The sequence below is a fragment of the Ambystoma mexicanum genome, chromosome 13, assembly GCF_040938575.1.
Source record: "Ambystoma mexicanum isolate Mex_15411 chromosome 13, UKY_AmexF1_1, whole genome shotgun sequence".
Taxonomy (NCBI): domain Eukaryota; kingdom Metazoa; phylum Chordata; class Amphibia; order Caudata; family Ambystomatidae; genus Ambystoma; species Ambystoma mexicanum.
The window spans coordinates 60,952,974-61,097,152 of record NC_090938.1 but is presented as its reverse complement, the minus strand read 5'-3'; positions in this window follow the sequence as shown (position 1 = coordinate 61,097,152).

Sequence of the window (144,179 nt, the reverse complement as noted above, 5' to 3'; positions counted from 1 at the left end):
TATAGAGGAGGAGTATTATAGCTAGTAACTTCCTCCTGCTGTGATATTAGACACAGCTAGTTGTATGTAATAAAATATACAACATGGATGTATCGAACATTAAGAGTCGATTGTCCTCTACTTGTTTCCCACAGACATCCATTTGTTGTATTCACTTGATGAGAGGAACAAAGGAAGGTACTAAGTGTGGATCCCCCATTTATCCCAAGAAGAAAACAGACTACTGTATATGACAATTGAATGTGGTTCTTTTACCCCTGATGAATTTCCGATGAAATTATTATCAATGCTAAAGGAAAGAAACATGTTGGGAGCATGGTTGAATGCAGTGTGAATGAGTGGAGTAAGCACTGATAGGTGAAAGTGATATGGACTAAGGTGGACCGTCTCACTTGGAGAGGGTTTCAAATTATTGATCCATGTGTGAATTCATTGAATATGAAAATCATAAATATTGAGATATGAAGTGATCACAGAATATTGTTATAATATAGTCTTATGATGTGAAAATGTATTGTCTATTTTAGATTGATGTATGCACAGTCTAGATAGAATAAGAGTGTATACATTGTTTTTTAAGATTTTATGTTTTAGAGCGAAACTAATAAAAAGATATTTTTGATATATAACAAAGAGTATGTGATGATTCTATGTAAAATAAACATATACAAGTGAATAGACACGAATGGCATAAGGGAAACAGGTGACCCTGTGAATATATTGTATAGTACCATAGTGTAGAGGGCTGTTCACACGTGGTCTAGAGAAATATTTCCTCTAGTCTTCCAATTGTCAAAAGGACTCACAGTTCACCCCAGAACCCCCTCAGTTGGGCTCAGATCCTCTTTGCTCAATTAGTCTCCCTCAGCCGGGCTCGGACCAATTACAGTTCTAATTTGCTACCGAAGACTTTCGAATGTGCACAGGGTTTGGCTTGACCTGTTGCAGAACCACTTCGATTTCACAGTTTACAATTTTACACTCTCAGTTGGATACCTTACAGAGACTATCGAATGAGCACCCACCTGGTACCGGACGACTCTGTATGTGGCATATAAGAAGTTAATTCACTGCGTGGATATTCAATCATTGTGTCAAACAGAGAAACACCTGGACTCAGGGTTGAGTCTAATAGAAAGCCTATGCTTATTTCAGGTTTAGAGGGCATTCAGCCATATCTTCTGCACAGCTATCAACTTCTGATCGCTGGGCACTGGCCCGGGCATGTTTTAACACTTTATGGCTTAGGACGGGAACAAAGAACTGGTCGTGTATGGAACAGTCCACAGCTTGTACATGCTGTGATTGGCCAGAGGAAGATCTCTTACATTTTGTAATGTTTTGTCCGGCTTATCAGGACATAAGAAAGAGGACTATTATACCCCTGCTTAAAAACGCAGGTTTTAGTCAGGTTAGACCTGCTTTGATTTTTCTGTTGCGTGCTGAAACTACCCCAGTGGCATGGGGCTGTTTAGAATTTTTAAGAAAAGCTTGGTACCGGCAGAACAAACTATTTGTAATATGAGATAGTACATTTTCTTTTCATCTGTTATTTCAATCAATTTTATATTTTTCTTGTACAAAATATGCCTTATATGGACTGTTTTCAATCGTTGTAATTGTTGTTGTAACTTTGTGCATCATTGTTTGTGATTCTGTTTGGGGATTTATTTCCGAATATACTTTATTGATAATAATTATATTTGCATTGCTCATCTCATGCGCCTTAAACTCTGTTCCTTGCAAATTTCTTCATACAAGTTGCCACTTGTAACCTTGGTTCCAACACAGACCAGTCTGCTATCAGTCTGCGCGACTCACCTGCTGTGCTGACTTTTACTGGAGCGGCTTTGTTGTCGGAGCCAAGGACAGTACCACAGCGGAAATCGCTCCTCCCCGCCTTGGCCGTCGATGCGGGAAAGCCCTGGGTATCTTCGACACACAATGCACCTTTTTTCAGCTTTAATTCCTGGTCCTCGGTTTCTTATCCTTGAGGACTCATGAAAGTAGTGGTTTCCTTCCTCTGAAAAGGCCAAGGAAAATGCCCTCCTTGCAACCCTTTCTGGTCGTGCTGTCTTTCTCCTTGCATTAAACTGCCATCTCTGAACTGCTGCTTCCTCAGGTGTTTTGCCTCACTCATAGTGTGCTTTCGTGTTCTACCTTTTATCCGTGTGGGGAAGTCTGATGGAAGTCAGGTGTGTGTAATTATCAGTATTTGCCTGAATCTGCCTGACCCTTGTGTAGGGACATGTCAGGTATATGGCTCTGGTGTTAGTCCATTGTCGCTCATGGTGAACTGTCTGTGAGAATGTGTTTGTGTCAGGAAAGGGAACGTGGGGGGGTTGAGTTCCTAGGTATCCAACCTGGTAGGATGGGGAAAAGGTGTTACAAGGAAGGGGATACAGCGTCTTACCTTCCTGTGTCCCACTTCCACTCAACAAGTACCCTTCATCCAGGTGATCCTCCGCACTGGTCCACCCCCAGGAACTGGATCCAAAAGCGATGGCCGTATCCTGTCCACCTGGATGAAAGATCCCCAGGGATGGGCGGGTGGGACACCTTTAGGTTTCTCAGATACACTTCCCCTATGCGTGGTGGATAGCCTGTTTCTTGTCCAGGTTATTCATTGTTAAGACCTGGGAGAGAACAGGGATGAGATATGTCCAAGAACTTTTGCATATTCCATTGATTTTATTTTGCCGATGTAGGTAGAGGTGGAGTGGTTTTATTGCTCTCTCTAAAGTAACCCATGAACTCTCTAAGGGTTGACTCGAGTTTCATACGTTCTTTATATCTTGAAGGAGTTTTGTGGGGTTCTGTTTTTCCCAGTCCCATATTGGAGAGTTTTGGGAGTAGTAATTTGACTGCCAGCAATTCAGTATGGGTAGTTTGGGGTATACTTCATTGTCCCTTTGTACACAGGTAACTCTAACTAGGGCAGTGTTCTCGAGATCCTTTGTTGTGACCAGGTCAGCTGGTATAGCAGTTTGCTTGCTACCCGAGTCAATTAATGGCTTTACTTGCTTCCCATTCACTCAAGCCTTATCATATGTGAAGTCAGCAGAAGACTGACATAAACATATGCTAAAGGTCTCTAAATCCTCTTCGGGTTCTTCCCACTTTTCTCCCTTTAAACAGCCTATTTCCATAGGCTCACCCCTTAAATCTTGCAGGCAGTGTCTAGCTAAATGCCCGGTTTCTCTACAGAGAAAGCAGATAGCAGGGGGTGGTCTGATTCCTTTAGTTTCCTCTCTTCTACTTTTGTCTTTGGTTTTAGGGTCAGATCTCTTGATTTCTTTTGGTATCCCTTCATTGATTCTGTATGACCCCCCTTGTTTGTCTACTCCCTGAGATTGCGGTCGGTGTATAGGTTTGTAATCTTTCTGTTCCTCCCATCGATGCACCGAGGGAAATTGTTTAGCTGCATCCAAGTGGTTTTGTGCAGTTTCAATGGCCATGGCTAGGGTATGTCGACTTAACTGTAAGATGGCTTTTTACAAAAAAGAGGGCAAGGAATTGGTGAGCTGTGCTAAGGTGATCGATCATCTCTATTAACTCTTCTAGGGATTTGTTTTTGATCCAAAGGGCTACAGACACGTTCACCCATGTCTAGGGTAGTTTCTCCCGGGTTTAATTTAATGGCCCTCAATTTCTGTCGATAGAAATTGCAAGTTTGTCCCAGTCTTTTCAACAATCCTTCTTTGATGGCTACAAAGGTGGGTCCATGGGTAAGATTAAGTAGTTGATAGGCGGTTTGTAGTTCACCTTTCAAGAGAGGAGCCAAATAGAACCTTTTAAGGTTCTCTTTCCGTTTTAGTTGTTCAGCTAGCGTCCGAAATTCAAGAAGAAATCCCTAGATCTTCGCCATCTAGGTATGGTTGAAGTACCCCTGTGGTCGTAGGGGTCTAGCTTGCAACTCAACCAATTTTGTTCGATTTTCTTGGATTCTAGCTTCAGCCTGCATTTGATGGGCGGCAAACTGGGCTATGACATTAGCCAGGTCAGCCTTTGCTTCCGGTGGGGTAAGGATGCCTTCTGTGTTTTTTTCTGAATCAGAAAAAAAAGGTCTCGACTCCCTCAGATAAAGTTTCAAAGTCGTCTGATTCTGATTCTGCCGAAGGGATTGACTTCAGTAGGTTGAGCTCTAGCCCTGATGGCCCTGCGAAGTATGGCAATTGGGTACCAAAAAAGATAGGTTCAGGAGCAAGGGGTTTTAAGGCACTATGTCTAATAATAAAGGCTGGTCGAACGTTCAGTATCATTTGATCCCACTGTTGTATATTGTAATGGGAGAGAGGAAGGATGTCTAATAATAGTTGAGTTTTTAAGAACAGATCTTGTTGACCAGTCGATACTTAGTTGAGGGAGCAAAACCTCTTTTAGCGTGGATACACGGTCAGAGTCGAGGAGTTCAACAATTCTATTTTCTCTTCTGATGGTACGACAATTATTAAAAAGACTTCACACAGGACAGGATACTAATATTAGTTCAAATACAGAGAATCAAGAGCACATCTAAAAGGGGAAAGGAATTAGATTTACCTTTTATCATATAAAAAATATACATTTTATTCAAAATTCATTTTTTTAAGAGAACACATATTAAGAAAACACAGGACAAACACTGATAAGAATTTACAATTGTTTGCACTCTTGTGATATTTAGACACAGACTACCTATCAAAACACAAAAAACTATATAATTCACAACACTCACAAATAATCAAAAAACAGCACGTGAATCATTAAAACCTATTAACACATACTCAAAAACTCTAAAATGATCGCACAAATTCATAGAACATAATCAATATGACTCGAAGTAACCCAACATGTTTCATTCCCATACAGTTATTGGTATGTACAATTGTGGGAAATTCTTCAGGGGGTTTCTGTTAGGTTTCTGTGTCAACACCAGTCTTTATGAACAGTGTATCCTGCTCTTACTTAAATTGTGATACTCTGTAATTTGAACAGAAATTAAAGCAACTTATTACTAGTTGTTGTTGGTCAAAAAAGTATTCGACAAAATTAAGTGCTATACTCGTAAGTGTCAAAATCACTAAACACAGCACTCTCTCTCTTACCTATTGTAATCACTTTCAACAGTAATGCAACTGGGGGTCTCAATACACCAATATGGCTTCCTACCTACAGAGGCATAAAAGTATGGACCAAGAATTAGTGACCATAGGTCACTCGTTTTCAACACTATTTTTAGAAAAAACAACAAAAAAAACAACACTGCACGCCACCCAACTGGTGCATTAAGATGGCATCTCTACACCGAACTAAACTTACTTGGGTATTTGTGATGAGTCTGGAGGGATATTTGTGGTGTGGATAGAAGATACACTAGGGATCGTCTTGGTACACCTATTGCTCACTTTAGAGCATCGATATCACACGCAATCTGTAATAGAATACAGTATTCCAGTGCTTAGAACTCGTATCAATAAGCTGTAGTGCAACTATTAGATGAATCACATACATGCTGACAATCAAAAACATGTAGAGCCAGAAGTACAATTGCACTCACAGTTTCAAACAATGTGCACAAGTGGGAAAACTGCGCATACTCACTATTCCACGTATTATACGCTTGTTTGTCCAATATTGTGGAAGTGAGGGATGTAAGGTAGCCCGAACGGTATCGAACAAACGATTGCTTCAATCTATACTGTCGTCTGAATGAATCAGTAATAACGAAACGGCAGACGGGCTGTCAACAGAAAAAAAATACACAGTCTGTCTTAATCCCGAGGCTTCTCAAAAAAACACTGGGCCTCATTACAAGTCAGTCGGTCTGGAAATTACAGTGGCGGTAAACCCGCTGCCACCGCTGTTTCCGTACCGGCTGATCTCGAGTTCTGCAGGGGGGGAGGGTGTCATTCCCGCCAGGTCTGACCTGGCGGGTTTAACACCACCCGCCTGCAGGCGGACGTGGAAACACCGGCACCATTACAAGATGGTGCCGGTGTTTCCACTTCCCCATCCCCATGGAGTCCTACAGGACTCCATGGGAATGGGGATTTACCGAATTTCGCCTCCGGACTTACCAGGTCACTGGGGTTGTAATGCCCCGGTGATTCCGGGAATCACGGAGGCGGAATGGTAATACGAGTCCGGCGAGAACCTGCTGGAATTTCCGGCACGTTTACTGCCAGACTCGTAATGAGGCCCACCGTGTAAGCGTTGCTAATACACTTGTCTCTACTCGGAGGATGCCCAATCAGAACAGAAATGCACGCAGGAAAACGTACTTAATCGTCCATGTGGCTCACACGTCCAGCATCCTTATACTCATATTGGCACTACGCCAGCAGCACACTCATCATTGCTTTGTGCCGTGATTTAAATAAGCGCTTGGCGTTAGGGCAATACCACATGACTACGCAGTTTGCGGTACATCATGGTGGCCATTTTAGAACGGGATGGAAAACGAGCCGCAATCTGATTCCAAAGGCCATTGCTACGGTAACTGCTTGCGGCGGGACCCAAACTAAAATGCTATATGATGGCATTCATGGTGCCCATATTCAAGTGATTGCAGAGTGTTTGGTGGCGGTGTGGCGGCAAACTGCTTTTCTATTGGCAGTCTTTCTACAGTGTTGCAGCAAGGAGGCAGACCAACTATAAACACTCATCTCGTAGAGGAGCGGCTGCGGAGTGACTGCAGAGTGTTTGGTGTTCGGTGCTCTGTGCCGAGTGCACTCTGCCCCCCAAGTCATAGTCTGTGGGCTGTGGTGAATTGTAAATGACTTGTGGTTGTGGAAAAGTCAGTGCCGTGGGAGCCAGAAGAGGTACTGATCACCCGACAGCCACGCGTATGTTACCAAGAGGGCCCCGTGGGCGGATTGAAGGTACGGCCACAAGAATCACTTTAGGCAGTAGCACCCCAAATGCATCACAAGGTAAGACTTCTGGATCTGAAAAAGAGGGGGATGGTGGATTTAAACCGCCTAGTCCGTCCAAATCCCCTCCCTCCGAGGGGGTTACCCATATTGACTCATGTGATGAGACTTCGGTAGCTCCCGATGAACGAATTCCCTGTATGGATCTAGCGTGCCAGTGCAATCTCCTACGGGAGACTCTGTTTCGTCTGCTGACTTGACTCCCCCATACACTAACGGCCACTGTTACTCGAGGTCAAGGGGGGGGGTCGATTTAGAGGCCACTTCGCCCGTACTCACTAGACCGAGTTCCCACATAGCGATGTAGCGGTTTATGGTGACTTTTTCGAAAGGCAAAGTTTCGAAATACAAAAGTTTCGACAACAAACCATCAAAAAGAACAAGTTACTTCTTACCTTGTAACGTTCTTTCGATGGGATGCTCCTCCGACGTATTCCTTATCTTTGATAATTCGTCTCCAGCTTGCTGGCCTCAGAAATTTTTTCTCTGTAGAGGGTTCTGCGCGTCGACGTCCGCCGAGTCGATGTCCCTCGACAGCCATCATATCGGCGCCGACGTCACCATGCCTATAAATAGCCACATGCGGTGTCCATTGCTCAGTTCCGTTTTGTAGCATAAGATAAGTCATGCCTAAATTGGTTATTGACCTTGAAGGAGTGTAAACTGCAACCACAAGGGAAGTATTACTGTGGGGATGGATGGGAGGGGCGATAAGGAATAAGTCGGAGGAACATCCCATCGAAAGAACGTTACAAGGTAAGAAGTAACTTGTTCTTCGAAGGGATTGTGTCCTCCGACGTACTCCTTATCTTTGATAGACTCCCATAGCAGTGGCATGTAATTGGAGGTGGGAGTAATAATGTCATGTATCCCTTTTAGGAATTAACCGAACGTAATACGGCTTTGCCAAATCTGGTCTCTTGACTAGTGGAGGAATCCAGGTTGTAAAATCTTGTGAATGTATGTGCAGACGACCATCTGGCAGCCGCACATATGTCTCGGACCGGTACCCCTCTTTGGAGGGCCGAAGAGGCTGCGATACCCCTGGTTGAATGAGCCCTAAGATTCTGGGGAGGCTCTTTCCCTGCCAGTTTGTAACATTCCAGAATGGCCAAAATAATCCACCTGGAAATGGTCTGTTTTGTTATGGGTAGTCCCAACTTGTGACCTGAATATCCTACAAACAGTTGATCTGCTTGCCTAATCCTAGCCAGTCTGCAGATGTAAAAGCTTAGAGCTCGCCTTGGGTCCAGCCTATGTAGCCTTTCTTCCTCTTTGCCCGGATGGGGTGGAGGGTAGAACGAAGGTAAGGTAATTTTCTGAGTGATGTGAAATTCAGAAACCACCTTTGGGAGGAAATTAGGCTTCACCTGTAGGACAACTTTGTCCTTATGGAAAATTGTATGGGGGGTTTACAAGATAGAGCTTGTAATTCGACAGTTTTAAGAGTGAGAAATCTCAGCGAACAAGAGTGGAGTGGTTCGAAGGGAGTACCCATTAGGAAATTTAAGACTAGATTGAAGTCCCATAAGGGAACTTGGAATGGTCTTGGAGGATAAACATTAGTTAATCCCTTGAGAAATTGTATTACTAGGGGTAGTTTGAAATACAATACTTCCTCCGCAGTGCGCTTGAAGATTGATAGCGCTGTGAGATAGCCTTTTACAGTGCCAACTTGAAGGCCTGAGTTTGCCAAGTAGAGTAGAAATGATAACACCGTTGGTGTACAACATGAAAAAGGGTCGATATTCTCCTCTCTACACCAGCTGCAAAATTTGTTCCAACGGCAGCGGTATAAAGACTTTGTTGCTGGCCTTCAGGCCGAAAGCAACACCTCCATGACGTCATCAGGGAGGTCCCAATCCTTGTACCTCAACCTTTCAGAAGCCAAGCGTGAAGGTTGAGGGTTCTTATGTCTGGATGGAGAACCTGACCTCCCTTCTGCGAGAGAATATTCTCTTTGAGTGGAAGACGGATTGGAGGGCAGATGGACATATCCAGAAGGTCCGGGTACCACGTTCTTCTGGCCCAGTCCGGGGCAATTAGGATCATGGTTTTCTGGAATCTTCTCAACCTCCTGATCATTTGAGGAATAACAGGGACTGGTGGAAACGCGTAAAGGAGTGGGAACTCCCAGTCCACTACGAACGCGTCCCCTAGAGCTCCTCTCGGGGGAAATTCCCTTGAACAGAACAGATCGCACTTCCTGTTGGTGCTGGCGGCGAACAGATCCACCTGAGGGGTTCCCCAAAGCGCGAAGATCTCTTGAAGGACTTCCTGAGCTAGCTCCCACTCGTGGGAGACTGTGCTCTGCCTGCTCAGAGCGTCCGCTATCAAATTCTTCTCTCCGGCTAGGTGGACTGCCAATAGAGAGATTCCTTCCTGAATTGCCCAAAACCAGAGCTGCATTGCCTCTCTGCACAGTGGCAGTGACACTACACCTCCTCTTTTGTTGAGGTAGTGCATGGCCACCGTGTTTTCCATCATTATCAGGACATTTCTCCCCTGTACTGATGGCAGGAAAGCTTTCAGCGCTAGTCTGATCACTCTCAGCTCCAATAGGTTGATGTGTAGTCTGGACTCCGATGGAGACCAACGACCGCTGATGGTCAAGTCGTTGGCATAGGCTCCCCACCCCGTGAGTGAGGCGTTCGTGACTACAGTTATCTCCGGTCATGGTTGCCAAAACAGTTCTCCTTTCAAGATGTTCTCTGGATAGGCCCACCATTGAAGGTCATGGGCTACCTTGTCCGGAATCTGGAGGAGATCTGTCATTCTTCCTGAGTATTGTGACCACTGGGTTCTTAGTGCCCACTGGAAAGATCTCATTCTCAGGCGAGCCTCTGGCACAAGGAAGATGCAGGATGCCATGAGGCCTAGCAACCTCAAAAAGTCAAAGGCTGGGAGATGTTGGGCATTTTGAAACTTGTTGACCATCTGCAGAATATCTTGAGCCCTCACCTCTGGTGGCGAGGCTTTTCCCAGGGAAGTGTCCAGGACCGCTCTAATGAACTGGAGTCTCTGTGATGGTATCATCTGTGACTTCTTTAAATTGAGGGAGAAGCCCAGTTTGTGAAGGAAGTGGCAGACATAATCTAGCTGGTTCTGAGCGTGTTCCGAAGATACAGCTCTGATCAGCCAATCGTCCAGGTAGGGGTAGACGTGGATCCCTTCCCTCCTTAGACTTGCAGCCACTACCAACATTAGCTTGGTGAAGACCCTCGGGCGGAGGTCAGCCCAAATGGCAGAACTCGAAATTGATAATGAGAGCCGCCAATTGCGAACCTCAGGTATCTCCTGTGTTTGAGATGGATTGGCACATGGAAATAAGCATCCTGGAGGTCCAGAGATACCAGCCAGTCCTGGATCTGGAGGGCCTGAAGGATCTGAGAGAGAGGTACCATCTTGAACTTGTCCTTCCTGAGGAACTTGTTCAATTCTCGTAAGTCCAAGATGGGTCTCAGTCCTTCTTCGGTATGAGAAAGTAGGGGGGGGGGGGGGGGAGTACCATCCCTTGTTCCTCTCCCTTACAGGTACCGGTTCTATGGCACTTTTCTCTAGCAAGTCTACAATTTCCTGCAAGAGGAGCGGATCTGGAACTTTTAGAGAGCTGTGCCCCGGTGGATGACTCTGAGGGATGTGCAGAAAGGGTAGGCAGTAACTCTGGGCAACTGTCTCCAATGCCCAAGCATCTGACGTAATAGCCTGCCATTCCGTCAGATGGTGAGTTAAACTGCCCCCTAGAGGTGTCTTGTGTGGAAAGACCTCAGAGTGGTTTGGAGGCGGTTTATGCAGATGCCGAGGGTAAAGAGGCACCTGCTGCTGCTGCGGCCTTAGTACTTTTGACCCGTCCACCATGGGTGGATCTCCTTTGGCCTTCTTGAGCCGGCTGTCCTCTGCCTTTCCCGAATGCGGAATAATAGAGAAAGGACTTTCCTCTCCCAGAGGTTCCTGGGGGGCGAAAAAAGGAGTTTGGCGGATTGCAGCTCCTAAAGATTTTGCTGCTGCTTAGATGTTTGCAACTTTTCCAGACTATCATCAGCCTTTTTACCGAATAAAGAAGAGCCGTCAAAGGGCATATTCAAAAGTCTGGCCTGTACATCTGGAGCAAAGCCAGACTTTCGCAACCACGCATGCCTGCGGATTGTAGTACTTGCCACCATGGTTCTGCTGATACTGTCAGCAGAATCTATGTCAGTTTGAAGAGATTCGCACATGGCATCTTTGCCATCTTTAATGATGTTAAGGAAGGCTTCCCTTTCCTCTCCTTCCAGTATGCAGTCAGCCGCTGATGAAGCACACTCCCACAGTGTGTGACTGAACCTGGCGAGCGTACAAGTGGCGTTGATGGACTTCAACGCCATACTACAAGCAGAAAAGACTTTTTTGCCATGGAATCATACCTTTTGTCATCTCTATCTTGTGGGACAGTAGGGTAAGCGGATCCGCTGCTTGATGATGTTGCCACTTGAACCACCAGGCTCTCTGGAGTCGGGTGTTTTGATAAATATTCAGGGTCAGCCGCAGCTACCCTATACTTGGCTGACAATCTTTTATTGACTGCAGGGATAACCTCAGGAGTTTCCCAATTTGATGAAATCTTCCTTTGTAAGGCTGCATGGAAAGGGACCACAGGATCCTCCTATGGACCTTTGTCTAGTATGCCTGTAAGGTCATCCTGTTGAAAAACAGGTGAAGTCACAGACCAACACATGAATTCAATAATTCTTGCCATCAGGGTTCTATAGGGGGTTTTGGCATGTTCCCCTGGGTCTGGTTTGACAAATTCCACTTCTGGGGAAGTGTCCAGCTCACTTGCCTCATGTAAAGATTCCTGTAGGTCTTTCAACCTTCTTTCCTCAGAGGTAAAATCCTCTGAAACAGGTGGTGTGGTCCCCTGCAGCCGAAGGGTCTTTCTTGGTCAGAATCCTCCCCTTCTTCATAGATTGAAGATAATCTGGGGTACTCTGACCTCGGAAATGGTGTAAAACCCATTTCTAAAGCAGAAGGAGCCAAACTCGTCATTATTGGGTGAGAAAACGTTGATGTCGTCGACGCCGATGTGAAAGGCTTCGAAGGCACCGAGAAAGGCGTCGAGAAAACTGGAAGAGGCCTCGAAGAACTCGAGAGGATCGGGATCCTATTCGAGGATGTCGACGACGTTCTCGGCGTCGTGCCGGAGGCTCTGGGTATAACCGTTGGCTGTGAAGTAGCCGCGGTTTTCTGTTTTATCGGCGTCGATGTCGGCGTCGACGATGGCGTCGATTCGATCGACCGATGCGTCGAAGAACCCTTCGACAACGGCGTCGATGGCACCGATCCATGCGTCGAAGGGATCTTCGACGACGGCATCGAAGATGGTGCCTTCCTACCCGATGGCCCATGGCGCTCTCAGGTGGACTCTTTCGCCGGGTGCAACGACTCGCTGCGTTTCGATTTTTTGGGTTTTTCACCCAGGGTATCACCCTCAGCTGTCTTCGAGGGGGTCGAGGCCGCTTTTTCGAAGACGCTTAGCATTTTCTTTCTGAATTCCTCCCACTCAGCCTGAGAGCTGTGTTTTGTGGGGCAGGAGACCCTTTCTGGGGAAACAGAAGATGACGAGGAAGGGGATCTTCGACATCTCTTCTTTGAGTGTCTAGATCTCGACGAGTGGTGGGAGCTACTTCGAGACCTAGAATGGGAATGCTTTCGACGGCGAGGAGACGAATGCCTCGACTCGGCCGAAGAAACTTTCGAGGAGGTTTTGACTGACTTACCTCTCTCAAGCTTCCCCTTGCGCTCCTTCAACAAGGCTTTCGCCGTCACGGACATGCAGTCCTTACACTCCGAACAATGGTCCTCGACTCCCAAGCACCACAAACAGATCCTGTGAGGATCCGTTATCGACATTTTCTTTCCACAGTCTCGAAATTTTTTGAAGCCAGACCCCGGAGTTGTCGGTTCGGATGAAGAAGCCATCGAGAACGATTTGTTTTTATCGAGTAAATATAAGAGGTTTATCTGACTGAACTGAGCAACGATATTCCGAGGCCCCACGAAGCGCGGAAAAACTGAACTATGCAACGGACGCCATGCGTGGCTATTTATGGGCATGGTGACGTCGGCGCCGATACAGTGGCTGTCGAGGGACATTGACTCGGCGGACGTCGATGCGCAGCGCCCTCTACAGAGAAAAAACTTCCGAGGCCAGCAAGCTGGAGACGAATTATCAAAGATAAGGAATATGTCGGAGGACACAATCCCTTCGAAACAAAAATTCGAATGCATTTTTTTTATGGGGGTCCCCCCACCCCAAATCCACGTTTTTAAAAAAAAATGAACTGTACGAAACTAAACTAAACCCTTTAACATTAAAAAAAGCATTCAAATTTCTTTTTCCAAAACTTTGTATTCGAAGGTTTTGTGTGTAGAAACTTTTTTTTCGAAATTAGAACTGGATACCGATGCGGCTCCGTACTATCTCACTCCCTGACCCAGACCTCAATGTAACTGCAGAAAGAGGGTAAACAAGCCCTTTGTGTTCACCGGCTGTGGAGGTTCAGCTGTCGGCTGCTCTCTTTGCTCCGGTACCGGCTTCTCGTTTTTCTCTGGAGACGCAAAACAGGGAAGAGGAAAGAGGGATTCTACTAACACCGGAAATATCCACCGGAGAAAAAAGAAAAATGAAGGCCTGTACAACATATTCCTGTCGCAACCGACCGGCTACATCTTCAACAGTAGCTAATCTAGTAAATATACCGAAGGTCCTTGACCATGAATAAAGGTTTTGTCATCCAATGGAAGTGGCTAGGTTTTCACTGGATGGGAGGCCAACAAAAGATCAATCGTCTGTTGGTGGTACAGTCCCCTTGGATTTGCCACAAATAGCTTCGCCTCATTTGAAATGGAAATGGTCCGGTCCTACAAGGAAGGAAAAATCTGGCCCTCATGGCCCTTTAACCAACAACCCGAGCACACGGCCATCAAAACAAGTCAGTGGTCTATCGAAACCTTCCCTGAGCAATTCAAGATCTGATAAGAACTTTGTGATCGCCCCACTGGAAAGTGTAATAGCCACTTTGACTGACGCAGAATGCTTGAAGTGTCAAGCCTTGTGGAAACACGTCTTATACGCGAGCAACCGATTGGGGGCTGTCCTAATATAGAGATGCCAACAAATGTCTGTTTCAGCACCAACAGACAAATGAATAAACGTCCAAGCTTGTCATCGGACATTCAGCTTGTAGACTCCATAAATGCTGACATCTACGACCTAACATTTCCAATGCAAGGTTGTCTTATAAATTCCATAATAATAAATGACAAGAGGAAAATAGGAGTATGACAGGGCAGCAGCCCTTTGCCATTGACCATGGAAGCCTTCAAGCTGGAGCTACTGATAAGCCTAATGCAGGAGAGTGTACAACTAAACCTTCTTTGATAAGAAAAAGGCTCACTGACCAGTTACCATCTCCTTTGGTAGATTCACAAGAGGAAAGGAAGAAAGTTATTTCCAACGGCCATATTCATAATGAAAGGCAAAGGTTTGGTCCAGTTTCTGGAGTGGAGCTAATGAATGAGGTGATTTTCCCTCTGTGGATTAGCCATCTAGATACAAATAACAACCTACCTAATAAGGACTCGGTGCAATCAACGGCCAACCATCCAGATACTTTCTATGCTAGACCTTGTAAACATGATTCATTGGCTCAAATGTCAATGATCACCATTGCATTGGCGCCTTTCATGAAACTTTACGAAGACATACACTAAACCCTAGCTAATCATACCAGACTCCTTGCCATGATTCACTCTAAAATGATTTTTGTAGAAGGATTTATTACAGTGCTGAAACAATCTGAGGGTGCTGAATGTGCCATTTTGGATGTGCCCGAGAGACTGAAGAAGAGTTGTGAGTGCAGGAAGACATCTCAACCAGTGACGGGAATCAGGGATGCTGATCCATCTGAAATCCTTCCAGCAATAAGTGAAGACCATATTAAGCCTGTTAAAACTCTCCTGACGGTTGATATCGGCCTCAAAGAAGAACAAGTTACTCTCTTACCTGGTAACGTTCTTTCGATGGGATGGTCTGACGGCGTATTCCATATCTATGACAGTAATCACCACAGCTGTGCTGCTTTGGAAAATTTTTGGCGTCTGCGTCCTGCGTCGATGACGTCGATGCGCCGTCCCCGAGGAACTCCTCCAACGGCCGACGTCACCCGATGTGATAAGTAGGACGCACGAAGCCCGTAGCCTCAGTTGTCGTTTTTTCCCCTAGAACGTGTGACACCAGTTTTCTGCCAGTCAGACACACAAGGCCTTGCGGAACGCAAGCTGCAATCGCATAAGAAATTCTGCAGCGGGGAAGGTAGGGAGGAAGCGATATGGAATAAGTCGTCGGACCATCCCATCGAAAGAACGTTACCAGGTAAGAGAGTAACTTGTTCTTCGAGGGGATTGGGTCCTCCGAAGTATTCCATATCTATGACAGACTCCCAAAGCAGTACCAAGCAAGGAGGTGGGAAAAGAATTTAGAACACAAATTTAGCATGCCCAATCAAATTGCGGAAGAAAGGACTGCCTTGCCAAAGGCCAGATCCTGCCCTCGGATGGAATCGAGGGAGTAGTGACATATAAAAGTATGTACCGAAGCCCAGGTGGCTGCATCACAGATGTGACGAATAGGAACACCCCTCTGCAGGGCAGTAGACGCAGCCACTCCACAGGTAGAATGGACCTGCAAGCCAGCCGGAGGGTCCTTACCCGCCAAGCGGTAACACTCAGAGATAGCTAAAATAATCCAATGAGACAAAGTCTGTTTCGTCACAGCTTGTCCCAAACGCTTTCCAGCGTAACCACTGAAAAGTTGATCGTCCACTCTGACCCGGGACATGCGCGAAATATAAAAGCTCAACGCTCTCCTAGGATCAAGCCTATGGAGCCTCTTCTCTTCCGTACCAGGATGTGGAGGAGGATAGAACGCCGGAAGAACCACCTTCTGGCTCAAATGAAATTCCGAAACCACCTTCGGAAGAAAGGAAGAACGAACTCGAAGGACAACCCTGTCCTTATGAAACACAGTGAAGGGTGGCTTAACTGAAAGTGCCTGTAACTCACTCACTCTGCGAGCGGAAGTAACCGCAACCAAAAACACAGTTTTCAGAGTTAACAGTCTCAAAGGGCCAGAATGCAAAGACTCAAATGGAGCACCCATAAGAAACTTAAGAACTAGATTCAAATCCCAACCTGGCACCAGAAAAGGTGACGGAGGAAACACATTAGTGAGCCCTTTCAACAACTGAGAAATTAAAGGAATCTTAAAATAGGAACATTCTTCGGACAGGCGCTTAAATATGGACAGCGCCGCCAAGTAACCTTTAATAGTCCCCACTTGCAAGCCCCCATGGGCCAAAGAAAGCAAAAAAGACAGAACCATGGGAATGTCACATTCAAAAGGATCCACATTCTTAACTCTGCACCAGTCGCAGAATTTACCCCAACGGCAACGGTACAGAGACTTTGTTGCCGGCCGTCTGGCCGAGTGCAACACCTCCAACACGTCTTCAGGGAGGTCCCAATCCTTATACCTCAACCTTTCAGAAGCCAAGCGTGAAGGTTGAGGGATCTGACCTCTGGATGGAGAACCTGACCCCCCTCCCACGAGAGATCGTCTCGGTAGGGAAGACGACGTGGAGGGCAGATGGACAAGTCGAGAAGGTCCGGGTACCACGTCCTCCAGGCCCACACCGCAGCAATGAGGATCATCCGGGAACCGAACCTCCGTAACCTCTGCAGTACTTGCGGGATGATGGGGACTGGAGGAAACGCGTACAGCAGTGGGAATGACCACTCCACCACGAACGCGTCTCCTAAGGCTCCTTTTGGAGGAAATTCCCGCGAGCAGAACCTTTTGCACTCCCGGTTGACACTGGAGGCGAAGAGATCCACTTGAGGGGTCCCCCAAAGGGCGAAGATCTCCAAGAGAATCTCCTGAGCCAGCTCCCACTCGTGAGAGATCGTGCTCTGCCTGCTCAGAGTGTCCGCCGTCTCCGGCCAGATGAACAGCCGAGATCGAAACTTCCTGCTGGATGGCCCAGAACTCGAGCTGCATCGCCTCCCTGCACAGAGGAAGTGACCCTGCCCCCCCCTTTTTGTTGAGGTAGTGCATGGCCACCGTGTTGTCCGTTAGAATCAGGATACTCTTTCCTCGCACAGTCGGCAGAAAATCCTTCAGGGCTAGCCTGACGGCCCTCAACTCCAACAGATTGATATGGAGTCTGGACTCCGACGGAGACCAACGACCGCTGACTGTCAACTCGTTGGCATGAGCTCCCCATCCCGTGAGGGATGCGTCCGCCACGATCGTCACCTCTGGCCAGGGCAGCTGAAATGGAGCCCCCTTCATCAGATTGCCTTCGACGGCCCACCACAGAAGGTCCTGGGCGACCGAGGGCGGCACCTGAACAGGGTCCGACATCCTGCCGGAGGACCGAGACCACTGGAGCTTGAGTGCCCATTGCAAAGATCTCATCCGCAACCTGGCCTCTGGCACCAGAAGAATGCAGGATGCCATGAGGCCAAGCAGTCTCAAGAACACGGACGCTGGGAGAGTCTGGGCAAGTTGAGACTTGTTCACCATCTGCTGAATGTGAAGAGCCCTCACCTGGGGAGGAAAACACAGCCCCATGGATGTGTCGAGTACTGCTTCGATGTACTGGAGCCGCTGTGTTGGCGTCAAATGGGACTTCTTTAAATTGAGGGAGAAGCCCAGCTTGTGAAGGGAGCGGCAGGTGACAGACAGATGATCCCGGACTTGGGAGAGCTCCCCCTGATCAACCAATCGTCCAGGTAGGGGTAGACGTGAATCCCCCCTTTCCTGAGATGCGCTGCCACCACCACCATGAGCTTGGTGAAAACCCTCAGGGCGGAGGTCAATCCGAACGGCAGGACCCGAAACTGAAAGTGCGAGTCGCCAACCGCGAACCTCAGGTACTTCTTGTGCTTAGGATGGATCGGCACATGGAAGTAAGTGTCCTTGAGGTCGAGAGACACCAACCAGTCCTGAAGTTGAAGGGCCTGGAGGACTTGAGAGAGAGAGTAACCATCTTGAACTTGTCCTTCCTGAGGAGTTTGTTCCAACCGTGCAAGTCCATGATGGGTCTCAATCCCCCGTCTTTCTTCGAAATCAAAAAATAAGGGGAATACCATCCCTTGTTCCTCTCCGCTACAGGCACCAGTTCTATGGCGCCTTTCTCCAGCAGGGCTTGAATTTCCTGAGCAAGGAGCGGATCCGGACTCTTCAAAGAGAGGTTCCCAGGTGGATTGTCGTGAGGCCTCTGCCGAAAGGGAAGACAGTAGCCGTGGGTTATGATCTCCAGAACCCACACATCTGAAGTAATGGCACGCCACTCTACAAGATGCTGCACCAGCCTTCCCCCAACCGGCGAACGAAGGGACCTGGCCTCATGACGGAGTGGTAGCGGCTGCGGCGTTGCCTGAGGGCAAAGAGGCAACTGCCCGAGCGGCCTTGGCACCTCGAGTACCCTGTTTTCCACCTCTGGCACTCTTACGGTGGCTGCTTTGACTGACAGCTCATCTCGCTTTACTGAAGGACGAGCAATAGCGAAAGGAACCTCCCTCCATTGTTGTCCCCTAGGAAGAAAAGGCGGAGGTTGTCGAACTGCAGCGCCTAACGACTTTGCTGCAGCTTTGGAGGTCTGCAACCTCTCAAGGCTCTTGTCAGCCTTGCTGCCAAAAAGATGTTCATCGTCAAAGGGCATGTTGAGGAGCCGGGACTGCACATCAGGAGCGAACCCCGACTTCCGCAACCACGCAAACCTGCGTATTACGGTGCTCGCCGCCATGGACCGGCTGACACAATCTGCCATGTCCAAACCCGACTGAACGGCCTCACACATGGCATCCTTGCCATCCTGAACCATAGCAAGGAAACCATCCCATTCGCCCCCTTCGGGAATATGTTCAGCCGCTAATGCAACACAGTTCCACTGAAGCGCCATACCCCCTGAAGAAAACACTTTCTTCGCCCAGCCATCAAAACGTTTGTCGTCCCTATCCGGAGGGATGGTAGGATACGACGCCTGCTTTGCCGGGGCCGTAGCCGCCTGCACCACCAAACTCTCCGGAGTGGGGTGCCTGGACAAGTAGCAGGGGTCGCTACTGGCTGGACGGTATTTTCACGACAAAGACTTGCCAACTGCCGGGAGACTCTTCGGAGCAGTCCAAGCCACCGCCACCCTTCTCTGCAGAGCCATATGAAATGGCAGTACCGGGTCAGTGGGGGGACCAAGATCGAGGATGTCCGTGAGATCATCCTGAACAAACTCCCCTGGGGGAGCCGACCATCCCAAGTACTCTGTGATCCGAGACATAAGGCGCCGGTACGAAGAATCGGCATGAGTGCCAGGCTCCGGCCTACAAAACTCCACCTCCATAGAGGTGTGCAGTCCACTGGCATCATGCAGTGACTGCCTCAGGTCATCAAATTGGCTATGGCCCGAGAGAAGCTCATCCGGCACCGTAACCGGAACCAAGCCCTCATCAGAGCCCTCATCACTCTCTGAAATGTACTCCAGGTGGTGAGAGGAAGACACCTGGGGACCAAAGCTATGCCTGACCTTAGCCAGAGCCTTTCTAGGGGCTACCCCCGTGCCGAAAGGTGTCGAGGGCACCGAACGAGTCGGCGCCGGCACCGAACGAGTCAGCGCCGGCGCCGAGAGAATCGGCATCGCCGTCGAGCGATTCGGTGTCGAGCGAATCGGCGTCGACGTCAGCTGCAGCCCCGCCAGCATCGGCGCCGTCGACACAGGCCTCGAAGCCAGTCCTCCGAGCGTGTCCTTCGACGACCTAGGCGCGGGCAGCGTCGACGAACCCCTCGGAGGGAGAGCATCGAGAGAGAGAGGTCGTCGACAACCTCAGCGCCACAGGCGTCGAAGTCTTCCTCGAAGACTGCACAGGAGCACGCGGTCTCGAGCGCGTCGAGGACCGGGACCTGGAACGGGCATGGCGAGAACGTTTACCCTTGTCCGAGCGGGACCTCTCCCGCGAACCGTGCCGACCACTTGAGCCCGAAGGTGTGCGAGCGGTGTCTCTTGACTGATCACGACCGACTCCACTCGGAGGCGCGGACAGACCGGTGCTCTGCGATTCAAGAATCGGCAACATCTTCTTCCCGAAGGAAGCTCATTCCTCCGGTGTCGCTTGCATGGTGGGATAAGCGACCCGCCGACGGGCGGAGTCCTCGGAAGAGGACGGGGAAGGCGACTGATGCGGCGCTTCCGGGAATGCCTCCAAGAGGCAGAGGAGTGGCGAGACCGACTCCTGGAAGGAGACCCACCGGACCTCTGACGATAATGCGGAGAGTCGCCTCTCGAATCATCCATCGAGAGCCCCGTAGACCTCGACTTCCTGGGCTTAGACACCCTACCTACTGACAACTTCTTCTTGCGCTCCCGCAAGGCCTTGGCCGTGAGTGACTGGCAGTCGACACAGTCGTCCGTGTCGTGGGCCTCCCCGAGGCACCAGAGGCAGGCATCGTGCGAGTCCATTACCGACATCTTGGACCCACAGTCCCCGCATTTCTTGAAGCCCGGACGCGGGGTTGAAGACGAGGTAGACATCGTCACGAACAGGTTTTCACAAAAACTGAACAGGTTCAAAGAACCGAGAAGAATACAACAAACTCCAAAGAGTCGAGGCGTACCGAGATTCACGAAGCGAACACGTTTGCGGAAAAAACGGAACTGAGGCTACGGGTGTTGTGCGTCCTACTTATCACATCGGGTGACGTCGGGCGTCGGAGGAGGTCCTCGGGGACGGCGCATCGACGTCATCGACGCAGGACGCAGACGCCGAAAACTTTCCAAAGCAGCACAGCTGTGGTGATTACTGTCATAGATATGGAATATGTCGGAGGACCTAATCCCCTCGAACAGGAGAATTCTCAGGTCCCCCTAAATAATATAGAAATGCTTTCGACTACTATGGCCTCGGTACTGCCAATGGCCTCTCCTGTATCAACACTAACGAGCCCTAGTAATATGGAGCAAGACCCTCAAAACCCAAAATAAATAGTGCCCACCACTCGGCGAAAGAAACATATGCACGAGAAAGGAGAAGGAGTTAAAACCTATCCTCTATATGAAACGAAATTGAAAAACGCACAATCTAGGATGCAGAAATCCTCTCTGCGTTCCAGAGGGAATGACTCCTGCTCTTTTCTTAAGAAACTTTCATTACCTTCTAAAAACAGTAAAAATGTGGAGAAATCTGGTACCAGAAATGTCAAGAAACTGACTCTAAAAAACCGATACGATCATGAAAGAATGAACTGACGGATAATCTAATGCCGGAGGAGCTAAATTCTCTTCTTGACCTCTCAGTATACTCAATTGAATCGAATGAGAATCATACTCTGCTGCAACCAGAAACCCATATAGAAAAGGTGGAAGGTAGAGATAAGGCTGATATACACTGTGATCAAAATGAAGTAGTAAAAGTGAATAAGATTGACAAACCGACGATGAGGAAGAGGAACACCCTTTTTTAACATTGATGGAAAAGAGAGGCTGATCGAGCAGGCAAACACTCAAGCTGCTAAAAATGGTCTGCAAAGGCCTAATCTTAAAGAAAAAACATCTCCGATAAGGTCATTGAGGAATCAGAGCCTTTCAAACCCGAGACCTACTGAGGATTCGGAACAAGATATTGCCAATCTTCTCCCTTCAGGCTCAACTCTGAAAGGAGCACTTACTGCATCAATTAGGCAAGTAACAGAATCCTGATCTGCAGCCAACCCTAGAGCAATATGTTTGCAAAAGTATTTGAAAATAGAAAGTTATACCAATACCACACATGTTGCTAAAGACTATTCTCGCTCAGTGAAATTGGAAAGAGTGACCAAGGATCAAGACCATCTTATCCTAAATAGAAACAATGTGGTAAAACTATATCACTTTATCCCACAATTGAGAGAAATCACCAGCGATGATTTTATATTGGTTGAGTTCATAAGAGAGAAGAGGTCAGATCTTGTGTGTCACAATCACACTTTGTAAGGGAAGAGAGTTCGACACTCTCTCCCGAACCACAGAAGCCGAATGAATCGACCGCTCCTACCATGGTGGGCACAGGTACCTGATATAGAAGTACACAGGACACCACGTGGCAGCCAATGGGGGAAGAGGGATTAGGGAGAGGTTGTGGATAGGGTGGGGGAATGAGGAACACCGGAAAGAGGGTAAGGAAATACCTAGTTTGGATAGGACTGGGGAAACACAGGGTAAAACCTGACCTACACAACCCTATCATACATATTCAGATACGTGATACCTGTAGAACTAACAGATGCACCCATAATGAGAATATTTCCTAATCAACCTGCCTCCTAATCCTGCCTAATACCTGTATATGGAAATTCAACATGAACACGTCACAACCACTTTGCCATAAGCGAGATGAAGCAAACAAATAGGAAGTTTCCCAGCATGATAAAACACACACATGGCCCCGTGGGCAAGCATAAGCGACATGTAACAGAATGTAAAACACATGTAGTAGCAGACTCTAGTTAACAGCACTAGTTTTGCTAACACACATAACTTCCTGATTCTAGGAACTGTTGTGACTTAACCAACAATGACTTGTGGCACTGGCCCCTTTGCAGTTGAACGTTCGTAATTACACAAGTTCCATCAAGGGTGATTATAACCCAACAACTAGACATAATCCCCATCTCCCAAGACCGCCATGGCAATTCATTAGTCTGTCTGTCAAGGACCGTAGTATATCACAGTTCCCTCCCGTACTTATCCTTAGTCCGGGAGCTCCACGGGACTACCCGGATGATGTGAACTTCTGCAGAAAAAGGCGAGCCGGCAGCGTGTCTGTCCTCCTGCCGAAAACGCTTGTCCTCCAACCGTCAGCATAACAGTGCGCTCGGCGCACCCCGAACTCCTGCTTCCTCCGACAGCATAACGCCTAGCAAATCAAAATAAGCTGCACCTATCTGGTGCCGTTGCCGGTTAATAAGCTTTGAGTAATCAGAGACAGCTGGTAACGCGCGCGCAACGCAGGACTACAAGCAGCTGCTAAGTCTGCTGGGAAATGTAGTCTTTGCTTCCCCAGCTCTCCAATGCACTTCATTGTGCATAATGTAACACTCCTTGTCTGCCCCATCCTCTATTCCTGACACTGTGTACCTTCATCTGACTTCTCTTATAGTAAAAGACCTACTATTAACTGCCGTACCAAGTTTCCTACTGATGAGCTTTGATCTAACGGATCTCGCAGAAAAGCCTGTAACCTGCGACAAATCTGTAGGAGAAAGAAGATCAAATACAGTATGTGACCTAAGACCTAATGGTAATAAGAGGTTCTTGCCAGATCGAACAACATCCTAGCGATCCGTCTAGGATATTGAAAAGGCAGATACAAAGAGATGCGATTAAAACAAGATCAGCAGAGCAAGAATTATCTGTTACTTTCACCAAAGGTCTTGATGTCATACAGACCACAGGACCTCTCAGTAAATGCATTCCTCAAAGAGACGTATGGACAAATTATCTTGGGCTTGGTTACCAGCCTTATTGACTCCAAACCAAAAACAATAACAATTACCACGAGGAAGCTCTGAGAATAATCTGGTAAACCTTCTATCATGGAATACAAGGGGGTATTTCCATCTTTTAGAGGAGGGATCACTTACTTGGGACGAATGGGACTTCATCTGTTTCCAAAAAACAAGGCTACTGTTGTAACCATCTCTGGCCGGTTTCTCTGTATTTCTAAATCCGGCCATTCAAAGGCCCACAGGAAGACTGTGTGCAGGCATGTTAATTTTGGTCAGTAATAATTCAAACTATGAGATGGTTAGACATGTGAAGATGGGCCCCTTTCGTCAGTACTTAATCCTGAGAAGGTTCCATGAAACTAGTAAAGCAACGAACGTGACGGCTTATCTCATTCTAATTAACATCTATTGGACTGTGAAAGATATTAGCCCAAAAGATATGAGGGATCATTTGGCAAAAGCCATTGATGAAGCTTATATTTGGACAAATTCTACTATTATCGTCTGTGGAGACTTTAATGATACCTATCCATCTATGAAGCATTTGCAAGAACTCGATAATGAGGAACCCAGCGCTGGCGATTCTAGCAAGATCAATTTATCGCTAGAACTGATGCTAAGCCGCGATCTACATGTGATAAATGGATGCTATGAAAAAGAATCTAAAGAGGCACCATACATGGAACAGAGGGGCTTTAAAGTCGACAATCGACTACATTTTGTTTCTCAAAATCTACTTATGAATGTTAGGTCCCTGGAAGTGTTGAATTTGGCAAGAAGTGACCACAATTGGCTCAAACTATCTTGGTACAATGAGGTTTAGTGATCTAAACCGTCAATACATACTCAGGTTGAAGTGATTAACAATGGCTATCGCTTGAAAATTAATGCTCAAGCAATAATGAAAACTTTAAAATCCCTTTCAGACAAGTTGAATGAAAGGACCGTACTTGAGACTATGAGCCAAGTTGATTACACTTCTATCCTCTTGACGTCCCGGATAAAAAGTAAATGCCAAGTTAAAGAAAAACTACATTCCCACTGTTATGATGCTGCACTGGTTAAGAAAAGAGTTGAGAAACCTTCTTCGACAACAAAAAAAGAAATATCCATCCAGCTCCAGGGATGCGGAAATCAGACGGCTGAAAGCATACTATAAATCCTGGTATATTAGCTACAGATCTAATACCAGAATGACGCAGAACTAATGCGGAGTTCCTTGAGTAGCAAATCCTCGGCAGAAACCTGGTCCCTCATACAGTAATTGAAGCAAAACCAATCATCACTCCAGACAAATTGTGTATCAGAAGAAGTGTGGTCCACGTTTTTCGGCTCTCTATATGCATCTCCTGGTGGAAAACGGATACAATTGGTCAAAACATTGCTTGTTTGGACCCTGCCTTATGACCATGATGATCTGGTGACCTTAATTAAAGGGCTGAGTTCTTCCAGGGCGCCTGGGCCTGATAGCCTACCCAGCATCGTAGTCTGAGACAATCCTGATCAATGGGCTTTGATTCCGATTCTGAAGCTCAAAAATGTGCTCATGTCCAAATCCATTCCACATTCCTGGAAAACAGTGAATATTATACCAATTTTTAAAAATGGTAAAAAAGAAAAAGGGGAAAAAACAAAACATGCTCAATGGTATTTAAACAACAAAAAGATAATGGAAGTGTCCAACTTTACGTACCTGAGGGTCTGCGTCAACACAGACAGAAATGAAGCCCCAAGATGTCTAGATCTGAGAACAAAAAACTTAGAAACTTGATGGGCCAAGCAAAGATCTTATTAGCGCGTTTCTGTCGATTTTCCTTGAAACCCCTGATAGACTTCTATCGAGCAAAAGTGGTGGCAATCCTCACTTATGGATCACAAACCTTGCTTCTTTTAGATGCCAACACACGGTCCCGTCTAGAAGGCATATTCTGGAGAACAACCTTGGAACTGCCAAAATCTTTCCCAATTCAAATAATTCGAAGAGAATTGCCATTATCTTCATTGAAAGTCATCCCAGAGTGGAAGATAATGTCCTTCTTCAGGAAATGCCTGGAACCGTTGACAAAGGGTGGTTTCGCAGCTATAAAAAAAGCAATGGCCGACAGGTCGGAGCCGATACTATCCGAATGGTCTAAGACATGTCAGATAATCCTTTGTAACCTGAACGAAACGGAAGAGTCTCTACTAAGCAACCCGGATCAAGTGAAAAAAAAATGTACACCAGAGACTGGATTGAAACATTAGAAGACCTCTACAAATATCAAGGGTACGAAGACTTCTGGGCAGTTCCGCGAAAGCTGAGCAGGCTACCGAAATATCTAACACTATTCCCTAATTGTTTCTTGAGAATGGGCTTTTTAAAACTACGCCTCGATCTTTGGCCAAGTAGAAGTAATCACTATAGAAAGAGAAGAAAAGAAGAACCAAAGGAATGTAGATTATGCAAAAAGGCAAAGACAGTGGAATCCTTGAAACACCTGTTGCTAGAATGCCCAACCTTGAGAGGGGAAAGATAGACCTATCTAGGTCACATCTGGCAGGATTATAGATTTAAGGAAATTGACCTCTGGTGGACACACTTGCTGGAAGGAGACAAGATTTCAAATAACCTTGCGGTAACAAAATTTATGCTGGTTATCTTTGAGAAAATAGAGGGAGAAGATTCAAAAACAGGTTGACGACAAGGTTCCGAACCATAGCGGACACTTTCAGTTATAATATTTCGTAATTTAAAAGAAGAGGAAGAGCAAGGAGACTGAAAAAGGACAGAGCCTCCTCTACTATGCTGGCTTTTTTGTATGAGCTTTTACTAAGATTTGTAGCGTATTTTACAGAATTTTAGCTTCTAATTGTGATTTTTTCGATTTTTCTGTTAATTCTCATTTTTATACTTTTTTCTGTTTTGTTTCTATAACACTTTCTTTTGCTTTTTATTAACTGAACAATTTACTGATTTATTGATTTTGTTCAGTTTAGTTCTTTATTTTGTTGGAATAGCCAAAGGTTTTCCTTTTTTGTGTAAACCAAAGAGCTAATAAAAAATAAATTAAAAAAAATGGTAGCTACTCGGACCCAGCTAATTATAGACCTATAGCGTTGCTGGATGTGCTGGGGAAATTATATGCCACTTTGCTTCTCAAGAGGCTCACCAGTTGGACTCAGAAAAAAGGTCTGAATGATCGTTTTCAAGCAGCCTTTGTCAAGGGTCTTGGTACAGCACCTCCTGCCTTTCTGATCAATCTTCTGAAGAACAAAGCCATCGAGAATAACACCAAACTTCATCTGGCATTTGTAGATTTTCCCAAGGCCTTTGACAGTTTGAATAGACAGCTAGCGTCTATGGGATAAATTGGCAGAGAAACAGTGCACGCCAGACCTGCTGGTACAAACACATGGTCTATATACACAGGCACGTCTATACGTATTTGTCTATCAATGAAAGGCGATCTAACAGAAGAAAGTCCTACGTATAGAGGAGTTAAGCAGGGATGTGCCTTGGCGCCAGCACTCTACAACTTCTACATCATTAATTTGGAGGAATTCATGAAAGCCTGTAGAAGTTTTCCACCCAGTTTGGAGTTATGAGAATAACCCATCTCCTATATGCAGATGATTTGGTCCTGATTGACCCCACCACAATAGGGCTCCAAAGACAATTAAATCGGCTGCGCGAATATGCGTTGGCAAATAACCTGCCAATAAATACCAGCAAAACTAAGATCATGACGTTGGGAAAAGGCTGCACGGTAAAGAAAACAAAAACACAACAATGGTTTCTGAAACATCTGGAAATAGACCAGGTAAACTGCTTTAAGTACCTGGGGATTTGAATCACAAGCATTTTAAAAGATTCAGTGGGGGACATTACGAGGTAGGAGGTAAAAACAGTTTTTACCGGCATGGAGCAAATACCGTGTCCGTGTAGGAAAGAGGCCGCTAACAGTGGGCTATTACGAGTATGCGTGCACGAGCGTAGTGGCATGCTGGTATCGGCATGCCGCAATAATCCCAAAAATGCCCCTTAGCGGCATCATGGAAAGGGCAGACAGCACTACCGCAGCCGTCCACCCCAAAATAACGTGGCCGGCATCAATGGATACGGCATTAGCGGCCACCACTATTAGCGGGGACCGCTAATAGCGGTGGCCGCTAATAAGCGGTACCGGAAGTAGCGTCATCGCGCCGGAACGGGAAGGGCACGGCGCCCATCTTGAAAAACACAAACCATTGCCATCCTTACTACACAGGACCTGGAGCCTCATTGCGACAGCAGAAATACATCATCACCACCAGCATCATGTCAAAGGCAGTTAAAAAAGGTGCAGCCCGGCAGCGTAAAGAGCGCTTCAAGGAGGATGAGTTCACAATGTTCGCAGATACTCTGGCAGAAAAAGCTGAGGTTGTATTTGCCAACAAACTCAAGAGAGAAGCTCAGATCCAAAAAAAAGAGATCTGGCAACTTGTTGCCCAAAAAGTGAGTGCAGTCGGGAACACCCCCTGCACAGTGAAGGAAGTGCGCAAGAGATGGGACGACCTCCGTCTCAGAGTCCGAAACATAATGTCGGCCAACCGGAGCCAGGGCCTGGCTACTGGTGGTGGCCCTATCTCCCCTATCAAACTAAGACGGTGGGAGGAAATTTGCGCCAGCACCATTGGCATTGAGGTGATAGGTGGTGTGGGGGAGATGGAACGTGGTGCCACCTCATCGCCAGATGGAGGTGAGTGCCCTAAGAAAAAACTGTAATGCAAAGTATGATGATAGTCCACCAATTTGACCGTGCCATGAGGTAATGCATGTAACATAAGGGACAGCCTAGGGTCGGCAGGACAAAAAGGCTGGCATAATACTGTATACGAGGGGGTAGTCCTGTCCTCAAATATACAGTATGAGGTAATGCGTGGCCCATTACAGACACATGGACACATCCCTGCCTAGATGCCGTCCTCAGCACTGACACATGCATGCAGCATGCCAATGCCATCCCTGACACACACCCCACAAACATGGAAACGGCATTAGTCACACTGAACGCATTCCACAACAGAAACGCTCACCTGATTCCCACGGAGGCGCCGGTCTTGGCAGGATGGTGTCTGTGACTCGAAAAGTGAAGTGCAGGACTCGATTGGCTTCCGGGGCTGAGCCTCTTCGCACTGTGTGTCTAACTCGAAGAGTGAGATATCTGCAGGTGAAAGAATATGGGGTTAATGATCTGGGGTTGTCGGGTATCTCTCTCCCTTTCCCTTCCTCGCTTTTCCGTGGAGCCCCAAGGTCAACGTGCTCACCTTAGATAGGTGAATGCTGGACTCTCCATCTGCGTCTGGTGCAGGGTGCCGTTGCCAGTTCCTTCACTGGGTGAAACGTAGGCCTCTTGACATCAGAGGATTGCTACCGTCGTTAACTGCACGAACGGTGAGTTTCCGGACACCTTTTAAGTCCTTACAGTCTTTAGGTGCGTGGGCACGTTAATGTGGAACAGGGCTCTGTATAATGCTTTTTCTATTTGTCTTGCAGGGCTCTTGAGGTAGAAGATGGTGTGAAGAAAGCCGAAGTTCGAGCCAGAGTCTTGGAATAACGCGCTTGGAAATGCGTAAGTAAATGCCGGTTGCCTGCTTTTCAAAAGCTCTCTGTCTCTTTTCCCTTGCAGTTGTGAGTTCGGGTGTTGAAGAGACGCTGGAAACGCCGGAGTATTTGCAGGCGCCCTATTGTGGCGGGCGCGATGGCGCGTAAGTAAAATACCTGTCTAATGTCTCTTCTTTTGTCTTTCAGGTGCAGGATTGCAGCGTTGAAGAAAACCGGAATTCCCGGAGTGCCGGTAAGTAATTCCACACAGGAATAACTATGCTTTTGTCTTCACAGGCGGAGGAGCAGCGTGAAGAGATGGTAGCTGCCGATGGATCAGGTGAGGAAAGCGCTGCGCGTGAAGGTTGCCGTGCTAACCTGTTGTTTTCTTGTCTTTGCAGGTGCTACTGAAGGCTGGATACAGGAATGGTAAGCGTTTGTTCTTGCAGGTTCACGATCGGAAAGAAGAAAACTGGAACAGACACGGTGAGCGTTCTGCTGCAGATGCAGAATAACGCGAAGCACGTTTCATCAATCGGGTGTGGTTTAAATAGCCTTGGAGTGATGAGGCGTCTTCCTCCACGGCCTCGCCTAGGTAAGAAAAGAGTTCCTGTTCCAGAAGAGTTCCAGTGTTGTATCCAGGGAGTGGAGCTTGCCCCACCCAGGTAAGAAAGTAGTCCCGGCTCACAGAGGATTCCTATGTGGCTGGTAAGTAAGCAGCATGGTCTGCTGCAGGTAAGTCCACCCAAGCATCTTCATACAAATTATGAGCCCGGCGCTTCCAGTGCCGGGACCAGTGACTTTGATGAGCCTGGTGCCACCGGCGCCAGGACAAGGTCCAAAAGGTCCCAGTGGGGACCGGCTGGTGCCTAGGATGAAGGTTAGGGGCCTGCTTCCAAGGACGTTGGGCTGGTCCTAGCTCCTTGGAAGCAGTGATCATGACAAAATGCATGTCACACAGCATACACCACCTCAAACATGGGTGACCCTGACGGATGCCTGCATGCTCCACCCATATAGCAAGCAACCTGATTGTGAAAACTCCAATACCGATTCCCCTCTAATGTGTAGAACAGCAATAATACCAATGTATGCATGATGCTTGTAGAAACATCACTGATGCTGTCCCTCTCTAGGTCCCCCACAGGCTCAGATGCTGACAGCTAGGCCCGAGACTCAGCAGCACAGGCAACAACTCCCCGAAAGAGGGCCAGGGGCAGGGAGGAAGGCAACAGGCCTCAACATCAAAAGGACCAGGAAAGCCACGACTGGCACAGAAGGGGAAGGCACCAGAGGATGCCACATCACTGGTGCGGCTAAGGGCCACTACTACAGCTACAGTCCCCACAACATCTGTGTCTCCTGCACAGGAGAAAGTGGCCGATGGGGCCCTTTCAGTTGTGAACAGCTCTGTTGGGGAGGCGGCAGCCAAGGCACCCCAGACAGACAAGGATGTGCAGAGCCAAGGCCAGGGGTGTCTCTGTGGAGGATGACTCAACAGACATACCTGCCACTCCCAGTCCCCCACCATACCCCCAGGTCACACCATTGTACTCCACCAATGATAGCACACAGGAGCAGTCTGGAGGGGAGTCAGGTCAAGGGAGCATGAGCCCCACAGAGGAGCCACACGAATTTGCAAATTTGACACATGCAGCATCCACCTCCACTGGTGTCCGGGATGGGGTGCAGCAAATGGAACATACGGTGCAGCGCCAGGAGGAGCTGACAGCCCTAGTCAGGCAGTTTGGTTCCGACAGCGCCCAGTCAAAGCAGGAGGGGCTGGACAACACTGCGTCCCTGAGACAGGCAATTGAGGCCAGTACCACGCGTATCTGCGAGGAGGTATCTGCTCTGAGGCAGGTCCTTTGCCGCATAGCGGATGCCATGGAGGCAGAGCGCCCTGCCCCGAGACAGGAGCCAGCGGGCACGGCATCATCATCTAGCTCAACTCAGTCCAGCCCCCTTCACAGGTCTGTGCGCACCTTGCGGCGATCAGACATGCTGCCACCAGATGCGGGAAGTGGACAGAAGTAGATGGGGCAGTCTGATGAAGGCAAATGACGCAGTCACCTGCAGCATTTGCTTGGACACCATGTCTGGGGTAGTTGTGGGGGGGAGGGTGTGTGGGGGCATTGTGGGGGGAGGGGGAGGGGGTAGTGGGAGTGTGGGGTAGTTGTGGGGGGAGAGGGACGGGGTGTGTTTGAGGTGGAGGGTATGAGCACTTTGTACTATTTAACAGTTTAATACACCCGTTGTGTAGCAGAAAAAATACTTGAGTGGACATTGCTCATTGCATATGTGTCATTTATTGCTCTACAGTGCATAGTGTACATGTACTCCCACACCCAGTTCCCTCTGTCCCACTTTCATGGCACTCTCTGCACCCATGTGTATTAGAAATATTGGCCAATCACAGAGTGGCGCACAGCAAGTCCCTCCTGTGCATGGCAGCGCGATGATGTGCACCCACATCTTCTTCATCCCCGTCTTCATCACCTGGTGGTTGCAGTTCAATTTCAGGGGGCAGGGGCACGTTACGTCAGATACACATGTTGTGCAGCATGACACATGCCATGATGATCTTGGCCACCTTCTCATGCCTGTAGAGGAGTGCCCCATCCGACCGGCTAAGGCAGCGAAAAAGTGCCCTCAACAGGCCAAAGCTCTGCTCGATGACCACACGGATACGGTTATAGGAACGATTATAGTCCTACTCGTGCCTGTTATGTCCGAAACCCACAGAACAGGCACGAGTAGGACTACAATCATTCCCATAACCGTATCCGTGTGGTCATCGAGCAGACCTTTGGCCTGTTGAGGGCACTTTTTCGCTGCCTTAGCCGGTCGGATGGGGCACTCCTCTACAGGCATGAGAAGGTGGCCAAGATCATCATGGCATGTGTCATGCTGCACAACACGTGTTTCTGACGTAACGTGCCCCTGCCCCCTGACATTGAACTGCAACCACCAGGTGATGAAGAAGGGGATGAAGAAGATGTGGGTGCACATCATCGCTCTGCCGAGGAGCCACAGCTTCAAGGGATAGCCACTATCGCCTGCATGGGAGCAAAACAAGGTATGTGTTAGTCGATTCATGATGGACAGCTGCACTTATCACACATGCCTGCAGATATTTGTTGGTCATCTGCACATATACCTGGCTGTATGCACACATTTTTCCTTGCCTCAATGTGTGCTGTCCCCTGGTCTTAGGTTGTGGATTCCATCTTCAAGATAATACTCGGTGTACACTGCCTTGATGTTGCTCATGCATTGTGGATGCATACCGCTGTGTTTGTGATATATATGTGATGTGTAGTGTTCTGTATGATTTTCTTACTGGCAGGGTTGGCAGTAGTCTCTGCATAATTTGGCATTCAGCGCAGATTATTCCCATGGTGACATGCTGCACTACTGTGGTGGTGGCCCTGTGACAAGCAGTGGATTTCTTTGGTAGTTTTGTTTTGCACACTCTCATGGATGCTTGTCCTGTGTGGTGATTTGCTGCAGACATTTACATTGTGAATACTTACAGCATGTTGCTGGATTGTGTTACGGAGGGTGAGGTCTGATGATGGGTGGTGCGCATTTTGTGGGATGTGGGGTTGTTTAAAGTTTGCCATGTTGTGATAGGTGTAAAGCTTACTTCATTGCTATGGGAATTGGTGGTCATGTTCAGTTTGGGATGCTGTGGGGCACAGTGTTTTGGGATGTGGACATCGTGCTGTCACCACAACAATGACACCATGGTGGTGTGTGCATCTCTCCCCCCATTTCACTGCCATGTGCCTGTCATTCAACTTACCAAGCAGCCAGGCACGTCGTCCTGCATGCCGCTCCATGTAGCGTGGAGTTCCGCAGGTCATGAGTTGATCCGGGAAATCAGGCACAACAATGTGTGATGATCTTGCTCGAGTCACATGCCATCTGTACATTGATTGAGTGATATATCTTACGATTGTGGTACACCACCTCTGTTGCATGCGGGACCACCAATTCCACATGGGAGCAGTCTGGAGGGGAGCTAGGTCAAGGGAGTATGAGCCCCACAGAGGAGCCACACAAATTTGCAAATTTGACACATGCAGCATCCACCTCAACTGGTGTCCGGGATGGGGTTCAGCAAATGGAACATACGGTGCAGCGCCAGGAGGAGCCGACAGCCCTAGTCAGGCAGTTTGTTTCCAACGGTGCCCAGGCAAGGCAGGAGGGGCGGGACAACACTGCGTCCCTGAGACAGAAAATTGAGGCCAGTCCACGCGTATCTGCGAGGAGGCGTCTGCTCTGAGGTAGGTCCTTTGCCGCATAATAGATGCCATGGAGGCAGAGCGTCCTGCCCCGAGACAGGAGCAAGCGGGCACGGCATCATCCTCTAGCTCAACTCAGACCAGCCCCCTTCGCAGGTCTGCACGCACCTTGTGGCGATCGGACATGCTGCCACCAGATGCGGGAAGTGAACAGAAGTAGATGGGGCAGCCTGATGAAGGCAATTGACGCAGTCACCTGCAGCATTTGCTTGGACACCATGTGCGGGCTAGTTGTGGGGGAGGGGGAGGAGGGAGAGGGATTGTGGGGTAGTTGTGGGGGGAGGAGAGGGTGTGTTTGAGGTGGAGGGTATGAGCACTTTGTACTATTTAACAGTTTAATACACCCGTTGTGTAGCAGAAATAATACTTGAGTGGATGTTCCTCATTGCATATGTGTCATTTATTGGTCTACAGTGCATAGTGTACATGTACTCCGACACCCAGTGCCATTGGTCCCACTTTCATGGCACCCTCTGCACCCATGTGTATTAGAAATAGTGTCCAATCACAGAGTGGCGAACAGCATATCCCTCCTGTGCATCGGCAGCGCGATGATGTGCACCCACATCTTCTTCATCCCCTTCTTCATCACCTGGTGGTTGCAGTTAAATGTCAGGGAGCAGGTGCACGTTCCGTCGGATACACATGTTGTGCAGCATGACAAATGCCATGATGATCTTGGCCACCTTCTCATGCCTGTAGAGGAGTGCCCCAACCGACCGGCTAAGGCAGCGAAAACGTGCCTTCAACAGGCCAAAGGTCTGCTCGATGACCACACGGGTACGGGTATGGGAACGATTGTAGTCCTACTTGTGCCTGTTCTGCGGGTTTCGGACATGGGTGAGGAGCCACGGCTTCAAGGGATAGCCACTATCACCTGTATGGGAGCAAAATAAGGTAGGTGTTAGTAGATTCATGATCAACAGCGGTACTTATCACACATGCCTGCAGATATATGTTGGTCACATGCACATGTCCCTGGTTGTATGCACACATTTTCTTGCCTCAATGTGTGCTGTCCCATGGTCTTATGGTGTGGATTGCATCTTCAAGATGATACACGGTGTACACTGCCTTGATGTTGCTCATGCATTGTGGATGCATACCGCTGTGTTTGTGATATATATGTGATGTGTATGATTTTCTTACTGGCATCGCTGGCAGTAGTCTCTGCATAATTTGGCATTCAGCACTGATTATTCCCATGGTGACATGCTGCACTACTGTGGTGGTGGCCCTGTGACAAGCAGTGGATTCCCTTTGTGGTTTTGTTTTGTGCACTCTCATGGATGCTTGTCCTGTGTGGTGATTTGCTGCAGACATTTACATTGTGAATACTCACAGCATGTTGCTGGATTGTGTTACGGAGGGTGAGGTCTGATGATGGGTGGTACACGTGTTGTAGGATGTGGGTTGGTTTAAAGTTTGCCATGTTGTGATAGGTGTGCAGCTTACTTCATTGCTATGGGAATTGGTGGTCATGGTCAGTTTGGGATGCTTTGGGGCACAGTGTTTTGGGATGTGGACATCGTGCTGTAACCACAACAATGACACCATGCTGGTGTGTGCATCTCTCCCCCCATTTCACTGCCATGTGCCTGTCATGCAACTTACCAAGTAGCCAGGCACGTCGTCCTGCATGTCGCTCCATGTAGCGTGGAGTTCCGCAGGACCATTGAGCCATGAGTTGATGGGGGAAATCGGGCACAACAATGTGTGATGATCTTGCTGGAGTCACATACCATCTGCACACTGATTGAGTGATATGGCTTACGATTGCGGTACACCACCTCTGTTGCATGCGGGACCACCAATTCCGCATGGGTACAGTCAAGTGCACCAATACAATTTGGCATGCCTGCCAGTGCATGGAAGCCAACTTCATTGTCAAAGATCTCCTGGGCAGTCCGTGGTAAGGATATTTAGTCCCTTGTGTGCTTCAGGAGGGCATCCAGCACTGGTTCAGCATGCAAGAAAATAAGGGTTGAGATATGCCATGCATGTGCCCCACTGTGTGCTGGTAGAAGTGGAGCACAGACACTACCTTCAGTAGAGGTGGGATGGCGGTGCGTATTTCAATCAGGCTAACAATGTCATTGTGTATCATGTCCACAATGGTGGTGATGGTGTCCCGGTCCAGACGGTACAGGGTGTGGATCTGCTCAGGGGTTAGGTTGAATGGACAGGCTGTGATGTGAGAAATTGGGGGCTGCCTGTTTGATACCACTGGCTGCACTGGTGGGGCTTGCTGAGACTGTCTCACCCTCCTCCTCCTGCGTCTCCTCTGTGGTGCCTGTTGTTGTTGCTGGTGTAGCAATGCAAGCATGTCCTCCAGCCCCATTATTGCTACTACAAGGGAAATCATTTTGGTGTGGTGAGGGGTGTGGTGTGTGGAAGTGCTCCTTTTGTGCTGGGCCAGACTCCATTGCCACCACCTGTGCTGATTGTGTGCAACTGTGGCAGTTGGGAATACTGCACATTGCTGTTTGCTGGTGGTTCGCAATGCCGTTATTGCCGTTAGGCCTCATTACCGCTTTCATGATGCCAGTATTTGCATGTCTGTCTGACTTGTGATGTCCTCCTGTTAGCGCCATCCCGCTATTTCTGGGCCCAAGGGCCGCGTGCCCACACGCATGCCGGTACGGGGGAGCATGCCATCAGCGGTGGCGCTAATACCGGCTTGTTGAGTCAGACTAGCTGTCATGATCTCTGCTTCCAAAAGGTCAGGGTTTTCCCAACTCCCTTGGAAGCAGATCCATAACCCAGGTTCCGAGTGCCAACCAGTCCCAATTGGGACCTTTTGGACCCAGTCCTGGCGCCAGTGGCACCAGGCTCATAAATATGCCCAGTCCCAGCGCTGGAAGCGCCGGGCTCATAATGCTTGGGTGGACTTACCTGCAGCAGACCATGCTGCTTACTTGCCTGCCAGTTGAGCCTCTGATCCTCTTCTGTTTGGAACTACTTTTCCTGTTGGGTGGGGCAGGAGCCACTCCCTAGATTCAGAACACTGGAACTCTTCTGGAAAGCAGGAACTCTTTTCTTACCTCGGCGTGGCTGTGGAAGGAGACACCTAAGCACTACAGGAGGCTATTTAAACCACACCCGATGGATGAATCTTGCTTTGCGTTATTCTGCATCCTCTGCAGCAGAACGCTCATCGTGTCTTCTGCATCTGATCCTGGGCCTAAGGAAAAAGGCTTACCATCCTGAATCCAGTCTTCAGCAACACCTATAAAGACAAGAAAGAACAGGTTAGCATTACGGTCTTCAGTGACAGCTCTTCACTTACCTGGTCCATCGGCTGTCACCAACGCCTCGCGCTGCATTCCGGCATCTGAAAGACAAAGGCTTACCTACTCTTTGTGCGCTCCGGAGGTCTTCACACTGCATTCCGGCATCTGAAAGACAAAAGCTTACCAACTCTTCGCACGCTCCGGAGGCCTTCGGCGCTGCATCCCGCATCTAAAAGACAAAACAAGGTGCGTTTAAAGACATTGGGGAACTTTAATACTCACGTGCCATTACTCCTTTCCACATCTAACCCAGTGGGTATTCCGGCACCCTGCAGCCGCTCCGAACTTGTACCTGCAAAATAAAAAGACAGTTAGAGCGCATCGTGAAGCAGGCAACAAGCGCTTACTTACGTGCTTCCAGGCGCTTCTATTCATCACACAGGCTCCATCTTCAACTCACTTCAGCCCGTCATCCGCCATCGCCGGAACCCTGCAAAACAAGAAACATCATTACTAAAGACTTTAAAGACATTAGAATTACTCGAAACTTACCGTTCGTGCAGTAAACGACGGACAGCAGTCCTCTGAAGTCAAGAGGCCTGCTCCCCTTATCCAGTGAAGAAACTGGTTACAGCACCCTGCCCCGAGGCAGATGGAGAGGATGGCGTTCACTTACCTAAGGTGAGAGCATTAACCTTTGGGGTTCTACAGGAGAAGAGAAAGGGAAGAAGAGAGAGACATTCAATAACCCAGTTCCTTAATCCCATATTTTCTATCTGCAGACATCTTACCCTTCGAGTCAGACATACAGTGCACAGAGGTCCAGCCCAAAGAGCCAGCCGTGTGTTACACATCACCTTTGAAGATACGGTATACGCCCAGTCAAGACCGGCGCCTCTACGGGAATCAGGTGAGCGTTACACTAGCCAGGAGCGGTATGCAGTGCCAGTAATCCCTTACCGGCATCGTTTTTCCATTACCTCCAACCTCGTAATGACCCCCAGTGTCTTTTGTACAGCAACATGGGATTGTGCTCGCTCAAAATCGTCAGCTGACTGGAAACTCTTAAGCTTTTCAGTAAATCTAGCTGTCCCAACCCACCTTATATGATAGATGGGATTAGTAAGGCGCTTCGGACCAATTCTAATAAATATCTGCATACCTGAGGGAAACAATGCACTAACCTCCTCGAAGAAATTGTTGCTCGATAGAAGATCGTCTAACAAATCTGATTATGGGGGGAAAACAACAGTTTGAAGCAGAATGAATTGAAACGATGGATGAAGTAAGATCTCTAAAATTACACACGCAATTAGCCATGGAATCAAGGAAACAAGGTGTGATTCAATCATACCTGCGTAAATCTCCAAAGCCCAAGATTCAGACAGCCTTTATGAGGATCTGATTTAACTTATGCAGAAATAATGAAACCAACGCGGTACGATCGCAGGGAGATAAAAGTAATTCCAGATGTAGGTTTTGCAAAAAAACAGAAATAAAAGAAATTCTTTCTCATCTATTTATTGGGTGTTTGTTTTTTTACCGGGAAACGAACTGAGAACTTTGGCCGTTTTTTAGAGAAGTTCAGAACTTTATCGGCAGATGATTGGTGGCAACTGCTACAAGGAGAAATCCAAATGCCTCTACTAATTGCTATGGGCCAATACTACTGGACTATATTAGAGCCTCTATTGGAAACGATTTAATGTTTAATGTTCTTAATGTTAAGTATCTTTATCTTTTCTAAATGTAAAGGAAAGACCCAGACAAAGGTATGAACTGCATTTGGGAAAGATCTAGTTATGGTCGATAAAAGATATTCAAACTGTTTTAGCTAAAAATGTTTTCTTTGAACAAAAATATGCAAATAAATAAATATAAACATACGATCTTAATTGTCCTAAATGGAAACAGCCAATAATTGATCTTGTACATCTTCAAAATACAATAGCATATATTATGCCTTCTGGACTGTGACTTGTCGTAGGTAGACTGAATGTCGAGGCATTGTGAAAACCACTGTTTAAATCTTCTGATGGATTCTCTTGAAAATACTGTCTTAAATCTATTTGCTTGAAGAGCTGTTGCAGCTCCATCCGTGTGGTAAACTTATCATACTTGTTGGTAGGTACAAACTCAAAAACCCTTTGTTTACCACTTTAATTTCGTCCGGTGTTGGGGAATACGAAGAAAGAGTAATCAATAGGCCGTGCGGCTTCTCGTTTGGCAGGGTTCGTAATCCCCGGGCATCTGGCCCCTGTCCAAAAAAGGTGCTGAAGTGTCCCTTGTTCTCAAATCGTAACCCATTTGTGGTCTACATTGATGGTTAAACCTACCTCTGCCTCTCGCCGTACCATGATTGGTTTTATTACGGCTTTGATCGTTAGTGTTGCCATCGTCTCCAGAACTTCCTGAACTATATGAGGTGTTGCTAAAGTGTACCTGTTTGGTATTTACTTGGTTAAAATCCTGTGCATGCATTGGGACATAATCTTCTTTAGTGTATCTGTACGCCTTTGCATGTTTGAAATCAGTAAGATCTTTTTTTAGACGTCTAATACAGTCTCTCATGGTTTGTTCCTGAAAGTCTACCATTATACTACGAATCTCTGCTATCCTTTTTGGAAAAACATCTAGATTGACTAGTTTCTTAATCTCTTCTTCAAGTGTTGTTAATTCGATAGCACATTTTTTAGTAATTTCCTTTGATGTGTCGATTATTAAAATCAACCAGTCTCATCCGCACTTATTCGCTATAAGGCTCCATTGGATCACAAATTGTTTGTTCGCCAAAAATAAGCGAGGTTAATTTATCAGCATGGATTACAATTTTTATCAGTTGAATCACATCCCACACCCGACACCTTATGTAAGGAAGGCGTAGTATCAAAGTAAAACAGACACAAGTGACCAAAGTTCAAGGGTGTTTATGGGTGTGATAAACGCCAGTCTAAGCCTAAATCTAAGATGGGAGCAAGCTACGACCATCAAATAATAATAATGCAGTCCTAGTGGAGTCTCGTAAAATTAAAAGGGTCTATACTAAAAATAAACATTGCCAATCCTTACAGCTGATTTACAAATAGTGTGGGGAAATGTTCATGAAAAAGAAAGAAGTGTTCACAAAATGATAAGTCAGGATGTGCAGGCCGTTGGCCTCCCTTCCCCAAATTTTCAGCACGGGACAAGGCGGTTCACTCGAGCATAGCACACTCTTGGGATTCTTCGGCACAAGGACACAGTTCTATTACAAGCATCAGGGCCCTCTATGCCCAAGTCTCTTAAGTTATCAAAAGTCTCTTGATCCGGAGAGCCTGATGTATCAAACAAACAAAAAAGTTCCTTTCTAAGTATTCAAGTAGGGTGATTCACTCTGCACCATGGATCCCCCTGAGCCGGGCTCAGATCCACTTTTTTTTACCACAATCTTCTCTCAGGTGACTTACGGTTCACCCCGGATCCACCAAGTTGGGCCCAGATCTCCTTTGTTCAATTAATCTCCCTCAGCCGGGTTCGGACCAATTACAGTTCTTATTTGCTATCAAAGACTTTCAAATGTGCACAGGGTTTGTTTGGCTTGACCCGTTGCAGGACCACTTCGATTTCACAGTTTACAATTTTACCATCTCAGTTGTATACCTTACAGAGACTTTCGAATGAGCACCCACGTGGCACAGGACCACTCTGTATGTGGCATCTAAAACGTTCACTCGCTCCTTGGATATTCAATTATATTCGTGTTGCTCATCTCATATGCCTTAAACACATCAGTCTCCCCGACTCACTGGCTGTGCTGACTTTACTGGAGCAGCTTTGGTGCCGCAGTCAAGGACAGTGCCACGGCGGCAATCGCTCCTCACCATCTCAGTCGTCAATGCGGGAAAGCCCCGGGTATCTTCGACACACAACGCACCTTTCTTCAGCTTTAATTCCCGGTTCTATGTTTCTTATCCTCGAAGACTCGTCAAAGTACAGTTTTCTTCCTCTGAAAAGGCCATGGGCAATTCCCCCCTTGCAACTCTCTCTGGTCCTGCATTCTTTCTCCTCATATCAAACTGCCATCTCGGAACTGCTGCTTCCTCAGGTGTTTTGCCTCGCTCTGAGTGTGCTTTCGTGCTCCGCCTTTTATCCATGTGGGGAAGTCTAATGGAAGTCAGGTGTGTGTAATTATCAGTAATTGCCTGACCCTTGTGTTGGGACATGTCAGGTATACAGCTCTGGAGTTAGTCTGTTGTCGCTCACAGTGAACTGTCCATGAGAACATGTTTGTGTCGGGAAAGGGGGTGGGGGGGTTTGAGTTCCTAGGTATCATACCTGGTAGGATGGGGAAAAGGTGCTACAAGGAAGGGGATACCACGTCTTAACTTCCAGTGTCCCACCTCCACTCCCGAGGACCCTTCATCCAGGTGATCCTCCCGCACTGGTCCACCCCCAGGAACTGGATCCAAAAGCAGTGGCTGTGCCCTGGCCACCTGAATGACAGATCCCTGGGGACTGGTGGGTGAGACACCTTCATGTTTCTCACCAAACATACTTATTGTGTTGAACTGTTACGCTCACCTGGTCTCTGCGGGGGCGTTGGGGCATGGTTGGCGCCCTCCCTGGACTGGACTCCTCAGGTTCGGGCTCTTCTCTCGACTGCGGTAATATAGACTGCTCGAGTTGATGGTTAAACCCCTGGAAGAAGGCAAGAGATAATGAGAATGCTGCGGTTGACGTGCGATCCCCCACAGATCCTTCATGCCAGAATGATGTGAGCATGCGTTTTCCCATATGTCCTCACCTGTTGTTTTTTAACGATGAGCTCTCCGTCCTGCTTTCTCTCAGCAGGGGTGCTGTGGACAGACCAAGTTGCGTCACTGGTACTTTTGCGTGGTGGCCCAGACCGGCTGCGACCAATCCAGCCTTGGATGTAAGTTTTTGTGACAATGATTATTGTCCGTAATATTTTGTGTTGATTTTTCCAATGATTATTGTCCGTAACGTTAAAGTGTCCTTTCTTTCCCCTTTAGGTATGAAGATGGTCCACGGAGTCGCGGTGATGGAAGATGGTTCTTAACGATGCCAAAGAGGATCCAGAAGAGTCCACTAGTAGGTAAGTTGGGTTTCCGGCTGGTGCGCAAGTTTGTGAGTTGCGCGACCAAGGAGTTAAAAGTTTATGCAGTTGCTAACCTTGTGCTTTCTGTCTCCCTTGCAGGTTTAACCAGACGGTGCATGAAGGCAAGCGATGTTCCGAATACCTGTCGGCTGCCAGATGGAGAGATCCGCGAGGATGCTGAGCTGGAAAATGACTCCCGTGTTGTCGGGCGTTCGGAACAGGTAAGGATGCAAGGAGCTGCAAGAGTTGGTTCAGCGGAGACAGGTAAGATGCGTGCGGTAGCTGCAGAGTTGGATCGAGTAGCAGTGCTTCGAGAAATGGCGTGGCTGGTCTCAGGTAAGATGCGTGCGGTAGCTGCAGGATGGAGTTCCGGAGACAGAAGATAAGCTGAACTGGATGAACTGGAAACAGGTAAGGAACTGTAGACAGCAGTAAGCGTTACGCTGCTCCAGCAGACTAACGCGAAGCGCCAGCACACGGGTGAGGCGGGTTTATGTAGCCTGGCCCCAGCCACTCCCTTTAGGCCCCGCCTTGTGGCCCCACCTTACCACTCCCTCCGACTTCTGCACGTGCTTCCAATGTCGTTGGAGGGCCGCGCCCGGCCTGGATGCACGTGCCTTAGGCACACTGTGTGCAGAGCACACTTTCAAATGAGCTTGCCGCCAAAGATGCCAGTACTGGGTCCATTGGGACCCTGTAGGGCATGAAGGTAATGACCCTGGACCAGTGGCCATGACAGCAACTCAAAGTTATGGTAAATCATCCTGATAAAGGGTCTCATCAGGGGTTGTGCAGAGCGGTAAAAATGTGGCGGTAATAGCATTACCTTTGCATTACCGTTCCGCCCAGTCTCGGGTTTGGGCGGAAAGTTACAAATTTACTTCCACCTTGGAGCTGGAGATAAATCTTGCACTTTCTGCCCTTTTGCGGTGCTATTAGCGCAGCGCTATTAGCGCCAGTAGCAATAGCACCCAACATGCCCCAGAGTCCTACGGACTCCTAACAAAATGGGGACTTGCAGCCTTACCCTAACCTAATAGCGCCGGACCGAGTTCGGGTAATGCTATTTGTGTTGGGTGGTATCCCGGCGGATTTATCGCCAGGATACCACCCAACTTGTGATGAGGACCAAAGACAGTTGTTGGTTACTTGAAGAAGACAAACATAAAACCTGTTCTTACTCCAGGAGGGGTTGGAACACATTATGCCCTTTGGAATATTGTGGATACAACCGAAATTTTTGCTATCAAATTTGACTCCTCAAAAACTGTGTTGGAGGCTTTGTGTCAAACAAGGATTTCCTGATTTCTTTTGTACTGTGGAGCAACGCCTTGCTCGGACCTAGGAAGGGAAATTCATCAAGGTTATGAGAAGAGACAGTGGCCATATTGTGAATATGGTTGTATGGTTGTAGTTGTTGAATTGAACTGCCATGCATTTCCTTATTTTATTGAATGTACAAATGTGAGGGACAGATATCCTTTTGTTAGAGTGGTTCCTTTAGTTTGTTTTAGGTAGGGAAATCCTTGTCAGAGTAGGGATAGTGAGGCGTTCATCCAACCTTTTTATATAATAAAATGGCTAAAGTTGAAAACTTTACAAAGTTAAAAAAATAGTCCATAGGAGCCCCTCTGTGAGAACAAACACGGCTAAATTACCTGATCTTTGGGAAGGTACCCACTCGAGAGTCCACAGCCACACTTTAGCTCACAGTACCTTTCACAGAAGGAAAATATCCATTTGCATATCAGTCTTTGTCCCGCCCACATGTGCAGTCCAGCACCGAAATGTTATGGCAATTCTCTTCTGAACAAGGGTACCAACAGCAACCCCATACACGTGTTTCAACCTTGTTGGGCCTCATCAGTAAGGTGGAGTTGTGCCTCTCTGAGCACAGTGAGCAAGGGCTACACGTCTGGATGACCCTAGAAAACTTTGGGTGACTAAACTGTGGTCCCTTAAACTATCAAAAAAATAAGCTATAGGCGCCCCTATGTGGGAACGAAGATGGCTAAATGACCTGTTCTTTGGGAAGGTACTCACTCGAGAGTCCGCAGATTGCTCCATTTAAAAGCTGACTATTGCCTTCCCCATTGGAGTTCAAAAGGGGTCCAATTCTCTTTTATCATTGCGGTGGTGGGTGGAAATTCGCTGCACTGATTTTCCTGGACCCCATTCTAAAGTAATAGTGTGACAAGTGCTTCTGGATTGTGCTGATATTTGTAAGTGGCAATTGGAATGTTTGCTTTTGACAGGTGCCAGGGATTTGGTTCACCTCAGTACTTTTTGATCATCCTGGCGGAGTCTACCCCACATCCCGCAACTTTGAGTTTATTGCAGTCCTTTGCTAGTCCCTCCAAGATGATGGATGCTCCTCATAACTTTTCTGATAGCTCAGAGAAAGGGTCCACCAAGGCAGATATCCAACTATTGTTGGATGAAATTGTCTACGAGAAGTGAGGTCCAGGCCTCGGTCACAGAGTTGAAGGGCAGAGTTGGAACATTGGAGGGCAGAATGAAGACGCTAGAAAACAACCAACATTCCATTGATTTAGTGGACATGAAGACAGATGCTTGGCTACAGTACCTAGAAACTATATAGATGGACTTGGTCACTAAAATTGATGACCTCGAGAATAGGGAGAAGAGATGTAATTTGCGCATAATGGGCCTAAAAGAAAATCAAGGGAAATCTGGGTCTTCTCTGGAATGCTCTGTGCGACGTCTGTGAGTCTCCTTGTTTGAGGGGTCCGACCTTCCAGATATTGGGTTTGACAGGGTGCATAGAGGTGGGGGACCCCCAGTAGGCCCACCCTCAGTGATTGTTAAATGCCACTATTTGGCTCAGAAAACAATGATTCTTCAGATAGCACTGGAGAAGGAGTCAATTACCTATGAGGGTTCCACAGTGAGAATATATCAAGATTTAACCGCCCTCACCTTGAATAAGCGAAAGGAGTACCACCCGTTGACACAGTGGCTTAGAGAAAATGATGTGCGTTATAGGTGGGGCTTTCCCTTCTCCCTCAATTTCGAACATGTCAAAGAGCATTATCGTATTACCACATTGGCAGAGGGGGAAGGAGCACTGGGACATTTGCAGGATGGTGCTTTGGCCGAGAAGCCTACCAGGTAATTGAAGGGACTGCCATCAACTGCTAGCATTTGCCAAGCATTACCACAAAAAGGAAGGGGTAGGGGCTCCAGGAAGTTTTGGAAATTGAACACTCCTTGAGAGTTTTATGTTTTGGAATGTGTCGTTTCTGGTTTTCGGTCAGGGTTTGTGTTTGATTCTTAAGATCTGGTGATGATCGGTTTGTAAGTTAGAGTTGTACACTCCAGAAGGTTATTATTTTTATTTTTTTAAAGGAAAACCTTTTGGTCACCAGTCTCTTTCCTTTTTTCTCTGGTGTACCCTGGATGCAGGGCCTTGCAGGGGTTCTGATTTAGTTTACTGTCTTATTTGTTGCTACATCGCTTTCCATGGGTGGAAGGGACCCATCTGGGTGGCTCTAATTTCATAGGGTTGTCTCCACAATAGGGTGGTAGGTGAGTTCTTGGGGATTGGCGGGTTGGGGGAGGGGGGCTTTGGTAGGGAACCTGCAGAAATGAACTGACTTGTTTGGGTCATGTTTTTCTTGTCGATGACAGTGGAAACCGTTGTTGTATTGTGTGGAATTGTAATGCTATGGTTGTGATCAGATTTAGTACTGTTGCTTTCAGCGTTGTACTTATTTGTGAAAACTAATGACAAGTTCAGCAGTCTTGAAGGTTGGGTTCCTGAATGTTAAGGGTCTCAATTCGCTGCAAAGAAGATCCAGGCTGTGGAAGGAGTTTAAGCAGTCTGCTGTGGATGTATTGTTTGCCCAAGAAACGAAATTTAAAAAGGGTGAAGAGTTCTCCATCAGAGGAAATGGTGTTGGGGAAGTGGTTTGGGCATCCGGTTTGGAATGAAAGGCTAGTGTGGGGATTTTGTTTAAGAAGTTACTTGGCTTCGAATTGTTACAGAGCTAGGTAATGCATGAGGGGCGCTTTCTGGCCATTAGGGGAAGGTTGAATGCGGTTGAGGTAACGTTGTATTATGTATTATATGCCCCCAATCAACAACAGCTAGCATTTTGTGAGTCCATCTCTATGCTTGATTGATGGGGCACGGGGGTTACGATCTGTCGTGCTAACTCTACACGCTAGCAGATTCTTCGAGAGACTGGTTTTCTCCAAGGGAGGGAGAGACGCAACCAGCCTAGGGAGTTGGTCGGTCATTGGGTGACCTTTTTGTTAAATATCATTTCACTGACAAAGTTAGGTTTTTTCACCCAGAAATTAGATCACACACTTTTTAATCGATACCACACAAAACCTATACACACACTGATTACATACTTGTGGATTCTAGTAGGGCCTAGGATATAATAGGATCCTCTATTAGAGTGGTGGCATGGTCGGACCATGTTATGGCTTTGGCGACTATAGGTTTGGGTCATCGTCCATTTGTTAATAAACCTTGGGTCTGCAATGACACTTTGTTTAAACATTCAGTGTTTTGTGACAAGTGCCAGGAAGAAATGTGTATGTAACTTAATGACACTGGGGAGGTTAGCAAGCATATGGTGTGGGAGGCTGCAAAGGTGACCTTTCACGGTCCATTCAGTGACACAGCGAGTCGTAGGGAGGGCTGGAGCCCCTCCTTTGTCCTGCTCGGATCCGTTCGATGACCCCTGGAGAAACGTAGCATTCGAACAGCCACGCTCCACTGATCCAGAACTCGACGACACACCTGCTGCCCCCGACGCCATCTACATGCTGGATCACTGTGCAGCACTTGCACACCTTGCCAGCTACCCTACATGCGCCATTTCACTACACTGCAGAGGATTCTGATGCAGTTCTGCCCTTTCTGCACGCCGCATGGAGACGAGAAAATGGCCGCCGCAATATTTAGCATCCGTTGCTAAGAAACAGGCCGATGCGAGCGATTGCCCCAGCTGCTGCATTTACTGGGCCCACCCTCACCGGAAGGCGTGAGCCGGCTTCCTGGTAAAGGCACTCCGTGAAAGGCACAGGCCTGTCTGTACCTGTCCGTGATGGGCCGCTGCACGGGCCCCTATAAAGATGATCTCCCACGTGAGTAGCCTGCATATGCCCAAGTGGCAAGTCCAAAAACCCTGAATATGCGCTGCGCGCTGCATTGGCGGTCCACTCGCACCCATCCATTATATTATCCTGAATGTGCTAGAATCTACCCTAAACCCGTATGCCCACTGTACACCCTCGTTGTCTGTGTGCCCCTAAAAGCAATTTGGTCAACATGCTGCCATCAGATAGCCCTCACCAAGTGTACTATCCTAATCCTACCAATAGACGTATGCGTCTCCAATACAGAACCAATACGGCAACGCCCCCAAGCCATCCCGCACTTCTCCAGCACCGCAATAAGCACACAGGGCACAGGACAAGTATAGCCCAGCAAGTACACACCAGGGCTATGGTCAAAGGTCACTACCTGACCGTGAAAACTAACACTGGCAACTAATATAGTTACCAACAATAGTAACACTATCTGCCTACCACCTGATGCACGTGATGCAACCCCAAGTACTACGAACCACGGTGCACCTGCCACTGCTCGCATGCCCCGCGACCTACTGCACTATAATGATGCAAATACCGCAAATCCAACTGACACTACCACCTAGCCCTATCCAACATGCTGCCATTTATGTTGACAATGACAATGATGCTACTAGTGTATGTTTAGCTAATAGTGTATCACCCAGTCCTATCCAACATCCTGCCATTTATGTTGACAATGACAATGATGCCAATACCACATGCTTACCTACCACGTTTACCTAATGTTATATCACCATTTACTATCATACATGTGCCCCCTGTCAAACAGACCAACTATGATGGTACTTAGCTCAAAACTGCATGCATATTCCCTGCAGTGATATCTAGCACCACCACCAGTGCCAAAACTAATCCTGCCCACCCACCCCATGAGGTGACATCCAGTAACATTACCAACGACACGACCACCACAACAGGGACTCGTCACATTACCCCCGCCAACAACAAGGCCATAAACAACCCTAACAGCTCGCATCTAAGATGCTCCGTGATCAGCGTTCAATCTATTAATGCACACGCCCTAGATATAAATGACCTCATCACCACCCACGACCTCAATATCCTTATGATAATAGAAACCTGGATACACGAAGCATCAGGCCCTGTGCTATCCCTTGCCCTTCCACCAGGCTACACCATCATCAGAGTAGCCCTGATAGCTAAAGACTCCCTCTCCATCAGAAAAATAGATAAAGACAAACAACACCAGTGACTACCTCCTCACCAAAATCAACCTCGCCAACCAGTGTACCATCACAGTACACCTCATCTACCGACCACCAAGTCCTATAGGTGACTTCCAAACAGCCTTGTCTGACCTCCTCTCTGAGAACTTGAAACAGTCAACCAAAGCCATCTTACTAGGTGATCTCAACCTAGGGTTCAATGACCATTGTAACCCAGCAGCCAAGGCACTCAAGGCTGCCCTTGAAACCTTTGGGTTCTCCAACACCATGCACCTAGACTGGATAGCCCAGCACAACTGTCCCATCTCCATCACAGCCAACACACCTACCCCCTGGTGCCACCATAATGTCATCCACTTCAGTATCCCTGCTACCAGAAGAAAAAAGATATCAGAGCCACTCCTGCCCCAAGCCCTCGCAAGAAGTTCTAGGCAAGTTCTAGGCAATTTACTAAAGACAACCTACTCCCATTCTTATCAGGACCAGCTTTCAGGCCTCCTTTCTCGGCTGAGGAGAACCAACTCCTTGGGCTGCGTCAGCAGGTTTCTGCCCAGGACACGGGACTGAGACAGCCTTACTTGACTTAAAAAACCAAATGGACGATGCAAGAGACTCAGGGAAACCCGCTCTGCTCCTCCTCCTCCTCCTCCTCCTCCTCCTCATCCTAGACTTATCAGCGGCATTCGATCTTGTTGACCAAAGGTCTTATGCCACCACCTCTCCACCACAGCCAACTTTTCTCCTATCGCTACCGCTTGGATCACCTCCTTCCTACAAGGCAGGACCATGCAAGTATTCTCTGACATGGCCTCTGCCTCACCTACTTTCATCCTATGTGGTGTCCCACAAGGATCATGCATCTCACCCACCCTCTATAACATCTTTACACAACCCCTCTTTTTCACTTTAGACTCCCTGGGTATCACATACACGAATTACGCAGACGATACCCAGATCCTACTCACACTAACAGGGGACTATGACACCGATTCCAAGACACTTAACAACATTTACAACACAATCCAAGCCTGGATGGCAACCAATGGGCTCTGCCTTAATTCAGACAAGACAGAACTACTCATGGTTGGTTCAAAGGAAACCCTCAATAAGCTTGACCCCAAATTCAGCCACTTTATGATTGATAGAATTAAAATACATGTAGCCAGTTCAGTAAAAACACTAGGTGTCTATCGATTCCAATTTAACAATGACAAAGCAAGTCAACGCCATCGCTTCATCAGCAGCATACCATGCCAAGCTCATGACAGCAGCCAGACCCTTCCTATCCAAGGACAACTATATCACCATCGCCAGAGCTATCACAGGATCTAGATTAGACTACTGCAATGCATTGTTCTTAGGCACCTCCACTAAAAACATGAACAAACTGCAAATAATACAAAACAATGCTCTACGTGCAGCCAGAGGCATCCGCAAAAAGGAACACATCACTGCATCTAGGATACAGGTACACTGGCTCCCAGTCAGAGAAAGAATCCTCTTCAAAGTGCTTGCCCTCACCCACAAGTGTATCCATCATATGGCTCCACCATACCTCTCTGAAATAATCCACCCATCAGTCTCCACAAGACCAAACAGAACACAATACGCAAACATGCTCACAGTCCCCAGAGCTAAGAGGTCCCGAGCCGGGGTTGCTAGCTTCCCTTACCTTTCAGGTCTGCAATGGAACACACTACCACCACCCCTACGAGGAGAAACCTCCCACTTAGCATACCGTAAAGCCATAAAAACTGTGCTCTTCACCTAAATCCTTCCCAGACGCAACGTTCTGAAACATTGCACTAATCCTTATATATATGGATGTTGTCATAAAGTATGTACCCTGTACTATGTTCCGCTTGCGTATGCTATGCCAAATGCATTGGCAACTGTATTGTACCCCATGTGATTTTGTAACTAAGCATGCCACAAGTAACAGCGCCGCGAGCGATGCCCTTGGGCTGTATGTGCGCTATAAAAATGCAAAAATAAATAAATAAATAGATAGATTATAGCAGAAGGGTCGGAAAAGAAGACGACTCATGCCTTGCGTGATGCACAGATGAGGGAACGGATCAGATCTCGGGAGAATGCTGTGTATGATCACCTAATTGATCAGGAAGAGAATCTGAAAGTTATTGTTGATCTTAGGCAAGAGTAGCACAATATTTAGAGGGGTGCAGCTCTGTTTCAACTTAGATGGTTGAAACAAAGATTTTTTGAGAAAGACGAAAAAGCACACACCTTATTAGCAGAGAGGCTTCGCAAGCAACAGGCGGATACGTCGATCATGTAAATAAAGACCACCACTGTGGGAGACAAGCTGTTGGCTACTGAAGGCATTGTTCAGAGGTTTCCTCAATGTTATAGGGCTTTGGACACTAGTGACGCATCTGCCCCAGCTCATCTAATAGAAGAATATCTGGCAGATGCTAACCTTCCTAGAGTTGGAACGGTTGATTTAGCCATTCTGAATGCACCGATAGAACCCCAGGAGATTTTACAAGCTATTGCCAGAATTAAATTGGGTTCGGCTACGGGCCCCGACGGCTATACAGGAGTGTTTTTATTAGAGGTTTGGCTCTTTGTTAGCCCTGTTTTAATCCACTCTTTTCAATAGTATAATGGATGGGGTAGTGGAGCTTGACTCTTTTATCCAAGCGAGGATTATTGTGAAAGAAGGCAGAGATAGGCTTGATTGTGGCTCTTACTACCCTATATCTCTTCTGAATGTAGACATAAAGATCTACTCCAGTGTGTTGGCGGAGCGTTTGGTTAAGTTATTGCCTACTTTAAAACATAGTGATCATTCCAAGATGGCCGCGTAGGGAGGTGGACGTCGCGCCCCGAGCTGCTGATCTCTCAAAAGCAATTCTCTTGCCCACCCCACTTACGGCCCTCCCCTGCATTCTGGGTTGACAGCGGCAACACTCATCCCGAGAGAGCCGCCCCGGTCACAGGACAGCGACGCGCTGCTGGCGGCACTCCAGCGGCGGTGGTCAAGTCCTCGCCCGGCGGCTAGTTGAGGTGGAGAGATCCGCCGGAGCCCGAGGCGAGGTGGACAGGCTCCCATGGCGGGTCCAATGAATAGCTGACGGCCCCCTCTGGGCCCCGACGGAGGTGGGGGGTGGACGGCCCCTGCTCGGATCCCGGCTGATAGCGGAGGTGGACACGGCAGTGGAGGTACGGGGGCGGCCTGGGGGGAGGTGCACCATTTTGGGCACTGCCTGCGGCGGGCGAGGAGAGCGACCCCCCCCAACCCCTGGAACGTCTGAGAACACCGCACAGGGATGCCCACGGGGGGTGGGAGAACCCCCCCCCCCTCTGGAAGGGCCTTGGTTAAGGGAGCGGTGGCAGTGCCGGGTCCGCGGATTGTCCTGCAGCAGCTCTGGCAGAGGCTTGAGTGGCCCCAGACAGCAGCGCCGGCCCCCAGAAGCTGGGGGTGCCAAGAGGAGAAATAAGGATACGTGGGCCCCCGGGTGGGAGGCCCAGAGCACTGCACTGGGCTGTGGCTGGGGCATTGGACTTTGGTACCGGGAACATCCACAGGATCTTGCCCCAGCTGGAGCCGAAGTCCGCGCTGCTCTGCGCATCCGGGCCTGCTCTGCAGCGGCATCCCCCCCTTGGAAAAACACCGGAGGAGGATCAGAGTCCAGTAGCATTGACCAAGCCTGAGGCCTGGGTGGCCCCGCTGGTCCCTGGGATAAGGCCCTGGTGTCCCAGTCTTCTGTTAGATATCTCTGGCCTGAATTGTGATGTCCAGAAATAAGGGGAAAGAGAACCCACCCCAGGGAAAAGGCCCCAGGAAACCAACGGAGGACCCCCTCACGAGATTCTGGCTAAAAGATCCAGAGATGACATCCGCCCAGGAAACAGCCAAAACCACAGAGGAAAATGTGTCTCTGGTCTCCCACGAGGACCGAGACAGACCGATCTCTCAGGCTATGCTATCGCAATTCATGGCAGACTTGGTGGAGAAGATCACAGCGGCGGGCCAGCTACAGATGGACAAGCTCCGTGAAGACCTGGCAGAAGGCCTTAGGGGAATAAAAAGAGACATTAATAAACTCGAAGAGAGGGTGGACATTAATGAGCGCGCCATCCAAGAGCTGATCGAGGACGTGAGGAAAGTGGACAATCTCCTAGAAACTCTGGCGACAGCCACTCAGAACTTGGAGTTACAACCTGAGGATCTGGAGAACAGGTCTAGGAGGGCGAATATTAGGGTTAAATCCCTCCCAGAGAAGATCACAGACCAGGAGCTATCTTTGGCGACCTGCTAGACTCTGGCTTAGACATAGACATGCAATTTGACAGAGTCCATCGGAAGGGCCCACGCAATCCGGAGCCGGGTTCTCGTCCACGTGATGCGCTAGTGGCGTTCCATAATTATGCGCTAAAGGAGAAGATCTTGGAAAAGGTGAGAAGGGCCACGCGCATCACCCACAATGGTCATGAAATCGCTCTGTACCAAGACCTGGCGCGGATTATGTTAGTTAAAAGGAGACGGATGGGCCCGGTCCTGTCCTTTCTACGCTTGCAGCAAATTCGGTACAGATGGGCACACCCGTTTGGTCTGTACTTCACCTGGCAAGGATCCCACCATAAAATTACGACTTGTGACAAGGGTCTGGCCTTGCTTGGTCTGGAGGAGTGATCGCTGCCCCCCTCGGAGCCGCCGGAGGCACAGCCTGCCGGGCGCAGACCTTGGGAATGGTCCACCACTAAACCCAAGAGAGGAAAGAAAAAAACCACGCGCCTGGACCCCAGGAGGGACGCTAACATTGGTACAGCGAAGGGTCCTTCGAGTGAGGCGGGTGCCCCCACGGGCACATAGGCCCCTGTAAAGCTAAGCGGCCACCAAATTTGAGTCCGGGGAGGGCATCAGTTTAAGCTTTTCTGTAACAGTTAGCGGGCAGCATACTTGGGGTGTTTTGGGAAGCAGGGAGGGAGGAGGGGCGGGCCCTTGGAATGGGATTGGGTTATCCTGCGTGGGAGGTTTCCGGGTTTGTTATTGAGTCTGGCTCTCGTGGAATGGTCACGAGGGAGCTTGGTGCCAGCCAGACTCACCTGGTTTGTGGGGGGGTGGGAGAAGAGGGTGGATCCAGGGTTCGGGAGTTGGGAGCCCGTCTCGCGCCATATGGTGGAAGAGCTGTTTCATGTGGTAAACGGCGGTGAACTTCGAGGCCCCGAGCGGGGCAGCAAGATCTCGACAAACTTGCGATATGGCTAGCGCTGACTTTTTGAAGTGCCTTTCACTAAATGTGAATGGCCTCAATTCCCAGGTTAAGAGGATGAAGGTGGAGAGGTTCCTTAGACGCGAACAACCCCACGTACTGGCTCTTCAGGAGACCCATGTGCACACTAGATACACCCATAGGATTACATTTCGGGGATATTCACGATTATTTCAGGCCACACAACCACACAAGAAGGGGGGGGGGTCTTTCTTTATTGCCCTGAAGGATGGGCTTGACCTCACCATCAGCACCATGTAAAAGGACAACCACAGAAGATATTTAGCGCTGATTCTCGAGGGAAAGGTGGAGACTTTCACGATAGCGACCCTGTATGCTCCCAACCAAGCTCAGGATGCCTTCATACAAAATACACTCGCCCGCCTTGGGAAATTTGCCAGGGCTAATATTCTCCTGCTGGGCGACTTTAATTTAGCATGGGACCCTTCTAAAGACAGGAGCTCCATCTCCTGGGAAGCACAGGTGGGACCGTCGGGAGACCTGGTACAGAAAATGCGTGATTTGGCCCTGGTTGATGTCTGGCGGGAACTCTATGGGGATGCAGTGGGTTTCACCTTCTACTCGCATGCGCACAGGTCGCATTCGAGGATAGACTATGTCTGGATATCAAAACCATTGATGGGAAGAGCTTTGGCGCTCAAGATAGGGGCGATTGCTCTCAGAGATCATGCCCCACTCACCTTTACGCTCTCTACTCCGAAAGGCCCCACAGGTATATGGAAATGGAGGTATCCAGTCTCGCTGTTCAGGGATCCTATCCTGGTTAAGGAGGTGGAGGAGCAGGTAGCAGAGTATACCAGCCATAATAAATGGGAGGACACAACCCCCCAAATTTGGTGGGTCGCCCTCAAAGCCACAATTAGAGGCAGGATTATAGCCATAAAAGCCAGAAGGGAACGGGAGCTGAGACCAGAGGAGCAATAACTTGAACTCAGACTTAAAGAAGTGATGTCTCGTATGGGGAATAAGCCGTCGGCAGCCGTTGGAAGGGAATTTAGAGCAGTGAGGGGTCAGCTTAACGTAATACAGACCAGGGCTGCTGAACGCACCCTCCTCAAGTTGCGTCAAAAGTTTTATATTAAGGGCAACAAGGCCGTCCGTTTACTAGCCAGAAAGCTACAGAAGGAATCAGGAGATAAAACTATCCTATAAATAAAAGGGGAGGGAGGAGTCCTTCTTACTAGGAATCCAGGTATAGAGGGGGAATTCTGTAAATTCTACATGGCCCTCTACGGGTCGGATGATCCATCATGCGCGGAGCAGGAGACATACCTCCGCTTGGCAGGGTGTTGTCAGATCTCGCGGGACGATAGGGATGCGCTGGAGGTTGAGATCACCACGGACGAAGTTCGCAGAGTGATTAACAACATGCCGTCCAATAAAGCCCCGGGACCTTATGGGTTCATGTCTGAATTTTACAAAACACATAAAGAGGTCCTAATCCCCATCCTTACTAAATTGTTCAATTCTATTGGCTCCACAGGGCATCTCCCCGATTCTATGAATGAAGCCAAGGTCATTATTATCCACAAAAAGGGCAAAGATCCGACTGACTGCGCTTCCTACCGTCCCATCGCGTTGATGCTAAAATCCACACCAAGATTCTGGCCAATCGTCTCGAAGCGATCCTCCCCACACTAATTCACTGGGACCAGGCAGGTTTTATAAGGAGCAGGCAAACTTCAGATAATGGCAGGTGATTGGCCCTTCTTTTGGCGATTGATGCAGAGAAGGCTTTTGATCGCGTGGAGTGGAGGTTCGTGTTAGAGGCTATGGGTAGAATGGGATTCGGCCCGGGCTTCCTGGCGCGGGTAAAGGCAAATTACCATGATCCAGTGATACACTTAGCAATAAATGGCCAAATTTCACCGCCGGTATGTATGACTAAGCAGGGCTGCCGTTGTCTCCGCTCCTCTACGCTCTCCACATGGAACCGTTTCTGCAAACGGTGAGATCGGCTGTAGACATAGAGGGAGTCCTGTTTGGAGGACAGAGCCATAAGATCGCAGCCTTTGCTGATGACATGATTTTCACACTGACCCACCTGATCACCTCCTTGTTAGCAGTGACGAGAGAACTGGATAGGTTCGGCCATGAAGCAGGTCTAAAAATCAATACCCATAAATCGGAGGCTCTCCCTCTCACCCTGTCACCCAGTGCGGTCCAAGACCTTAAGAAAGCGTATAGCTTTAGATGGGTGGTCAACTCGCTAAAGTACCTTGGCATTCATCTGACCAGGAACCTCGGCGACTTGTACACCGTAAATTATCCTCTGCTCCTTCAGAAGGTGAAATTGAAACTGGTAGATTGGGGGCCCCTAGGGATCTCGTGGTTGGGCAGAATCAACGCCCTGAAGATGGCGATCCTCCCTCTCCTGTTGTACCATTTCTCGGCCCTCCCTGTGCGTATCCCGATGTCCTTCTATAGAGCCCTACAAAAGATAACAAGCCGCTTCATTTGGAAGCGAGGGCGGCCGAGTCCCTTATGAAGGCTCTGGCATCCCATGAGGGTGTTGGGGAACCGGACTTTAGGGTGTACTACCTGGCAGCTCAGCTCAGGGTCATAAGATACTGGCAGAGGGATAATAGAGGGAAAGTGTGGAGGTCCATGGATAGGGCGGTGGTGGGAGGGGACTTGGAAGGGGTTCTGTGGATGCCAAGGCAGGACAGACAGCCCAGAATGTACTGCAGCGATATCACGTCCACCATAGGGGACGCCTGGGACAAAGCTATTATAAGGGCGCATATCACTACTTTCCGCTCCCCGTATATGCCCATACATGACAATCCGCAATTTACTCCAGCGGTCGCAGGAGACCCGTCATTTGACACCTGGTTTCAGGGGGGTTGCCACATGATCCGGGATATGTTGGCGGATGGGGAGGTGAAACAATTTGAGCAGTGCAAGAAGGACTTTGGTTTGGGGGAGTTGCAGAGGGAACAAGTTACTTACCTGTAACTGTTGTTCTCCAGCATGGGTCTGGCATGGATTCACATGCTCATGAATATTCCCCGTCGTCAGGCTGGGAATCCTTGGTAAAGAAAAAATCAGTATCAGTTTCGTTTCTGATCTGTCTTTCGTAGTAGTAACCAATCACTGATCTCTGCGTCATACTGACCACAGCCAATGACTGCCCTCTACCTAAGCCCCGCCTCGGGCAGCCATCTTCAGATTTGGTAGCACGTGAAGTGGCAGTATGACCAAGTGAAGAGCCGCAGAGGGGAAGGCGGGAGGGTTCGCATGTGAATCCATGCCAGACCCATGCTGGAGAAGAACAGTTACAGGTAAGTAACTTGTTCCTTCTCCAGCATGGGGTCTGGCATGGATTCACATGCTCATGAATAAAGAATACATAGCAGTACACACATGCACAACCACGGGAGGTGGCAAAGGCTCAACATTAAGCATTACATTAAACTCAACATTAAACAATTCTTACCTCCTCACCAGGCTCACCTTAGGCGAACAGGTTGCGCAGCACTGCTTGGCCGACCCTGGACTCCTCCCTGGAATTTCGATCGACGCAGTAGAATTTCGTGAAGGTGTGCGTCGACCTCCACGTAGCAGCCCTGCAGATGTCCAGCAAGGGCACACCAGATAGGAACGCCGTGGTAGCTGCGATCGCTCTGGTGGAATGGGCTCTCGGACGGCCAGGCAGCGGTCGGTTTGCCAACCGATGACAGTACATGATACAGCCGGAGAGCCATCTGGAAATGGAAGCCTTCGAGAGAGCCTTCCCCTGATTCACAGGTCCAAAGTTCACAAAGAGTTGTGACGTCTTCCGAAAACACTTCGTGCGGTCCACGTAGAACTTAAGCGCTCTAGCCACATCCAGCGAGTGCAAAGTCCTTACAGCCGGCGACGAAGGCGATGGGAAGAAAACAGGCAACACCAAGGGTTCGTTGAGGTGGAAGTCCGACGGCACCTTGGCATGAAGGAGGGGTGCGTCCTGAGCACTACCCTCGTGTCGTGAAAAGTCAAGTACGGGGCCTTGCAGGAAAGGGCCTGGATCTCTCCCACCCGTCGTGCGGAGGCGATGGCCACAAGAAAACGCTGTTTTCCACGACAAGAACTTCAACGGAGCCGAGTGCAGCGGCTCGAACGGAGGTCCCATGAGCTTGGTCAGCACCACGTTGAGCTCCCACGCCGGGGCCGGAGCCTTCACCGGCGGGAACTATCTGAACAGTCCCTTCATGAACTCTTTCACCAGACGATGAGACCACAAAGACGTCCGCCCCATGGTTCTGGTGTATGGGGAGATCGCAGCAAGATTAATCTTGATGGACGCGTGCGCCAGTCCAGCCTTGGCCAGCGTCAGTAGGTACGGCAGTACTTGGGGAGCCGTAATCCGTAGAGGGTTAATCTTCTGTGCGTGGCACCAGACAGAGAACCTCTTCCATTTGTGTCCGTAGTATTTAAGAGTTGAGGACGCCCTGGCCTTTGCAAGAACCTCTCTGCAGTCGGCCGGTATGTCGTATCCTCCAAACTCTAACGCTGCAGGAGCCAGGCCTGCAAGCTCAGCGACTTCGGGTCGTGATGGAGGATGGCGCCTCCTTCCCTGGAGAGAAGATCCGCGTCCACTGGCAGCTTGATTGACGGGGACGCTGACAAGTCTAGAAGGTCCGGGAACCATATCTGCCTCGGCCACGCAGGTGCGACGAGGATCATCCTGCAACGTGACCTCTTGAGCTGGTTGATGAGCCGGATCAGCAATGGCAATGGAGGGAACGCGTATAGAAACAGGCCCTCCCAGGGGAACGAGAAAGCATCGCCCCGTGCTCCTCGGCTGGGGAAACCTGCTGGCGAACCTCCGGCACTTGGAGTTCGTCGCCGTCGCAAACAGATCGATTTGGGGTGTGCCCCACCGTCGGAAGAGGCGGTCCACTAGATCCTGTCGTAGTTCCCACTCGTGGCACGAGCGTAGCTCTCTGCTGAGCAAGTCGGAGATGGTGTTTTATATCCCTGCCAGATGAAACGGCACCAGAAACATCCCTTGGGCGACGGCCCAATGCCACAGATCCTGCGCCTCCTTGGACAGGGCTGGGGACCTGGTTCCGCCCTGTTTCCTGATGTAGAACATGGTGGTGGTGTTGTCGGTGAAGATCCTCACCACCTTGCCCTTGAGGGACGGAAGAAAGGACCTGAGGGCCCAAAACACTGCATGGAGCTCCAGGACGTTGATATGGAGGGACTTCTCCGTCGGAAGCCAAAGGCCTCTCGCGTGCAGATTTTCGGTGTGCGCTCCCCACCCTTCCAGGGAGGCATCCGTGGTCACTGTCTCCTGGTGGCCGGGGGTCTGGAAGTCCATGCCCGCCGTCAGATGCGCGTGGGTGCCCCACCACCGGATCGCTCGTCGGAAACTCTCGTCGAGTTTGATCCTCTCCGCGAAGCTGCCCGTCGTCTGGATCCAGCGCGCGTCCAGGAACTCCTGTAACGGGCGCATCCGGAGCCTGCACAGGCGGATGAGGTAAATGCAAGAAGACATCATTCCGAGGAGGGACTTGATGGACCTCACTCTGGCCGCGTCCGCAACCAGCATCCGCTGCACCTTGCCCAAGATGGCCCTCGTCCTTTCCTCCAACGGAGAGGCCAGAAGCCACACTGTGTCGAGCTTCGCTCCCAGAAACAGTGCGCCTTGCGCGGGCACCAGGTGGGACTTGGCGTAGTTTATGGAGAATCCCAGGTCCATGAATAGTTGGACGGTCCTTGCCGTGTGCTCCACGGCGAGCTCCTTCGTCTTCGCTCGGATGAGCCAGTCGTCCAGGTAGGGGTAGACGTGGATCCCCTCTCGGCGCAGCTGCGCCGCCACCAGTGAGAGGCACTTGGTGAACACCCTGGGTGCCGACCTCAATCCGAAGGGAAGGGCTCTGAACTGGTAGTGACGCCCTTGGACCACGAACCTGAGAAACTTTCGGTGTCCCTTTAGGATGGGAATATGGAAGTAGGCATCCTCCAAATCCAACGACGACAGGAAATCGCCCTCCTCCAGCTGACCCAGGACGTGTTGGAGGGTGACCATCCGGAACTTCTGTGCCTTGATGAATTTGTTCAGTCGTCGTAGGTCCAGGATGGGACGCCATCCTCCCGTCTTCTTCTTCACGAGGAAGTATCTTGAGTAAACTCCGGAGCCCTGAAGCCTCTTTGGGACGAGCTCGATGGCGCCCTTCTTGAGCATCGCCTTTACCTCCAAGAGAAGTTGAGGGACGTGATGTTCTTTCCTGGCCACAGGGGGGACGCGCGGGCACCTCTTTAGAAACTCGAGCGCGTGACCCTGAGCTAGGGCTTCCAGCACCCAACGGTCGGTGGAGATGGACTCCCACACGCTGACGAAGCTCGCCAGCCGGCCTCCCACCGGGGTGCTTCGGTGGGGGCCCGACCCCACGGCCGGTTCAGTCCTGTTTAGACGAGGCTTTGCCGCCTTGTCCTCCTTGGCGATGACGGCGGGGTCCGCCTGACTTGCCTCGTCCCCTGTAAGCTTCCTGTGACGACGAACGGGCCGCTTGACGGTAGGTGGAAAATCCGCCGCTGGAACCTTTGGAGGCACCCTGTTTGCCTCCGCCGCTCCGAAAGGGCGGCCGCCGTTGCTGGAGAACCCCAAGAGCCCGGGCCGTCTCCGTGTCCGCCTTGATGGCTTGAAGGGAATCGTCCACTGTTTTCCCAAACAGGTTGTTTCCATCGAACGGCAATTCCAAGACTCTGGTCTGCACATCCTGACGGAAGTCAGTAGCCTTGAGCCATCCACGCCGCCTAAGGCACACGCCGTTGCCCAACTGGCGAAATCCAGTGTCAGCGATGTCCGTCGCAATCGTAATGGCGTGGTCCGACGCCATCTCTCCTTCCTGCAAGATCTCTAGGGCTTCCGCCCTCTTGTCGTCCGGTAGGAAGTCCAGCAGGGGGGCTAGTTTGTACCACAACTCCCTGTCGTAGCAAGATGACTCTGCGTCCCATCGTATCTAATTTCTTTCCCTCGCCGTCCGGCCGGGAGGTCGATGTAGAGGCCGCGCCCCTCCCCACTTTCTTCCTGGCCGCCGCGGAGACGACCGGGGTCGGCTGTGCCCGAAGGCACAAGGGGGCCGCGTCCGGGACCCGGTACTTCTTCTCATACCGATCCCTTCTAGCCGGCGTCGTGGATGGGTTCTTGAGGAGGGCGAGGCCCTCATCCCAAATATCGTCCAGTAGAGGTACAGAGAGGACCGTCTTCCTCTTGGCCTCGCGCCGTTGATAAAGGAAACCTTCCTTCTTCTTCTCTTCCGGGCAGAGCTGGAAAAGCTCGGATACCCTGGCGATCATGGAGTGGAACGATCCAATCTCGTCGGGCGGAGAAGCCCGGGTGGGAGGTGACGACGGCAGATCCTCGTCGTAAACCTCGTCGTCTGTACCCGTCGCGGCCGTGTCAGTCCCCGTATCATCCCCACGTGGAGTGGACGGGGAGGAGGGCTGAACAGGGCGCGATGGCTGAAAAGGAGGTGGAGGATGAATCCTTCTTCTCTTAGGGGGAGGGCTCCCAGAAGGGCCTGGCTCCGGGTCCCCCGTCGGGAGCGGTTCCTCCGCTGGTGGTAACGGCAGTCTCGTCCTTATCTCCGAGCATAAGGACTGTATAGCCAACAAAATGGCCGCCGAGTTGTCTTGCGGCACTGGTTGAGGGGAGTCCGACGGGCGGTCAGGAGCCCCGTCGGCACCCTCGACGTTATCGTCATCTCCTACGTCGGGGTCCCTCCCGACGGGCTGGTCTTCTTCCACGCCACCGCCGTGGCTTAAGACTTCGATCAGCTCTTCCTCAGAGGTTGAGGCCGAATCCACGACGACCTCCTGCCCCCCCTTTTTCTTCTCCGCCGGAGGTTTCACGGGGGTCCTGTCGATGGGCATAAAAGAGGACTCCCTCCGCGGTGGCAGGGAGACTCTGAGCCCCGAGGTCGCCGCCACTGGTGTAGCCTCCACAGGCTGAGCCAGGGCCGCCGCGACTGTCTCGATAGAGGCCTTGGCCGGATGGATTAAGGCTTTCACCACCTTAGGTGCGCTCACCACCTTCTCCTTGGGGGGAGGGTCACTGCCTCGCTCCCCCTCCGATGGGGCCTTCGAGCTCGACCGGGGTCTCTCCAGGAGCTTCGCCGGGTGCTCGGCCTTCCTCTTACCCGAGCCAGAGCGTTGGCTCGTGGTTGATGGCGCCGGGGAGGATGCGCCCTGCCTGGTGCCCATAGAGCCCGACCGTTCGGCGCTCCCGGTGCCAGCGGACTCGCAGTGCTTGGCCTTCTGTTGGACCCCCGTCGCCGGGGCGCCCTCAAAGGTCTTAGAAGACCGCTCGGACTTCTTCTTCTTCTCGCCTGACGGGCTCTTCCCTTCCAGCCAGTTGGCGAGACGTTGATGGCGGTCCTTCATGGTCCGCTCCGACATATTGCCGCAAAACGCACAGTCCTTCTCCACGTGCGTCTTGTCCTCATGTAGGCAGTAAAGACAAAGGGAGTGTTCGTCCTCCTTAAAGACATTCTGAAGCTGGCATCCAGGGCAGACCCTGAACAGCTTTCCGGGCGTCGAGCTTCCCTTCTCCTGGGCCATGTCCGAGATGGGCCTGAGAAACTTCTGGAGTCCTCCAAAAGCGTGGCTTGACGAAATCTTCACCCTTGAGGGGCGTAGACGAATCCGACGCGGGTCCCCGTTGATCGGATGAAGAAACGGTGGAGCTTGAGGCTCTTTTGACCGAAAAAAGAGAAATTTTTTGAGAAAAAACGTGAAAAAAAGCACTAACGCTCGAGAGCAGTAGCACGAGGATCCCAACACTTGAACGTGCGGTAAAAATCTGAAGATGGCTGCCAGAGGCGGGGCTTAGGTAGAGGGCAGTCATTGGCTGTGGTCAGTATGACGCAGAGATCAGTGATTGCTTACTACTACGAAAGACAGATCAGAAACGAAACTGATACTGATTTTTTCTTTACCGAGGATTCCCAGCCTGACGACGGGGAATATTCATGAGCATGTGAATCCATGCCAGACCCCATGCTGGAGAAGTATTCGATCTCCAAATTAGGCACTGGATCTCTCATCCATCGATCACTCAAGCGGGTACAAGACCCCTCACTCAGTTTGAAAAGTATCTAGACACAGACAAGGGAGATAAAGGGGTGGTGTCATCCATATACAAACTCATGAAGCGGGACCAACCCCTGAAGTCCAGAACATGAATGCTCAAATGGGCGCGGGTTGTAGGGGGGGACCTAGAGGAGCAGGAGTGGGTTCAGTTGTGGTTGCAGATCCCAAAGCTTACAAGATCTCTTCAGCTTCGGGAGATCTGGCTGAAACGGATGTTGAGATGGCACCTGACCCCACTCAGACTAAATTAAATGTCCCCTGATGTATCCAAGTTGTGCTGGAGGGAATGTGGGGCAACAGGCTCCTGGGCTCATATGTGGTGGGAGTGCCCAAAACTTAATCCCTTTTGGTCGCTCGTTCAGCAGGCAGTCACCCAGGTGCTGGACCTAGAACTCGGGGCTAATAGAGAGAGGGACTTATTGGGTCTTAATGGCATGCTCTCTTCTCTATCTACTAGAGCGGACCGCAAACTCTATGTGTTAATGATGCTGGCGGCGGCTCTGGTTCTAGCCCGGAAGTGGAAATCGAAAGACCCTCCACAGGAATATGAATGGGTGGCGAAGCTGTGGTCGCTGCTGGCTTTGGAATGGCTCACTTATACGATTCAGGGGCTCCACATGCAGTTTGTGTCAGACTGGTCTAACTTGCTGTCATATCTAAAGGCAGGAGCCCGCCGTGCCTGGTGTCCCAAGGCTATGGAACTGCTGGGAATAATTCGCCCTCAGGATGAATCGGACCCGTTATGCCTTGAGAGGGCCAGCGCTTTAACTCATTTGCAAACCATCTGTCATAAAGGTTTGATGTCTTGCCTGTCCAACCGGAGTGAACACTTATACATTTTCATCTTATTTCATTGTTGGAGATGGGCTTCCACTCGAACTCTTAGATCTGAGGGAGGCGGGCGGGGGGGGTAAAAGGTTGGGGGAAAGAGGGTCTTTGTGTTTCTTCATGTGTTTGTTACATTTGAAACTCTTAATAAAAATTTCTTGGAAAAAAAAACATAGTGATCAGGCAGGTTTTGTGCGAGGAACACAGGGGGCGGATAATATCTGCAAAACGCTTGACTTAGTCACTTCTATTGACTGATGAAAAGGACCCACTCTTTTTTTAGGGCAGTCTTGGATAAAATGGGCTTTAATTCTCACTTGTTCGAAGGTGTTCGGGCTTTGTACAAGAACCCGAAGGCACAGGTGTCTGTGAATGGTCGCTTGTTGGATTTTTTCCCTTTGCAGAGAGGCACTTTCCCCCCTGCTCTTTGCCTTGACTCTGGAGCCACTCGCAGATAAGATTTGTAGGGATGGAAATATTTCTGGGTTAATACAAATTAGTACTTTTTGCTGATGACGTATTGATGTATGTCACAACTGCAACCTCCCTGTTTGGATTGAAAGAGGCGTTAGGGGCATATGGAGCTTGCTCTGGTTTTAAATAAAATTATGGTAAATGAGAGGTGTTGCCTCTGGCGGACCTCTCACCGGATCTTGGTAGCAGGGTAACCCAGAGTGGTTTTCGATTGCAGTCGAAAGGACTGCAATGTCTTGGGGTCACTCTTTGTAGAGACCTGATGCAGTTGTATAAAGCCAATTATTACCCTTTGTGGACCGCCATTAGTTCAGATCTGGTGAGATGCACAAAGTTGATTTGTTCTTGGGTGGGTTGTCTAACTACCATCAAGATGAATATCCTCCCTCGTTTATTGTTTTTGTTTCTAGCATGTTTATTGTGGAGGCGAAACAAACTCTTGAAATATTTGTGGAATTCAGCAAAGCCACAAGTGGCTTACACCACATTGATACAACCGAAAGACACAGGGTGGGTTTTCCTGATTTGTGGAACTACTAAAGGCAGCTCAGTTACAGATATGACTGGACCACATTCGGGGTACTAATGAAAAGCAATGGGTTACCCTGAGAACAATTTGATGACCTCAGTATGATAGGGGAATGGTTGTGGGTACCATGGTATCGCCTCCCACAGAGTGTCAGGAAACACCTGGTTCTCGCCACCTTGTGGGGGTTATGGCAGAAAACAGCTTTTCCGCAAGGTATAACAACCTGGTCTCCGACCCCCCCCACCCCCCGAGTTGTCTTTGGGCTCCCCGATCTGGTACCAGATCCACAAACTGCTTCGATTTCAGTCCTGTTATGAGAAAGGCCTAGTACGAGTGGGCCAGCTATGGAAGGAGGGCTCTTTTCTCTCCAAATCGGTTTAAGATGAGATATTTGGTGTGGACATACTGTCTAATTGTATGTATTTGCAATTAAAGGGAGTGCTCACAGATCGATCCTGGAATAACCTTTTAAGTCGTTCTCTGACGGCTTTTGAACAGATGCTTGACACTCATGTGGCTTCTAGGGGCCGAATATCGAAGCTTTGTTCTATTGGGAGCCGGTGAAGAATGCCTGCAGATGGCCAGACAGCACTGGGCATGAGACATTCCCTTTCCAGAGGGCAGAGATCCTTGACTATACATGTGTCAAAGCCTATGTTCGACATCGATAGCCGTGCAATATTAGATGCATGGGTACAGGCTATTGCGACGTTGGCAATTTTCGCCAGATTTGCTCTCCAAGATGTTTCCAGGTTCTAGCCCAATGTGTTGGTGGGGGTGTGGTAATGTTGGCACTTATTGGCATGTCTGGTAGGAGTGTCCGGTCATGCAGATTTTCTGGAAGGTGGTGTTGGCTTGGGTGAAGGCTATAGGTGGATGGAGAGGCCCTTGGCTCCTTTGTTGCTCCTTTTTGGATTGTCAAATGATGGAGAGATCTATGTTAAAATCACTCATGTGGTGGCTAATTAATTTTTTGCCACCACGGCATGTATGACAATATATTGGAAGTGACCTTGCCCTCCCACACATGGGGAATTGTTGCATGAAGCATAAGATATTTATAATTTAGAGAGCCTTACAGTGACTTTATCTGAATCACATAATATAAGGGGAATGGAATGGCTTCTGTTCTTGTCCTAGTATGAAAGCCAGAGATTGCTATCCCCAACCGGGCCCTCCCAGGATGGGGTTTGATGTATGTAGACTTTATTTTTTCATTTGAATGCAACCCTCCCGTCAGTGGCCCTGGTTCCTTGTGCTGTCCCTATGTGAGTATGCAACACTTAAAAACTTTGTGGGGTTCCTGATTCTGCTAAAGACAACAGGGCATTCATAGAGTATTACTGTTGTATACAATGGTTATGTTCTTGTTTGAGGAATTGGTAAACATGGTGTCTTTGAAAGTGGTTGGTTCCCTGGCGGTGTGGGAGTGGGAGGGAGGGTTTCTGGTGGGGACGGGGAAGAAAAAGTTGAACATTTTTCAAGACGGCGTTCAACTTGACCTGCTCATTTTTCTTTTACCTCAGTGAATGAGAGGTGTGTCATCATTGAAGGGTGGATGTACATTGAATATGGCTGTGTATAGAATAGCTGGTTGTTACCTCTCTCTGTTTTTTTTGTGTGCTTTGGTCAAGTTTTTGGAAATGTTTGATTGAACATGTAATTTGATGTAATTTTGTGTTTACCTTCTGAATAAAATAAACATTTGAATATTGAAAAAAGAAAACCCTAAGAACTTTCATTTATCAACCTCAAACCGATGGACTAGTAGGAAGATTGAATCAAACCTTGAAACATATTTTAAAGAAACTTTTGGAGGTGGATGGGAAGAATGGGGACATGATGATGCCATGGGCCTTATTTGCCATTCAGAAAATGCCCCAATCATCCACAGGGGTTTCCCCTTTTGAGCTGGTTTATCGAAGGGAGTGTAGAGATGTATTAGACATGCTATGGGAAACCTCGGAAGAAAGAGAATGGGCCACTATTCCGTTGTCCCAAACGGCTCAGAGATTGAAAGAACATATGGCTGCAGTTAGGAACATAGTACACTCTAATATAGCCTGAGCTCAAGAACATCAAAAGGAGTGTTATGATAAGAAAGTGGTTATGAGCTCTTTTTCTAGAGGCCAAAAGGTTTTAGTTCTCCTTCCATCATCCAAGAATAAGATGTTCTCGAGGTGGCATGGGCCATGTGAAACTTGCAGATGGGACCTTATAATTATAAAATCTCTCAAGCTGATCGGAAAATTAAGACACATATATATATCATGTAAATCTACTTAAAGAATGGCGGGAAGACCCTGAACGAAACACTTCAGTCATAGGAACCAGTTTGTTGTCAGAAGAGGTTGAAGTTAAGCAACTAATCTCTCCTGAGTAATCTCAAAATCATAAACAAGATCTATTTGACAACAGTTGCCTGATGTGTTTAGATCTGAACCAGGAAGAGTAAAGGGAGTATATCATTACATATGTACCCCTCCGGGACAAGTAGTCCACAAGAAACCCTATAGAATCCTGGAAAGTTGGAAACAAATAATACAGGAAGAGAAAGCGTGGGCTGTGTGGCTACTGTTTACAAAAAAACATCAGGCTTGCTTGTTACAACTGTGATTTTTGTTTAGATGTAGATTTAATGTAGGTTTTCAGGTACATTTTGTACAAAATAGAATTTTAAGTTAGCTTAATTCAGAGATATGCCTGTAGTCATCCAATTTAGGGTTGATCTTCCTCTTGTGTCCAATTTAGGGTTGATCTTCTTCTTTTTGATTATGAAATGTTCCATATATATAAATGATTAGTGTCCTCATGGGTCTATATATGAGTGATTGCCTTAATGATATCATGTACATTTTCCACATGGATAGATGTCTTGTGCCTTGTTAGGTCTTTGTTGAATTAGTTGTCTAATGTCCTCTACACGTGTTTCACCACTCTGGTTGAGTGGCTCATCAGGAGGGATTCAGTGGGCTCTTTCGGTTGAGCTTATTTGCTGGTATGCTGATAGATTGAGGTGAAGAAATTTGCCAATTAAAGGATCCACAGAAGGTCTCTGAATGTTAGAATAAGATTAAGGTGGGATACCCCTGGTGAGGTGGTCAATCCTTCTATTAACTGTGCTGCTAGATTCAAATAGTTCCAGCCGATCGGCGTTCGTTCTACACACTTACCAGCTGGAACTATTCGAATCCAGCAGCACAGTTTATTAGAAGGATTACGAGGAAGAGGGATGCAGAGGAATAGGGTTGTAGGAGCAGTCAGATTATTAGTGTAAACAACCTACACCTGACGGAGGCTGAGGGGCTTAAAAAGGCCAGCTGGTGCAGGTAGGGAGAAATCACGAACAGCAGTAGCAGTAATGGCAGCAGGAGGGGAGAAAGCAGTGCGGGCTGCGTATGCAGAGGAAAGTGAAACTAGCGGCGAGAGAAGACAGTGAGCGAGGGAAGTATACCCTCATTAGAGCCTTCAGGTGGCTGGTGTTAAGATAGATTTCTGAACTCTGACCTGGTGGGCAGAGGTTCAGAAGTCCAGCCTAGTTTCTTGGAACAGGGTAACCTCTGGGCAAGCCAGACCAATCAAGGTAGCTATGGGTCTGCGGTCAAGACTAATGGCCTCATTACGACCCTGGCAGTATGGGTTTAACGGCGCCGGTAGAGCTGCCGGCGCTGTTAAACCCATACCCCTGCATTACGAGGTCTGCTCGCGGAACCCGCTCGGGATGTCTGGTTTTACCATTTGTCTTTAGCGGGTCCCGCGAGCGGCCCAGCATGCTAACGACGGGCCCGTCATTAATGAGCCCGTTGTTAGCATGCTCCCCACTCCCACTGAGCCCTATCGGGGCTCAAAAGGGAATGGGGATGGTCCGGGTTTCCTGAATAGGGAAATACCAGGCCCTCCAAGGTCGGAATGGCCCGGTATTTCCCCATTCAGGGGAATAATGAGGCCCTAGGTCTCAGGTGGGGTGAGGGTGACTGAAGGACCTCAATGAACACACAAAGCAAGGACACTTACAAATTACTCTCAGACAGGTGTATATATCAAAAATATAAACATATTTATTACAAGGCCTTTGTAACTCAACACACAGTAAGAGAATCACAGCAATACTACATAAACCAACACAATACTATCAAGATATATATATACAAGACAATGGGGGTCTAAAGGGTTAAAGGCACAAAATATGTCCACAACCTAGAAGGGAAGGAAACAGGCAATGCAGATAGTCTTTAGTCCCCTTCAACATCAAATACACACCTAACTAAGAGGCAGTCCAAGCCCGAAGTAGAGGAGCCTTATGCTCAATAGTACATGCAATGCAAGCACACGCGGTTGTTCCAATGGGTTCTCTTCAGGGGTCTACATCAGCTCAGGGCAGAGGGTGAGGTGATGAAGAATAGATTCCCACTATTCGAGGAGGGCCCCCACTTGAAGGCAGAGGTGAATCCAAGGTTCGGGAATAGTTCGCACTAGCAGTGGAAAGGAGAGGAGCCCTCAGGGGCCACTTGTGTGAAAAAATGGATGGAGGCACTAGGGGCCACTGGTTAGGGTTGCGATTACTCACCGACCCCCGGTGCACTCCAGACCAAACTTCGCCAGTCAAGTCCACTTGAGTTGCAGGTTCAAAAGCGGCAATATGACGGCTCTGCGGCTTTCAACGAAAAAGATACATCGATGATTCCCAAACGGGACAGTGGCGATTTCTCCCCCCCATGGTGGATGGATCAGGCCAGTTTCACTGCAGCAGGCTTCAGGGGGAAGAGGGTCACAGATGCAGCACACCTGCAGAGATTGTCACCACGGCTGGGCGACACGGTAACCGCGTATGCTCCGGTCTTGGCGCACTCGTCTCACTTCAGACCTGGGAACGCCAAGTGTACGAAATTCTGTGTGAGGGTGCCGTGGACACAGAGCTAGCAGTTTACCAAGTTTCGAGGGCCTCCTCAAAACAGCGGCAGAGAAAGAGCAAAGGTCCTGCATAAACTGGTCAGCCCACTGGTTGGCCCAGGAACACTTCCGAGAAGGCTTGCTTGCAGGTTTTGTTGAAGGTGCTGAGAAAAATTGGTCCCACTATTCTAATGGGTCGAAGTGTCTTCGCAGACCTTCTAGGACGACCAGATGCAGAGGGGTCCCACGGGACGACAGCGGGCTCAGGATGCACCTTCCAGCGCTTCACCAGCGGTTCATCGACTCAGCTTCTCAGCTTCAGGATACTTGGATCCTATCCTTCATTCAATGAGAACTCCAGAGATCGACATGGTATGCTGTTTGGGGGCTTCTCTTATCCAGAATCTCCTTTGCGCCAAAACGAAGAGGACCCAATGGAAGATCTGCTCACATTCAGGCATACTATACGTGGACCAATCACAGACCACGGTGGTCCCAGGCATTCACAGCACTCCAGGCTCTCTGGCACCCAGGATGTGTATTGGGAACAGACATCCAAGCCCATATCCTGGAAGCATACACACAAGGCATGCAGAAGCCCGCGAAAGCTTGGCATTTCGCGGGAAACTGCATGACCAAATAAGGACTGACCCGGGTCGGCTCGAAATGGGGAAGGCAAAGGGGCAAGATGGCCAAAGGACAGGACAGAGAACCTTGTGGCATGGCCATTTTGGAGCAAGGCCATCTATTTGTGCCAAACACGGTAATCACAGTTAAAAAGGCAAGAAAGGGTTACAGTTATAAGAAACGATAAGCTGCCACCAGTCCTGCCCATGACACATCTGCACATCTCCTAAAAAGTCCTACGAGAGTATCTAGGGTCTTTGGAAATGACTAAGAGACCCAAGTGCACTGTACAGTTAGGTACATTGTGCACTTGTTACATGTTGCAGAAAAGTTGCAATATGGGAAAGGGCTAAGGGAAACAAAGTCTCCCAGTACTGACTGTCTTAAGGGCATGTCAGTTTCCCCATTGAAAGTGAGCGAAAGCCAAGAGGAGTGCAGCTGAAGGCTGTGCTTGTCTGGCAAAGTCAGGCTATAGTGTTAAGCAGCAGCAAAAAGTTTGGGAGAGTACAGCTGGAAGGAAAATTACACATAAAATGGAAATCTTTCCTAAGAGCTGGGTTGCAACTGAGCATCTCTGGAGCAGAAGAAGCTTTATCGAGTGGCGCGAGCTGAGGTGGACCAGAGGAGGCTGTTTGCTTGATCTCAAGGACTCACAACGTCAGAAGACCTGCGAACACCAAGCGGAGCAGGCAGGAGCGACTTATCCGGTGAGTTCACAGCTTGCGAGTGACTCCAGAGCGCTCCGACGTTATTCACATGTTCACCGCAGGCAGTTTGACTCACGTGTGAGTGAAAAAAGCAATAACACTTTGGAATACCGAATTATACGAAAACAACTAAAGTTTTACTTATTAATCCAAAGTGACTGTTAAAGCAAACGTGCAAGTTGGTGGAAGGCCCAGCAACCCAGTTGGGAAGTTTTAGTCCAACCAAAACCTTACAAGCAATACCCAAGCAAAGAGTTTACAGAAGAAGACTAACATAAAACCTGTTCTTTCTCCAGGAGGGGTTGGAGCACATTATTTCCTTTGGTATATTGTGGATACAACAGACCTTTTTGTTATAAAATGTGAATCCTCAAGAACTGTGTTGGAACTTTGTACCAAACCAGGATGTCGTGATTTCTTTTGAACTGTGGAGCAAAACCTTGCTCAGACCTGGGGAAGGGGAATTCACCCAGTTAAGAGACAGTGGCCATATTACGAATATGGTTGGATGAATGTTTGTTGAATTGAACTGCCATGCATTTCCTTATTGTTTTATTGAATGTACAAGTGTGAGGGACAGATATACTTTTGTTAGAGTGTTTCCTTTAGTTTGTTTTTAAGCAGGGAAATCCTCATCAGGGTCAGCTTTTATTCAACCTTTCCATTTAATAAAATGGCTAAAGTTAAAAACTCTTTAAAAAGTTGAACATCTCACATTTCTGACCCCTCACAACACACAAAATAGAAGACGTTTAGTAGCCTAAAATAAGAGAAAGGGGCAAGTACGGCAGATGTTAAAAAGGGCATAGCGGCAGGAGCGAGCAATAGAAGAGATATTTATTTATTTATGTGTGCATTTATAAAGCGAACCTAACCCGTAGGTATCTGGGCGCATAATATATTTTTTCCAGATATGCAGTTTAAAGGAAAGCGAGGGATTAAAAATAACCCCCAAATTGCGTGCAGAAGATGAAACGGGCAGAGAGGAAGGAAGAAAAAAGAGAGCCGGAGGAGGAAGAGTAGACTGAATAGTTGAAGAACCTCAGTCTTAGAAGGATTGAGCTGTAGAAAATGAGAAGACATCCAGATTTGGACAGCAGAAAGGCAAGTTGATACAGTCGAGTGCAGTATAGAGTCAAAGGAAGAAAAAGATTTGTGTATCATCTGCGCACAGATGAAAGGAAAGATTAAATGAAGAAATAAGAGCAGAGAGTGGGGCAGTGTAAAGAGAAAAAAGGAGAGGACCAAGTACAGAACCTTGAGAGACACCATAGAGAAGAGGAAGTGAGGAAGAGATGTGTCTGGCTGTCATAGGCTGATCTAAACCCTCCATGGTTTGAACCCCGTATCAAATAAAAACCTTGTTAGAGTATGAACAAACAAAGGATACAGGTCGTACGACCACCTTAAAGGATACAAGTGGTGAGGGCAGTCTCCTGGTCTTGATGATGCAATATTCGCGCTCGGATGGAATGAATCTGGTCAAATTAAGACCTTCCAACTGATGGCACTCTATGACTGTACTAAAACCACAGTCAGAGAGAGGAATCAATGGCAAGGGCGTGGAACACAAACACTCGCCAAGCTGTATGAGAAAAGTAAGGACTATGTCAATGTAGGCACTAAGACTGTGGGGTTTTATCAAAGCATTAAGTATTGCACTAACCTGTTGGCATATGTAGAATAATCAGTAACAGAACCACCAGGTAAATCCAAGGAAAAACAACGACTGGGACAGGGAGGTTAGTACAGGAACTAATCCCGAACGGCACGAGGGTCACACTAGAACCGGCTTGGTGCACTTCTGCATAGCATCCATAAAGTATTGTGCACATGAAGACAATGCAGACATTTTGGATAAAGCAACTCTGGTTTAACGTTCTTGAAAGGGATAAAACGGTAACCAATACGTTATATCAATAGTGTTCAACTCTCTGGGAGATTCTCTCAGCTGGAAATATATACGCAGCAGAAATAAGCACTAGCTGAGTTTGTAATCCAAAAATGGTATTATGGGAATGTTAGGCTTTTTGACTCATGTATTACATATTTGTACCTTGAGAAACTGAGCAGACGTCGTAATCCTGCAGCTGTGTACCAACAGGAGAATACCTCGCTCGAACAGTAGCAGAGCTCGGCATGTCAACTGTAATTGTATCAATGATACGCCACCTCGCGTATAGATCTTGAAGCGAGGGGAAAAGCAGGCAGGAAACAAGAGTCCAGAATCCGCTTTGGAGCTGGGCAGCAGACAAACCCGAAGTGTCAGTTTTAAGATGGAAAACAAAATAGGAAGTGTGCCGCGATTAACAGAGCGGCTGTTGGGTAACTGGAGTGAGGAATACGGTTGCGAGAAACAGATCAGAGGAAGACGCAGGAACCAAGCTTCAAACGCTGTAGAAACATCAATCAGAAGCATTTCACGTAAGTTCAATGCGCTGCTAAGTACATAGCAGGAGAACACAATACTTGACTTCATAAAACGTGATATCAACGGCGTATGAATTGAAAACGCCATTTCCCGGGTAATGAAGAAAACAATCTCCATTTCGTATAGAACGATCTAGCCGTTCTATATGCAAAGTGTGCCCCTCGAAGGCGAGGAGCGTTGAGAACAGACGTAACAGGGGTGACAAGTGTGACACTGGCCTAAATTACACAATAGGGCCACTGAGAAAGATAGGAGTGGAACCATTCAAGGACAGACCCAGTAATACCCAAAGAAGAAAGTGAGGAAATAAGAAGAGTGTGATCAACAGTATCGAATGCTGCGGATAGATGGAGAAGAAAAAGGATAGCGGAGAGCTTAGAATGACGAGACTTGAGAAGAGAGCTAGAGATATGCAAAAGCAAGTCCGAGGGAAAACAAATTTGTATTTTAATCCCGGAAATATCGCCAAAGCAGAGGTAACGAGGAGAAGCAGAGCAGGTCCGTGGAGGCAGTCTGTGATCAAGGATTCCAAGGAACAGAAGCAGGGAAAGCGCTCTACGAAACTTGCCGTAAGCAGCTGTGAAGCGACGTGTGAGCGTTCGCTCGAATCTTTTGAAAGGCAAAAAAGTCATGTGAGTGCATCACGTGTTACGCTCCGTGTCACGTGAGCGCGTCGATGCTTCTTTCCTGATCACATGATGCATGCTCCTCGTCTCGTGTAACCAATCGAGCCTGTCACTTCCTGATCATGTGTCGCTTAACGCGACAGGGCCCAAAACCAATCCGAAGACCATGAAGTGGCGTGGACAGTCTCCATGGTAACCGGCACTGGAGGTAAGGGGCTTGTGTCGGAAAGGAGTTTCTCTTGAGTCGTTTGCTATGCCAACATGAACTGTATTGAAGAAAAAGTGGCAGAAAAGGCCAGCAGGATACAGCGCATAGAACGGCAACTTATGTGGCTGTGATAGGGCTGCGGCTGAGAGCTTGAGTAGGAGCCTGCCAAATTCCCACTAGAAATTGGAATTTAGAGAAAGAAAGGGTTTGCTCTCAAAGTGCGCACACACATAGAATAATAAGCAAATGCAAATTAAATGAGTGGTTTTAATCAGAACTGGTGCAGCCTGACACGTGTTTCGAGCTTCCCGCTCTTCTACTGAGGCTTAATCTTGGCTAGTGTGTATTTTGAATACAAAGGTAGAAGTTGAGTAATCTGACAAAGTTAGGCGTGGGCTCCCATTATTTTGCAGTTGCACGAATGAATTTTCAGTAAATTATTATCTTGCAGTACGTTCACTGCTATGTGGTTCACAGCAGTGAACGTACTGCAAGATAATAATTTACTGAAAATTCATTCGTGCAACTGCAAAATAATGGGAGCCCACGCCTAACTTTGTCAGATTACTCAACTTCTACCTTTGTATTCAAAATACACACTAGCCAAGATTAAGCCTCAGTAGAAGAGCGGGAAGCTCGAAACACGTGTCAGGCTGCACCAGTTCTGATTAAAACCACTCATTTAATTTGCATTTGCTTATTATTCTATGTGTGTGCGCAGTTTGAGAGCAAACCCTTTCTTTCTCAACATGAACTGTAGTCCAACCGCCGTCGGGAATTACATGGGGGACATGGTGGTAGTGCGATGTGTGACTGGGGACGTGACACAGAATCAGTAAGAGGAGAGAATGAGTATGAAGGTAAATTGGAAGAAGGAGGAGTGGGAGAAGAAGCAAAAGCAGAACGAAGATTAGCAACTTTAGATGTGAAGTAACTAGCAAAGTCAGAGGTAGAAAGAGATGCAAAGGATGGACGCGTCAGGAGATTTAGAAGACAGGATGTTGTGGAGAAGATGGAAAAGATGACGAGGGCTGTCAGAAAGAGAAACAGTAAAATCCAAAAAGTATGATTTCTTTGCTTAAAGTAAGGCAGAGTTAAAAGAAGAGTGTAAAGTTGAAAATGCAGCAAGATCAGACGGTGATCTATATTTTTTCCAGTACTGCTCAGCTTAAGGCAGACAGCAGCAGAAGGAGATAAGATCAGAAGTAAGCCAAGGCTGATGAGATTTACGAGTGGGAGCAAAAGAACAAAGAGGGGAGACAGAATTAAGTACAGACTGTAAAGTAGAATGGCGGGTACTAGCAGCCACATTAGGAGACAAAGAAGAGAAAGTAGGAATAGATGGAAGAGAAGAGTGTAGAGAAGAGAGAAAAGATACATAGTCAAAGGATCGAAGATTGCAACGAGTAAAAGTAGATGAAGAAGGAGCAGTAGTAGAAAGAGTAAGGGGAGAGAGAGAAAAGGAAAGTAAAAAGTGATCAGAGGCATAGAAGGGACAAGAAGACACAGGCTCGGCTAAAGGCATTGAGGAAAAGATTAGGTCAAGAGAAGAAGGATTAGAAGAAGAGAGATTAAAGTCACCCAAAAGGAAAAAGGGTGGCACAGAAGGAAGAAGAAAGGATAGAAGGAGATCAAGATGGTCCAGAAAATCACTGGCTGGGCCCAGGTCACCATACTCCATATGGCTGCTAAGTTATCATATGTAACATATAGCCTAGAAGGTGTTGCAATCAAATGGCAAGTGCTGCAATGGCCAAATAATTGCAGTATATGGCGGGTAAGGCATCATATGTAAGGTATAACCTTGCAAATGCTGCTATCGTATGGCAAGTGAAAAGTTCCTTGGGCACTAATACACAAATAAAAAAGAAATATATATGGCAAGTAAAGTAATGCATATGCCGGGTAAGTCGTTATGTGCAAGGTATATCCTAACAGGGGCTACCTTTGAATGTCAAGCTGAGCCTCACACGCTTCTAAAATCCCGTCATATTATGGTATCCTCCACATGTAGCAGCCTCACAGATGCTCCCTACATAAGAAAAGCCACAAATGGCCCAATAATGCCACCATCAGCACTTCTAAAATTGTTGAGAGCATCTTGCCGAGAAGGGAAAGCTCCTGCAGGACGCTAACCACTTTTTGTTCATGTTTTTGCAAAGAACTGTGAAGGGTGAGCAATTGATATTTTTTCAAAATAGGCCATTTTATTAGAACGAAAAGGTTATCAAAATGCTTCACATGCCCTACTCTTCTGTGGGTTTCCATTCCTAACAAAACTAAGGGGAAACAATCGACACAGGAATGCTGGCCCTCACTGTAAACAAAATATATGGCAATTCATTTAACATCAGCAATGAGATTCATAATATATTGATAACCTTTTAACAACCTGGGTGAACTCCCTTCCCCACGACTAACAGTATATTTCTCTTTAATGTTCAACCAAAAGAATATAAGGAAATCCACATAGGTAACTTAGTCTCAGATCAGTTCTTCAAAAGTCAATATCAGTTCTTGAAAAGTCAGTATCAAGGTAAAGATTTGTTAACCACAGTACCAACAAGAGCAAAAGTTCCTCTTCTGTTGAAGTAAAGACCTTCCACTTCTTCATAATAGTATCAATGCTTTTCTCTGCCACAATGACTTTTTGCCACTTCCAAACTTGACACAGTCCAAAAGGAAATACATCTTCGAGAAGGTTAATGGAACAAAGGTCTTGCTTATTCATCTCTTCAGGTTAGAAATAGTAGCTATATAAGTCAGGATAACCTCTTAGTTCTGCTGCTTCTACTACTTATACCACAGTTCACCATGAGGACACTCTCCTTGACCCATAGCATTCTACTTCATTTGAACTAGTGAAGTCTTGCATCCACTGACAACCAAAAATATACCAGCACAACTTCAGTACTTTGAATTGTAGACAGGTTTAGCTTCAGTACTTTATATCGTAAAGACAGGTTTGGACAAGATTGACTTTAAGGCACTGCAATACCCTAAAGTAGACAAGGCCCTCTTCCTGTGAACATCTCTTCAAAATGTGCAGCCTCTTTGCCTTTCTTGTCTTTCTACAACCACAACCACTTCAGTCTTGTATTTCATCAGCAAGGTTTGCCTTTATCTATTTTGCCAATGTCAGCCCCACAATTACCCAGAAGCCTTGGTGCCACTCCCTTAGCTTTAGATAATGCTTGCACACTTGTATATTAGACAAAGTTGATCTTGGAGAAGTTGATCTTCTGTAGGCTCACAATGTTCATTAGTACAGTTTCTGGCTTTGAGAAAAGGCTGCTTTACTCTCAATAGGGGAACACTCTAGGGCTTGATCAATGCTGGCTCTCGCTCCAACTTCAATTATTAAGTGAAACGTTTGATTTCTCTTAGTAACGATGATAACTTCAACCACTTTTTCATGGAGTATCAAAGCTTTACGTGTTTAACAATGGTGTTTCATAATGGTCGTTTTGTTTAATGAAAGAAACGCAACCACCCTCTGCGTAGGAAATAAAATTAGGTTAATGCGACCACTCCTTCATAAAGTTTAGGGACTTTAAGAGTTTAACAATTCTGGTAACGTTTAACTTCTACAGGAGTAAAAGAAAACCTTTCCATTCACAGAAGAGTGTTACTTGCATTTGTTAACAAGGAAACAATGGATCAACCAACTTCATCTCGCTTCTACTTCTTACGCAAAGGAAAGACAGACAGGATACTGTTGCTGGCAAAGCTTGCACAAGAAATCAGAACGCCAAGTTTGACTCACCGGCATCTGCTATCCTTGTTCTGCGGGTTGCTCGAGTTCCAGGACTTAAAGCACAACTTCTACTTCTGGCTGTTCAGGGACCCACATCATTCCTCTGCTCAGGTGTCTCCGGTCCGGCCACTGGACTAAGGAGCCCCTCTCAATCCTGAGAACTGCAACTCGCCCACAGCTCCTCACTTTGGTCTCCAACACGTTTTCTTTACAGCAACCACGGCAATCAGGCTCACATGGGGAAAGACAGCCTCTCTGCACTTATTGCGCTGAGTAGTGCGAGACAGGCATGATATCAAGAGAGACACAGACTCAATTGTTATAGTTTCAAAACCTTTACTTACAATAATGCTGGGGATGGTGTAATACCTAACTGGCCCTAACTCTAAAGGGATGGTTCCCTCAACTGATGTTTCTAAAGGCCGTCGTGTCTGAAAGTCCAAAACCAAAATCCGTCTGTGTCTAAACCTATGCTTGCCCTCACTCTTTGATAACATGTGGTAGGAAGTTCGATCAAGTTCGATCCCCGGGTCCGTGCTTAGAAACCTCTGGATATTAAGCATGTTATAAATAACATATCATATCATATCAGATATCAGGAAGTCTCTTAATAAATACAATGGGCGTGGCTTGAAGCACCGGCAATGCGGTTGCTTCTGTGATAGCCTCCGTGAGAAGCACGGGGTAAATGTCCTTATGAGCCAATTGGGAGACTGTGTGCCTTAACAACCCAAGCGCATGGTACGTGCAAGTGAGGGGCAGAGCTGGGGAGAGTGCGAAATCAGAAGACCGCCCGCAAGCTCACTTATGTCAAAGGATAGCTCTGCTGTGCCCATGGAGGAGCTTACCCTAAGATGGCGGTGATCAGCTGAGAGACGACTCCTTCTGTCACCCATCAACCTCCCCGACCCGGAAGCCCGCCCGTGGTGAGCGCAAGCAATAAGGCAGATTAGATTGAGCAGAATGTCCATCACAGAGATCCACTATGGCAAGTGTCCATTCACCTGCTGAGGGAGTCCTGCACTATGGAGTCTGCCCACCCGAGCCGCGGGATTGGTCAAAATCAAGCTCCCGTCCGGAGCAGAGGTGAGGAGCCACCCCCCAAACCAGGTCCATCAGCCACTCCCGGTGTGCAGGAAAAGAAGCCCTGCAGTCTTCCCACCACTGGGGGGATTGTACATAAACAGAGCACCAGCTGACGTCCCGCGGCCCTCGCCAACTGGGAGCTGAAGAACAGAGAATCGCAGAGGGGAGTACCCCAGGGTTTCTATGGTGCAGTTTTCACTCCAAGGCCACACTCAGGGGAGCCGTGGCCTCAGCCCCTACCACCCGGTAAGCGGGTGCTCCATGACCCCTGATTGAAGAGCCTGGCCTCATTTATAGAACACACCCTCCTTGGCAAAGTGGAGGTGGAGGGTCTAGCACCGGGGCAAGGGATCACAGCTAGAGTTTAGCAGGGCATGCTGAGAGAGGTGCCCCTGCCAACACTAAGCACTCTAACCATGGCCAAACAACAGAAGCTTTCAAAGACAGCAGATATCGCTCTCATCCTGAAACCCCTGGACAGAAACAAGAAAATGGAGGCAGCAACAACTCAAACCCACACGCCGGAGCACCCCACAGGTCAACTAGGCACAAAGGAGGGCCTTCAGTCCTTTATGTCAGAAATTAAAACAGAATTTCGCAGCTGGATGACCGATATTTCAACAAAGGTGGACCGTCTGGCTCAACAAGTCCTGGAGGTGGAACGTTGATTTGTGGAGGCTGAGGACCAGGCGATGGACTAAATCACGCTGGTAACCGAGCTACAACACAGGATTCAGGTACTGGAGAAGAAAAGTGAGGTCATGGAGTACAAACAAGAAGATATGGAGAAAAGAGCCAAAGAAACAACCTCTGGGTTAAAGAGGTATCCTCCTCAATGCCAAATCAAGTCTTGGATGAATACGTAAGGAATCTCTTCCAAACTCTTCTACCTGTGAGAAACCTGAAGGTGTCTCACCCGCTAGTCCCTGGAGATCTGTCAGCCAGGACATGGCCATCGCTACTGAATACAGTTCCTGGGGGTGAACCAGTGCGGGAGGATCACCAATGGGCGAGACACAGTTCCCTATTCCCTGTAACACCTTTCCCACATCCTACACAGAAGAAAATTTAGAAGCTCTACCCGTCGCCCTTTTCCGACACTAACACTTTTTTACACAGAGAAAGACAATGGACTAACTCCAGAGGCGTTTACCTGACATGTCCAAACACAAGGGTCAGGCCAGAGTCAGACAATTGACCAGAACCACACACACCAGAAGGCCCCTTTTACCTTCCCCACAGGGATAAAAGGTAGAGCACGAGAGCACACAATGAGCAATGCTGAATGCACAAGGGAACAGCTATTCCAGACCGGCAGTTCAAGAGGAGAAGAAAAGGTGCGAGACCTGAAAAGACGACGAGGAGGGAGTTGCCCTTGCCCTTTTCAACTCAAGACTGCAAAGCCTCCGATTAAAAGCATTACAAGACTGGGTAGTACAGCTGGCATGTGGTGTGACAGGTGTCAACGGTGCACAGGGTCCTCCCGCAAGGGTAACACAGGCTGGGAGGCACGCTGGCTACCGTGGTACCGTCCTTGACTCCAGAGACGAAACAGACCAGCAGGTTCAACACAGCCAGTAAGTCGGAGAAAGGTGATAGCAAACAAAACTGTGTTGAGCACAAGGTTGCAAGTGGCAATATTATATGTGAACAAAGAACTTGTTTTTTGAACTTTTGAGAAAACCGAGAGAAGGGTCGGCTGCAGAGGGGTCAGGCACCGCAGGAGTGCTCATTCGAAGAACTCTGGCTGGCACCTTTGTTTTGTGGTGAAGCTACAACTCCCAGAAGGCCCTAGGAGAGGGCAGCGTGAGGGTCCGAGTGCGCCTACAGAGGTCACATAAAATCCTCTGTACAATCGAACGTCTCTGACCCATTGCTGAAAGAAAGCTAGGGAAAAGGAAGCACGCTTTCTAAAAATATGAAGTAAACCATGAACTGTGCTTAGAAATGTATGCTAAGTGAACCCGACGCAGGGAAGCCAAGTGGAAAAGCTACGAAAGTAAATCCCGAATGTGATAAAACAAAGTGAACTATGAAATTGGCAAATGTGAACCCGGTTGAGCGACCCAGGGTGAGAACTGATACACCCGAGAAGATTGTGTTAAGAGTGAAAGGCTGTAGTGAACCCGACGGAGGGCGGCCCAAGTTGCAAGAAGGATCCGAGCCTGGCGGAGGGAGATCCAAGGGGCAAAGAGCAATCGCCTGTGGTGCAAGATCAACAAAGGAACTTTTGTTTCTTTGTTATTTTGGTTCAGCAGGCCTTCTAAGGCAAGAGACTTTGGTACAAGAAACTTGGCCCCTGAAGGTCCTGATATCGTTGAATGGAATAATGAACCTCGTGCTGGAGAGGCCCAGGTGTGTGTTGTGCTCAGAAGTCCTGCCTTATCCCATGCTTAAAACGTGGGGAAGGGAGACCCTAGCCCTACCATCCTGTCTTATCATTTTGTGAACACTTCTTTCTTTTCTGGTGAACATTATCCCACACTCTTTTTGTAACTTAGTAGTAAGCATTGGAAATCGTTTTTTTTAGCATAGGCCCTTTTTATTTGACAAGACGCCACTAGGACTGCCTTATTATTATTTGATGGTCGTAGCTTGCTCCCATCTTAGCTTTAGGTTTAGATTAGGCATTTTTCTCACCCAGTCATACAGTTTAATAAACACCCTTGAACTGTTATCACTTGTGTCTGTCATTACTGTTGCCACCATGAGTTCCTTACATACCGCACCTCGACAAAGCAATGCTTCTTCTAGACCGGACCCACAGACTATGTACCCGTAGGGGTTGTCCTCGGATGCCCCCACACATGTCCACTTCTTCACTGTGAAACAGAAAATCCTGGCAGCTAGCCGGACACAGGGGGAGATTACCTTCCACAGGGCACCTCCACACATTTTCCAAGATCCTTTTATGGCGACGGTACAAAGGCGAAACGGTCTGACACCGGTGACTGCGTTCCTGCAAGATCAAAAGGTCCGATACCGATGGCTGTTTTCCGCTACACTGCAATTTACCCTGGGGGACACAACACGGACCATCAGCTCTCTAGAAGAAGACATCTTACAATATGCCGCTCCTGACAAGGATCCAGTCTCTCCTATAAAACCTCCCACACTATTGAAATGGGATGCTCCCAAACCGAAACGCAACACCTGGACAAAGGTGACCAAGGGGCGGAAACCCATGGCATCCCTGCAACAAACTTGACCACATAACAACGAGCCCCTGCAAAACCCCACTCTACTTGTGACTGTCCACAGGTTTTCCGGCAACATACTGGCAAGCAAAGTTCTTCTAGCCCCAGGCTTCACACGGCCCATGCCTTGCCGGGATTGCGATGGCACCCAATGGCAGACAGGGCGAAGGCCCCTATTTCAGTTTTATACTCTGGTTACAGTTCATAAACTGGACTTTATTTTTAATTTTGCTCTTTCTGGTTTGGTTTTCTTATCCTAAAACCCGGTTGACACGTGAAGTTGGAGCCCAGAGGCAGTTACATGGCGGATGAAGCTTACCAGTCTCCTCCCTCCACCCTGGAGGATCCCGAACCCCAACAGATGCGTTCACCCCACCAGAAACTTACTTTTGTAATGCTTAATGTCAAAGGCTTGAACTCCCCAATAAAACGTAAATTGATGTTACTACACCTGAAAAACTTAAAGGGATTGGTAGCATTGCTACAGGAAACTCACCTGGACCCACCAAACGTGATACGATTGCAGAACAGAGACTTCCCCATACAATTCCATGGCCCCACCGGAACAAAAAAGGGGGACTGCCATTCTCATCTCTCAAGAAACCCCATTCACGGGACTGAACTCTCAGTGGGATCCGGGGGACTGATATACAGGGGTTAAAGGGCTACTATTTGGACAACTCTATACCTTAATCTCGATCTATGTCCCCAACGAGGGACAGGAAACATTTCTGGGGGAGCTGGAATCCATTCTCCTCCCCTTCTTTTTCGAAGGCCAAGTTATAATTGGGGGTGATTTCAATGGAGTTCCGGTGCCCCTGATGCACAGAGCTCAAAATCCCACTTTAAAGGACTTTATGATTGCCCTGGCCATGCTCCATTTTTTTTTTAGAGCTATGGGGGTGGTCGACACCTGGAGGTTGCTTCACCCCAAAGATAAGGACTTCTCTTTCTTTTCCCATGTTCACCACACCTCCTCCTATACTGATCTCCTTTGGCTACCCCCTTCTTCTCCCATAAGTGGATGAAGTGAAGATCGAGCCCAAGATCCTATCTGACCATGCCCCAGTTCGGTTGACAGCCCACATCTGTGACCTGGCGCCCCCTCCGAGGCCACATTGGTGCTTATTTGACGCGATCCTGAACGACATGCCACTGAGGGATGCAATAGCAAAAGCTATTTGCAACTACTTTCAAGACAATACTACCAATCTCACATCAGTGGCAATCATCTGGGACCCAAAGAAGGTGGTTGTGAGGGGTGAACGTATGGCCAATACAGCAGCCTACCGGAAACATAAGAGGAAAACGCGGGCCCAATTTGAGAAAGAAATAGTTAAGGCAGAGGTAAACATAAAAAGAGGTGGTCCCCTAAAAGTCATCGGTCCCTGCAGCTGGCCCATAATAAATTCAAAGCCCTGTACTCGGAGGAGACCGTCTTTTAACCACGATATAGAGATGCTAAGCCAAAGGAAACAAGGCTAACAGATTCTTAGTCATAAAATTGGCCAAGGTTAGACACATCGCAACTTTATAGTGGGCCTACGAGACACTCTGGGGGAAGATGCAATATGCAGTATGTGGAAGACTTAAAGCTTCAATTAGCTGCCGCTCATCTGACAAACACTATGTCTGCACCCCCCCCCCCGTAATGTTATCAAGTCGTTGAAGTCTTGGGCCCCTGGCCCAGATGGGTTCACGACTAGATTCTATAAAGTCTTTCGGGCCCAGTTGGTATCTCCATTGATGGCTCTGTTCAACTCCTTTCAACAATCCGGATACACCACCCCCTCCGTGCAAACGTCCTAAACAAGCTTATTGTTAAAACTGGGGAAAGATCCTAAAGATTGTGCCTCTTACTGGACAATTATATTGCTTAACCTTGATGCCAATATCTATTCAAAAGTCCTAGTCAATCGATTGTCACGAGCCCTCCCCCAACTTATCGACCCGGACCAAACAAGATTTAGTCAGGGTATGTCGACAGGGGATAATATTTGTCGGGCCCTAAACCTGGTCGAGGTGGCGGTGTCAAATCATCCTAAGCTGGAACTCTTAGCCCAGGATGCTACAAAGGCATTCAATAAAGTCGACTGGGCTTTCATGATGGCCACCCTAGAAGCTTTTCAGTTTGGACCCATTTTCCGTAAAATTATTTTAGCTAACTAGAGTGCCCCGAAAACCTCCTTACCAGTTGACCTGCGACATACAGCCCCCATCCCACTCACCTGAGAAATTAGGCAAGGTTGCCCGCTCTCCCCATTGTTATTGTCCCTAATAATGGAGCCCCTGGCCCAAAAGATATGGAACAACCCCTCCATAAAGGGATTGGTAATTGGCTAGATTACCATATAAATTGGCTGCGCTAGGGGTGGGCTTAACCGCGAAAGACATTCTCTCCCGCCATCCGATTTGTCCAATTAAATGGAACAGGCACTCCCGGGAGTACCTGGGGGTGCGAATTGCAGCCTCTCCGGAATGGCTCTATGCAACCAACTTTCCACCTCTTTTCAAAGCATTGGAAGCTGATCTGGTAAAGTGGTTGACTCAAGAAATCTCATTAATGGGGTGCATTACGGACTCTAAAAGGAACCTCCTCCCCGGTTCCTATACTTATGTTTGGCCCTCCCAGTGCAGATCCTGCTAAACCTCCTTCTCCATTTACAACGGAAGGGCTTTCGGTTTATTTGGGAGGGCAGAAAAGCTAGAATTCCTAAAAAGGTGATGATGGGCAATCCACATCTGGGTGGCCTAGGGGTTCCAAATTTATGTCAATACTGTGCTGCTGCACAATTGGCGAGGCTCTTTACCTGGCAGGTTCCATCTAACATATCGAAATGGGTTCGCATCGAACAGTACACGATTTCACTGCCACTTCACTCACTGCCACATGTTCCTCACTCGGCACGAAAATCATGGTCCTTGCTGCTCCCTTCCACGAAAACCTCTGTAAAAGTCTGGGCCTGGATGTTAAGGTATAAAGGAATCCCGGGAGGTGTAGGCCAACTCACAGCAATTTTCCATAACCCTTCCTTCACCCCGGGCCTGCAATCTGGTCACTTTGGACACTGCATTCAGGGGTGGGTTATGAGGGTGAGGTTTGGAGGGGGGGGGGGAATTGCTCACTATAGCAGACCTGTTTCACGATGGCCAGTCTTGTACTTTTGACATTTATACGGCAAAGTTCCACTGGACCGAAGCAGACGGATTCACAAATGCCCAACTTCACCATTGGATCACGCACCCTGCAGTCAAACGGGGGGGCCACTCACAGTCTTGGGCCAATTGAACTTACCCTGGAAGACGGTTCCCAGGTGGCAAACATATCTAAAATATATAAACTACTTCAAGATGACCTGCTTGCTTCTCGGCCCAAATATATGTCCCAATGGGAGGAGGATCTGGGTCGCTCATTGGATGACCCGGAACGGTTGGACATCGTGTTGAGGAGACACCTTTCTCCACTTTTATAACGAACAAAGAGTGCACCCTTAAGCTGATGCTTCGGTGGTACCTTCCCCAACTCGGTTACATCAGATGCAGGGGGCCCTATACCCATCGTGCTGGCAAAAATGTGGAACACGAGGCTCATACTTCATATGTGGTGGGATTGTCCCCTAATTCAAACCTTCTGGGTGAAGATTCTTGACTGTATCAAGGATATTACTCACATTAAGCTCCCTCTTCAGCCCGAAGTGCTCCTGCTGAGGGCACCAGTTTCGGGGATATACCCCAGATCTGGGAGAACTGCCAAGCTGATTACTGAACTCCTCCTGGCTGCTAAGATTACTACAACCTGGGTCTGGAAATCTCCAGAGGGCCCTATATTTGCCTTATGTTGGATTAAACTCTGGGACATTCTAGTGGTGGAGAAAGTTACAGCAGCCAAAGAGGGCAGACTATATCAGTTCTCAGAGATCTGGTCCCCACTCCTGGACTATGACACTGAGTTCCCAGCTTTTACATGCAAACCATAATTAACAAGACTATTTTTTACTGGCACAGTAACCTCTATAACATGTCGCTGAGGTGGAGCAGGGGAGTGGTGATGGGGTGTGGGGCAGGCAGACTCCTATGGGATCTGCTGTCTGTGGTTCATTGCCAATGGTTTAATCTTGATGCATGTAATGGTACTCCATGTTGCAACCGACTTAAACAAAGTTGTTAAAATAAAATCTTTTAAATTGTGATTAAAAAAGAAATATATATATATAGGGAGATCCAAGATGGCCACTGTGGGAGGAGGACGTGCTTGAGAGCCTCCCCTCACAGGGCTGCACAGAAGGTGTAAAAAAAGCAACATTGGCGGTGGAAAGGACATCTCTCCGAGGGAGAACGGATCGGAGCAAGCAGAGCGGCTTCCAGTACTAGATCAAAGCCGGACGTGGAGCATATGAACGTAGCACCCCCGCGCAGCCTACAGTGAGGTACGGGCGGACAGCTATGGCAGTAAAGGGCGCAGTGACCCAGTGTCAAGCACCAAGGGAAAAGGAATCGATAACGACGCGGGAGATAGGGTGAAAGGCTCAGGCCCGATCCCGCAAGCAGAGGTACAAGGAGTGTGAGGCCTCCCAGGGCAGGCAACGAACGGCGCACAAACTGGCGACCCCCAGGGAAGGGGAAAGAAGAGAGGCAGAGGCGAGGAGCGACTCACACGAAGAAGGGGCCTGTCTGTGACACACCAGGGGGGACGCACCAAGAGCGGCCAGAAACAGAGAAGCTCACCGAGGAGCGGTCTCCATTGGGGGACGGAACAGGAACGCAGAGAACACAGAGCTAACATCCCCTGGCGCTGCCCATGGCTTAGAGCGGACAGGCATAACCAGCAGCAACGGGTGAGGCTGCACAACCCCCAATCTTTTAAATAAAAGGAATAGGGAGAGGTGAGAGGGACTGCTTGGGGCAGACGAAGATACTTTACACTTGCGGCGACTGGGAAGGAAAGGAGGCACCAGGGGAGATCGCTGCAAGCAATGTCAGTGTAGCCACCCGCACAAGTCCAGAGGCACGGCGGGGGGGGGGGGGGGCAGGCCACTGCAGTCAAAGACAAACTTGAGTTGAGGGTACCCCCCAGCCCCTCATAATAAAGCAGCGGTGGTGGGGCTTAGGGAGAGCTTGTGGCCCAAGACAGCATATGGTTACACAGGCGTAAAGGCCACGCAACATATTAAACACTCTGGGGAAGAGAGTGAAAAAGGGGGCTACGGACAGGATGCCTAGCTAAATGAGAGAGATGGCAGCCCAGGAAGGAGATGGGGGGGACGGGGAACCAAAAGATAACTACTAGGCCCTGGCAGGGGGAAAGGTGGATGGAGGACGGATAGTGCAAGACGCACACTATCGAAAGAGGCCGGGACAGGAGCAGGGCTACACACCAATGGATTCCAATAGCCACATGTCCAAGACAAGAGGGAAAGTGGTGGTGGCGGCGACCCAACAAATTCCCCAAGCAAAATAGATACTGAGCATAAAACAACTCAGGGGAATAGACTCGTCATCGACCCCGCAGGGTGGAGGCAAGAAGCAAACCTCACCAAACCAAGAGTCAGGGGCAGAAGGCATGATGGCAATGTGCAAAGAAGACATGCAGAGATGGTTCAAGGAATTCCAGGAAAAGTTTATGGCCTCTTTTCAAACACAATTTGAGACATTAAAAGTTGAAATGACGCAATCAATACAGGAACTCAAAAAGGGATGTCGCAAAGCTGGAGGAAAGAACGGACACAATGGAAAGAGCACTTCAAAGTATGGAAGAGGACTTGCAGAAGATGGAGGAGACCCTGGACCTTTTAGCACGCCAGACAAAACCTGTAATTACAAAGTGAGAACCTGGAAAAAATCACTCGAGGAGATCCAACATAAGAATTTAAAAATCTTTCGAAATGAGTGGGAGATAAAGAATTGAAACCAACAACCCAACAACTCTTTGCGGAAATTTTAGCAGACGAAGCAGAGGACATGGTGCAGACATACCGGGTACACAGAGTAGGCTCACGAACAGGGGAACCGGGGGATGCCCACGGGACGTCCCGGTCGCAATCACATCCTACGGACAGAAGGAAAGGATCCTGAAGAAAGCGAGGATAGCAGGCCAGGTTCAAATCAATGGAGAAGAGGTGGAACTATACCAAGACCTAGCACTAACCACATTACAGAAGAGAAGGCAGATGGGGTCAGTGGTGAAATATCTAGCGTCAAAGCAAACAAGGTACAAATGGACGTTTCCTTTTGGATCGCTTTTCAAGTTGGAAGGACGTCAGCACAGAATCACCATATGCAAAGAAACGTGAACTGATTCTGAATTTGCAAGGAGGAACCATGAAGGGTAGACAGACCCCGCAGGAAGCCGTGGGAATGGAAAAAGTTCACAAGCGGCGCCAGGAAGCCAACAGAAAATGAAGGGCCAGAAGAGCCCAGAGACAGTAAACTACTGAAGAAAAGAAGAAATAGATCCCAATAAGGGACAGAAACTGACAATGTTACAGGGAGCAAAGGGCCCATAGGGGCGGATGGGTGAAGTATCTTCGAACTCAGAGTGGGGTTTAGCATTCCAACGTGCATTTATCTGGGTGGTATGAGGGCCAGGCGTGGCGGACACGGCGTCCAAGCTTTCATATGAACCTGGTCCCTCCTCAGGGTGTTGGGGATAGAAGGGGGGGCAGTGGGGAAGTTGGGATAAGGGGGGATGGTGAGGGAGGGACAAGAGGGAAGGAGGAGGTTGGGTGTGGAATCAATGTCCTAGAAACGACATTGAACAGGGGGGACCATGACTAGTATGGCGCCATTTAAAGTGCTAACGTATAATGTAAGGGGACTAAATACCCCCATTAAAAGGAAAAAGATGGAGCAACTTGTGAGGGGGATGTAAGTGGACGTACTAGTGTATCAGGAAACGCACATTAAGAAATCTGACAAACGCCATTTAAGACTGAGAGGATTCTCTCAACAAATTTACCAAGCCAACTGGGGGGGGAGGGGAGCAGGGGGAGAAAAGGTGGGATTTATAATAGCACTTCGGGATGGTCAGGGGATAAAGGTGCAGGGAACTATGGCAGACAAGGAGGGGGATATCTTTTTCTGAACATAATTGTTAGAGATCGGAAACTAACTCTGGCCTCGATTTATGCCCCCAATACCGGTCAGTCGGGTTTCATTCCAACAATGTATACATTTGACAATACTCGTAGGGTTTGTCATCTAATAGAAAAAATTTTAAAAAACGCATAAGCCAACAGTTCTCGAGTCACTGGATGCAGAGAAGGCATTCGACAGGGTCAGTGGACGCAATTTTTCCACACAATGAAACAATTGGGGTTTGTACAGAACTTCCTCCATATTGTAAAAGCCAATTACCACTCGACTCAGATGTGGGTTGCCCTAAATGGAGCAGTGTCGGAACCGGTTAACCAGGGAAGGAGTATAAAACAGGGGTTCCCGCAATCGCCGCTTTTGTGTGCGATATTCCTGGAGCCATTATTGGCTAGATTAAGAAACACGGATGGGATAAAAGGGATACAGATGGTGGGAAGGGAGCACAAGACTATAGCGTTTGCAGACTATATATTAGTGGCAATAACAGAACCGCAAAGCTCCATCCCGGAAGAACTAGACAGCTTTGGGATAACATCCGGACTTAAAATTAACCGACAAAAATCGGAAATACTAGACCTAACTGAAGAACCGGAGATAGTGGGGGAAATATCCTGAGATATGCAGTTGAAAGGGGCGAAAACAGGGATAACCTACCTTGGAATAACATTGACATCAACACTAGGCCAAATGTATAGAGCAAAATATCCAGACCTTTTATGTTATGTTATTTGGCATTTATATAGCGCTCTATATATCATTGCTATGACCTCAAGCGCTTGTGGGTTGAACGCCCTTGGGGACCGTAGTCCAGGTCAGTAGAGAGAGTAGGGTATCATATTGTGCTGGGGAGCACTCAGTATGTGTGCAGCTGATGCGATTGCCTGATGGTAGCTGCATCCTAACATTAGGTGTGGTGGTATTGAGAGATCAGTTGAATGTGTGCAGTCTGGTGGTTGGTCTCCAAGACTGCATTATGGCGGCATTAGGCCTCTGTAGCTAGGCGATTTTTGCATGGGGTATAGCTGCGTTCTAGCAGGATGTTGAAGTGTTCGTGGAGTACTGTTCGAATGTGAGCAGCTATGCCAAAATTGATCGAGGGGTGTAGCTGCGCACTATTGTGTGTTGGTGTAGAGAAGAGCTTGAGCATAGTGTTAGGAGAGGTGAGTGTCTGGAGTGGATGTATTATTCTTACAGGCCCACTGTTCCGGGTTACATTCACGCATTTCGCGGTAGCTGCACTTAGAGGGAGAAGGCACAGGAGACAGCTATGGATGTGTAGTAGACTCATTAAGTGGATAGTCAGCAGTCATATCTAGTGCATGCAGGACGCTAAGGTTGTCATGTATGGTAGCAGTTTCCTGATTCTGTCTTGGTGACTTATTAGTCACTTTCAGTGGTGTCATTGCTCGGTATATCCTTGAACATTTGTCCGCCGGCTGTCATTACTTTCCAATGCAATGTCATTGAAGTCGTGGTCCATGGTGTTGCAGGGTTTCAGTGGCCCTCAATGGTCTCAATCAGGTTTACGGAAAGAGAAAGGTTTTTAGAGCTTTGCAGAAGGCCATTTAGTCGTGTCAAATGTGTGGGGGGTTTGGGTTACACAGAGTCGGAACCAAGGTTGAGAAGGCAGATCCTCTAATACTGGCTGAATTGGAGGTTGGAATCACTAGTAAGAGGGCAGTGCTTGATCATAGGGTGCATGATGGGAGGTAGGGTGAAATCTTCTCTTGTACGCATGTTGGGCCGGACTTGTGCACTGCTCGGTGGGTAATGGATAGGGCTTTGAAGGTGGCCCTTTGTCTGATAGGGAGCTAGTGAAGGATGCAGAGAGCGGGGGAGATGTGGTCTTTGTAGCCCAGGGCAAAAAGGAGTTTGGCAGCAGTGTTTTGGGCTCTTTGGAGTTTAAGTTGGTATGCCAGTGCTCCAAGGTATAAGGAGTTGGCATAGTCCAGTCTCGACATAACAATGGACATAACAGCAGCGAGTCTGTTGGGATAGGTGAGATAAGGGCAAATGCATCTCAGGAGTTTGAGGTGGTAGTGACAGGATTTTGATACATTATTGATCTGACAGGAGAGGGCTAGGCCCGAGTCCATAGTGCAGCCAAGGTTTTTGACCATTTTGGAGGGAGCGGGTGACAAGGGAAGGGGGCCCTGGGCGTGGTTGCAGGAGAAGGGCAGTATTGCTGCACACCATGATTTCAGTTTTATATGGGTTCAGAAGGAGGAGGTTTCTTGTCATGCATCAGTCAATATCACTCAGGCAGGCTTCAAGGTCAGGAGTGGGTTTTTGCTTGTTTTGGGAATTCTTAGGATAATTTGGGTATTGTCAGTGTAGTTGTAGCAGGAGAGGTTGTGCATGCGGATGATTCCAGGTAGAGTGGTCAGATAGAGGTTGAAAAGGAGAGCAGGAGGCAGACACCTTGGGGTACTCCAGTGTTCATAGTGCAAGCAATTGAGAAAAGGGGAGAGGAAAGTGATTTGTTTCCTGTTGCTGAGGAAGGAAGCAATCCATTTGAGTGGTGAGCTACGGATTCCTATGGAGTGGAGGCGGTCAAGGAGGATAGAAGGGTTAACTGCGTCAAAGGAGAATCAGCGCTGCGCAAACCTCAGTCTGCTGCGACCTTGAGATCATCCCAGATCGAGATCAGAGTGGTTTCTGTTCTCTGGCATGGCCTGAAGCCTGATTGCGCGGGTTCGAGTAGTTTGTTGGATTCTACAAAGCTGTTGAGCTGGGAGTATGCAGCCCGGTCAATGAGTTTGGCGAGAAATCTGGTGTTGGAGATCGGCAGGTAATTCTTAGGGTCAAGTGTGTCGAGGGAGGCCTTTTTTAGAAGCAGTTTGATATGCGCTATTTTAAAGGCCGCTGAAAAGGGGCCAGAGTTGAAGGAGTCGTTTATTATAGACTTTGCATGTTCTCCTGCACAAGTAGAGGAGAATATTTCTTTCAGAAGAGAGGCGGGACAGGGGTCAAGGGGGGATCCGGAGGGTCTGCTGCTGGATAGTAGATCTAGGAACTTGTCTCTCGAGATGGGTTGGAAAGAGTCAAAGGCTGGCATTGCGGTCGTCGGGGCAACGGGGTCGGGAGGTGTATGAGCTTAAGGCCCTCTACAGGTAGCGTGTCATGCAGTGGATGGGATGCAAAGCAACTCCCACACCAAACAATCAAACCAACTCAGGAGGATGGCAAAGTCCATTTTACTGTCTTAATATCAATTGTCCAAAACAGGGAGCTACAACGGACAATAAGAAAGAATTAAGTCAGATATAGGGAAATGGAACCCCTTAAACACATTGTGGTTGGGAGAATGCTGGCAGTTAAAATGATGGTCCACCAAAGCTAGTATACCATTCTCAAGCCCAACCCATTAGAATACCAAAAGTGTTTCTTAAATCTTTAAATTTAAGCTGTTAAGACGTATACATGGAATCAGAAGCCCCCAAGAATAGGGATGCCACGATGACGGCACAGACATCAAGGAGGACTAGAACTCCCCCACTTCTGTAGATACTATGAAGCGGCCCAGTTGAGGGTAGTGAAGGAATGGTTTGCCGAGACCCCACAACACATATGGACAGAGCAGAATAGGTTGGTGGCAGTATCCCCACTATCATGTTTACTATGGTTGAAGGGCCAACATAGGCACTCGAATGTTAGGATTAGTGAAGTGATGGGGGTGGGAGTCGAGATATGGGATGTAGCAATAAAAAGAGGGGCACTGTCGACACACCCCTCCCCATTCCTACCAATACTTGGGAACCCTGATTTTCCACCGTGGATGGAGATAAACTCGTACAGGTAATGGGCAAAGGCAGGGTGTCGGACGATAAAGGACATGTACCAGGGAGGGAACCTGATGACATTACAAGAATGCACCCAAGCCTTGGGGCTAACGAGGAAAGATAGTTTTAAATATGTACAACTTTACTACTGGCTGGCAGCCCCCCACTTAAAGCAAGTGGCCACTAGACAACTGACACCTTTTGAAACATACATGACAACATGGGCTGGGCGAAACTATTATCGAACCTATATAAGTTCCTCAACACACAGGGGGAGGAGATCCGTTGGAACTATATGGTGAAATGGGAAAAAACAGTAGGGGCAAAAAAATCGAAAAATCAGTGGGAATATACATGGGGAATCAGTCAAAAACATACACACTCTATACAAGTGAGGAAGATGTGGCAAAAAATCCTCCTCCAATGGCACTATACACCAGAGAGACTGCACAGCAAGTTTGCCACACTTCAGATAGATGTTGGAGAGGGTGTACCGGGAAGGGAGACTGGAAATATATTTGGTGGAGTTGCCCGGCTATACAACAATTCTGGGATGAAGTGAAAAAACAGGTGGGCGAGATGGTACATGGCACAGAGCAACTTCAGGAAAGGGTGTGGATGGGGGGGGGGGATATGGGAACGGGGTGACCTCACTAAGGTACACAAAAGGGCCTTCATGATCTTAGTAATTGCAGTATGACTGTCGATTGCCCAGCAATGGAAGAAAAAGTCGGCACCACGATATATGAATGGCTGCAAAAAGTTTGGAACTTCATTTTCCTCGAATGGGTAACCTACCATCTTCAGGGGGCCCAAGAGGCGTTTAAAGAGGAATGGAGACAGGTGATTCAACACCTACAGAATGACTATATGCAACAATGGTGTCCCCATAATATACGGATAATGGACATCGTACACTTGTAAGGAATCTACATAAGGACAGGATTCTGCACACTGGGAGGGGGAAAGTTGGGGAATGTTAATTGACTAAATGTACCTTATGTTTATGAAAATGAATAAAAGGGGTTAACAAAAAAAGGAAATATATATATATATATATATATAAGGCTGGTTTCAGGTGGTCTTCTCAGCAGGTGTGGGTTGGTCATCAAAGTTCAGCAAAATCAAAAAGAGGTTGTTCGTTAGCTCTTCTCCACAAAGTTCTTGGAGTCTATTCAAACAACTCTGAGTGTCTTTAGTTGCTGGGAATTCCTTTCCCCAAGCTTCAATCCTTTCAAGCTTCAGACAAAACGAAAATATAACGCAGTTTCTCTCAGGCTTCCCTTCCCCGAACCTATGCCTCCTTATTTCACCATATAAGTATTCACCTTTGTTAGGCCTCTAAGGTTCCTTTCCCCAGGCTCAGGCCCCTTCGGGCACCCTTCTTATTCACTTTCAAGCCTTTTGCTTGACAACCTAATGGTAGCAGGTGGCAGTCTTCCTTTCTTGCAGGCAATCCTCACTTATCTTGGTTGTCTCTTCTTCTCCTCAGTATTAGTCGGAAATGGGGAGGGCGAAATGGAATGGGATTGAAAATATCCCATGAAGGCCGGGGAAGTGGTTTCTGATGGAAAATGGAGAGAGGTAGAATACCATGTTTCGCCCACGGGTATTCTCCCAATCCCTTGTGACCCTCCACTCAGGTGATCCTCCCTCACCTGTTCACCCCGAGGGGCGAGATACAAAAGCAATGGCCCTTCCCTGGCCACCTGAATGGAAGATCCCGGGGAGTAGGTGGGAGAACACAGCCAAGTTTCTCACAGCAGCCTCTGCACTTCAGAGTTTGGGGGAACAGGACCCTCTGAGAACAAGCAGGTGAAATCTGCTGCATTCTGGTCCCAGCGTCCCTCTAGTTCTCAGACTTCTGCTTGGTTTGCCAGCTCTGTGCCTTCTTTTTTCTCCTTCTACTGCTGCACGCACTCCAGTCACAGTTCCAGCTTCTTCCTCTCCTCCTCTCTATTGCCTGTACCTGAAGGTGCCTTTTATGCCTCCCAGGTTCCTTCAGGTGTGGGCTGTTAGGCTTAATAGCCTGACTAGGCTGACAACATGCCTCTTCGGTCCTCTTCCTCGTCCCAGTACTTACGGAATTATGGGATGTAGTCCCCACTCTTACGTTTTTGTTTAACTTTAAGGGTAGGTTTACATCCCTTAAGGTTATTAAAAAAGTTCACCTTTCGAATATGTTGGTACAGGGGAAGACAATCCATTTAAGGCAACATTTCCACATTCCTTTACACTATACCTTTGTGATTAAGGAAGGTATGTATCAGGAATGACTTTAAAAGATCTTTCTATTGGTAAGGCTTTCTTAGCTTTTATAATACTTGTGTCCGGAAGCCCAGAGTCTATATGCGGGTTACCCGTTTTGGAAACCTGAAAAGGTTTTCCTTGTCAGAGGACAAATACCATGGGCCTCATGTCAAGTTTGCCCGTCCGGAAATAAGGGTGCCGGTAAGCTCACCAGCACTTGTGTTTCTGTACCGGCAAACTACGGGTTTACCTGCCGGAGCCACTGTGCCCGACAGGTCTAACCCTGCAGGGCGCGGCGGTCACAGTAAGCAAACCCATCACAAAGCATCGGCACCGTTACCAACAGTACCGGTGCTTCCGTGTCCCCACTCCCACAGAGTCCTACGGGCCTGTATGGGAATGGGGATTAACAAAATTACCGGCGCCAGACTTCCTGGCCGCAGGACTCGTAATGAGCCGGTGGCACCGGGAAGTCAAGTGCCAGTATATTTTTACCGGTCTGGTGGCAACCCGCCAGTCGCACCGGCAGGGTTACCGCCAGACACGTAAGCAGGCCCCATGTCTTATCCCACGGGATCTCCTCACCACCCTGGGCCTTGTCTCCTCCCAGGTGATCCTCCTGCAATACGCCACCCCCAAGATTAGGATCAGTAAGCATCTGCCTTCCCCTGCCCACCTGGGAGGAGACTTTAGGCAGGGTTTCAGTGAGGAATTCGTAGGATTCTTCACATAACCTATTTGGTGCAGTTAAGCTATTTTTCTAAATCCAACATTCATGCAATAGTTTGCCACATTATGTGGCGCTTATGCACTACCACCTCAAGGAAAAGCCTAACAAGCTAACAGATGCCCCAAATGAGAAGAACTAGGTTTTTCCATCTGTGGATGCTCTCAGAGCAGTTCCTTTACTTGGCCAGCCTTTACTGCACCCTAACATTTTGACATTGGTTATAGCTCTCCTGGAATACGACACTAGCAATTAACTAGCACTACAGAAGGCTGCTGCACCTCAAAACCACTTTCCACACTACCAAATTTTGAGTTTATTATGTAGGAGACTCACACAGTAAGGATCATCACAGGCCTGATCACAAAATGGCTGCTGCCTAGGACAGCAGACAGCGTGCAATCACAAAGGCCTGACCCAGAAATAGCCGCCCCATGGAATGTTAGGTAGCCTGTCCTAGTAATGGCCGCCAACGGATACTTCAATGTGGATTGCCTGACTGGTAATGGCTGCCGACCTCCTGATGCAGGCATGGCCATCACCAACCAGTGTCGCCAACTTAACGACTTTCTCGCTATATTTAGCGAGAAAGCACAACACCCCTAGCGACTTTTTATGGAAAAAGCGGCTAGCGAGAAATCTAGCTACTTTCTTCCATTGGTTTGGAGACTTACACTTTTTCTATTGGTTTCCAAACCAATAGAAAAAAGTAGCTAGATTTCTCGCTAACCGTGGGAGTAATAATTTTGATGATTGTTTCTAAATACATATTCTCTAAACTGCATAACTTGCATCACATGTCATCATAAACGCCCGCTTGCCTACCATTCAAAAAGTCTGTTAAGCACTTCTGGAACTGTTTCTCTGCTTCATGTCAGGGGCGAGGTGCGTTAGCAGAGCTGCAGTCCCAGTACAGAAACAGAAGAGAAAGCTTCAGGTCAGGGTTAATGTACACTGGCATGGCTGCTTCTGTGGGCCACCGGATTGAGCCATCAGTGGGTGTTGCAGGCCAGCAATGAAGTTCAATAGTGGAGGTGTGTGCAAAAATGCTAAACATTTCTGTGATATGCAAGTGGCCTGCATTCTTACACTTTACACTGCAAACATTTGGATGAGTTATATTGTGTGTTGTTCCTTGTTGCACAATTCCACACATTGATCTTAAAGATGGATTTTCAGACATGTCATTGAATCGGTTTATTCTTGTTGACCGTGGGCCTTAGGACTTTATAAATACCACATGCATAGACAGATGCATAATCCCGTCTGATAGCTGATGAATATGGACACTTCCTTGCGCACTTGATATCACCCATAATGCACATGGCAAATTATGCAAATTAGGCAATGGCGTCATTTAGCTACTTCTAGCTACTTTTAAGCCAGCCAATAGCTACTTTCCTTACTGGGGAGTTGGCAAAACTGTCGACAACAGCCGTACGCCATCACCGCGGACGACACCGCCAGCCCCAAATCAACACAGAGTGCACAGGGCAGCCCTCGCTCATGACCACAGCAAGCAGGCGGTGCAGTCAAGCAGGTCACGCCAACTCTCCGAACAAAAATAAGGAGCACCGGGGTCGCCGCTTGCAGCATGGCCACCACACAAAAACAAGCAATGCATCCTCCTCCCCTCCTCAGGGCTAATGTCCCCCGGACGTTGTTCGGGCCAAACCTCACTCCGTACATCAAACCAGCCAGCAAGCTGTGGGGACAATGCACGGATCACACACTGCTGCAGATCAGGACACAGGCCCTGCTGGGGCTGCCCAAAGCGATCCTTGTCACCAGTATTTTAATTGCAGTCTCTTTATGTTGTATCGTCTTGCGAGCAAACGTTAAAAACAGCCCTAAGCCTCCTCCAGTCCCCTCAAACAGCTCAACTCGTTTCCAAACAAATTCCTTTACACTGTACTTGGAGACAACAAAACTCTAGAACAATGTACATTCCACACTATTTACATCACATTACATAACTGAATAAAAATAAACGAAGCTAGGACAGTACTGTGTCAATCACATATAAAAGATGTCAGTGGTAAAGTGGAAGAAATAACTCCAACCTTTGGCTGGATGTAGCTCCACTTTTAATCAAAGTGGAGGAATTACCGCAAGGAGAATTACCACACATAGTAAACCCTCAAAATCTCCCATGTTGTCATGTGCATGGGACTACTACTGCCAGATTAGGAGTGGGGCTGTTACCCCTCATAATCCAGTGGTAAATCAGATAAATCAAGTGGCGGTAACTGTATCTGCGGTTGGTGGTAATTTCTCAGGAAATAAGGACAATCTCATAATGAGGCTCTCTGTGTCTATGGTCATGTTTAATATGAAACAAAGTTTGCCACCAAGGCCACAGCCGTATAAATCCACTGACGTGGAACCAAAGAACTCAATACAGAAAAGCTAACCAATGTCTTCATGTTCAAGGAACCATCCTCTACGTTTGGCAAAGAGTGAAAATAATTTGAATGTGGTCCTGCATGCAACCCTACGGAAATGTATGATCAACAAGGGCACCGCAAAGTGCAGCAGCCTTTTGTCCATGCAAACTCAGCCTGCTTACATTCAGTTCATACAGTTCGTAAACTGGCTTGGGGTATCATAGCAATGAAAACATTGGTACTAGTATCAACTAAAAAAAGGATACAAGCAAGAGTAGAGTAAGGTGCAAGGTTGGCTGAACCTATGCTTTTCAAGCAAAAGCTATCTAAACTGCAAGTGCACTGACAAAATGTGGGGTTTACCCAGAGGAAACAACCTTGATTTAGAGAGAAGTAAACAAGTGAGTGGTCCTTAATGCAGAACACACTTAAGAGTAAATCACCCAGAGGAGCTGGGTGCGATATCCTAGGTGTCTGTACATGTGCCTATAAGAGCCAGAGGTGCCCAAAAGCATACAACTGTCAGAAAGTGTAAGACTGGTCTACACGGAATTGAAGATTTCCCGGTGGGTCTCTGTGCTACAGGACTCTTTTGTGAGCCCTCTCTTAATTTCTTCACAGTTTAATTATGTGTGGTATACACAGTAATGTAGAAATTCACAAAGCTTTGCAGACCCTACAGAGGATGGGGTATGCATAGTTCTGTTTGTTTCTTGAAATTGTGACCTGGGCAATGCTAACGCTCCCTCCACGCAAGCACTGATGCCAAAGAGCAGGGGTAATGGAAGGGACTGCATGTATGTGCAGCAGTGCAAGGAAGAAAATAAACCTGCGCAAGGTGTTGTGGAGCGAAACGACCGAGTTTCACCATGTGAACATTCCACCCGGATTTCACAGATATTTGCTCCATTTTGGCGCAGTGAAATGCAAAATGGCTGAGCACAGCTGCAGCAAATGTGTCCTGGTAAAGTTTTGTTGCGAAATCGTGTATGAGTAATGATGTCATACATTTTGTTGTGGGGCACTCCTATGGGTATACGGACCGTCCCGATAAGTGCAGGGCAGCACCCAGCATGTTACTCGGTTGCTGTGTTCACACAGCGGGCAAAAATCGCCAGGGGCCACCTGGGCTTTCAATGTAGCGGGGATGACACAGCTGGACAGTGGCATGGTGGCGCCCAGGCTACACACACAGGACGGGGATCACCCAGATCAGCAGGGGGCTGCAGTATCGTGATCACACTGCGTCAACCTTCAGACCAAAATGAGACAATAAGTCCCAGTCATGAGTCTGCCACCATACTAACTGCACATGCCTGAGGCTCCTTTTATTGGGAGCAGGTCGTAACACAGTCATGACTCAGACTCTTAACTACTAACCCCTTAACTGCCAAGGGGTTTCCCTTGTGCCAGTGCCAAGGCCTTTTTGATGATTTTGTTGCCAATCAATCCCTTGTAACCTTTTTGTTACATGAGATATCTCGGACAAATTTGGCTCCTTTTCTTCCCACATGTAGGCAGCCATAACGCCACCAAGGAATCCTAGTTTGCTGTAGGGGGGCGAGTGAAGATAACCAAAAAGGTAGAAGATTTTGGGGGTTTTCAGAAAATGCCCATAAAATGATGTACAAAGAAGCTTGTGATCTGTTCCTTGTAAGAGCTAGGAACAAATGGTTTGCTGTGCTGAATTCGCCATTTTCCAGGCTTTCAAGAACAGGTTGAGTGGAAACCAAAAAAAACATATTTTGATATGGTTCCCAGCCGTTTTGTGAGAGGTAAGCGATTTTGGCCTTTTTTTCCCAATAGGACATGCATTGGTGGAATGGAAGTGGAGGGTAGGAAAGCTGAATGGGATGAAAGAAAGGCACACATTTCTGAAAAGTAGACAAAATTCCAAGTTTAGGAAGGGGCGATTAGCGCAGGTCAGGCAACCACTATGTAGGGAAAATGTCTATAGTTTGGGGAAAATGACAGAAAAAAAGGTATGTGGTGGACACGGTTGGCTCGGTAAGGCAATGGTTTCTGTACATTTTGAGAAAAGCAATGCTCCGCTACATTCCCCCGACTCTTCCAGTTACGAAATCACACATTTTTCGTAATGTTTCACAAAACAAGCATACCACAAGCCAAAAACGGAGCCATGGTACACAGGATTTTTATGCTTACAGCCTAAACAGACGTATTTGGCATGTGTAAGAAGGAAAACGAATGTGATGAGGAAGGGCAAGCATACATTTTCTGAAAGAGCACAGGCAGACCTTTTGATGGGTTGGTGACTTGTGCAGGTTACAAAAGTGTGTAGTGCCTAAAGCAGTGACTAAAAGTAGGTCACATTTTGGAAATGAAAGAGTTTTGTGACAAACTGCAGCAGCAAATGCATCGAAATGTTATTAAAACCAAGTAAACACAGCAAATGTCCTACCTTCTCGCATTCCCACAGGTGTCCCGATGAAAAATGTACCTCATATGTGTGGGTGCACCTACCTGGGTGCAGAGGGAAAAGGCTAATCCACTGGTAACCTCAAGTCTTTTAGCAGAGCAGATTTTGCGGGATTTTGCTCTTGTGGACAACCTACAGATTTGGGCCTAGGGTGTCAGAGCCACCAAGGAAAACAGGAAACCCCATGCATTTCCGAAAAGAAGACACCCATGGGAATCCACAGAACTCTGACTTGCATGAATCGCCCAAGAATGCATTACCCACAATCCCCGGCAAAGTCTGTAATTCGGCAACCCCCGCCCCCACAATTTTCAAACATTTCCCTCTGCCCACCCCCACGGAAACATGCCGCCAACACCACATGTCCTACCGTCCCGCATTCCCACAGGTGTCCTGACGAAAACGGTACCTCACATGTGTGGGTGCACCTATCTGGGTGGAAAAGAAAAAGTGCCCACTGTCCAGAAGTCCAACAGCAATCCTAGGGAGCTCCGGGAGAGTCCCCGAACTTTCCCAGAGGAAGAAGCTTTACCGCAGGCCAGCCAGGGCTCAAGGATAGTCGGGGGTAATATCCCTGGCCTTGGTGGGCTGTCTCCCCTATGTGGCGACCATCCCCAAGTGCAGCGGCTGTCCCAGAGAGCCCCGGCAGGGTCCCCATCCCATCCCCAAGGGTAATTCTGTAACACAGCCGAGCCAGAGCGCCAGGATATGTCAGGGGTGATGTCCCTGGCCTTGGGTGGCTGTCTCCCATGTGAGTCGACCGACCCCACATCCAGTGGCAGTTCCGGCAGGGTCCCCATTCTTCCCCACAGGGAAAGTCTGTAATGCAGCCCAGCCAGAGCTCCAGGCTGGGCTCGGGGATGGTCAACCCGCATGGGAGTCGGGTGCCCAAGGCCAGGACATCACCCCCAACCATCCTGGAGGTCTGGCTGGGATGTGTTACAGAATCTACCTCCAGAAAGGGAGGGGGACCCTGCCGTGGCTCTCTGGGACTGCCGCTGCACTTGGGGATGGTCGATAACACTGCAGGATGAGTGCCAGAACGGCAGAGTGTAGACATGAAGTGCCGCCGGCAGCCACTAGGGTGGGGCCTGCGTGTTTTCAAACAAGTGCTAGCAGCTTCGCAACTTCTTTTCCTTTTCCATCGCTCCGGAGTGCATTGCAGGCACCTCACTGTTCCTTTTGTTCTTCCTTGCTCCGATGAAAGAGCTCACAGCGTGGCGCCTTTACCTCAGCTTTCAGCTCAGAACGCGGAGTGAACTGTGAAGGCATCATGAAGTACGACACAGACAAGAGATATCAAGTTGAACAAAAGAATATTTATTAACTTAAATGTCAGGATGGTTGAAGGCCTAACTTGCTCTCTGCTAAGGAGAGATTTCCCTACCTAACTAAAACTAAGGAAAGTCTGAATCAAAGAGTTCAACTTAAAAGTCTGTCTGTGTCCAACACCTATACTTGCCATCGCAATTACAATAAATCAATGTGTAGGGATGTAAAAATCAAAAGAAACTGTTCAACAAAACCTCTGAGCTTCTTTCAGCTCGCAGCTTTCTTTCTGCACCCTTTCTCCAAATATAAAAACCAGTTCCACAAAAAAGCCTTAGAATTGTCTTTTGTTTCAAGTTCAAGAGTACATTGGTCTGGAAACAATTCTCGAGGTTCCCTTTACCAACTTCGAACATCAAAGTTCAAAGCACAAAGAAAGAGTTATACAGTTTCAGGATTCCCTTTTCCAGTGCTTGTATTTAACTGTAGTTCACAACTAAAATGAAAGGGTAAGGAAGTCTCAGGGATCCCCTTCTCCAAGACTTGTATTCCATCACAGTTCAAAACACACAAAAGAAAAGGGGGCCTTGGCGTTCTTCTTTATCCACTCTTAGGCCCATGCATGTTTACTTCCTTTCTTCAGATAATAAAGTTATTCTCAGGATTCTATATAATTATAACAAAGTTACTCACTGTAGTGACTACCTTACTGCTTGTCCATAGTCCCCTTTCCTCCATACTTGTGGGACATTCCGTCTTTCGGGACGGACCGCAGCACTTTTATCAAAAAGCCTCAAAAATGAAAATGTTTGTTCTTCTCTTTTTACGTGGGGTATCGAGCATGGCCGTAACCCCACCCTCCTGAGCTCCGTCCTGCGTATCGCCCTTCAGTCCTTTCCTATCGCCAGGTCTGAGACCATTTAAGCAATAATAGAGGATACTTATTAGAAGGGACGGCGGGCGGACGTATGGAGGAAAAGGGACTTCTCGATACCACTCCTCCTGCATGTGCCAGTCCAGCCACCTTCACACAAGGCTCCCGACCGTATATCTATTTATTATTATTTATTCGCATTTGTTGAGCACACAGCAGACCGAAGGCATCGTGGCGCTTGTTACAGTGTTGCTTATACTTAGTTACATACAATTCAGGTCCGTCGGTGTTACATTGGACGATATTATTCTTTTAATACATACATGCATTGAGCAGTAGGAGACCAAGTGAACAAGGTTAGTTGAAGAGGGCGGTTTCTACAAACTACTGACCTGTTGTACGAGCGCAACTTGACCCCTATCCGACCACACCTCTACCTTCAAGTCGCCATAATGTTGGTGTTCCACGAGATTGCCCGTAGGATCTTGAGGACTATGCCTAGACCGGACTTCGCCTCATAACATTGTCCAAGCTACAGGACACACCCAGAGCATGCCACAGGTATAATATCACGTACCACTCAATGGTATATCGAGCCTTCTGCGCCCCGTCTTTGCAAGGGCATTTTATTGTCATCTTAGTACTTACCATTGTTCTGTGCACTCAACTTGCTCCGTCTTCTTGATGTCCACAGATCGCTGCATTTTGCTCACGCCAGTCGGCTATCTAAGCATTACAGCGCAATAGTTATATTCAGCCTACACTGTATTTTGACCTTTCAGCCTGTCCACAGACTGCCACATTTACCAGACACTGCCATGCCTATTGACCTACCGTATCGAATGCGTACCTACCCGTGCATGGAGCTACCTACAGGGTGCAGTACAAATTAAACTAACACATCTCATAGCCTACTGTAACGACTGTCACATGCTCTGCGCCAGCCTTTGCCACTTGATCCTGACAGTTTGTGGCCATTGCATCTACCGCACTAGCCTATGTAACCTAAACAAACATGTTACTGCCACATCATGTCTCCAGAAATTAGCCCATCCTGTGATACTTTTATTCAGCCTATTCTGCGATATTTGAATTCAGTCCACTATATGATATTTGCATTTTGCCCATTCTGTGACAATTGCATTCAGCCCATTCTATGATATTCGAATTTTGCCCATTCTGTGATATTTACATTCTGCCCACTCTGTGATATTTGCTTTCACCCCATTCTATGATAATTACATTCTGCCTACTCCATGATAATTGCTTTCAGCCTATACTGTGTCACGTGTATCTAGACTATTCCATGATAACTGAAATTAGACTATTCTATGATATTTGCATTTAGACTACTCTGTGACAATTGGAATTAGACTGTTCCATGACAACCTGTGAAGCACACTTTGTGACAACGCTGGCCCTGACTCTCTTATGAATATGAGCAAAATTCAGAGGAACCAGACACTCATACTCTTATTAGGACTCTATGCCACTATGGCAACCATCTCTACTTCAGCATGCCCACCCCAGGACAGAACCATGAGACTTAGAGCAAGACTGTCACAACTCTATGAGCCTAAAACTAATTTCAAACAATCCGAAAACAGTAAGCCTAAATGGAATACCTCCCAAGCCGGCACACCTCTGACCAGACCAGGACCGAAGGGTATGCATAGCAACCCTACCGCGACACATGCCACCACCCTAAAAATTATGAAGAGTACCAACACCCCTTTAATTAAACTCCCACCTACCTTAAAACCAATAGCACAACCACCCTATCTGGAGCGCCCATCAATGCCAGATCATGTGTGGCACATCCTACTGAAATTGCAGACATCCTAACCAAGGAAGACTTGGACTTGCTTGCTATAACCAAGTCCTGGCTTCATGAGGCAGCAGGACCCGCACTTATGTTAGCCATACCTAATGGCTACCATATACTTAGAGCTGACAGACCTAATGCCAGAGGTGGCGGTCTAGCTATCATCTCCAAAACTAACCGATCCACCAGATTGGCTACCCCACTATCATGCCAATCATGCGAGATACTCACAGCCAAAATGCCCCTCTAAAGTAACCGAACTGTAAGTATCCATTTGGTATACAGGCCCGGGTCCACTGGGCACCTTCGAGGAGGACCTAACAAGCCTTCTAGCTAATAACACAAAAGATTCCTCTCAGACCCTACTGATGGGGGACTTCAATCTGGGCTTCAATGACCCCGATAATAAACATGCCCAATCAGTAGCAACTATACTGACGGATTATGGGCTCACACAAAAAGTCCTTACCTCTACACATACTAAAGGAAGGACTCTCGATTGGGTGGCCGATCTGAACTGTAACATTGCTATCACCAACATTGACCCGCAATCTTGTACAGACCACTACCTAATCTCCTTCTTCGCTACTCTAGAGCTTCTTAGCCCTAAATCCATTATCATGGCACCACTTCCTACTAGAGGTAAAAAGGACATCACAGCAGAAAAATGACTCCCTCATCTCCTTTCGTCCATTAACAACCTTGCCAGCAATGCAAACCCCAACATTCTAGTTGAGTTTTTCAACAAATCCATGACCAAGGCGCTGGACATTATTGCACCTACCAAATTTCGCAAAGGTAGACAAAAAGCACACCTTAATGGATGGTTCACGCCCTAACTCAAAGAATTAAGGCTCCAATAAAGAAAGCTTCAATCTACTTGGTGTCATTCTCCGACAGCTGAGAATAAAACAAAGCTAGCTGACCACTCCAAACTCTATAAAAAAGAAATAATCAGCACAAAAAAAAAATACTTTCAACAATAGAATCTCAAAGGCCAAGTCCAACACCAAGGAATTATTCACTATCCTCTGGGAAATGGATGCTTCAATCCCGACTGCTGACAACGTCCCTAAAGATAAGCAATGGTGCACCGACATACAAAATGCTTTGTCGAATAAAATTGCTTCCCACCAATCAAAAATAGCGATTAAAAAGGCCTCCTTGCCCCCCTCGGAGCAGCAACCCACTGACCAACCCATACCGGTCAGAACCACCACACCCTTCAGATTCACAAAAATGTCTATCCTTGAGACAGAGAAAATTATCCTCTCCCTAAAAACCATCCAATTGCAAGGGAGATAGCTGCCTGGCCCAAATTATAAAGGACGCAGCTAGAGACCTAGCCCCTTTTATTTAGAAGCTTATTAATGCCTCTTTCAAAACTAATACAGTGCCAAATAACCTCAAAGAATCCTGGTTCTCCCCCTGCTAAAAAAACAAACACTGAACCCCTCCAACCCGACCAACTACAGACCCATCACTACAGTCCCTTTCCTACTAAAAATAATTGACAGAGTAGTCTACCTTCAAATTCAGGACTACCTCGAAGCCAACCAACTATTAGGAACACATCAATCTGGCTTCCGCCCTCTCCATGGCACGGAAACAGCCTTAATTGATCTTAAGACCCAAATTGACAAGTTGAAGGACAATGGGAAGACAGCTATGCTACTCCTCCTTGACCTACCTGCAGCCTTTGATCTGGTGGATCATGCAGTCTTATGTAATCACCTCAGGTCAGCTGCACATTTCTCAAGTGATGCCGTACTCTGGGTTCAGTCCTTCCTGGCAAACCGCTGACCCCATACTAACGTCATGCGGTGTACCACAGGGATCCTTTGTCTCACCTACCATGTATAACATCTTTACTAAGCCCCTATTCGACACGCTGGACAGACTGGGTGTCACCTACACTAACTATGCAGATGACGCTCAGATGCTTATTCCCCTTTCGGGCAACTTTCCCAGAGGACACGGCCTTAGTAAACAGGATATACCTCCTCATCCAGGTATGGATGGCATCCCATGGCCTCTGCCTGAATGACGACAAAACCGAGATACTGATCCTAGGTTCAGAGACAAATCTAAAAAAACTCAGCCCTAGTTATGCCTCTTTAAATATTGATAGCAACTCCATCAAGGTAATGTCGGTAGTTAAAATGTTAGGTTTCTACCTCAATTACACATTAACCTTGAAGAAACAAGTCATCGCACTAGCATCTTCAACTGCCTACACCTGCAAGCTTATTCGGCTAAGCAGACCTTTTCTCTCCGAAACTAGCTGTGTCACCTGGCCAATGCACTTATAATGTCCAAACTGGACTATTGCAACGCATTGTACTCAGGCGCCAACAAAACATCACTGACAAAATCCAAAGGGTGCAAAATAACGCCCTAAGAGCAGCCCCAAATATCCCCAAAAGAGAGCACATCTCCAAATTCAGAAGAGATGTCCATTGCTTAAACATTGACAGGATTCTTCTCAAGACAGTTTCACTCACTTCCAAGTGTCTGAACAACATAGCACTACCATACCTCTCAGAAAGAATAAACAGGAGAACTTGCACACGACCAATGAGATTGACCAATGTCCACCTTCTAGAGATTCCTAGATTTAAACTAACCACAGCTGGTGGCTCTAGCTTCCCAGTCAATGCAGCCTTAGCATAGAATGTACTGCCTCTACACATCAGAACTCAACAACCTTACACTAAATTCAGACGCAACATGTTGAATTGGTTACACACAAACAAGTGTTAACACGTAGTATGGTTCCTGATACCTACCACCCTAATATTTGCTCCACGGCCAGCTGGCCACCCTTGCGTCAGCCTGGACTGTCTACCACACCTACTGAACCTGTTACTGCTTGTACGATTTGACTGTTTCATGTAAAATGTAATCTATTACACCACGCCCTCACTGTAACCTGCAAGTGGTTGCAAATTATCTTTGTATGCCTGTAGCCTTCCATAGCCTGTAACTAAGCTCAAGTATACCTGTACTGTTTTCCTTTGCGCCCAGCTACCCAAGGGTTTGGTGCGCATCACCAAATAAATAAACAAACAAACAAACAAATGTCCCGTCCCCTTTGCTCCATACTTGTGGGAGATTCCAAAGCACTCCTCGCAGGTAATACGGGTGAATATTAGCATCTGCCACACTTAGATAGAATTGTGAACATTAGCCTGCGTTGCATCTGGATAGGACTGTGAATGTTAACATGTGAAACACATAGATAATATTGTGAATGTCAGCAGGGACCACACTTAGATAGATGGAAGTGTGAAGGCTAGCTAATGACACACCTAGATGGAATCGTGAATGTTAGCATGTGCCACACTTAGATAGAATTGTGAACACTAGCCTGTATCGCATCTAGATAGGATTGTGAAGGTTAGCAAGTGCCACACTTAGACAGAACTGTGAATGCTAGCATGTTAAATGTTATATAACCCACTAACCAATATAAGCTCAAACTCTCTGCATACTTATCTCACTCAAAAAAACGGACCCAACAAGTCGCACCCACTTCACTACACCGCAACAACACATAAGCCGCACCAACAGCACACGCAGACTGACATCAATCCAATATTCGCACCAAAGCTCAGCAACCGGTGTATACCGAGTTGAAGCTGCCAACAGAACACCATTCCTCTCACTATCCTACTTCCCCTTCACCTTACTAACCCTTCCCGCATTCTCGTTTACAGATCCGCCAGAGAGCCTGGGGACCAACTGTTACGCTCACCTGGTTCCCACGGGGGCGTCGACCGGAACTGGGCCGCTGTTGTTTCCACCAGCGTGACGTGTAGCGCCGAGATGACTGACTGGACTGGCCCGCTCAGCCTAGTTTGTCTGGCTCGCAGGAATATTCTTCTGCAAAGGAGAAGGGGAATTAACCACCCGTGGAATTGAGTGTCAACCCACCTTCCCCACTCCCGTTGTCTTCCCACAGATCACTCTTGATGTCCCCTCCTTAGTCTCAGCTGATGGTTTGGAAGGATGAGCTCTCCATCCTGCGTCGACCGCAGGGGCGCGTTGATGACCAGTTACTTCACTGGCGTAGAGGAATTGGTGAGTTCCAGTATTGTCTCTAAAGTCCAATTGTTCATAAGAGTTCAAATGTCTGATCTTCACTCTGTCCGATTCCTTGCAGGTTGCCGATTAATCCACTCGAAGATTTCCAAATGGCAATTGGTAAGATTCAGGTAAGTCTATTGTGGTTTTCCCCTTAGGGGCCAGGGTACGGCGATGAAGCAGAGTTGACTGCGCCGACCCGAGATGAGGTGAGACCCCCGTGGTAAATCAGGTAAGTCCTTGGGGGTAGCTTGTATAGCCTTAGAGAGTCCCCTTGCTCACCTTGCTGTCTTTGTCTCCTTAGATGTCAGAGGGCGGCCGCGAGATGGAGAGAGCGTGATGGAATGCTGAAGTACCGCCAAGCAGGTGAGTTCAGCGCGGCGCCGTAGGAATGCGAAGCGATGCTTCAAAGACTTCTGTCTTTCAGCTCTGTGGCGAAATGGATCAGGATTCAGGTAAGGATTAAAGTTAAAACTCCTGTTCTAACCTTTATCCTTCTTTTCTTCTTGTTTCAGGAGTCCCAGGACTGAAGCGGGCGTGGCTGAAGACTGGAGCTGCTGAAAACACGGTGAGCGTTACGCTGCAGCAAGCAGAATAATGCGAAGCACGTGTGGCTGTCCGGGCGTGGTTTAAATAGCCTTGGAAGAAGTTCCAGGTAAGTATTCTTCCACATCCCCACCCAAGTAACAAAATAGTCCCTTCAGTAAAATAGTCCCTCCTAAGACTCATTTGGCTTGAGTCTTCATGCAGCATGGTCTGCCTCAGGTGAGTATGCAGCATGGTCTGCTTCAGGTAAGTTATCAATAATGAGCCTGGCGCCCATGGCGCCAGGACTGACTTTATCTTTATGAGCCTGGCGCCATAGCCATAGGCGCCAGGACTGCACCCAAACAGCCCCTACTGGGGCTTTTGGGCATGCTCGAAGTGGCATGATGCCTGCTACCGGGGCTGCTGGGCCTGGTCTGGTCTTCCGGGGGCAGGCATCATGACAGCACTCCCCCTCAAGGCCCCTCCTAAAGTCGTTCTCCCCCTTGGCCGTGGTTTGTCTGGAAATTCCCGATGGAACCTCTTCACTAAACGAGGTGCATGCACGTGGTCACTAGGTTCCCAAGACCTTTCCTGCGGACCATAACCTTTCCAGTCAATTAGGTAAAAGAGTTTTGATCTCACTCTTTTTGAGTCCAAAATATTCTTGACTTCGAACTCGGGCTCCCCGTCTATGAGGATAGGTTCAGGTGGAGTGGTTAGCCTAGTTCCTGGTTGCATTGGCTTCAAAAGAGACACGTGGAAGACGGGATGGATTCACATATGAGCAGGTAGGTCCAACTTGACGGCCACTGGGTTAATAATTGCCTTGACAGAAAAAGGTCCCAAATAACTGGGGTTAAAGGTACGAGTCCCCTTGAGTGGTAAGTGCTTAGTGGCTAACCATACTTGGTCCCCTATTTGGTATTGAGGAGCTTCACTTCTGTGCTGATCCGCATCCTTTTTGTATTTTTCCTTAGCCTTTTGCAAATGGATGGTTGCTTCTTTAAAGGCTTGTGTAATAACAGCGTGGAGATGGTCCACTGCGGGCGTCTCTAAATGCTGGGGTGAGTCCAAATCCGAGGTTCTAGGATGGTGCCCATAAATGGTAAAAAAAGGACTTTGTCCAGTTCCTGAGTGTACGGAATTATTGTACGCATACTCTGCGATCCACAGAATGTCTTTCCAATTCCCCTCAGACTGATGTAGCATACAACGGAGGTACTGTTCAAGAGTCTGGTTGGTCCTCTCCGTTTGACCGTGGGTCTGAGGGTGGTGACTGGTCGAAAGCCTAACATCAATTTGTGCCAGTTGGCAGCATTTCCTCCAAAAATGTGAAATGAATTGACTGCCCCGATCTGAAATTAACACTGAAGGAAATCCATGCAGGCGGACAACATTTTCAAGGAATTCCTTGGCCAGGATTGAAGCTGAAGGTATCCCTTTTAAAGGAATGAAGTGGGCCATTTTAGAAAAAAGATCTACAATAACTAGAATGGTATTGTAACCTTGGTACCGGGGTAAATCCGTGTTAAAGTCTAATGACAAGGTATGGCAAGGGGTAGGTGGTATGTCTAATGGTTGCAATAATCCAGCAGGTTTTTTCTTTTGCCCTTTATTTTGTGCGCAAATGCCACAAGACATGACAAATGACTTGACATCCTTTCGCCAGGTGGGCCACCAAAATTGCTTCCTAATTTTAGCTTCGGTTTTTGCAATACCCGGATGCCCTTCTATTAAGGTGTCATGGTAATGGGAAATGACAAGTTCCTGTAGTTCTTTTTGCGGTAAAAATAGCCGGCCTTGGTAATAAGGTAAATCATCGATGACAGAGTACTCTGGACCTTTCTTTGCCCAGTCCTGTAGGGCAACGGAATCAAAGAGTTGGTGGATCTTGTTTCGAATGTCCTCCAGTGTCTGTATGGATGTCAGGCCAAGGATTCTCTGTTCCGGAATTATGGGTACGGGTTCTAAAGTTATTTCAGCTTCTCCCATTCCAATCGGGACAAGGCGTCTGCTTTACCATTCTTACAACCTGGTCGATAGGTTATTACAAAATCAAACTCGGCGAAGAACAATGCCCAACGGAGTTGGTGCGAAGATTGGGCTTTGGCTGTCTTTAGGTACTGTAAGTTGCGGTGATCGGTGATGACCGTGATGGTATGTCTGGCACCCAGTAGATAGTGCCGCCAAGCCTTGAAGGCGGACTTGATGGCCAGCAGCTCCTTGTCGGTTATGGCATAGTTTAATTCGGGGGCTGAAAATTTTCTTGACCAAAACGCCACTGGGTGAAGCTGGTTAGTTTCGGGATCCTTTTGGGAAAGGACTGCTCCCATGGCTGAACTGGATGCATCTGTTTCCACTATGTAGGGAAGCTCGGGGCGCGGGTGTCTTAATATGGGAGCAGATGTGAATTTAGCTTTTAACTCTTGGAAGGCGTTCTCGGCTTCCTCTGTCCACACAAAGCGTTTGTTTTTTCGCAATAGCGTTGTAATGGGATGTACAATGTGCGAGAAGTCCGGGATAAACCTGCGGTAGAAATTGGCAAAGCCAAGCATGCTTTGAACTCCTTTGATTGAACTTGGCGAAGGCCAATTAAGAATGGCATCCACTTTCCGTGTATCCATCCGGATTCCTCTCGGGGTCAGAATAAATCCAAGGAATTCCACTTCCGTAGTGTGGAAGATGCACTTTTCCAGTTTAGCATATAATTTATGCTGGCGTAACTTCTCTAGGACTGCTCGGACGTGTTTTACATGCTCAGATTCTGATAAAGAGTATACTAAGATGTCGTCGATGTAAACGACCACACAAACGTCGATAAGCTCTCGGAGGACATTGTTCATGAAGAACTGGAAGGCTGCTGGCGCATTGCATAGTCCGAAGGGCATCACCTGGTACTCAAATAGTCCGTACTTGGTGCGAAAAGCAGTCTTCCATTCGTCACCCTCTTTGACACGTACCAGATGATATGCCCCCCGAAGGTCTAGTTTCGTGTATATACAAGCGTCCTTCACCTGGTCTAGTAGTTCTGGGATCAAAGGCAGTGGGTATCGATTCTTGATGGTTATCTGATTCAGTGCGCGGTAGTCTATACATGTTCTAAGGTCGCCTTCCTTTTTAGGTACGAAGAACAAAGCTGAAGATGCAGGGGACTTGGATGGGCGAATGAAGCCATTAGCAAGGTACTGGTCTAGGTACTAGCGCAAATGGAGATTTTCAGGTTCCATAAGGGCATAGATTCTGCTGCAAGGTGGTTGTGCTCCAGGTACAAGATCTATTTGACAATCATACAATCTGTGAGGTGGTAAGGTGTTTGCCTGTTCCTTTTGGAAGACATCCTGAAAGTCTTGGTATTCAACAGGTAATTGTATGGCTATTGGAATTACTGGGGCCAGGACTGAGTTTTGAGTTTTCCTTGGGTAGCAGGTGTGAGCACATTCTGGGAAGGTTAGTCTCTTCTCTCGCCAATCAATACAGGGATTATGTTTTTCCAACCAAGGTATCCCCAGTATCAGCTGAAACTGACTTAATTAAGGCCCCACAAACACCATAGCCTCTCGATGCCCATCTTGACTCAGCAATGTCATCTCTGCAGTGGAATGAGTTACGGGTCCAGAGGCAATTTCCGTTCCATCTACAGTGGTGACAACATCGGCCGTGGTCTTGCGGGTGAGAGATAGATTCATCCTGGTAGCCAATTCCCAGTCCAAGTAATTTCCTATTGCTCCACTGTCTACGTACGCCTTTACCGCGTGCATGCGTGATGGCTGCTCTGGATCTACAAGGACCATGGGTATGGTGAAATGCGAGGTCAGAGTGTCCTTCTTTAAGCTCGGCAAGCGGACCTCTATGCTTGCCGGGCGTGGTCGTTTCCCGAGTCAGATTTCACATGGTTTTCGTCTGCTGCTCCTATAACTTTCTTGGGTGGTTTTACAGGGCAGTTCCGAAGAAAATGACCAGTAGTTCCGCAATATAAACATAATTGTAGTTGCCGTCTTCTATCTCTTTCCTTCTGGGTTAAGGGTCCTTTAACCCCCCCCGATTTGCATAGGTTCTGAGACATCTACTCCCTTGGAGCTTACGTGGGTTTTAACCAACACCCTGTTCCCAAACTTGGTTCGGTCAGCCTTCCTGGTTTGAAGTCTGCGATCGAGCTGGACCACTAGATCTATATATTCAGCACAGTCTTGAGGCGGGTTCACGATTTGGGCCAAAACATCTTTGAGTTCTCCCCGAAGTCCTCGATGGAATAATGTGATTCGCTTGGCTTCAGGCCATTCGGTTTCCACTACTAATCTATTGAAAGTTGCAATATAAGATAAAAGATCCTGGTTACCTTGCCGTAGGGATAAAAGTTCGTTGTCCAAAGCCTGTCCTCGGGAGTGTCGGGCGAATAGTCTTTCCATGCTTGTTCGAAAACCCTGGAAATCTCGAAGAATCGGGTCATCCTGGTTAACTAGTGAAATGGACCAATCCGCCGCACTGCCGCTGAGATATGACAGTACAAAGGCTACCTTGGCCTGATCGTTTGGGAAAGCTCCAGGTCTACATAAAAAGTGCAAGCGGCATTGATTCATGAATGTTGCAAACCCTTTTGGGTCTCCGGCAGAGCGTTCAGGTGGAGCCAAAGGAACAGCTCCTGGTAAATTTATATGCACCGGGTTACTCGATGGTACAGGAGCTGGACTTGCCCCAAGTCCTTGTAGAGGTGTTTGTCCAGCCTGGCTCTGTAATAGTTGTCTGGCCAACTCATCAGTTTGTTCTTTTGACACTATCAGTTCCCTCCTGAGGGCATTGGTTTCTTGGCAGGCGGAATGCACTTCGGCCCTTAATTCCCCTAATAATTGGGCCAACTGATCAGTTTCCGAGGTCTCCATGACGCCCAGGTGGGTATTTGTGGGTAGGCTTCACGTTCTGTTACGCTCACCTGGTTCCCACGGGGGCGTCGACCGGAACTGGGCCGCTGTTGTTTCCACCAGCATGACGTGTAGCGCCGAGATGACTGACTGGACTGGCCCGCTCAGCCTAGTTTGTCTGGCTCACAGGAATATTCTTCTGCAAAGGAGAAGGGGAATTAACCACCCGTGGAATTGAGTGTCAACCCACCTTCCCCACTCCCGTTGTCTTCCCACAGATCACTCTTGATGTCCCCTCCTTAGTCTCACCTGATGGTTTGGAAGGACGAGCTCTCCATCCTGCGTCGACCGCAGGGGCGCGTTGATGACCAGTTACTTCACTGGCATAGAGGAATTGGTGAGTTCCAGTATTGACTCTAAAGTCCAATTGATCATAAGAGTTCAAATGTCTGATCTTCACTCTGTCCGATTCCTTGCAGGTTGCCGATTAATCCACTCGAAGATTTCCAAATGGCAATTGGTAAGATTCAGGTAAGTCTATTGTGGTTTTCCCCTTAGGGGCCAGGGTACGGCGATGAAGCAGAGTTGACTGCGCCGACCTGAGATGAGGTGAGACCCCCGTGGTAAATGAGGTAAGTCCTTGGGGGTAGCTTGTATAGCCTTAGAGAGTCCCCTTGCTCACCTTGCTGTCTTTGTCTCCTTAGGTGTCGGAGGGCGGCCGCGAGATGGAGAGAGCGTGATGGAATGCTGAACTACCGCCAAGCAGGTGAGTTCAGCGCAGCGCCGTAGGAATGCGAAGCGATGCTTCAAAGACTTCTGTCTTTCAGCTCCGTGGCGAAATGGATCAGGATTCAGGTAAGGATTAAAGTTAAAACTCCTGCTCTAACCTTTATCCTTCTTTTCTTCTTGTTTCAGGAGTCCCAGGACTGAAGCGGGCGTGGCTGAAGACTGGAGTTGCTAAAAACACGGTGAGCGTTACGCTGCAGCAAGCAGAATAACGCGAAACACGTGTGGCTGTCCGGGCGTGGTTTAAATAGCCTTGGAAGAAGTTCCAGGTAAGTATTCTTCCACAGCCCCACCCAAGTAACAAAATAGTCCCTTCAGTAAAATAGTCCCTCCTAAGCCTCATTTGGCTTGAGTCTTCATGCAGCATGGTCTGCCTCAGGTGAGTATGCAGCATGGTCTGCTTCAGGTAAGTTATCAATAATGAGCCTGGCGCCCATGGCGCCAGGACTGACTTTATCTTTATGAGCCTGGCGCCATAGGCGCCAGGACTGCACCCAAACATCCCCTAACTGGGGCTTTTGGGCATGCTCCAAGTGGCATGATGCCTGCTTCCGGGGCTGCTGGGCCTGGTCTGGTCTTCCGGGGGCAGGCATCATGACACCAACACCGTTGGTGACGGTGCGGGGTACAAATACCTTTAACATAACATAACATAACATAACTCCTCACAGGTAAAACGAGTGGATGGAAACTCCTTCCTGAAAAAGGTTTTTAAGAACAGCCTGGCCGAATTGAGCATCGGCCCTGGGGCTTAGGTCCAAGCAGTAATGCTTACAAAAAGCTGATGGGCAAGCCCCCGTAGCCGCCTTGGCAATGATTTCCCTGGGAACATATTTTTTGGAAGGCAACAGCAGCCGCTTTGCCACGTACAAGATGGCAATGAATGCCCTTAGCGGTTGAAGGCCCTGAATGGTATACGCTTCTGAGATACAGGAGGCAATCCATCGGGTAGACTTTGAAGCAGGTTTCCCTTTCGAGTCCCCGAACGTAACAATAAGCTGTGAGGAGCTCCGGAGTTCAGTCGTTCTGTCCAGATAGAATTTCAGGGCTCCTCTGACATCCAAATTGTGTAATACTCTCTCGGCCTCTGAGGCCGGGTATGGAAAAAAGGCAGGTAGTGAGATAGATTGGTTCAAATGAAAATCAGTCACTACTTTAGGAAGGAAAGTAGGATGAGTGCGGAGCACGACCTTGTCCTTATGGAAGGTGAGGAACGGATGTTTCACAGACAAAGCTTGAAGCTCGCTGACTCGCCTTGCCGAAGTCATTGCAATGAGAAAAGCAACCTTCCATGAAAGGTACTTTTGATCCACCGTAGCAATGGGTTCAAATGGTCTATGACATAAGGCGTTGAAAACCACATTTAAATCCCATTTTGGATGAGGATTGCATGCAGGTGGAAAAAGATGTAATAGACCTGCAAAATGCCTTTTAATGACTGGGTTTGTCAAAGAAAAGGAACAGCTGTCAGTGGGCAGGTAGGTGGCAATAGCCAACAAGTAAGTCCTACAAAAATGCCTGAAGCTGCTAGGTGAGAGATGAATGAAAAAACACCGTCAATCGTAGCAGTCCTGGGGTTGAGCTGCTTAGCTAAACACCAGTGGCAAAACCAAAGCTGCTTACTCCTGTACTGAGACTTTGTAGAAGGTTTCCTGGCCGCTTGAATAATGCGCATATTGTCCTCGGACAAGTTAAACTGCGCTAAGGTTTTGAACTCAGGTACCAGGCCGCCAAGCTTAATGATTGTGCAGAGGGAGGCCACATCTGCTGATCGCATTGGTGAAGCAGGTCGGAAATCAACAGCAGTCTGATCGGAGGGCAAATCGACAGATGCTGAAGTTCCGAGAACCAGAATCTGGCTAGCCACCAAGGAGCTATGAACAGGAGAGTGCAATTTGACGTATTCCTGAGCTTGCAAAGCGACCAATGAATCAGAGGAAGAGGCGGGAAGGCATAGGCCTTCATGTTGTGTCATAGAATTCCAAGAGCGTCCCCTAGGGAGGAGGCCCTAGACCGTTCCTGGATGCATAAAGAGGAAGTTTCCTGTTTGTAGAGCAGGCAAACAGGTACACTTCCAGAGTGCCCCACTGCTGAAAGATGGTGGTGAGGACCTCCGTGTTCAGTTCCCACTCGTAGCTGGCTGCTGTGTGCCGGCTGAGTGAGTCTGCAGTCACATTGAATTGACCCAGAATGTGTACCACCAGTAGCCAAATGCTGTGCTGGATGGCCCATTCCGAAATCTGAATGGCAAGGTGCACAAGAGGTGGTGATTTGGTGCCACCGTGCTTGTAGATGTAAAACATTGACACTGAGTTGTCAGTGCGGATGTAGACCACCCTGTTCGTGATGGACGGTTGGAAAGCTTTCAGTGGCAGAAAAACAGCCAGGAGTTCCAAATAATTTATATGAAACTGCCTGTCCTGTAGTGTGCATAGATCGAAAACCTGGAGATGATCCAGCGTCCCGCCTCACCCAAGAAGGGAGGAGTCCGTGCTAATTGTCACTTGTTAACAGGGCTCATGAAAGGAGGCCCCCACTATCAGATTATTGGTCAAAGACCACCATAGAAGGTCTGCCATCATGCAGTATGGAACTGGGATCATCTTGGAATCCGAGGCCAAAGCTTGACACCAAGAGCTCCGAAGAGCCAGCTGAGTACGCCTCATTTTGAGGCACGCAAGAGGAAGAGCAAGTACGCACGAAGCCATGAGGCCCAGAAGTCTCTGGAACCACCCAGCCATCATGTCCTCTGACTGGAAGAAGAGCTTGCACGTGGCGAATAGATCCGCAATCCTGTCTGCCGTCAAATACACCCTGGAGTCGACCGTGTTCCAACGGAAACCCAGGAAAATCAGGTCTTGGGAGACCGTCATGGAAGATTTCCGCCAGTTCACCGACAGCCCAAGATGGAACAGGAGCTGGAGGAGAGACTGGAGATTGCACAAAGCTGTCAGAGGACAAGGGCTGCGTGGGAGCAAGTCGTCCAAATATGGATGTACATGAACACCCTGTAGCCGAAGGAAAGATGCGATGACCAACATAATCTTCATAAAGACACGCATCGCCGAGCTGAGACCAAAAGGGAGCACACAGAACTGGAAATGGTCCCCTCCCAGGGAGAACCGCAGATATTTTCGATGCGGCCTCCTTATCAGGATATGCATATACGCGTCCTGAAGGTTCACTACACTGAGCCAGTCGCCCTTCCGAAGAGAGGACTTTATTTGGCAGGGTGTGATCATCTTGAATTTCTCTTGAGGAAGAGAAAGGTTGAACTGGGAAAGGTCGAGGATGGTGCGCAGGCCAGCCTGGTTGGGTTTGGGCACCGTGAACAGACTAGAGTAGAAGCCCTCCCCTTGCTCTCTGAGGGGAACAGGTTCCACTGCCCTAAGGTCTAGAAGATTCTGCACCTCGGCTCTGAGGAAGGGTGTGCCGACCTGTTGGGAGGGAGGATTGAAGGGTGGAGTGGTGGGGATGGGCAAGCGAAAGCACGCCCGAGTGATGGACGAAACCCACCGGTCTTTGGTGATGCTCTGCCATGCCTCCAGATGAGACAAGATTCGTCCTCACACCAGAGTCTTGTCCGACTGACACAAAATATAATTTTGCAGATTTGTCGGCAGGCAGGCTACTTGCCCCTGGAAAGGAGGCTGATGGGCGAGAGAAAAACCGACCACGTTGTTGTTTTCCACGGGTGCCGCCAACTGGAGGTTCAGTTCTGCACGCCCGGTGGTTCTGAAACCCCCTGAAGCCAGAGAAGGATCGAGACTGAGACCCTGACCTCTGTGAATAAGGGGCCTTAGCTGGGACCTTCGCCAGGGCCGACAAAGATTTGGCGGTTTGTGTGCTCGCCTTGGTCTTTGTAAGTTCCCCATCCGTAGAAGAATGAAACAATTAATTGCCGTCGAAGGGAAGGTCCAGAACTTTATCTTGCACCTCCTTCGAAAACTTTGTTGCATGGAGCCATGCCTGGCGGGAGGTGTCAATTCCCACCATAAGGCCTCGAGCTCAGGTATTTACATGGTGAGCCGTAGCTTCCAGCAGATCTTGTGCCAACACCCTGGCATCTGACAAAACGGCTTTGAAGTCGTCAAGCCTATCCGCAGGAATACACTCCTGGAAATCAGCCAACTCCTTTCACAGCTTCATATTAGCTGCAGCCAGGACGAAGTTGAAGTGCTGAATTGGCAAAGACTTTCTTGCCCAAGGAGTCCAGACTCTTGTCCTCCTTAGATAGAATCTGAGCCGCAGACATCGAGGTCGCAGAGGCCGCCTTGGATTGAAGCTCGGCCGCAGCTACCACCGTCGAGGAAGGGAGCGGACAAGACGCCAAGGCTATCGCCTCAGAGGTGTGGAGCCTATAACGGGCGTCAACTCTCTTATTGATATGTAGCCTGGTGTGGGGCTTATCCCAGACTTTACGGGCGTCAGCCAAGACATCCTTCTGGAGGAACAGGCCTGTGCGCTCTTGTGGTGACAAGGTGAACGCTCCCGAAAGCACTCCCTCCACCGGAGCGGGGGCCTCAGGTACTGGAATATCTAGGAGAGCCATCATATCCAGGACTCTGTCATGGAATGCTCTGACAGAGTGGGGTTGCTCATCGCTATTCTGATCTACTTGAGGGTCATCCAGCGAATCGGGAGCAGACGGCTGTCTTCTCTATGGGAGACAGCGCGGGTAGGGGAGGAAGAGCTGGAGGCAGACCAAGTGGTAGAGGTGGTACCACCGCAGGAGCTGGTGGAACCGCTGGAGTGGAAGGTGGAGGCTCATGGTAGATTTCCTTGAAAAGACCCTTAAAGTACTCCTTCATAGGGTCAGAGTGCATGAGCCTCTGAAATTTCCTGAAAAACAAATCCTCTGATGAAGGTTTAGGCGCTGGGGCAGGCAAAGGCCTCTCATTCGAGGCGTACCCCCACAAACGCAATGAGGTTGGTTGCCAGGAAGGCCCACCACCAATCGGGTCTGTATTGATCAATGGAGCAGAAGCAGGTGGAAGCGAGACAGTATGAGGCAGCGGCATCCGAGCAAGCCAGTCAAAAGAAGGGTGGAACAGATTTTCACCCTGAGGTGGAAACGGCTGCTCAGCCACAAAATTAAGGTTCCCAGCACCCATCGTCAAGAACGTAGGTGTAAGGGAAGAATCCAAAATGGCTGCCGTGGACCATGAGGGTTGGGCCGCCACTTTTTCGATGCCTGAAGAGAACTGCATCACATGCACAGATGAGGCAACCGTCTCCTCAGGCTGGTCAGGGGACTTAAGTAACACCTTAGCCTTTACACAAGGATCCTCGGCAGAGCCGGTACTGAGGGGTCTCAGATGTTTACTGGACATCATGGAGGTGGCCCCAAAATTAGCCTCCAGAGGAGGAACCTCAGCAGAGCCGGTAACAGAGGAGTTACCGTCTATAACCACCCCCTTTGCCCCCTCGACAGATCCAGTATCACTGCGTCCTTGAGCGCGGGAATGCCGAGGTAACCACCTCACAGTCAAGACCTTCAGAGCAGGCCTCTCGGTTTGGTCGGTACAGACCTAAGTCTCGAAAAGAGGAACCTCCGGTTTCCTCCCTGTATGTGTAGCTCCCTCATGAGGGGCCTCAAGCCGTGGCTTGGTACAGAAAGCTCCAGAAGAGGAGGCCTCAGGGCGTACCCCGGTGTCTTAGAGGGAAAGCTCCAGAAACAGACCTTGGAGCGAACCCCGGGGTCCAAAACCGCAGATGAACTGGGCTGAAAATTAGCACCTGACAGGTGAACCTCGGAACGTGGTCCGGTCTTGGCAGGTTCGCCATAGGAACCCTTGGAGAGAACTATGGTATGCCTGTTAGGCCTGCGAGGCACCTCAGGGGAACCCCTCGTGGTGGAGCTGCTCAAGCCCCTCCCGGACCTAGAAGACCACGGGCAGGAGTCCCCCGGCCAGGGCGCCCTAAAAAGTAAGGAATTTACCGGGCATCTCTTTTTTTCGTCGATGAAAAGTTGAAGATGAGGTGGAGGAACATGCTGAAAGACTTCCTCCCACCGAAGAAGACAGCGCTGGAGTGCTCGAACTGAGAGGGAATTGCAGTAGAAACACAAATCCCACTGATGGTCCAGACCAAGACACTCCAAGCAGAGAGAATGGGGATCCGCCCTAGCGAAGCGACGTTCGCATGAAGAACAGGGCATAAATACCAGACGCTCGGGCATATACGGAGGACTAAGCAACCGCAGAACCTCTGCAGAAGAGGAGGACAACGGGAACAAAAAATCTTTCCCTGTGATGCAAGTGCGTCCAGCCCCGACCGTGTGGAGAAAAGGACTGAAGGGCGATGTGCAGGAGAAGCTCAGGAGGGCGGGGTAATGGCCACGTGCGGTACCCCGCGTATAAAGAGAAGACGGACAAACATTTTCATTTTTGATGCTTTCTGACAAAAGTGCTCCGGTCCCGTCCCGAAGTACGGAATGTCCCACATTTATGGAGGAAAGGGGATGGGACGTAGGAGTAATGGGATTCACTACTTAGCATTCTGTGATTTATTACATCTTGAAAGTTCTGTTTCTTCCAAAATGCAATATGCATGGAGTCTTAATGATTGCACAGTTCCTTTCACTGTTAAAGGCAACATGCAGTATCTCCTGCTTAATTATTAAATTCATATTCAATTCAGCATTCTCTGGGTATTAATTAGGAACACGTTCTTGTTTTCATTCAGCCAGTTATGGAATACGTATGCCTTTCACTGTAAGAGAACTTCCCAATTCGCCAAGATTTTCTAAACCATTCCGCTTTAAGAAACGGGACCACTGTGATACAAAGTATTTCCAGTTCATCAAAGGGCATTTAAGGAGTCTGGATTGCACATCCTGTGCAAACCCCGACTTCCTCAACCATGCAAATCTGCGCAACACAGTGCTTGTAGCCATGGATCTTCTGATGCTATCAGCAGTATCCAGTCCAGACTGGAGACATTCCCCCATTACCTCCTTTCCGTCTTTGACTATATTCAGGAAGCCTTCCCTTTCCTTGCCTTCCGGAATATGCTCAGCTGCCGCCGAAATACAGTCCCACAGGGTATGGGTAAACCTGGCCAGGGTACATGTGACATTTGTCGATTTCAGGGCCATGCTAACTGAAGTGAAAACTTTACGGGCCCAGGCATCAACTTTCTTGTCCTCTCTATCCGGAGGGATAGTGGGATATGCAGTTTGTTTTGCTGTGGATGCAGCCTGAATAACCAGACTTTCTGGAGTCGGATGTCTGTTTAAATATTCAGGATCCGTACCAGCTGGTCTGTATTTCTTTGGGAAATTACTATTTGTAGCAGCAATGCTATCAGGATTTTACCAATTTATATCTACTGTTCTCTGAAGAGCCCTATGAAAGGGGAGAACTGGGTCTTTTTGGGGACTTTTGACAATTATATCTGTCATGTTGTCCTGTTCAAACACGGGTGAAGTGTTACCCCAACCCATGTATTCTACTACCCTGTTCATAACACCTCTGTACCCTGAGTCTGCATGTTCTGCAGGGTCAGGTTTGGCAAATTCTAACTCTGGGGAGGTGTCAATTCCACTAGCAGAGTGTAGAGTATCACTCAGGTCTCTCATTCTAGATTCCTGATCAATGAGTTCCTCAGGAACTTGTCTTGTGCCATATGAAACTCCAAAGGGAGTGACTTTGTCTTCCTCCGAGCCAGATTCCTCATAAATTGAGGACATAGCTTTAAAAAAGTCTGTTCTGGGCAATGGAGTAAATCTCCTTTCTTCCTCAACAATTTCCTTCGAAGGAATAGAAAAATCCTTCGAGGTTGTCGACGGGAACTTCGAAGAAGACTTCGATACAGGTGTCGAAGACGCTCTTGGCTTCGATGCTGAAGCAGTCGACGCCGATGGCGTCGATGAAGCCGTCGAAGCCTTCGATGATTTGAGCTTTTTATGAGGCACCGGAGATGTGCTCGACTCTCGAGGAGTCTTCGACTCACGAGGAGCCTTCGACGACTTGGCGTCGACTCGAGTATCTTCGATACTACTGGCTTTTACCAAGGTAGTTCTCGACTTCTCTTTGTCGTCCAATGGAGCGACCTTAGAGGAATGGCTCTTCCGAGGTTCTTTCGAGGGGGTCGGGCCGCATTCTCGAAAACCTCCATCATCTTTTTACGGAATTCCTCCCATTTTCTGGGGGAATCCGATTTTGTCGGACATCGAATTTCTTCGGTCGACTCAGAAGATGATGACGAAGAGGGAGATCTATGTCTCCTCTTCAGTTTTTTCGACGAGGAAGAAGAGTGTCTCGATCTACTCCTAGATCGAGATCTCTTGGAGTGTCTATGTCGATCCGATTCTTTCGAATCGGTCGCTTTCTTATGCATTTTGGACACAGCCTTCTTAGAGGCTTCCCTCCCCACCGACAGTTTACCTCTCCTCTCACGAAGGGCCTTCTCGGTCATGGACTGACAGGAACCACAGTCGTCAATTCGGTGACTAGAACCGAGACACCAGAGACAAACTAGGTGAGGATCAGTGATCGACATTTTCGATCCACAATCGATACACTTCTTGAACCCAGTCTTAGGTGTCGAAGGAGTTGAAGAAGATGACATTTTCACGAAGAAAATCTCGGAGTTCGCCGTTCACGATAGCAAAGCGATCGGAAAAACGGAACTGGAGCAACGGGCGCGGCTCGAGCTACTTATACCATCAGTGACGTCGACACGGTACGGAGACCGTCGAGGCACAATCGACTCCACGACCTCGAGTACAGCGCCCTCTGCCGAGAATTTTTTTTTCCGAAGCAGTAAAGCTGGAGATAACGAATTATCATAAAATGAGGAATACGTGGGAGGACACAATCCATTCGAAACTCACTGGTCTCTTAAAAAGCAGTCCTCGCAGCGCAGAGCACACAATCAGCAGCCTCTGCTGCTTGGACTCCAACCACTGCCCCTTATACACCCCTGGGCCAGCCTCTCTGCAATGGGAAACAAGCACTTTAGTTGAAAGGGAATAGGGCAGCCGTTACACCCGGCTCCCTTTTCTGCTGCCAGGCCGCTCCACTGAGCTCTTGCTCCCACTATGAGCTGTCTCAGGTCACCTCTCCCTGCAGTCATCAGTATCCCGGTGCGCCGTGCACTTCAGACCTTCTCATTGCAATTCCCTTCAGTTGCTCGTCTCTATCCCAAGGTTCTGTGTCTGTCACACCAGTCTTTATGCTGCTGCTCCCCTTGTTGCTTTTTCCTGCTCCTTTTATACACCTGCAACTCTCTAACAGATTGCAGGTGTATTCTCTCAATCTGACCTTCATACCACTTTGCAGGCATCTTCTTCGGCCCAGTACCAAAGTAGTATGAGTGTATGATGTACATTACTGTCAGTTGCCTCTTCCTCGGCTCAGTACTGCCAAGTGTCCCACATGTTGAATTGAAGGGAGGGGATTTGCAATAATCCATAAAGGTCGTGGAAGGGTTAGCTAGGTCGTAATTGGGAAAATGGGGATATCATGTTTCACCTGAAGTCATCCCACTCCCAGTCCCCTCCACACAGGTGATCATCCCTTGCTTCTCTGGCCCCAGTGTTGGGATCCAATAGCGATGGCCTTTCCCTGGCCACCTCTACAGAGGATCCAAGGGAAGTATATGGGAGAACAACCTCAGGTTTCTCACAGAACACAATTCAATTTTTTTTGCAAATCTTTACAGAGAATCTATAATTCACTGCCTTCTCATCCCAGGATCACCCAAAGAGGAGCACTCTCTCCCCCACTCTCGCCCTCTCTCTCCTTTTCCTTCCTCAAAGCTACGATCAAGGAGCGCACATCATGTTGGCAGTAGCAGGGCACTGGAGGCTACCAAGCGGCCGCACCAACATCGCAGGGCATCGGACCCTTTGTCGCTATTGTTGTGGGGCGGTCACATGTACACACGGGCCGTCCCGATCAGTGTTGGGAGCACCCAGCAGGTGACCCAGTTGCCATGTTCAAACGAGACACAGAGACAGAAGTGCCAGTCATGCAGTCTGCGGCTGAACTAACTGCACTTGCCGGCTAAGGCTCCTTTTATTGGGAGCCAGTCATGACACAGTCATGACTCACTCTCTTAAAGGGTACCTCACGATACCTTTCACTGTCCCCAAGCACGTGCTTTGCACATTGCATGTAATTCCCTTATACACGTATGCGCATAGCGTCACGATTCACTTCGAACAAAGCAAAGGGTGTAGTTCTCTTCTTCATGTATGTGCTTTGCAAAATGCTATAGTTTAGGCAAAGCAAAAAAGCCATTTTTTGTACACATTTGCTTCGCGTCACTCTTAGCTTTGGACAAGGAGAAACAGGCATTTCTGTTACTCACAAATGCACTTTGTGTCATGCTTAGTCACGGACAAAGATGTGAGGAACTCATGGTGACAACAAGTAAGACAGACACAAGTGATCATAGTTCAAGGGTGTTTAATGAACAATGAAATGCTGTATGCAGGTTGTAAAAACACCTAATCTAAACCTAAATCAAAGATGGGAACAAGCGTCAACCATCAAATGAATATAAGGCAGTCTTCGTGGCTTTGTCTCAAAATATAAGGGCCTATACTAAGAAACATATTGCCAAACCTCACACCTAATGCAAAAGGTGTGTAAGATAGTTCTCAAGAAAGAAAGAAGTGTTCGCAAATAATATGTCATGATGCGGTAGTCTGGGTCTCCCTTCCCCACGTTTTGGACATGGGATAAGATGGGAGCTTTGGAGCATAGTACGGTCTGGGGCCTCTCCAGCATAAGACAACAGTTCCAATGACAGTTCTAAGGATACACTCTCAGGTTTGACCAGCACGAGATGACAGTTCAGCTTTAACCCTTAAGCTTTCCGCAGTCAGGGCCGTCGATGGCCAAGTCTCGTTGCACTGGAAAGTCTCTTCCCTTCGAGGACCTGACGTGTTCAAACAATATAAAAAAATTTCCTTTAACAAATGAAATTTCTTTTCCAGTGGTCACTGGGTGACCAATTCACCCGTGGACCCTCCTCTTCTGCGTTGACCCCTTTTCATATCGTATTTCACAATTCTGATAAGGTGACATCTTCAACCCGGGTCCCCCTCTTCTTGACTGACCCTTCTCAATTGTAATGTCACAGTACAGATAGGGTGATTGCTTCACCCTTGGTCCCCCTCTTCTGGGCTGACCTTCTTGACTGCTAGTACTTGGGCGATCGCTTCATCTCCAGCATCCCTCCTTCGAGTTCACCCTTGCCGTTTCTTTAACTTCTGTTTATCACAGTTTCTTTATCAAACAACTTTGGGTGATGGTTTCACCCCTCGATCTACCTTGGTCGGGCTCGGACCACCCTTTCTTTCACATTGTTTGCTGATCAAAGTCTTTCCATTGTACAGGGATTTTGCTTGACCCGCTGTATGACTACTTTGACCTATTTCACAGGCCTTCCTACGGCCTTCTGGTTCTTGAGGTTTCTCTTATATGGGGCATGACAGAGTCTCTCGAGATAGCATCCACGTGATGCAACAGTTCATTCAAAGTTCAATAGCTTTGGTTGGAAGCTTGCCACTTCTGCGATTGTCACTCAACATCTCCCGGTTCTTATCGGTCCCCCCTGACTCACTGGTTGTGATGAACCGCTTAGCCTTTGGCTTCCCTGGAGTCAAGGCCGAATACCATGGGTGTGGGAGCTTCCCTCGCTCCTGCTTATCGGCATAAGCTTAACGCGTGTACCCTTGACACCTGCTGCAGGACACTTGTGCTATTGTTTGTGGTTTTAGGCTCTCTTTTACTAAGGTTCTGCTGGCCTAGGAAGAAGAGGGCAAGGTCACTTCTCTCCTCGCCACCCTCTCGATTCCTGCCGCCTTTCTCCTTCGTTTGTACTGCCGCTTGGTAGCCATCGGGTTGTGCTATCTGCTGTGCTCACCTTGTTCGTACTGCGTTTTCTTGCTCCACCTTTTATCCCTTTGGGGAAAGGAAAGAGCCGTCCGGTGTGTATGGTTTAAGTCAATTGCCTGACTTTACCTGACTCTCGGGTTGGGACATGCCAGGTAGACAGGTTTATTACAAGTCTGTTGTCTATTGTGTGAAAAGGTATTTGTGCTGGAAAAGTGGAAGGTTGGAGTGTCATAGTAGCTTACGGTATGGGATGGTGACGGTTGGTGCAATGGACGAGAATGACCGGGATGTAGAACACAACACAGGGGTTGTGAGAACGGTAGTGTTGTATCAAATTAGATTGGGTGTCCGGAAGATGACAATCAGAGGGACGGGATTGGTAGGGTTTGCAGGGTAAATGAGATTAGCTGGGATCGTGAAATGAACAAGGGGGATTGTGGGAATCGTAATATTTTGTTTGATCAGGTTGGGAGTGTGGAAAAAAATAATCAGAGGAACAGAAAGAAGAAGGATAGGGAGTATTCAAATGGAGACCGGTGAAACAAAGATTCTGGGAGTTATACTTTTTGGATGTAACCAGGTTTGGGGCCTTAGAGGATCGATTACATATGGAGAGTTTGTTGGATCTGGGCCAGAGAGATGTAACACAAGAAAGGGAGGCAGATGCCATACAGCCCATGAAAGCCTCAGATGTCTCGCCTTGCTCTCCTCTCTGGCACAATACCGCGTCTAGCCTGTGGTACTCCCCCAAGCACAACCCCTGGATCCCCTATCCAAGAGATCCTCCCCCACTGGTCACCCCCAAGAACTGGATCCAACAGTGATAGCCGTGTCCTGGCCTCCTGAATAAGGGATCCTCCAGGTCTTACTGGGAGAATAACCCCAGGTTTCACACAAACAAAAAAGGTTGTTACTCTAATTCGTGCATGTGCTATGTCCATATCGCTTTGGGTGAAGTGAAGAGCAAAACAAAGCAAAGTGATTGCTGGACTTGTGTGACCCTGCCTACATAAGTGAGCCTTAACTCCCAGTCACCACACACCTGTTTCATTTTGAGAGAGGGAAAGACCCTCAGCCAGAACAGTAGGTAGTAGTACCAGCAAGAAGTAGCCGCAGCACTAGCAAATCACTTTCATGCTTTTTTACATTTTCCTCCCTTTCCCTTCTTTTATCCCTCTATTCCCTCAGCCGTTCCCCTCCACATGATTTAACCACACTTCATTTTTGTATTAATTAATTCTAGGATGGAGACAGGAGGAGGCCATTCCTTGTACGCAGGTAAGCAGTGGTAGCACTATACTACCTAATATACTGAGGAGTAGCAGGACTTGAAGCCACCTTTAAGCCGAGCAGCAGCTGCAGAGCAAAGCTGGGGTTTACAGCTGTCAAATATTGTATTCAGCAAGCGCATGCTCACCAGCCCAGCACTGACTGCATTACACCCACCCACTAGCGAACTGGACTCCGTGAAAGCCACCATTGTCAAGTGCCAGGGGTTAGTAATGCGAGGCAGACAACTGCTTGTTAATTTATCAAAATATGCCATTTTACTAAAGAGAATATATTAAAAAATGCCTCACTGTGCATACCCTGCTGAGGAATTCCCTGACTGAACAAAGCTAAGGGAACACTCTCTAACATAGTATAACTGTCCCTCACACTAAACAACAAACATACAAAGAAAATATATTGCAATACAATATAACAAGAAATATTGGCACACTGTCTCAAAGTCAAATTTAGAATGTAGATGTGTGAACACAACCTTATAGTAACTGGTGGCGAGTCCCTGATTACATTATGGTGAAAGGTAGATTTGTAAACATGTTTGTTTGATATGGTTCAATTAATACTGAGGCTGTCCAGTATACTCAATACTAACCTAAGGAAAAAAAGAAAAATAATCTGATATGTTGCGCCAAAATCAATTTTTTATATAATTGTTGAGTTCAAAATAGAAGAACAAATGCATCTTGTGTGCTGATAATAGAATTTGTTGTAACCCCTTGACACGTGTTACTCAACATTTCTGCAGTGGTTCATCAGGAGGGTTGATAATGCGAAACAGTTTTATGACTATTGAGCATTACTTAAGCTTCAGATTGCGTGCTGGAAACCAGCACGCAATCTGAAGCTTAAGAAATAAAATTGGACAAATACACGAGTAACATTAATAAGTGTTCCTTTTCAATTTACAAAATGGCAATTATGAAGTGAATATTGAGCCCAAATACTCACTCAATAGTCATAACATTTTTTTGCATTATTAAACCTCCTGATGAACCACTGCAAAAAGGTGGAGAATCACGTGTCGAGGGGTTACAACAAATTCTATTATCAGCACAAAAGATGCATTTGTTCTTCTATTTTGAACTAAACAATTAAATAAATAAATGTACTTTGGTGCAACAAATCGGATTCTTTTTCTTTTTTGCTCAACTTTGAATGTTCAGCAAAGAAAGGTTTATACCCGTTCTTAACAGTTCGAAGTCAAAGTAAAAGTTAATCAACCAAAGTTCAACTGGTAACAAATCTTTGTTCCTGGATGAAAGATCTACTTTCAACTTTCAGGGAAAAATAGCACCAATCGTAATCCTGGTCACAATGTGTTGTATCTTCTTCCAGAAAGTTTTACTCAGTTAAAAAAATATATATATATTATATCCACACTGTCAATAATACACAGCTCTTGATCAACAGTTAGGACTAATTTAGTTACAGTCAGAGTATTTACATTGGTATATCCGTCAGGATGATTTCTTAGTGCTGCTGCTTCCACTTCAACAACCACACTTTTACTGGTGTTACTATAAGAACAGTTACCTTTGTCCCACAGTATTTTACTTGGTTCAGACCACTGCAATGTTGCCTCCACTGTCACTAGATATACCACCAGTTTCAGTACTTCAAATTACTACCAAAGCTTCAGTACTTTTATAGCAGGTGTACATGTTATTTATAGAGCCCATCCCCTAACCTCTGTCATATTGGAAGAACAGCAAGAAAACACTGTGTACGACACCTGGTATTATCCCAATACCACATCAAAGATATGAGACGTTATGCACTCAGACCACCTTTTCGAATGTATCCCTGAACTGATGTGATGGACATGAACCTACAGACACCACTGGATATAGAAGAACTATAAGTAAAGTCTGGCAGTTGTAGAGTGACGTCATGAAGAAGAGAAGATATGTGGACGCATCTGAACTCGAATTATTAATATCTAGAAAATGAAGATGTGACCGAAGTGACGAAGTAAAACCATATACACTAAGAAGATAAGTGACAAGAGATGCAATCAATGTATATACGCAGAAACGCAAGGTAGATAAGATAATGTAGAAGGTTGCTAAAGTAGGAAATATAACATGAGTAAAGCAGCCATTTTGAGAAAATGGACGTCGGCATCGTATAATAGTAAGTGAGAAGCCTTGAGAAGAGAAAGACCAAGGCTGCAGTACCGACAGGCACTGAAATCCAGATTTGTGCAAGAACAAAGGATATTTGCTTGCCTCAGAATCAAGGATGCCGAAGCAAGAAGCAACTCCAAGACACGAAAGGAGTTGAAGAGGATAAGCCATGTACGTAGGACATATTTCTCTTAGATTAAGTAAAGGAGTGAATTATTGTGAGTGCCAAGTATTGTACAATCAAAGATGCGGAAAGCACATGCAGGACAGTGTAATCAAGTCTCCAGAGGCTGAGGAGAGTAATAGCACCCAATATAATTGAATCAAATAGCACTAAATAGAAGGACAGAATGGACAAAACCATGGTGTCCTCACACGTAATTCAATACTAGAAAACAAGGCCTATCCAGACGAAGATAGCAATGTACCTTCACTCCCTGTAAAGTTCTGGGGAAGAGAAGAGTCAGCAAGGTCAACTACAAAGAAGAAGCCTTGGCTTACGGCCTAACTGATGGGAGATGGTAGGCTAAATAGCTAAAAAAGTCAGTTGTCGGACGTTGTTCCCTGGAACCTGGGTTTTGTTGCTTACGTGCTTCTAACGAGCCAAATGTCCAAGGTTAGAAGAGAGTGCCAACCAATCATGATGGTCTATGTAATGGTGGACCATATATTGTTGCAGAAACCTATCCACTGCTGTTGTTATGCTATTATCAGTATTTCAGGCAGTGAAAGGTTGTTCAAGGCGTGCCTACCAGATAAGGGGCATACAATGATGATAATAACACTCATATAAACTATTGGTATATATATGTTTCCTTAACCATTACCTCCACCCGGTAGGTTTGTACTTTTTGCCACGTAGGATGTCATAGCTGACGTATGTTGAGGTATAAAACCCTTTGTGTAACTGAAATACGTTGCGTGTGTGAGCTACAATCTGTTCACCAGGTTTACCTACTTTATTGAACTGATAATAAAGTTGTATTTTTCCATAATCCTTGAATCTGTCCGGTTAATTGGGCCTGCGATCATATATTGGTAATCCCATCTGGCACCTGGAACGCTCTAGGTGCTACTGCAGATTTGGCAGCAATTTGGATGTTCAGATCCAGACACTCGGATTCTTGATGTCTTCCACCATTAGCCAGAAGATTGCAGCGTTTCCCATGGAGAGCAGAGAAATCACACGTTAAACCAAGACGGTCGTCAAGTGCCTCTTTGAAGAAATTGTTGTATGGTTGCAACGGGCGGCCCGCAGACTAAAGGCGAAGTGGTCGATTGGGTAAGAGTCGATACCGAAGGGCTCGAACTGAGCAATGGCCATAAGCTGAACATCAAAAGTGACAAAGGGGAGGGATTGTATTGCATGTGATGGGGGGGAAAACATAACAGGATTTATTTAAGAAGAGATACCTCGAATACCTATTCTCAAGGAGATAGAAGGGAATGCATCACACTGCAAGAAGGAGAATTTAAGATAGGGATTCCTGAGGGAAGGCTGACATGAAGGATGTGTCTCACACTCCAAAATGGGGTAAAATGGGGATTAATACTTTTGCTAGAGAGAGTAAAGAAAGACGATCGTAGAAATTGTTGTGTACATTTGTTTGGGGTTATGAATATGTCAGTGTAAGTAGTTGATTTGTTTGACTGGAAAGAGAACGATAGTAATAATGTGGCTGTTTATGAGACCCTAAAAACAAGCGATTGGCGCAATCATAGGAGGATACCAGCTGATGTAAAAAATATAGCAAAATGAGATTCTTCGATTGTCGTTAATAAAACAGCAGGACAGTGAGAATCGAAAGAACTGTACCGAAGAAGCAAAGAGAATACTATTGTGTAGGCTTGAAAACTGTTTGAAGAATCCTTCTTCGGAAATGGCGGCGATTGATGGTGCTTGCCCAAATTCATTGTTGTGGTATATGAAGCATTGTGAAAGAAGGAAGAATAATGCTGATATAACATTCATTAATTAGAGTAATCACAGAATTAAAGGTCCGGTAATTATTGACAAGTTAAAAACAAGCTGTCACCATCGAGGACGCTCCTCTTTTACACTTGTGCAAAACATTACAGAGGTACACACCTAAGCTTAGGAAATATCATGCTGAATGGGTAAGAGGCACGGCTGACAAAATGTTCATGCCTTGGCCTCAAGAGGCTTCCCTATCAAGAACAGTATTTCAACACATGACAACATACTTACATGCTGTGTATGCAGGGAAGAGGTTACAAAAAAGGTTAGCTATTTTAGAGCTACGGAAATTGTATCGGAGCGAGAAAGAAGACCCACCCAAGAGGGAGTGGATGCTTAATCAGCATGTAGGGGAGGGCACAGTGCCCTTGGATCCTTTTTCTCCTCCTGAAGACAATAGTACAACCATGTAGAAACAAGGATTTTATCCTCTGAAGGAGTTAAAAGCAGCAGTGGGGTATATTAATCTGGCATGAGCAACCCCCGCTTATAGTAGTGAATGAGATTAAAGAAAAACAATATATTTCCAGACGTAGTAAAAATGAGGGACGTACTGAGAGAAGGGCAGACTGATCGAGATAGAAGAAGAGACCAAGAGACAAAAAGAAGAGAAAGATAAAGCTAGTGTAGTAGCAATAGTACAGAATAAATGGATGGGAGGACAAATATTACTCAAATTAGATGGAAAGGGTATTGATGATGTTAAAGAAAGAGAAGAAAGAGGCAAAGGAAAGAAAGGAAAGGGAACGAGAAAGGGCATACAAAGATGAGAAGGAAAAAGGGAGGAAATGAAAGGAAAAACAAAGAAGGTATGATGAGCAGATAAAGGAGAGAGAAAGAAAAGACGGGGAGAAGAAACGTGAGGCGATAGAAGCACAGAGATGAAAGAAAGACGGTTGCAGAGAAGGCAAGAAGAGGAAGAGAAGAGCGAGATGAGAAGAAAGGAAGACCAAGAGGAAATGAGGAGTAGAGAGTAAAGGGAGGACAAAATAAAACACATTGTTAACAAATGTGTAATACCAGGTGAAGAACGAGAACGCTGGGAAAAAGAGAGAAGGTCCAACAGTCAGGCTGGGAGCTGCACGAGATGAACAAGTTACTTACCACTGGTAACAACTGGATTTTTCAATTTTTTCAGCTGGGGGCGCTGTGCGTCGATGCCTGTCGACTCGATGTCCCTCGGAGGCCTCCGTCTCGATGTCGACGTCACCAAAGGTATTTGTAGCACGCACAGCACCCGTTGGCTTCAGTTCAGTTTTTAAGAGTGAAGGATTATCTGGTGCCTGCGGCTATTCCTCCTGAGAGACCGTAGACTGTAACCGCAAGTGTAATTCTACTGCGGGATAGGTTGGGAGGGGCGATAAGGAATACGCAGTTTAACTAACTTGGAGGAGGGAGACCAAATTTTGTATGATATGAACACATTTTTTTCTTTTTTAATACAACTTTTCCAAATGTAACAGAATAGGAATCTTAATTACTTTGCATTATAAATTACATACTCACTTAATATCTTTGGAGCACACATGTACGTCATGATTAAAGGATTTGTCATCACATTCAATTAAAATAATCAAAACAAAACTCATTAAAACATTTACACACTACTACTTTTTAAGAGTTCAAGTTTTCTAAGATATCTAACCAAATCCAAATTCAATGATAATCACAATCAACAATCACAGGTCATTCACAGATAGATAAGAATAGTCACACAAGTGTTCGAATAGGTATTCAGTTTGAATTTCCTTCAGAGGAAGGCATTCTACCACTATGTGCTTAAGAGTCTCCCTTTGATCCTGCTTCACACAGTATCTACATGTTACATCATAGATTTTTGTAAAGAGAGTTGCTAATAGCGCCTTAGTGGGGCATAAATGAAATCTAATTCTCATGATGTCTGATCTAAAAGATTGGTCTGGAAACCTAATCAAATATTTAGGGACAGCATTACGTTTTTTATGGGCAAATTTACCATGCTTGAATAACTTATACTTTAAACACTGCTCCCTGGTTTTAATCCAATCATGAGTCCACCATTTGGTCTTCGCTATCACTGGGTTCCTGGTCAGTAAATCTAAGGTTATGTCAGCTGCTTTCATGGATTCTACACAGGTTTTACCCCAAGAAAAAAGATGTTTGCTTATTCCTGGAGAACCTTCCACCACAGAAAGCAAGGATGCTTGATATCTCTCATTCGTTTTAGACTTTGCATACAGAATCATGGCATTCCAGCTGACTGTAGCACTTAATGATAACAAACCCAATTCATATCTCACAACCGAGATAGGGAATGACTTAGGGATAGGGAGTAACCCCTTCCAGAAATAACCTTCCAATAACAACCAGTCTGGTTGTATCTCAGGTGGTTTCGTATGCCCCCCATATGTCAGACTTGGAACTACCTTTCCTTTATAATCTCCTTTACAATAGTTTATCACAGGTAAATAAGAATATTTAACATATTTGGCATGCAATAGTTTTGCTTGCGACACTAGGGCCAGGGTCTTATGTTTTAAATAATTGTGTTAAGGGTATTCATTCTTTACGTCGCTAACTAACTGACCCAGGTACTTAAGTACTAGTCTCACACCATTTACCATCCAGTTAGATGCTTTCAACTTGTTTGTGTTACAATTCCATTTCATTATGTTCCATTTAGAGATGTTTATTGCTAGCTCATGGCTCTCTGCATAGGTTGAAAGGTTTTGCAGTTGTCTTTGAAGACCTATTGAGGTACAGTCAATAATCACCAGGTCATCTGCATAAAAAAGGTGGGTAAGATGACTGCTCCCACCTTTGGAGGAAAAGAATGGGATGTCTGAAAATCCGCATTCATGCCCTTGATATAGAAATTAAAGAGCGTTGCTGAGAATATGCATCCCTGCTTGAGCCCACGAGTTGTGGCAATCGATGATGATAACAATCCTTGCTGATTTAGTTTAATCTGAATAGAGGTTTCCGAATAGAACTGCTGTATGGTTTGTAATACATAGTTTGGACAGCCAGCTTGAACTAGTTTTGCCCACAATATTTTACGAGATATTGAGTCAAAAGCGACTTGAAAGTCTAGAAATGAAAAATATAGAGGCTGATTGTCAAGTTTTTTTATTTTTTTAGTGCATCTAGAATTAGAAGGTTTACAGCAGTCCCAACCCAGAGACGAATCCTGATTGAGAGTATCAGTCTGACCTGCAGTTATCAGCCACTTATTAAGTTCTTTAAGGAAGATCCTGCCGTATAGTTTCCCTGGTATATCAAGAAGCGCCAAAGGGCGATAATTTGCCACAAGCTGTCTGTCACCTTTCAGGTATAACGGAACTATTATCGAACGTTTCCAAGAGGCTGGTTGAATCCTATTAAATATCATATAAAGTATGATTGGCCATTTCTCTGGGTATTTCTTAAGAGCAGCATTGGAGAGCCCGTCCGGGCTGGGGGCAGGAGATGTGCAAAATGTTTGAATTAGAAGTTTAATGTCAAGTATGTCAAACTTAGGGTCCGTCTGGCCATTTGGGAGCTTGATCACTAAAGGTGTGTGCTCTGGGTCAGCATATATGACACTATAATAAGATTTCCAATCCGCTTCAGAAACCGAATTAAGCATTAAACCAGAGCATGATTGTGGTTTTTGATTTAATAAGCTCCAAATTGCACTACTTGATTTTTTTGGCAACGTTCTTAGTATAGATTCATTCTCAACTTGTTTAATCAATGCTTTATGTTGAGTATAAAATTTCTATATTTGGTGCACAAATTAGTAACAGCCATACGCGTGAGCTCTGGCGGCATTGCCTTTAGTAGCCTAAGTTCCCTTTGCATGTTTCTTTTTTCATTGCTTTGACTCCTATTTTTTGGACTACGTGATAACTTTGAAGTAAATGTGTGTAATCCATTGTATCATACCTTAATGGGGTATTTTCATCAGTTCTTAATTTGCGAGTGATGTCGTCAAGCATGGCAGGATGTCATTTTAGTCTGTTTTGACCTTGTGTGATGGATACTTGGTGCCCGTAACTTTGGCGAGTACAGAGCCCAGTTCTCACAAGCTCAATCTGGAGTATATTGCGATCACTGAGATCTGTTTCAATAATTTTCACAAGGGTGAACTGGGGTCTTCCAGCACTTTAAGATGAGGTAGCAATACCTTTGAGATAGATGGTGATGCAGAAATTACTCAAACAACAATAATTGAAACGACGCAGGTAGTTGGCAAAAGGATAACTATTTAATATCAATTATCTAAAACAGGGAGTACAACAGACATCTACAGACGTCTCAGTGTAAGAACATACAATGTATCTTGAAAAAAAGCATTCTTTTATAGGAAAAAAATCACTATAGGTGACGTCAACCTATGTATTACTAACATCCTACAAACTACAAAAACCTAATGGCAAGTGTGGGGATTCTGAGATTCAATTTGTAATTCAGTTCTTTTCTAACTGCGACACACTGGAAACACTGGACACACTGGACACACTGGAAATGAGGCCTTCCTTCTTTAACCCAGCTCTGCTATAACACGTAGTGGAAACATCCATTATTTACTTATATATATATGGGATACATTACTCACCGTAATCGTATTTCTGATGCTTGTATCTGCTTAGATTCACATGCTGTGCATAGGCCGACATCTAGTGGAAGCTGCGGAGTATTACAGTTTGTTTTTCGAAAGTCGAAAATGGGCGTCGACACAGGCGTGCCAGTAATACTATCCCTAGTGTGACGTCCACTGTACCCAAGATCCCTCACGCGTGTAGGATCCTCAGATTGTATTTTTTCTGACATGAGGAAGCATGAGGAGTAGCGTGAGTACAGATAATCCAAGCAGATAGACAGAAAAGGTAAGACTACAAGCAATCATGCGCCTTCTCTCGGAGGGGAGGAAGGGTGGGTCGCATGTGAATCTAAGCAGATACAAGCATCAGAAATACGATTACGGTGAGTAATGTATCCCTTCTGAGGCTTGTGGAATCTGCTTAGATCACATGCTGTGCATAGATTAGCGAGCAGTACCAGAAGAAGGAGGTGGGATGTGAGAAGGGTCATGAGCAAACAGGTGTCTTAGAACCGCTTGTCCCACTTGTGTATCTGTCTTGGAATGAGTGTCAATGCAGTAATGCTGAGTAAAAGTGTGAATAGAGCTCCAAGTAGCCGCTTTGCAAATGGTGTCGAGGGGAACATTTGCAATGAAAGCCAGAGTGGCACCAAAGCCTCTAGTAGAGTGGGCCCTTGGCGTAAAAGGCAGAGTCTTGTCAGAAAGAGAGTAACACAGCTGTATACAGTTGATAATCCACTTCGAGATAGCGCCCTTAGAGACGCGATCCCCCTCTCTGCCTGTAGCTACGGAGACAAACAGTTGATCTGTTTTCCTTAGCGGTCTGGTTTTATTTACATAGTATAGGACCGCCCTACGCACATCTAGGGTGTGTAGTTTCACCTCAGCCGAGCTTTGCGGGTTCTGGAAGAAAGCCGGAAGCTCGATGGACTGGTTTACATGGAACTTGGATATGAATTTAGGTGAGAACCTAGGGTGTGTGCGTAAAACCAGTTTGTCCTTGTGGATAGTAAAGAAAGGATCCTGCACTGACAGAGCCTGAATTTCACTGACCCTTCTTATGGAGGTAATGGCTACTAAGAAGGCCGTTTTATAAGTCAGGTGTTTGAGACTACTTTTATGCATGGGTTCGAATGGGGGTCCCATGAGCTTAGCTAGCACCACGTTGAGGTCCCATCCTGGCGGTGGGTTCGAAATAGGAGGGTGAAGTCTCTTTACTCCTTCCATGAAGGCTTTAACCACTGGTACTTTCCACCACGAGACCTTGTTATGGGATGTGGTGTAAGCCGAGAGGGCTGCCAGGTGTACTTTCAGCGAGTTAAAAACCAACCCTGCATCCAGCAGGTGGAGCATGTATGTCACAACGTTGGAAGGAGTGCAATCAACCGGGTTGATTTGTTTATTCTGGCACCAGATAACGAATCTTTTCCACTTATCAAAGTAACAGTGCCTTGTATTTGGTTTCCTGGACTCCTTTAGAATGTCCATACACCTCTGTGGTAATTTGAGATGTCCAAACTCTATGACTTCAGGAGCCATGCTGCTAGGTTCATAGAGTTGGGTTCCTGATGCACTGTTTGACCCTGTTGCTGGGACAGTAGGTTGTACCAGGCTGGGAGTCTGATGGGTTCGCACACCGCCATCCTGCGTAGGTGTGGAAACCATGGTTGTCTCGCCCACATGGGAGCAACTAGGATGAGCGTCATAGATTCCTTGTTCATCTTGTACACCACCTTCCTGATGAGAGGAGTTGGTGGAAAAGCGTACGCAAACATCCCTGACCAGTTCATCCACAGGGCATTCCCTTGGGAGTCCGGCTGGGGGAACCTGGATGCAAATCCTGGGCATTGTTTGTTTTCGCTTGTGGCGAATAGGTCTATAGTGGGGAAACCCCACTGAGAGAAGAGATCTTCTACTACGTCTCTGTGAAGGACCCATTCGTGTTCTTCTGGGAGGGAGTTTCTGCTTAGAGCATCCGCTAGGGAATTGAGCTCCCCTGGAACATGTTGCGATGACAGGAAGATGTTCCGTCTGAGTGCCCATATCCATATTTTCTGGGCAAGCTTGGACAGATTTGGCGAACGAGTCCCCCCTTGCTTGTTCAGATAGAACATGGCTGTCGTGCTGTCCGTCCTGATCTGCACCGACAAGTTCAGTAGATGGGGCTCGAACGCCTTTAGCGCTCGGAATACTGCCAGAAGCTCTAGCAGATTGATGTGGTTCTTGGCTACTGAGTGAGACCAGAGACCCTGAGCTGTGTGGTGGAGATGGTGAGCTCCCCACCCAGTCAGGCATGCATCTGTAGTCACCACGGCTTGTACTTCGGGATCGTAAAAGGGTTTCCCCTTTGCGAGATTCTCTCTTGTCCACCAGTGTAGGCTCTGTACGAGTGTTGGCGAAACGACCACTAGATCGTCCCAATGACCACTTGCCTGAGACCACTGTTTCGCCAACCATTCCTGCATGGGACGCATGCGCAGACGCGCGTGGGGGACCAGGTAAATGCATGACGCCATCATGCCCAGTAACCGCATAGCTTTGCGTACTGTTATCTGTTGACCTGACTGATAATGCGGAATTTGCAGAAGTATATTCCGAATTCTCTCTTCCGAAGGGAAGGTCAATCCTTTCTGAGTATCTAGGATAGCTCCTAGAAACTGTTTTGAGGTGCTTGGCACCAGACTTGACTTTTTCTCGTTGATGGAGAAGCCTAATTCGTGGAGGAGGTCGATAGTCCTCTGAATGTTTGACCTGCAAATTCCTGGGGTTTCCCCCGTTATGAGCCAGTCGTCCAGATAAGGGTACACCGGGATTGCTTCCCTGCGTAGGTGTGCAGCCGCCACCGCCAGTACCTTGGTGAATACCCTTGGTGCTGAAGCTATCCCGAAGGGCAGTACCTTGAATTGGTAGTGGCGACTGTCCACCTTGAAGCGCAAGTACTTTTTGTGCGCTGGGAGCATGGAAATATGAAAATAAGCATCTTTCATATCCAAGGTTGCCATGTAATCCCCCTTTTTTAGGAGGGGGATTACCTCTTGTAGCGTGGTCATACGGAATTTTTGGGGCTTGACATATTTGTTGGCAGGCCGTAAGTCCAATACTGGGCGCATTGTTAAATCTTTCTTTGGCACAAGGAAGTAAGTTGAATAGATACCCTTGTTTACCTGGTGTCCTGGGACGAGTTCTATCGCGTCCTTTTCTAGCAGAATGGCGATCTCCTCGAGAAGGATCCTTTGATGCTCTAGGGAGTGCACTCTTTGTCGTGGAGGATGATTCCGGGGACGCTGCAGTAGTTCTATACAATATCCTGCGGATACTGTTGACAGCACCCATCTGTCTGAGGTGATCCCTTCCCAAGCCTGGGTGAAGGTGGAAATGCGTCCCCCTACTGGGGTTGCGTGGCAAGGGACCCTGAACTGAGCGTCACTGTTTTGGTGGAGGCGTGCCACCGCCCTTGTTGGGGCTGCCTCTGCCTCTTCCACGACCTCTCTTGTTACCCCTGCCGTAACTCTGGGTAGACTGCTGGTTGTTATTCCATTGTGTACCTTGTCCCTGGGCATAGTTGCCTCTTTGTGAATTTTGGCCGCGTGGGCGACGAAAATTATTGTTCCCCCTCTGGTTAGGGGGTTTGTTGGTAAGCTGGCCAAGGGATTTGAGAGTCTCATATTCATCTTTGGCATTTTTAAGTGCGTCTTCGACCGCTTTCCCAAACAATAGGTCGGGTTCCACTGGCTTGTCTATTAAAGAAGCCTGGGTTTCTGTCTTGAATCCCGACTGCCGTAACCACGCATGTCTCTTGATAACAGTACCTTCTGCTATCAATCTCCCTGCGTTGTCAGCGGCGTCGAAAGTTGCTTTTAAAATGCAACCAGACACGGCTCTCCCCTCTGCCGAGATCCGAGCCAGCTGGCCCTTTAACGGTTCTGGAGCAGAGGCAATGAGCGCCGCGACTTCTTCCCATTGATGGCAATTGTAACTAGCCAACAGGGTGGTGGAATTCGCAATCCTTGCTTGGTAGGCGGACGTTGAGGCTACCTTTCTGCCAAACCCGTAAAGTTTTTTGCTCTCCTTGTCGGGAGGAGCTTCTGATGAAGATAAGGGCGTGCCAGCCCTCTTTCTAGTGTTGGTCACCACTAGGGAATCTGGTTTAAGATGTCCCTTTATATACAGAGGGTCAGACTGGGCTGCCCGGAAAATCTTTTCAATTCTGGGGTTGACAGCTCTGGTGAGGTTAGGATTCACCAGGGAAGGATCTATTCTTCGTTGGATGGATTTGAGGATAGGGATGGTCTGAGCGACCGGTCTTCTCTCTCCTACAAACTCCTCCGCGAAGTCCCTTTCCTCCTGTACACCGTGGGTGTCGATGTGGAAGTGTTCCGCTGCTCGAGCGAGAACCTCGTTAAGGAGGGGCTGGTTATCAACTGGAGAGTCAGTAACTGGGGCTTCGCTTTGTACTGGGGAATCTACTCTGTAAATTTCCTGCTCATCTTCTCCCTCCTCCAGGTCCTCATCCTCTGCATAGTAATCTGTCCCGGTTTGTTCTTCCATAATTGCAAACTCCTGGTCCTCTTCAGGGAAAACTTGTCCCTGATAACTGGGGAGTGGAGTAGAATATGGAGTGGAGTAAGGCTGAACCTTGAAGGGTTCAGGTCTTTCGACCCGGGGCTTTTTACTTAGCGGGATAGGATCGGAGGAGCCTGAGGGTGTGGCCCCTTGAGGGTTATATGAAAGAAAGTGTTCTGGGTTCTTATCATAAAAATCAGCCAAGGAAGACATCCTAGACATAACCCTGTCTATGTCTTCACTGGACCATTCCCTGGAACAGGGTATTACTTTAGCAGGTGATTTATTTTCAAGGGTAGACTTGTGTTTGCTTGTCTGCTTAGGCTTTACAGGGGTGGAAGGCTGTGCTTTCCGCTGTTTCCCCCCTTCTCCGTGCGTGGAAAAATGTTTTCCCTGTCCCTTGGGGGCCCCAGAGACTTTCGACGCCTGGCGTCGAGGGTCTGGAAAGGTATCTGTGTGCTTCGGGTGTGGGGCCTCACTGATGTTAACCGCGGTCTCGGTATCTTGGAGCGCGGCCTGGGGGTGGAAGTCGTCTTCGTCTCCCGACGATCGAACTTCCGTTAGTGTGTGTAGCGAGGCACTCTTGGCAAGAGTGGATGATTGCCTTGCGTCGTGAGGCGATCTCGATCGAGAGCGCCCAGAGGACACCGAGTCGGACCGTTCTTTTTGTGCCTCTTTCCGGGAAGTCGACGTCGTCGAGGTCCGGTTGGTCTTAGTGTGTTTAGTGTGTGTTAGGTGTGTAGCGCTTGCGTCGCCGGGGGTCTTCCCCATAGCCGCCTTGCCGGACGACCTTCCGAGGTCGGGGACCTGCGCTCGTCGGCTGTCTTTCGACGCCGTAATGCCCTCGCCGTCCGAAAGTACGGCGTCGCTGCCATCGCTGAAGGCGCCCTCCGCTGCCATGGCCTCCTGCCTGGCGTGGTGGGCCCAACGCTTTGTCGAACGGTCCTTAAGTGTCTTAGGTTTAAACCTACTACACGCTCTGCAGTTCGCTTCGGGGTGATCCCTCGGCAAGCAGAGATTGCACGTGGCGTGCCTGTCGACCCAAGGGTATTTGCGATTGCACTTGGGGCAGAATTGAAAAGGGGTACCCTCCATACGCACCTTAAGGCAGCGGGCTGCTAAGTGTAGGAATATATATAAATGTAACTATATATCAAGAGTGAAGAGTATGTACCACCCCCCACTCTCCCTACTTGTAAGGGCCGAGGCCAGCGGCCTACTAGGCCCGGGCCGAGGCCAGCGGCCTACCGAGGCCCAGATCCGTCGTGCAGCAGTCGACGGTCGATGACTTCTCCAGCCGTCGTCGAGGTTGAGGGTCGACGTTGGGGTGGGGAAGGGAATGAATAAGAATTAAAATTATAATAACAGCAAAAGTATGGCTAAGGCCAGGGAACTCCGCAAGATGCTTCCGACCAGTATGGCGGAAAAAAACAATCTGAGGATCCTACACGCGTGAGGGATCTTGGGTACAGTGGACGTCACACTAGGGATAGTATTACTGGCACGCCTGTGTCGACGCCCATTTTCGACTTTCGAAAAACAAACTGTAATACTCCGCAGCTTCCACTAGATGTCGGCCTATGCACAGCATGTGATCTAAGCAGATTCCACAAGCCTCAGAAATATATATATATATCGTGGTGCATGCCGCAACCTATTCACTACTTGGCTAGCCCAAGAATACTTTGTCTGCTTGTGTTTCTTTGCATTTGTACACGTGTAAAACAGCTTGACATCGTCATCTTTTCTGTAGCATAAGCCTCTTCATCTTGATCCCAAGATGCCACTTATCTTAGATACTTTCTTGATGCCTTATAGAATATCCGCATTTTCTAGTCTCTGCATCTCTTCTATGTACGTCAGCTCAGCTCTGTGTGACGTCACCATTCGTCTCGGCCATTCAGTTGCTCTGCTTCTTCCAGGATTTCATTCAAATGGCAATCATGCAGTCTTGTGTGCAAGTATGATTTTCTCAATGGGAACCTTGCCTCCATGATTCTCCTTGGTATCAGTATTTTCACTGGTACTGCACATGTCTCACTCTCCAGTCCCCAACATATAGGCAAGATGGGTGAGGTGATTGAGGTGGGGGTACTTAGCTCCTTCTCTACACTCCCCCCTCTGGGCGATTCATTGACCACTCTCAGATCATCCTTCACATCTAGACATCCTTATCTGAAGAAAAGCTTCTTTGGGATCCATATCTTTATGACTCCGTTCAGGCATCCAGCTGATTTCACATGCTTATCCTTGTTACAAGTCATGACCATGTACTGTCAACTTGGACTGCAGTAGATCCATCTTCCCACATATTTCTTATGGTTCTTTGGATACAGGAATTTTGTTCCCTCAGGTGCATGGATACTGGCCTTCACAAAGTCTCTTATTTCTTCATCTGTCAAGTCTCTGACCTTCCATCCTGATTCAACATCAATCATTATTTTCATCCCTATAGCTTTCTTTGCTGTCTTTTTGCATTGTGTGATTATTATCTTGATCGCACAGAATCCAAGCAACACCAACACGATCAGGGCTCCAAGGAACTTCAACATGTCTGCCATCCATTGTGGAACCCAAGAAAAGAGTGATCCAAACCAACTGTCATCAGCAATGTCTTCTACTTCGTCTGTCATCTGGATGTGTAGCTTCGTTAGCATCTCTATGGCCTCTGTCAAGGTGCCATTCTCGTCATCGTGAGAAGGTATTAATGTGCAACATGACTCTCCGATTTTTGCACAAACACCTCCACCCATAGCTGTGATCATGTTCAAGACGTATCTATTCTGAAGAGTCATCATTCTTATGGCTCTCATCTCTTCTCCGATAGCATTGAATCCCTTTATGGTTGTGTTGATCGTCTGCAGCAATTCCCATCTGGTAATCTGCAGCCATTTGGTATTTGCGCCAACCTGGATTCTCGGCATGAAGATCAACGTGAATACTGACTAAGTCTGACTGAACAGTCTGTGCTCATAAGGAATGCAGTCAAAGGTTTCTACTGATATAGTTCTCCCTCTACATTCGACTAACCAGCTCCACAGATCTCTTCTTCCTGAAGTGAGCAGCTGTTTTTGGAAAACTGTCAAGGTTCAAATCACTTTAGGAATTACCAACGCTGGAATATGAACATTCACCAGTGTGCATGTTCCTCCCCAATTCTTGGGTAGCCTCATATATGCTCT